The sequence below is a fragment of the Malus domestica genome, chromosome 10, assembly GCF_042453785.1.
Source record: "Malus domestica chromosome 10, GDT2T_hap1".
In the NCBI taxonomy this organism is placed as follows: domain Eukaryota; kingdom Viridiplantae; phylum Streptophyta; class Magnoliopsida; order Rosales; family Rosaceae; genus Malus; species Malus domestica.
The window spans coordinates 31,380,759-31,502,654 of record NC_091670.1 but is presented as its reverse complement, the minus strand read 5'-3'; the positions used below and the strand labels follow the sequence as shown (position 1 = coordinate 31,502,654).

At 37.7% G+C, this 121,896-nt stretch overlaps 12 protein-coding genes across 27 annotated transcripts; 4 read left to right on the top strand and 8 right to left on the bottom strand.

Annotated features, from left to right (window-relative positions):
- Positions 1-13,298: 13,298 nt before the first annotated feature.
- LOC103445829 (lysine-specific demethylase JMJ32-like) lies at positions 13,299-15,156 on the bottom strand. Its single transcript, XM_070807170.1, has 3 exons — positions 14,206-15,156; positions 13,881-13,945; positions 13,299-13,789 (listed from the first exon to the last, which is right to left on the bottom strand). The coding sequence occupies exons 1-3, from the start codon at positions 14,544-14,546 to the stop codon at positions 13,653-13,655; spliced, it is 543 nt and encodes a 180-aa protein (XP_070663271.1). The 5' UTR covers positions 14,547-15,156; the 3' UTR covers positions 13,299-13,652.
- Positions 15,157-15,290: 134 nt separating this feature from the next.
- On the bottom strand, positions 15,291-17,607 carry LOC103445754 (sm-like protein LSM2). Its single transcript, XM_008384786.3, has 3 exons — positions 17,448-17,607; positions 17,187-17,345; positions 15,291-15,786 (listed from the first exon to the last, which is right to left on the bottom strand). The coding sequence occupies exons 1-3, from the start codon at positions 17,448-17,450 to the stop codon at positions 15,667-15,669; spliced, it is 282 nt and encodes a 93-aa protein (XP_008383008.1). The 5' UTR covers positions 17,451-17,607; the 3' UTR covers positions 15,291-15,666.
- A 2,670-nt stretch (positions 17,608-20,277) lies between these two features.
- LOC103445752 (ubiquitin carboxyl-terminal hydrolase 25) lies at positions 20,278-27,261 on the bottom strand. 3 transcript variants are annotated; one of them, XM_008384785.4, is made up of 9 exons: positions 26,629-27,261; positions 26,031-26,538; positions 25,877-25,952; positions 25,662-25,754; positions 23,717-23,803; positions 22,479-23,599; positions 21,633-21,761; positions 20,748-20,896; positions 20,278-20,657 (listed from the first exon to the last, which is right to left on the bottom strand). In XM_008384785.4, the coding sequence occupies exons 1-8, from the start codon at positions 26,816-26,818 to the stop codon at positions 20,794-20,796; spliced, it is 2,307 nt and encodes a 768-aa protein (XP_008383007.1). In that variant the 5' UTR covers positions 26,819-27,261; the 3' UTR covers positions 20,278-20,657; positions 20,748-20,793. The 3 variants fall into 3 exon arrangements, with proteins under 3 accessions (XP_008383007.1, XP_008383006.1, XP_008383005.1); XM_008384784.4 differs by having other exon boundaries at positions 20,278-20,663; positions 20,758-20,896; XM_008384783.4 differs by having other exon boundaries at positions 20,758-20,896.
- Positions 27,262-28,239: 978 nt separating this feature from the next.
- Positions 28,240-32,882, bottom strand: LOC103445751 (probable sugar phosphate/phosphate translocator At3g14410). Of its 3 annotated transcripts, none has more exons than XM_008384780.4 (8): positions 32,345-32,882; positions 31,059-31,166; positions 30,934-30,968; positions 30,254-30,366; positions 29,772-30,033; positions 29,407-29,675; positions 28,774-28,935; positions 28,240-28,587 (listed from the first exon to the last, which is right to left on the bottom strand). In XM_008384780.4, the coding sequence occupies exons 1-7, from the start codon at positions 32,444-32,446 to the stop codon at positions 28,811-28,813; spliced, it is 1,014 nt and encodes a 337-aa protein (XP_008383002.1). In that variant the 5' UTR covers positions 32,447-32,882; the 3' UTR covers positions 28,240-28,587; positions 28,774-28,810. The 3 variants fall into 3 exon arrangements, with proteins under 3 accessions (XP_008383002.1, XP_008383004.1, XP_008383003.1); XM_008384782.4 differs by having other exon boundaries at positions 28,240-28,684; positions 32,345-32,853; XM_008384781.4 differs by having other exon boundaries at positions 28,240-28,660; positions 32,345-32,853.
- A 4,182-nt stretch (positions 32,883-37,064) lies between these two features.
- LOC103445750 (glycolate oxidase-like) lies at positions 37,065-41,473 on the top strand. The gene is made up of 12 exons (XM_008384779.4): positions 37,065-37,377; positions 38,097-38,259; positions 38,401-38,525; positions 38,993-39,039; positions 39,206-39,283; positions 39,417-39,541; positions 39,762-39,828; positions 39,908-39,970; positions 40,342-40,411; positions 40,495-40,595; positions 40,719-40,823; positions 41,061-41,473. Exons 2-12 carry the CDS (start codon positions 38,123-38,125, stop codon positions 41,250-41,252), a joined length of 1,110 nt encoding a protein of 369 aa, XP_008383001.1. The 5' UTR covers positions 37,065-37,377; positions 38,097-38,122; the 3' UTR covers positions 41,253-41,473.
- A 328-nt stretch (positions 41,474-41,801) lies between these two features.
- On the bottom strand, positions 41,802-44,087 carry LOC103445747 (protein TRIGALACTOSYLDIACYLGLYCEROL 1, chloroplastic-like). 7 transcript variants are annotated; one of them, XM_029110004.2, is made up of 4 exons: positions 43,953-44,078; positions 43,730-43,836; positions 43,288-43,508; positions 41,802-43,191 (listed from the first exon to the last, which is right to left on the bottom strand). In XM_029110004.2, exons 3-4 carry the CDS (start codon positions 43,332-43,334, stop codon positions 42,180-42,182), a joined length of 1,059 nt encoding a protein of 352 aa, XP_028965837.1. In that variant the 5' UTR covers positions 43,335-43,508; positions 43,730-43,836; positions 43,953-44,078; the 3' UTR covers positions 41,802-42,179. The 7 variants fall into 7 exon arrangements, with proteins under 7 accessions (XP_028965837.1, XP_028965838.1, XP_008382994.1 ...); XM_029110005.2 differs by having other exon boundaries at positions 43,760-43,836; XM_008384772.4 differs by lacking the exon at positions 43,730-43,836 and having other exon boundaries at positions 43,953-44,087.
- Positions 44,088-44,152: 65 nt separating this feature from the next.
- LOC103445749 (UDP-glycosyltransferase TURAN-like) lies at positions 44,153-48,409 on the top strand. Of its 5 annotated transcripts, none has more exons than XR_530804.4 (18): positions 44,153-44,284; positions 44,372-44,463; positions 44,625-44,658; positions 44,766-44,821; positions 44,925-45,065; positions 45,293-45,441; positions 45,522-45,611; positions 45,719-45,785; positions 45,866-45,929; positions 46,027-46,138; positions 46,282-46,448; positions 46,564-46,674; positions 46,776-46,837; positions 46,936-46,991; positions 47,123-47,198; positions 47,580-47,708; positions 47,894-47,953; positions 48,124-48,409. XR_530804.4 is itself a non-coding variant. In XM_008384778.4 (18 exons), the coding sequence occupies exons 1-17, from the start codon at positions 44,272-44,274 to the stop codon at positions 47,915-47,917; spliced, it is 1,434 nt and encodes a 477-aa protein (XP_008383000.1). In that variant the 5' UTR covers positions 44,153-44,271; the 3' UTR covers positions 47,918-47,953; positions 48,124-48,409. The 5 variants fall into 5 exon arrangements, 2 of the variants coding, with proteins under 2 accessions (XP_008383000.1, XP_008382999.1); XM_008384778.4 differs by having other exon boundaries at positions 46,033-46,138; positions 46,939-46,991; XM_008384777.4 differs by having other exon boundaries at positions 46,939-46,991.
- A 1,600-nt stretch (positions 48,410-50,009) lies between these two features.
- Positions 50,010-53,592, top strand: LOC103445746 (bystin). Its single transcript, XM_008384769.4, has 11 exons — positions 50,010-50,448; positions 50,643-50,799; positions 50,896-50,947; positions 51,059-51,386; positions 51,694-51,773; positions 52,082-52,129; positions 52,415-52,561; positions 52,673-52,745; positions 52,828-52,903; positions 53,097-53,187; positions 53,289-53,592. Exons 1-10 carry the CDS (start codon positions 50,116-50,118, stop codon positions 53,174-53,176), a joined length of 1,374 nt encoding a protein of 457 aa, XP_008382991.1. The 5' UTR covers positions 50,010-50,115; the 3' UTR covers positions 53,177-53,187; positions 53,289-53,592.
- Positions 53,593-54,125: 533 nt separating this feature from the next.
- LOC103445745 (uncharacterized) lies at positions 54,126-58,232 on the top strand. The gene is made up of 8 exons (XM_008384768.3): positions 54,126-55,039; positions 55,260-55,409; positions 55,531-55,665; positions 55,907-55,972; positions 56,525-56,578; positions 56,716-56,823; positions 57,395-57,479; positions 57,893-58,232. Exons 1-8 carry the CDS (start codon positions 54,842-54,844, stop codon positions 58,126-58,128), a joined length of 1,032 nt encoding a protein of 343 aa, XP_008382990.3. The 5' UTR covers positions 54,126-54,841; the 3' UTR covers positions 58,129-58,232.
- Positions 58,233-58,502: 270 nt separating this feature from the next.
- On the bottom strand, positions 58,503-60,007 carry LOC103445744 (deoxypodophyllotoxin synthase-like). Its single transcript, XM_008384767.4, has 3 exons — positions 59,550-60,007; positions 59,119-59,440; positions 58,503-58,934 (listed from the first exon to the last, which is right to left on the bottom strand). Exons 1-3 carry the CDS (start codon positions 59,921-59,923, stop codon positions 58,680-58,682), a joined length of 951 nt encoding a protein of 316 aa, XP_008382989.1. The 5' UTR covers positions 59,924-60,007; the 3' UTR covers positions 58,503-58,679.
- Positions 60,008-92,542: 32,535 nt separating this feature from the next.
- On the bottom strand, positions 92,543-96,004 carry LOC103445743 (interactor of constitutive active ROPs 1-like). Of its 2 annotated transcripts, XM_029110002.2 has the most exons (4): positions 95,599-95,941; positions 94,549-94,673; positions 94,328-94,405; positions 92,543-93,937 (listed from the first exon to the last, which is right to left on the bottom strand). In XM_029110002.2, the coding sequence occupies exons 3-4, from the start codon at positions 94,339-94,341 to the stop codon at positions 92,842-92,844; spliced, it is 1,110 nt and encodes a 369-aa protein (XP_028965835.1). In that variant the 5' UTR covers positions 94,342-94,405; positions 94,549-94,673; positions 95,599-95,941; the 3' UTR covers positions 92,543-92,841. The 2 variants fall into 2 exon arrangements, with proteins under 2 accessions (XP_028965835.1, XP_008382988.2); XM_008384766.4 differs by lacking the exon at positions 94,549-94,673 and having other exon boundaries at positions 95,599-96,004.
- A 13,975-nt stretch (positions 96,005-109,979) lies between these two features.
- Positions 109,980-115,678, bottom strand: LOC103445742 (E3 ubiquitin-protein ligase DA2L-like). Its single transcript, XM_008384765.4, has 9 exons — positions 115,222-115,678; positions 113,904-114,361; positions 113,503-113,554; positions 113,380-113,425; positions 113,218-113,299; positions 112,961-113,102; positions 112,782-112,881; positions 112,187-112,253; positions 109,980-110,986 (listed from the first exon to the last, which is right to left on the bottom strand). Exons 2-9 carry the CDS (start codon positions 114,093-114,095, stop codon positions 110,420-110,422), a joined length of 1,248 nt encoding a protein of 415 aa, XP_008382987.1. The 5' UTR covers positions 114,096-114,361; positions 115,222-115,678; the 3' UTR covers positions 109,980-110,419.
- Between the last annotated feature and the right edge of the window lie 6,218 nt (positions 115,679-121,896).

The following is a 121,896-nucleotide window of genomic DNA, read 5'->3' as shown; positions in this document are numbered from 1 at the left end:
ACTTCAGTAATAGGATACTCCGCCGCCGGCTGATAACGCGAACACGGGATATTGATATTGTCGTCGCGTGTCCACGACGACGTTGTTTTCACCAGATGGGGATCGACGGTTTGATTGCCTCAATCTTCTCCCTGTTAGCTAGCCACGGTCTCTCCGTCGACATCGGAAAATAACAGTGTCTCATCCCTGCAACCAAAACTGGGCAGCAGCTCAACCACAAGAAGAAAGGGGCCCACACAATGAACCCGAAACTTGCTTGAGAAGAAGTGGCGACTGGGCAAAGCAGCAGCTGCGCTGCGGGAGGAGGAAGAAGGAAAAAACAAAACCCTGGGCCAACTGTGTCGCTTGCTCCGACGCTCTCCAACCTTTTTTTTATTATTAAATTCAAACATAACAATTTTTTATTAATTTCTTGCCACGTGGCTCAAACATGATATCCATATCAGCAAAATGTGGGGTTTGAATGTGCCACGTCAGCTAACAGAAAAATTAACAGAAAAGTTGACGGAGGTATTACATTGAATTCTTAAGTTGATACATGACATTGTAATGTTTAAAATATAAAGTATGAGATTGATATGCGACACAAAATTGAGGTAGTAAAATGTAATTTACCTAATAATAAAACAAAAAAAAACAACTTACTAGTGGATACTCACAGGGCCCTTCAATCGACTTCGATACATGCAATGAGTTGGACCCATAGATTCCAGGAGGCCTATATATTGGGTCGGGCTAGGTTGACACCTGCATGGAAGTATTGGCCCAAGTCCTATTAGACCGTAAACCTTTGGGCCGTAAGAGTTAAATGGGTAGGGTAGATTGTCCAGTTTAGCCCATTTTTGGTCCCCAATTCCTCTTTTTTATTGAACTAAAAAAATTAAAGAAAATAACTAGAAAGCGGGATCCTAAAAATGCCTTTCAACAAACTTTTATACGTGTGATAAGTTTGATCCATAGTTTACTTTTAAGGAAAATTAATGGAAGAGTTTGAAAACTTTGACTTTTAATTAAAATGACAATAAAGTATTATAAGTGAATGGTACTAGGAGTAACTTTTTAAAATAAAATTGTTTTTTTTCGTTAAAATAAACAGTACCGAGAGTTTCATTAAAACTCTCTTACTTTTAAGCGCAATGAGATTGATTCAAGACAAATATAATACTTTATAAATTTCAAACTCCTATACACCGCTACTTGTCTTACATAATATGCGTTTTGCTTATAACAATCTGAACTGTTGTTTTCAATAAATTATAAAACTCGTTATGCTAATTTTAAAGTTATTTGCAATATTGTACCCTTTCTTGCTTTATGTGTGTCATCTTTGCAATGGACGGAGTCTATCTCCTAAAAATCTATCTTGATACGAGCACATAAATTTTATAATTTGTAAACCCTAGGTAATATAAAAAGATGAGAAGCCTAGGCATGAATGCTTTATCTAAATTCTCAACATCTGAAGCTCTTTGTGAGAAGAAAGGGAGCATTTTTTTTCTCACTGCCATAACTATGGTGTGTGCTTATCATACTTAACAATCTGTCACGTATTATTTTACTTCATTCTAATTAACTTTCATATTAAATACTATTTTTTAAATTTAAAAAAAAATTAATCAAATTAAGAAAAATAATACATAACAGATGATTAGATAGTATAATAAGCATACAACATAATTGTAACGAGCAAAAATGCTCCCGAGAAAAAACCAAGTCGACCAAAACATGTGATGCAGCTGGAATTCCCTACAACACTCCAATATATGGTCCAACCTAAAAAACTCCTTTTTGTAATTTAACTCCATTTCCTACCCATCCACGTTTTGTAATTAATTGGATTTTGGTTTTTTATATTTCTAATTTTTTGAACTCGAATAATGCAAAAGGAAACAAGCTGCGAAGCAGAAAAACGAAATAAATAAATAAAAACCACACATCAAGCGGAAATGAACTTGTAGATGGGATGTCCAAAATATATGAATGGTTAGAGCATCTCAAAAGAAAATATTAAATTCAAAATATCAAAATAATATTTGATGACTTATGTGGCATTTTGACATTTTTTACAATTTTTTGTTTCACTTGATATGTTAAATAATGGGGTCATTTTATAAATTTTTTCATCTCTTTGTGGGGTCCCATTATTGAGATACAACTAATCAAATACTTGGAACACACAACAACATTTATTATGGGAAGTGTTATTGGCACTCCAAAAATCTCATTTACACTCCTCACAAGTGTATTTTTCTTTCCAAATATATAAAGTTTGGAGTGTAGAATGAGATTTTTGGAGTGCCAATAACAATTCCCTTTATTATATATTGCATCATATTTACTAAAAATATTATTAAATAAATTTGACAACAGAAGCCTTTGCCTTCAATTGACTCAATGCCACATAAGAAACTGAAGACCATTCAGGAGAATTTGTTGTTATTTTTTACTGTTATATATCTATGTGGTAATTTTAATATTTCTTTTAGAGATGCTATTATTGAGCTAGATGTGTGGAAATGAAAAACAGGTTAACAAGAATTTGCCAACAAAATCAAATCAATCGCAAAGAAACATGACAGGAGGCACAACACAGGTCCAGCGCCTTTGCTTGTAGCTAGATGTGAGGAAAATCCGTACAGGTTGAGACTTGAAAGACAGCTTGTGGACCTAAAGAAATCGAATGTATAACTGAATCACTTTCTTCTAGCTAAGGATGACAATGTTTGACACAATACATTACACGACTCGAAATTCATAAGAATTTCAGACCTAATGTGTACGTTATTAAAACACGATTAACATTTGCTCCTTTATATATTTATAAAATGATAACTATTATCACTCTATCTGACACATAGTATGAGTTATATATTATAATCATCATATTATTATTTTTATCATTTTACACGTTGATCATGGATTGATATGAACATGTCACGAATATAAATAGCCAAACTCGAACACAACCATTCGCATCCCTACTTGTAGGTAGTCTTGTGCATGTATATTTTTCCTCCAACATACTACGCTATTCCAAGCTTTAAACCGTCATAGAGCTTTACCCTAAAAACCCCGTCATAGAGCTGGTCAGGAAGTCACTTGGAACACTTTGCATGCACCTCTTTATCTTAAGAGGACTTTGACACTCTTTAACCCTAATTATAAGTAGGCTAAATGATGGGCATAAAAAATACCTTATTATAAAGTTTGCATTCAACCTACTTTATGCATGCATGATCTACCGTTGCCAAAAGAAATGAAGTCTAGTCACACATGAGATGGTGCAACTCTATTTTCCTTGGAGAGCAATTTACATAGAGCAAATTATCGTCATTGTAATAGTTTGGTTTGAAAAACTTATATTTAGTAATATATTATTAGATCGAAGCACTGTGTGACGATGAATTCATTTCATGTAAGCTTGTCGTGTTGTTTGAAGAGAAAATTACAATAAACGTTTTTTGGTGGAAAACTACCTCTCATAAGTTTTGCACTTGTCTGCAGCTAGAAGCCTAGATGCCGTGCTGATGCTGCTACACTTTCCAACCACTCACAGCCAACTGGTCCCTCCTAAAAACAAACGAACCTTACACTTCGTACTCAATTCATTTTTTGTAATGAATTAGTTTCCACTTTTCTGTTTTCTAACTATTCGGTTGGAAACTTGGAATACAAAGGCTATGTGCTTCTCCAGTTTGGTGTTTGAGCAGAATCCAATCCTCATTTGTTTCTACATGTCTGTTTGCTAACTATAATTAAAGTGGACTTATCGTGTTATGATTATTCATTAGCAAAAGGTATATTTGGTAACCATAATTAAGTTGACATATCATGTAATGATTTATAAATTAACTTAACGGTTTGTTTAGTAACCATTTTGTGTTTAGCTTATTGGTTTTGAGGAAAAATAGAAGAAAAGAGAATGATGTGAAAGAATCAAGAATGTATATGGAGAAATACATTAAATGATTCAAGTTTTTGTTCCATGCATATTGTCCTTCATTTTCCTTTCTTCGTCTCACCACCGTCCCTCCTCTACCATAAATGTTTGTCCAAAAAAACTCTTATTATGCTGTTGTGAGTAAAACTAGTTTGTCAGCTCTCTTGCATCAAAGTTTGAATCCCCTTCTTTATATACTAAACGAGTTTAATTACAACATGATTGCATTAGTTAAATATCAATGGTGGATAGAGAAAAGATATTGAATTGTCCCTTAGACGTAGCCATCAAGACAAAAGTGACAGCCTAAAGTTTTGACAATAGCTTAAAGTAGGCAAACCCACATACTTGCTGCCCATATGAAAGCTACAGCCAAACTTCAATCTCTAAAACCCTATAATCCCCAGAAAATTGATCAATGTATCATATACTTTCTCAAGCTCTCCATCTTCCTCTACCTAATTCCCAATTTTCCCTCTTTAGAACTGCATTTCATAATTCCATATCTTCATTGCAATGGAAGGAATTGTAAAGTTCCAAACTGATAGACTACTCGTTACAGAAGTGGCTGTATCACAGTTCATTTCGGAGACCAAAAGCGAGTCGACAAAAATGCTGGATACAATTTTTGAGGAAGAATGTGATTTTGGGGTTGATCCAACTTCGCGTCCATCGATTTACAAATCATCTTCATGTCATCTCTCCCAGGATTACAGAAGTCAGTCTTGTTAAGCAGCTCGTAAAGAGTACTCGGTACCATATGGCGGTCTAAATTTCCATTGAGATTAGAAGAATAAATAGCCTTGAAAGTGAAGTCATTGCTCATTTTAGGGAGCTACTGCGTTATGTTGTTTTTGCATTTTGCATTTGGCGTTCTTTTCCTGGAACTGTTTTTAGCTTCCAAGGAGATTGAGACTGCTGTAATTTATTTGTTTCATTGAAGAAAGCAAATAAAGAGCCATCATCGTGGCTCTGTAGCCAAAACGGATAAGCATTACGAAGTTAAAACGCAACCATTTACCATAAAACTAACGTTGGCTAGCAAAAATGCGCCACACAATCACAAGCTGCAGCATGTATAAACTTGTGAGTATTTGAGTACTCAAACAGGCCTTTCTTTAGCTGGTGTCTAAACCGAATGAACTTCAGCCACCCCAAGCTTCCCTGGTGGTGGCAGCATTATGGAGCAGTTCCATCGACTCCCTCTAAAAATATCTCACAATTGATCCCGTAATAACACAGTTCCTCAACGGAACACAACAACAACAACAACAAAGCCTTTTCCCACTAAGTGGGGTCGGCTATATGAATCCTAGAACGCCATTGCGCTCGGTTTTGTGTCATGTCCTCCGTTAGATCCAAGTACTCTAAGCCTTTTCTTAGAGTCTCTTCCAAAGTTTTCCTAGGTCTTCCTCTACCCCTTCGGCCCTGAACCTCTGTCCCGTAGTCACATCTTCGAACTGGAGCGTCAGTCGGCCTTCTTTGCACATGTCCAAATCACCGGAACCGATTTTCTCTCATCTTTCCTTCAATTTCGGCTACTCCTACTTTACCTCGGATATCCTCATTCTCAATCTTATCCTTTCTCGTGTGCCCACACATCCCACAAAGCATCCTCATCTCTGCTACACCCATTTTGTGTATGTGTTGATGTTTCACCGCCCAACATTCTGTGCCATACAACATCGCTGGCCTTATTGCCGTCTTATAAAATTTTCCCTTGAGCTTCAGTGGCCTACGACGGTCACACAACATGCTGGATGCACTCTTACACTTCATCCATCCAGCTCGTATTCTATGGTTGAGATCTCCATCTAATTCTCCGTTCTCTTGTAAGATAGATCCTAGGTAGCGAAAACGGTCGCTTTTTGTGATCTTCGCTAAATTGCTCCGGTCATTAGTGTGGATAAGTATATAAATGGATAGAGATAGGAAAGCAAACACAAGATGTACGTGGTTCACCCAGATTGGCTACGTCCACGGAATAGAAGAGTTCTCATTAATTGTGAAGGGTTTACACAAGTACATAGGTTCAAGCTCTCCTTTAGTGAGTACAAGTGAATGATTTAGTACAAATGACATTAGAGTACAAATGACATTAGGAAATATTGTGGGAGAATGATCTCGTAATCACGAAACTTCTAAGTATCGGAGTGTGGTATCATCTTGACTTGCCTTATCTGTCTCATAGGTAGATGTGGCAGCTTCTCTGGAAGTACTCTTCCTCCATCCAGGGGTGGTATCTTTAACTGGTGGAGATGCACAAGGTAATGTATCAATTTCACTTGAAGCTTACTTGTAGTTTCAGGCTTGGTCAAGCGCGATACAAACCATGTAGTAGGAGTCCCCCAAGTCGCCGAGCTAGGGGATTTGCTGAAAGAGGTGACAGACAAGGTAAGCAATCAGAGCTCCGGCTGATTGTTCACCTTCTCCCCATCTTGCAGCAGCATGAAGGATAAAGAGAAGAAAAATGAGAAGAGATGATATGGGATACTTTTGCTTTTGAAGAAGTAACTTTCCACAGGCTTATTCTTGAACTGAGCTGGAGGGTTTTCTGGTTTCCTCCAGAGTATAAGACCGACTGAAGAATTTGAGGGTCAAAACAAGTCCATCAAATCTAGAGTACGTTCGACCCTGCTGATATGGGATACTTTTGCTTTTGACAGAGTAATGGATGGATCGGCACGTGTGCTGTTACGCTTGTCTCCACATGCTTCCTTGTATCCTTCGCACTTGCCCTATCTGTTCCTCAAGCAGATGCGGTATCTTCCCTGGCAACATAAGATGTTGAAGATGAGTACTCGAGAGCAATGCCAGGTAAGTAATCAGGTAAGGGGTTCCAGGCTGTCAGTTCCTGGCTGGGAGCTTGATTTCAAGTGCTGACTGATTGCTCTCTTTCTCCTTGTCTTGCAGGTAAAAACAAGGCCAAAGGAAAAGACAGGGAAAAAGCATGATATGGGATACTCTTGCTTTTAACCCTGATGATATGAGATATTCTTGCTCTAGTATAGCTTGTTTGCAAAAGTATTATCGGGGGGAAAGAAAGCTGAATATTTCGAAAGGCTTCGTTGGGAGTGCCCTCTCAGATATGAGGAAGGATTGAGCATTTTTGCAGGTCTGCCTGTCCGTTGGGGATGGAGGTCGACATATATAGGAGTCTCCCTAACAACAAGTAGTAATGCTATTCCTTTACCCTGCTTGGTCATAGCACGGTAGTGGGAGCTGCCAGCTTCACATGTTTTAACTCTGTCAGAGCACTTTGAAAAAGTGGTATGTGGTATCTGGCTCTCGAGATTCGGAGAACGATGCTTCTTCGATTTTTGAGAAAGCAATCATGGTGGGGGTCTGGCTCTCGAGATTCGGGGAGCAGTGTCTCTTCGATTTTTGAGAAAGTAATCATGTTGGGAGTCTGGCTCTCGAGATTCGGAAGGCGGTGCCTCTTCGATTTTGGAGTAAGCAATCTTGTTGGGAGTGTTTTCTCGGATGTGAGTAAAGGTTGGGCATGTTTGCTAGTCTACCTTGCCACGAAGCACGGAGGTTGACACACAGGGACTTTCCAATTATCCAGCAGTGGTACTGTTCCTTTACCCTTGTGGGTAATAATATGGTAGCTAGACCTTCAAAATTTATGTGTCTAAACTTTGTTAGTGCTGTTTCTTTGCTATTTTTTTACCTTTCTTGGTCAGAGCGATGTAGTGGGAGCTGCAAGCTTCACGTGCTCAACTTTGGCAGAGACTTTGACAAAGTTATCTGTGGTACCCATGAGCTATTGTTGCGTGTGGGAAGTGGGTGATTGAACAGTAAGATTCATGTGCTTTCTACTTCACCAGAAGTCTTCGACAGAATGCCCATAATTTCCGCAAAGCTAAGTGTGCGTGTGACAGGTGCTGACAAGGCTAGAAAAGAAGGTGCCTCTTCGATTTCTGAGATCGGCCCTCGTGGTCTCTGAGCAGCCCAGCTTTTGAGAAAGCGAGCGCCTCTTCGATTGATTCGGAAAACGATGCCTCTTCGATTTTTTAGAAAGCAATCATGCTGGGGGTCTGGCTCTCGAGATTCGGGGAGCAGTGTCTCTTCGATTTTTGAGAAAGTAATCATGTTGGGAGTCTGGCTCTCGAGATTCGGAGGGCGGTGCCTCTTCGATTTTGGAGCAAGCAATCTTGTTGGGAGTGTTTTCTCGAATGTGAGTAAAGGTTGGGCATGTTTGCTAGTCTACCTTGCCACGAAGCACAGAGGTTGACACACAGGGACTTTCCAATTATCCAGCAATGGTACTGTTCCTTTACCCTCTCTTCGATTTTTGAGAAAGTAGTCATGTTGGGAGTCTGGCTCTCGAGATTCGGAGGACGGTGCCTCTTCGATTTTGGAGCAAGCAATCTTATTGGGAGTGTTTTCTCGAATGTGAGTAAAGGTTGGGCATGTTTGCTAGTCTACCTTGCCACGAGGCACAGAGGTTGACACACAGGGACTTTCCAATTATCCAACAGTGGTACTGTTCCTTTACCCTTGTGGGTAATAATATGGTAGCTAGACCTTCAAAATTTATGGGTCTAAACTTTGTTAGTGCTGTTTCTTTGCTATTCTTTTACCCTTCTTGGTCAGAGCGATGTAGTGGGAGCTGCAAGCTTCACGTGCTCAACTTTGGCAGAGAACTTTGGCAAAATTATCTGTGGTACCCATGAGCTATTGCTGCGTGTGGGAAGTGGGTGATTGGACAGTAAGATTCATGTGTTTTCTACTTCCCCAGAAGTCTTCGACAGAATACCCATAATTTCCGCAAAGCTGAGTGTGCGTGTGACAGGTGCTGACAAGGCTGGAAAAGTAGGTGCCTCTTCGATTTCTGAGATCGGCCCTCGTGGTCTCTGAGGAGCCCAGCTTTTGAGGAAGCGAGCGCCTCTTCGATTTCTGAGATCGGCTTTCGTGGTCTTTGAGCAGCCCAACTTTTGAGAAAGCAAACACCTCTTCGATTTATGAGATCAACCCTCGTGGTCTCTAAGCAGCCCAGCTTTTGAGAAAGCAAACGCCTATTCGATTTCTGAGCAGGCGCCTCTTCGATGTCTGAAGCTCCGTCGAGTGCAGCTTTTTATAAGGCTGGCATTAAGTTCCAAAGCACACTTGAATCTCCACCAGTAGAAGCTCCATTCTTGCACTTCTAAGATCTTGATTTGTCCGACCTCTTCTCTCTTCAATACCTTTGAAAATGTCTGGCCCCTCCGACCGTCGTTTTGACTTGAACCTTGTTGAAGGGGCAGCCCCGCCTTCTCCAGACAACATATGGCGCCCATCCTTCGTCTCCCCTACTGGTCCTCTTACCGTTGGGGATTCCGTGATGAAGAATGATATGACCGCTGCGGTGGTGGCCAGGAACCTTCTCACTCCCAAAGATAACAGACTACTTTCCAAACGGTCTGATGAGTTAGCTGTTAAGGATTCACTGGCTCTCAGTGTTCAGTGTGCAGGTTCTGTGTCTAATATGGCCCAACGCCTATTTGCTCGAACCCGCCAAGTTGAATCATTGGCGGCCGAAGTGATGAGTCTCAAACAGGAGATTAGAGGGCTCAAGCATGAGAATAAATAGTTGCACCGGCTCGCACATGACTATGCTACAAACATGAAGAGGAAGCTTGACCAGATGAAGGAAACTGATGGTCAGGTTTTACTTGATCATCAGAGATTTGTGGGTTTGTTCCAAAGGCATTTATTGCCTTCGTCTTCTGGGGCTGTACCGCGTAATGAAGCTCCAAATGATCAACCTCTGATGCCTCCTCATTCTAGGGTTCTGTCCAGTACTGAGGCTCCGAATGATCCCCCTCCGATCCCTTCTCTTTCTGGGGCTCTACCGACTGCTGAGACTTCTCCTAAGCAACCTTTGTGAAGGCTCCATCTTGTTTGTTTATTTTGACTCATGTATATGTACATATTTGTAGCTTATCGGGGATATCAATAAATAAGTTTTCCTTCATTTCAACGTATTGTGTTAAATACACCAAAGCCTTCTTCGCTAAGTTCTTTGAATTTTCTTTTGTTGAAGCTTGTATGTTGAAGCTTTCTGAGTGGAGCATGTAGGTTGGGGTAGTGTTCCCTTAATTTTTCGAGTGAGGAAAACTTCTCGGTTAGAGACTTGGAAAATCCAAGTCACTGAGTGGGATCGGCTATATGAATCTTAGAACGCCATTGTGCTCGGTCCTGTGTCATGTCCTTCGTTAGATCCAAGTACTCTAAGTCTTTTCTTAGAGTCTCTTCCAAAGTTTTTCTAGGTCTTCCTCTACCCCTTCGGCCCTGAACCTCTGTCCCATAGTCGCATCTTCTAATCGGAGCGTCAGTAGGCCTTCTTTGCACATGTCCAAACCACCGTAACCGATTTTCTCTCATCTTTCCTTCAATTTCGGCTACTCCTACTTTACCCCGGATATCCTCATTCCTAATCTTATCCTTTCTCGTGTGCCCACACATCCAACGAAGCATCCTCATCTCCGCTACACCCATTTTGTGTACGTGTTGATGCTTCACCGCCCAACATTCTGTGCCATACAGCATCGCTGGCCTTATTGCCGTCCTATAAAATTTTCCCTTGAGCTTCAGTGGCATACGGCGATCACACAACACGCCAGATGCACTCTTCCACTTCATCCATCCAGCTTGTATTCTATGGTTGAGATCTCCATCTAATTCTCCGTTCTTTTGCAAGATAGATCCTAGGTAACGAAAACGGTCGCTCTTTGGTATTTCTTGATCTCCGATCCTCACCCCTAACTGGTTTTGGCCTCCATCTGCACTGAACTTGCACTCCATATATTCTGTCTTTGATCGGCTTAGGCGAAGACCTTTAGATTCCAACACTTCTCTCCAAAGGTTAAGCTTTGCATTTACCCCTTCCTGAGTTTCATCTATCAACACTATATCGTCTGCGAAAAGCATACACCAAGGAATATCATCTTGAATATGTCCTGTTAACTCATCCATTACCAACGCAAAAAGGTAAGGACTTAAGGATGAGCCTTGATGTAATCCTACAGTTATGGGAAAGCTTTCGGTTTGTCCTTCATGAGTTCTTACGGCAGTCTTTGCTCCTTCATACATATCCTTTATAGCTTGGATATATGCTACTCGTACTCCTTTCTTCTCTAAGATCCTCCAAAGAATGTCTCTTGGGACCCTATCATACGCTTTTTCCAAATCTATAAAGATCATGTGTAAATCCTTTTTCCCATCTCTATATCTTTCCATCAATCTTCGTAAGAGATAGATTGCCTCCATGGTTGAGCGCCCTGGCATGAACCCGAATTGGTTGTCCGAAACCCGTGTCTCTTGCCTCAATCTATGCTCAATGACTCTCTCCCAGAGCTTCATTGTATGACTCATTAACTTAATACCCCTATAGTTCATGCAATTTTGTACGTCGCCCTTATTCTTGTAGATAGGCACCAAAGTGCTCGTTCGCCACTCATTTGGCATCTTCTTCGTTTTCAAAATCCTATTGAAAAGGTCAGTGAGCCATGTTATACCTGTCTCTCCCAAAACTTTCCACACTTCGATTGGTATATCGTCTGGGCCTATTGCTTTTCTATGCTTCATCTTCTTCAAAGCTACAACCACTTCTTCCTTCCGGATTCGACGATAAAAAGAGTAGTTTCTACACTCTTCTGAGTTACTCAACTCCCCTAAAGAAGCACTCCTTTCATGTCCTTCATTGAAAAGATTATGAAAATAACCTCTCCATCTGTCTTTAACCGCGTTCTCTGTAGCAAGAACCTTTCCATCCTCATCCTTGATGCACCTCACTTGGTTTAGGTCCCTTGTCTTCTTTTCCCTTGCTCTAGCTAGTTTATAGATATCCAACTCTCCTTCTTTGGTATCTAATCGTTTATACATATCGTCGTAAGCCGCTAACTTAGCTTCTCTGACCGCTTTCTTCGCCTCTTGCTTCGCTTTTCTATACCTTTCACCATTTTCATCGGTCCTCTCCTTGTATAAGGCTTTACAACATTCCTTCTTAGCCTTCACCTTTGTTTGTACCTCCTCATTCCACCACCAAGATTCCTTTTGGTGTGGGGCAAAGCCCTTGGACTCTCCTAATACCTCTTTTGCTACTTTTCGGATGCAACTAGCCATGGAATCCCACATTTGGCTAGCTTCCCCCTCTCTATCCCACACATATTGGGTGATTACCTTCTCTTTGAAAATGGCTTGTTTTTCTTCTTTTAGATTCCACCATCTAGTCCTTGGGCACTTCCAAGTCTTGTTCTTTTGTCTCCCTCTTTTGATATGTACATCCATCACCAACAAGCGATGTTGATTAGCCACGCTCTCTCCTGGTATAACTTTGCAATCCTTACAAGTTATACGATCCCCTTTCCTCATTAGAAGAAAATCTATTTGTGTTTTTGACGACCCACTCTTGTAGGTGATCACATGTTCTTCTCTCTTCTTAAAGAAGGTGTTGGCTAAGAAGAGATCATATGCCATTGCAAAATCCAAGATAGCTTCCCCATCCTCGTTTCTCTCTCCAAAACCATGGCCACCATGAAAACCTCCATAGTTGCCTGTCTCCCTGCCCACGTGTCCATTTAGATCTCCTCCTATAAATAACTTCTCCGTCTGAGCAATTCCTTGCACCAAGTCTCCAAGGTCTTCCCAAAATTTCTCCTTCGAACTCGTATCCAACCCTACTTGAGGTGCGTACGCACTAATCACATTGATAAGTTCTTGTCCTATTACAATCTTGATTGCCATGATTCTATCTCCTACCCTCTTGACATCTACAACATCTTGTGTCAAGGTCTTGTCCACGATGATGCCAACACCGTTTCTCGTTCTATTTGTGCCCGAATACCAAAGTTTAAACCCTGAGTTTTCTAGATCCTTTGCCTTACTACCAACCCACTTAGTTTCTTGTAGGCACATAATATTTATCCTTCTCCTCACCATAACTTCCACTACTTCCATAGATTTTCCCGTTAAGGTTCCTATATTCCACGTTCCTAAACGCATTTTGCTCTCTTGAACTCTACCCTTCTGTCCTAGCTTCTTCACCCTCCCCCGTCTAATAGGATCAAAGTACTTCTTTTGTGTGTCCCGGGTAAAGTTGATAGGAGCATATGCTCCCAAACAACTTTGAGTGGAGTCGTTCGAAAAGAAGTTTCTACGGCCCCCTTGCTCATTTAACACTGCATCCGGGTGCCGATGGAGATACAGCGACCCTTGCTCACTTATCACTGTGCTCGGGCCACACAGCGCGCCACTTACGGGTGACGCCCTAGCTTTAGCGCGATTTTGTTCTGGATTCATTTTCATAAGGATTCGACGTGATCATGTCAGTCGTAAACCTAATAACTCGCATTTTCAGATGATACATGCATTTGAATGAAACATGCATCCTTTTGTAATGGTTGTAAACTTCTCAAGGATGATACATGCATTTGAATCTAACAAAAACAATACTTCTCAAGGTTGAATCTAGCATCTTTTTTGCAATGGTTGTATACCTCTCCCCAGTAGCAACAGGTTATATTGACTAATATTAATGTAATTTCTCTGCCTCAGGGATGCTGTATACTTCTCTTTCAGAGGTTTCTTTGGCTTACCAGTCTGAGAAGTACACAAATGATTAATCAGATACCCAGACTAATGATCGGTGATCATTCCATCGCTTATCATAAGTCTTCACTGGTCCCTGCTAAATGCGCTTTAGTCCAATCGGCACCCAATTCATCCCTTAGACAACATGCCGATGAATCAGAATCTGAATCCTTGCACACTCTCTCAGCAGTGTTGGAGTTTTAATGGATAGGCAATGAATTGACTGCAAGAAGTTGAAGTAAGCATACTTAATATCATACTGCATATCATACCCTGCCAAATATAATGGAACATCAAATACTTAACCATACAAAAAGTGGAACCTGAAAGGTGAGAGAAGCGTTTTAAGTTCTTGATCCCTTACAGTAGTTCACAGCAATAGTGCATTTATCCGGAGTTTGTCTAACGTGATGAAACCACATACTTGGCCTGCATTAACTCTACCACATCAGGCCTTGGAAAATATTATGAGTCATATAGGAGTATGAAAACAACACACAATCATGCACATTTTTTTCATATGTTGCTTACCAAATAAAGACAATATACAAAGAGGAGGGACTAGGCATCAAAGTAAGCAATGAGAATGCCCGGAATTGTACAAAATTTGAAGTGACTGAAGTCCGATCATATGAACATAGCCAAAAGAAGGAAAAAACAAATGAGCAAAAATGAAGGCAGAAACTTACAAGTAAAGAATCTCTCCAGGGTTGAGAGTACAGTGAAAGGGCTTAGGACCGTCAAAATACAAAGGAAAGTTAGAGAGCTGCTTATCTCTGTCCTCGGGAGAAGGGTAAGGATTGACACTGCACCAAGGCACATATCTGTCTGGCTTCTCCAGTTCCAACGTGAACTCTCCGGTGTCATGAGAATATGAATATTGAGCAGATGGGTAGTCGCGGATGTCCATGAGATGCACATCAGTGGGAGGAAGGAGGAGAAAATGCCTCCGCCCGGTCACGACAGCACAGAGATTCTCAGAGTGCTCCTTTTGAAATGATGTTGCAGACAGATGGTTGCCAATCCACATGTTGACTGCACCAGGGAGGCAGCCAAGGGCCTCACTGGCCTATGGGATTTGGGGGTCGCAATCCCCAGCTAAAGCCGAGTACTCTGACGGAAAGCAGTTGTTCTGCTGCTGCGCATAGGCCACCAATTTTGATGGGGACTCATCGTTGGCGACCAGGCTGAGAGCTACCGGGAAGGACACGCGCTCCACGTGAGCAGAAGCGAAGCAAAGAGAACCATCCAACGGGACAAGGGCATCGGCTTGTCCGCGTGGGGTAAGGTGAAGGGAGATGTCAATAGAGGAGAGGGCTCCAGCGAGGTAAGAATCGTCGGTCCAGGAGTGAGAGGGCCGGCCAGTGGAGGTGGCGTTGGATATGATGCAGGGCTTGTTTTGGTTAACGTAATCTCTAAGGAATTGGAGAGGGGTAGGTGGGAGCTCCAACCGCTCCACTCTTCCCAACTCGCCTACACTTAGCTCTCTCCTTGTTTCCGCAATGCCTCTAGTTCCTCCCAGTACTCAACTCTACAAATGTACTTGTAGCTCACGTGGTTAAAAATCCCGCCATTTCCAAGGTATCGCTAATTCCCTCACCAAATCGCAAGTAAAAAGCTTAAACACAAAGCTCTCTTACTGATTTTTTTTCACTTTCTACCATTGATCTTAGTATCGTTGAAGACTATTTGATTCTGAGGTTTGAACTCATCAATTTGTTAATCTTTCATGATTAGGTTAAGCCACCTGCTAGGCACCAATGAGTTGAAGAAGTAGAAAACATACAAACCAAATTACTCATAAACGCGCACAAGTTACAAACTCGGAGAAACTAAATGTTGAAATACAATAGGATAAAGAGGCGCGCATTGCATAGATGATCCTCTCTTGGTGATGCCAAGGTTCTGGATGTCCCCAATGTCAACTAAAATGCACTGTATATGATAAAAAAAGAGAGAAAGAAAACACTACTTGGCACTTGTTCAAAATGTTTCATATAGCGGAACTACGGTCTAATAGGAGACGCCTTCTTGAACCTGTCATAAAGAAGGCACTGGTAAAAGATTAGACATGTAGAGAAAAAAAATGACGCAACATGTCAATGCTCCACCAGGCCCTTCTTTAATCAGTTGTCTGAACTGAATCAACTTCAGCCGCCACGAGCTTCCCTTCTGGTGGCATCATGCAGCAGTTCAACATCGACTCCCTCTGGGGGTAGTTGAACGTATCTCACAACTGATCCCCTAATAAAACAGTTCCTCACTGACATCTGCAAAAGTACATTATCATACACTTGTCAAACCGGGAGGGTAACATATTGTTAAATAGTAATTTTCAATTTCAGTGTACATAACATGTTCTTTAAGCATGGGGCAGAAAACAAAATCAGCATAAAAGATAGACAACAACTAGAACAAACAAAACAAACACAAGAGTACGGGAAGATCCAAAAGGTCCAACAAAACCAAGCAAATCAGAGTCAGAGTCAAGAGACCAATGACCTATGCTCTGAAAAATTTTACCCACAGCCCCAAAAAGAAAATTTGATCCCTGAAATTAAAATCATAAAATGCCTTTGCAATGATCAACTCCCCACAAGCTAACAGTGAAAAGCCAAGCTCCGTCATAAACGATTGGCACAAACACTTGGCATGGGAGATCTTACCATCAGTAAAATCTCAGAGTGCTCACCGATCTAATCACAGGGACAGTTTTATAGCAATAAGGTACCCAGCACACCATGGAAGATCGAAGATAATCCCCAAACTCCACGTTTACAAGTTTCATTGTGAGCATTCATGTCACAAGAACCATAAGCATAATAAACTCACTTCCATATCAAACCCAAATCGATAATAAGTACATGGACTGCATAAATTCAATACAAACACTGGAGGAGTAATAGACACAAAATCACTCATAAACCATGAAACTAGAGTACAACACCTCAACTATAAATCGTTTTGTCACAATTAAGTTACCTAAAACGATGAAGTGAATATTCAATTGAGACAACGAAACCATCTCAGATTACTCTCTCACTTTATCTTTCGCAGGTGCTATCCCCAAATTTTATGCTTGGTAACATTTCCACATGCCCATCATCTTAAAGTCTGCATCCAGCTACATTTATTTCTTATATAGCTTATAGGACAGTGTTCTATACATTACAGTGGTCTTACATAACTTTCCCTTCAAATAGTCTTAAGAACGACTGTACTCCACACTCAATTCAAATATTCTAAGAATGGATGATTTGAATCGTCCGTTCGACTAATCATCATAATTCAGTCTTTTTTATCACATGATAAACTTTCCAGTATACAATTACACCAATGAGCAAAAATCCTCCATCAATACTTAATCTGCAAAAAATCACTCAGGAGTCTGGACATACTAAAGCATCGATGGCCTATCACTAGCATTGTTCTTCTGCTAAAACCCGCATAAATTATTACTAGTTCCAAAAACTTAAAAAGGGGAAAATTTTCAATATCAAAACAACCCATTTGAAACCCTAAACCCTAACTTCTCATCACAAACTCGAGCAGTAGGATTACCCCTTCCAACACCAAACCCTAGAAATCAAGTAAACAACCAACAGGCACAGACAAGTACATAGAATAGTCAAACGTTAATAAGAAAAAAGACAAAGACAGCAATGGTTACCATGTGAGGGTACTTGTCCTGGTCGACAACCCTAGTATTCTCGAGCTTAATGTTGAGATATTGATCCACCGAGTGCAGTGTTCCTCTGATTGCAAGGTCATTCTTCAGCTCCACCGTCACTTCTCTCCCCACCAACTCCTTGAAATACGAGAAGAACAACTGCACACACACGAAACCCAGTTCAAATTAAGGGTTGAGGGAAAAATTAGGAGAAAAAAATTGAAAAAGTTGGTGTAAATTAGCATAGAAATTGAAAGTTACCATTTTTTATTTGCAGGTTGAGAGAGACAGCAGGAGATGGTGAAGCCCTTTGGGGTTCTGTAGGATCGAAGTCTGGAGCTGGTTTTGCAGAGACCCGAAGGAGGAGGATGTGGAGAGGCAAAAACAGCGAGAGAGGTATTTGGCCGCCGGCTGTGGGTTTTCCCAAGTTTTGGGCTTTATTGGAGCTCACATGACGTGACTGGGCCTTCAATTAGGTTGTTGTTTTCGTTTCTGGGCCTAATTTTCTCTAGACTTTGTAAATTTTTTTTTATTTTTATTTTTTGTCAAACTATAAAATTTATTAGATTAAATGTTAAATTAGTAAGATTAGAATCCTACCTAAGAGGAAAACATATCACCCAGAAAAGGAAAATAAAAATCCTAATTCATCGAGAAAACTTAAGAAGATAAATGAGAAGTTAAATTTCCAAAAGGAAAAAAGTGACTTTCCGTTTTCTTTCTGGTGCCTGTTTGCGTTTTCTTTCAAAGCCTTTATGTTTTCCCAATCCATTCGGGTTTTCTGTAATTGGTTGCAAACATCTCCTTATTTGTGTGTATAGGGTTTCCTAGACGAGATGTGGGATTGTCTTCACAAACCAGGTTTTATACGTGCAGCTGCATGCATATACATACATAACCTAAAATATCCTTCGCTGTGTCTCAGACTCTCCGACTCTCAGTAAGCAATCTGTGGATATGACTATTCCGGAATTGGGTATGTTGCTAGAAGAATACTTCGGTACTAACATGCGCTCCTCCACTCTCTATTTTACGACCCGTACAGGCTGCTTCCGGCGATGTCCAAGGCTGCCATCGACGCCATTCTGACGCTGAAAGTGACGGAGGAAGTGAAGGAGTGTTGTATCTGCTTGGAAAACTTGAAGGTGGGCGTTGAAGCCAAGGAGATGCCATGTAAGCATATGTTTCATGGCTGCTCCAGCGTCCTTCCTGCCCGCTTTGCAGGTTCGATGTGGACGTGCCCATCTTTCCCCTACAGGACGATACATTTGACATGTTTAGCGATTTGTTATCATCACCTTGTTCCGATCCAAACTGGTGGTCATCGGATAAGTTTGTGTACATTCTGGTTACATGCAAGTGTTCGATTGATTTAAATTGTTATAGAAGACTTTTCTTTCTTTTTCTTCTACTTAAAATATATATATCCAACTATATATAGTTTTATTCATATCATAGTTGAAACAAAATCATTATATGGATGCAAACCAATAAAAGAACGAAAGCACACTGCCTCGGACAACCCACTAGCTTCCCTCTGCATGCATCTCTTTGCCCAACCCACCACCCTTGGGCACTCCTTCACCATGCACAGGTTTCCACAGACCTCCAGTGCATAGAACCAACTATAGAAAGGGATAAGTGCCACTTCGACTATGCCAAAACTCTCACCCCCAAAGTAGGTCTTGTCTCCTAGCTCGTGTTCCAGCTGCAGCTTGAATTACTCAGTTCCTTCTTTGCTGCATCTTGGACTTCACATTTGGTTCCCCACACCATCCTCCCTGTTGAATAAATCTACAGCAACCAAGAAAAAAAAAACCAGTTAGAAATTAAGTATTGTCACAATTTCTATGTTTTATGAAAAAGACTGACTTCTTACATTACGTACAAGTCACTGTTTGACATAAATTGTATATAACTAGTTGAAATTACAAAAGAGAGAAGTTTGATGAACCCATTCAAACTGTGAATTGCAAATAAAGATGAATGACTTTATATCTCATAAAGATATCATCCAAGTGTTTTTTTTTATTTTTTTGTGAAAAAGGTAAATAATTAATTAAAAATCGTAGTTTTACACATTACAAAATAAGTGACCTTCTTGTCAACATAGTCAGCCAAAACCCTTGCAAGGGCTCTATGGTAAGGATGGAGCTTGATGACTCCAAACCTCATCAATGTATTGAACAATGATGAGTGGTCTTCCCTTGTGGATCAAGACTGGGATTTGCTAGTGAACATGGTTCGTCTTGAGCAGCAGAGGCCTCTTGTTGCTCAAGTCTTCTTCCCGGGGACTCGTACACGACACCCTTCTCCGCCAGGGCAATCCTCACCCTCATTCCAAAAGGGCTTGGCCAGAAATCCAACAGAACCACTTGATCTGCCATTACTAGCTTGTGTGCCTGCTGCTTGCTTTTTGGTTAGTTTTCTTTGACTGCTTATTTGTATGCTACAAAGGCAAAGGGAAATGAGAGTTTCTATGTAATGGTAGAAAAAGTTGGCTAATGTATGTAAATTTTCTAATAAGGTTGGTTTGTGTAGGCGCTTCTCGAGTCTCCTGTCACCGGCTTGAGTAAGAACCCACATTGCTAGTATTTCCGAGAGGCAAGTGACGCATTTGACTGTTTTACCCCTTTTTAAAGCTTGACATGTTTACTTACATAGATATCGAAATTATTCTAATTCTTGTTGTTTGTGTTTGTATGACAAATGGAATTAAAAAAAAAAAAAAAGGTATTTGTGTTTCATAGTACAATCTGTAATCCAAACCTGAAAAACTTAGGATTTAAATCAAGTGAATAGTTGTTTCGTTACTCGTATAGGTACTTCCCTGGACTTTCCCCGTTTCAAGTTAGGCCCTCGCGAAGTAACTCCTCTCTCTTAGTGAAGCAGAAGGAATACAACATGCTTAGTACTACACAGTTGTGGTATTGCTCTTTTAATAAAACGTAATGCCTAAGGTTCGAATTTCTTGAATGGAAAATTCAGAGTTGAATTTGTTCCCCACCTTGTAACGTAAATATGTTTGTCTATAAAAAAAAATGACACCATGAATTCCACTCTTTTTCCTTAGGGAAGTGGAGATAACTACGAAAAAAAAAAGGATTACCATTTAGAAGGTCGAACTCAATTGTCCACATTTGTCTAACAAGAAAATTTGTGATGATCCATGAAATTACACTGCCAAAAGGATATCGAACATAATGAATAGAATTATCGACTTGTTCTCAGCCCAGAACCAATTACACAACCTCAAAAGAAGAAAATTTTCAGTAAGATTTGAATCGGCATTTTCATCTCAACTTGACATCTTCAACGGTACAAAACTATATCGCCATTGGCAAACCGTAACTGCTAACACTGGCACTCGCTGAATTGGACTTCGGTTTACATCGCCAATCCTCTACTTGCTCGGGAGAAATCTTCATCACTACACTGACAATAGTATACATACGATCACGCACCCGAGTCCTGCCACTTAAAGAGTTAACAATAAGACGCTGTCATGCCACCAGCCTATTTCTCATTCACACATCTTCAATCAGTATAAGAAAAGGTTACTTTAACATACCATCTTGTGAGTTAATGAAGGACCAAATTAGTGTCGCTATTTTTTGCTAAATGATTGAATGCGCTTGACTAAGTCCCCTCTTAAAGACGAGGGTATCTGTGAAAGAAAACTTGATTTGGCATCCATGATCAACATCTTCCTGCATTGCATAAGTAGACACAGATGGATCAATGTTTCATATTAATGCAAAGTAAAAACCCAAATAGCCGCTTGGCCAATTAATACAAGCAAAGTAGTGGAAAATATATGTAAAAATCAACTACAGAACTATTATAACGGTACTAATTTCAGTTAGTAACAAGGTAGACTAAATACAACTCATCACCAGAAGTTTAAACAGCAATGTTACCCAAAATATGTTGGACAAAATTCATGCAGTGAATCCTTGTTAAACTTAACCTAGATATGTCGAGTTGTATAAAGATATGCCAAAGGCCTCTTAGACACGTGAATATAACAATAATGTTTCCTCAGTTTGATGTTTGATTGGTTCATGCATGCTTATTTAATGTATTGTCTCTAGAGTTCCAATAATCTATATGTGATGGGTATACAGAGGTGACCAGCTGTAGGAGAGGGAGACTGTTCAAATTGGAGAAAAGAAACGTTCTCTACAAGCATTCTTCCTTCAACCAATAATTTGGCCTGATAAAACTGAGAGTGAGTCCATGATTCGCAACGTTTTTCTATTATAATGAGGCAAAACTTATAAAGATGCATATAGACTAAATGAGCAATAAATGAATGCACTTAAAGAGTTGGAAGTAAATTTTCAACAAAATTTGAAAATCAGCACCATGACAGCTTAAACTGCAGAAATTTAGGAAAAATCTCTCATTAGGAATCATTTCCTACATACAAACATTAATACTTACTTCACTTCATCGTAGTTTGGAGTGGTTTCAACTTGCTCTGAACATAATCTTTTCCTTGAACGCATAAAACTGTAAACTTCATCCAACCAGCCACATGATCGCAAAACAGAAGAAGCCTCTTTCTCGAGACTAACAAACATTTAAAGAAAAGGTATTAAGCCAAAGGAAAAATAACTAAAATAATAATTGGAGCAACATACAGAATGAAATTAAGCCAGTTATGAAACTATTTTTTATGCAACAAACTCGTGCTACAGGCATTCACTAAAAAGGGAACTCAAGCTACAGGCAACCAAAACATGCAAACATGAAAACACAGAAATAGTACTAAACTGCATGCATCATTGAAGAGAACCTATGACCCTGAACACCAGATTATGAAATCTGCAACACAATACAAAGGCAAGCCCTGATGTTACAGAGGAAGAGGGAAAATGATATGAGACGAACAAATTAAAGGTACATGTAAAAGGAATCTTGATAACAAGTACAAGCAAAATCAAAGCAGCAGAGAGACACAATCATTCAAAGTATGTCATAGTCATCAGAAGAATCCAACTATATGGTATAGGTTAACTTAAAGAACAGACAGTAATGCACTATGAATCCGTGGAACAACAAACATAAAATTTATCACTTGAGGAATATACTTTCTTTTGGCAAGGCCGTGGGAGAACTGATGGGGATATGGTAGACAGATGTATGACATGGAAGATAATGTAAAGATAAATTCAAAAGATTATGCAATTCATAACATCTAAAGCTACATTTCAAAAACAGCTCCTAATCAAGATAAGTTTTTACATACTGACATTATTTCAAAGAAAATGGTAGAGTGTCACTTACATTTCCTTTAGTCCTTCAACCTCTGCCCGGGATTGAGCATCAGGTGCAAACAGAATGCACGAATCCAGAGATTTTCTTTTCGACCTAGAGACCTTAGAGCGGCCATGAAGACCACTTTTTTCCAATTCACTCGGATCAGGCACTATACTAGCTGTCAACCTGTCTCTTGTACCTATACCTTCACAGGGTTCAGTTTTTACTGAACCAGTTCCACCATTTTCTCGGGATAACAAAGATGCTTGGCTACTGTTAGGCACTTTCCCAGCTGCCAACCTGTCTCTTGTATCAATACCTTCACAGGGTTCAGTTTTTATGGAACCAGCACCACCATTTTCCCGTGATAACAAAGATGCTTTGCTACTTTTACCGTCAACTATAACAGGATCCTTTGAATCCACATTTAATCCTATGGATTGATTCTTGTAAATAATTTTTCCATTATCAGTTCCAGGTGCCCTTTCACCATTTGATCGTAGGGATTGATTCTTGTCAGCAATTTTTCCATTATCATTTGCAGGAGCTCCTTCCCCATTTGATCCAAAGGATTCATTTCTGTAAGCAATTTTTCCATTATCAGTTGCCGGAACTCTTTCCTCATTTGAACCTAAGAATTGACTCTTGTTAACACTTTTGCCATTAGCAGTCGAAGTAGAACTTTCCCCGTTTGATCCTAATGATTGATTCTTGCAAACAGTTTTGCCATTAGCAGTTGAAGTAGATCTTTCCCCGTTTGATCCTAAGGATTGATTCTTGTAAACAGTTTTTCCATTATCAGTTGTGGGAGCTCTTTTGGAGCTAGAGTTTCCACTGAGATCAAACTTCATCCGTGGGCAATAAGGCACTTTATCAACTTTAGATACGGCTGAGACATCCTTCCAAGAAGACTGCTCATAAGGTTTCGTTTGCATTCCTTTTGGTGGAAGAGCGGACTTCGGGATTTTAGACGTTTCACGACCATTACAAACATGAGAGCTCACCCCATTGGAAGCAATGCTAGCCAATGCTGGTCTTTGGTTGGTACGAGAGAAGAAAAGGATGTAAGCCTTTTCAGATAAGACCTTTTGCAAGGTTGAAATTGAGACAAATGAATCGTTGCAGCAATACCACCGACCTATGGCATCCTGTACATAGATCATGAAAAAGTTAAATAAAACAAAATGAATATTTTGTTGATAACTTGATAATAAGGTGTGCTTTAAATTTACTGATTACAACGAAGGTGATAAGTGAACAGAGACCTTAATATATGCATAATAATGACCAGATTCTGGTGAGAAGCCTGAATGCACAATAGTACCAAAAAGCTTATACTCTGGCCGCGGATCCTGCATAGCAATTAAAAAGTCAGCATCATTACTAATAGGGAAGCAACTGTCTGCAATATCTAGAAACAAACAACAGTCTCGTGATACAGAAGTCAAATAAAATGCCTGCATCAGGATCAAGTAATATTTCTAAGTTAAAGGATAGCATCTTGAAATCAAAAGCATTTTTCAGATAACCAAAGACATGAACTGCCTCATTTTAAAATACAAGGAGATATGCAACAAAGAATCAGAGACCACAATGCATGTACATTATAACTTCCCAAACAAAAAATAAATCAGAACGACCAATTCAAACAAAAATGCAACAAACAATACTTAGTATCCAATGACGCAACTGTTACAGCCTTGTTAACTACAATAAAGCACACAAAACTGAATAAGGCGAACTTAACACAACTTATCAAGGATGTCTTTATTGTCATTATAAATAAACTCTGCCTTATACTTTTCTTCTCATATTTAAGTTGCAGTCAAATGGCTTTTTGTTTTCCTTTCTACTTCCCCCTGAAGGCAGAAAGGTATTTAATTAGCTGGAAAAGATGATAAACCCCAAGTCATAGATCAATCACGAATAATGGGACCACCAACAAAAGGTTTCCCGAGAAATCACACTTGTGTGCATTGTTAATTATGGCTATCTCCTCTTCAGACTGCAATAGGTTACGGTGTTCATAGTGTTAAATGAAATTATACAACATACCAATAGAACAGTTGACAAGTTGAATGTACAACTCAAATCAGTAAAGCCTTAGTCCTACTATCTGGAGAATAGATGGACATCTCTGGTCTAAATTTTTAAACCCTTCTACAGTCCTATCTAGTTCCCATTTCCCATTTCCAGCTCTACATTTTTCTTTGTTAAAACGTAGTCCTACACTTAATCAACCAAGATATCAATTGGAGTTTCCTTCTCCAACCATGTTAACTCCCACACTGACGCTCGATGCACAGATTGAAAAAGAAAAAGAAATACTTAAAACTGCAGTACCATCCATACTGTGTTGCGATCACTTAAAACAATACAATGTACATGCTATTGTAGCAAATATTTTAAACAACTATTGTGTACCTTTTTTACTTTATATCCCTCATTTATATTGGTTGATTTAGAAATTCAAGAAAATCAAAGTTCATGATTAACTGCCAGTTGGCTTAACTCTTCTTAAGAATATTAAAATTTTATCAAAGTCTTGAGTAATTTCTTAATAAGAGACTCTGGAAATATTGATTGCAATGGCATTAGCTTTTGGATCTTAGGTTCTTTGAGAACTTTAGGGCATGCTTAACTAACCTCTTTTTTTTCCTCTAAGAAAGAAAAGTGCTGATATGACACCGTACCATTCCAAACTGAATCACGTAGATTTTAACAAGCTTCTAGTGCCCACTGTATTCAAACAAAACTTATAAAGCACAAGCAGCTATTCAACCCGGAAAAAAAAAGCTTAAGAAAGCACAAGCATCAACTTGTTGGAACAAATTACTGTACCAGTCCTGAAAAACCTTTGCTAATTCAATTAGGTGGGGACAATCTGAAAAGAACTAGATAGGTGTTTTTCATAGGTTGACTACTGTCAGTACTGCATATCACACATCCATATTATTTTTAGGTATATACCATATGCTTTGCAAAGATCTAGAAAGCTTGATAGTTATTTGGTCAAGGGTTCAGCGTAACATGGAGGCTAGAGAGTTTTGGACTCTATGTCCTAAAAAAACAAGGTAATTGTTGCTATGCTCGATAAGTTCATTGTTAACGCAATATCTAATCTATCTAAGCTCAGTTTCCAATTAAGCAACTATACACTATCCAATGCAATGACTTCATTAAACTGACACGTTAAAGTCTTAACCGTACCTTGCTTGTTTTGCACATGAAGCCCGAAAGCACCAAAACCTCCTCAAACGAAATGGATTTATCAATCTTCCCGCCAAGTATACCCTCAAATCTCTATCAACAGACAACAATAATAACATTGTCAAGACAAATTAATGAACAAAAATACAAATGGCAGGATGGAGCAACTTAAGCACCTAATAGCGAAAAGATATTAGGAAGTAATATAAACTCACCTTAAGTTGGATAACGAGAACATTGGGTGCTTGAAGAAAAGACATTTGCTTCCGTGCTGCGACCAATTTGTTACAACTAAGAAAGGATAAATAGCACAATCAAAATCCGAAGCAAAAAAAAAAAAAAACAGCGAGAGAGAGAGAAAGATAATACCTTTCGCATTTGTACTTGTTCTGGCCATCCAAAATCTCAGGCTGAAAGAACCTTTGCAATGCGTCTTTAAGCGAATTACTATGCAAAACATCAAGACTAATATCCATTATCTCATCAACCTTATTGGATTCTGTGCCACAGGATAGACATTTCACCTGGCTCTGCAATGCTCCACCAAATATCTCCTTCACCACCGTCGATGTTGCCGCCTCTCCATTGCCTATGCGGTTGGCGACATTGCCGTTGGCAGCCTTTCCGCTGGCAGTGGCATTGCGCCGCAGCTTCATGAGCCGAAGGCAGGTGTTGTGGCAAGCATCAATGACGTAGCGCAGGAACTCATGAGCGTCCTCCTGTCGACCGCCCCGAAAGTGTTCGGCAAAAATCCCAAGACAGCTCTGTATCTTCTGCGGCGCATCCAGACTGAGATCCAGACTCAGCGAGCGCACTATCCGCTTCTCCAGAATGCAAAAGGGACAGTCGCGCTTCCGCTCCGCATCCGAAGAGTCACCTGCACATTGAATTGGACGTAGTTTCGATTGAATTCGAATTCAAATTCAAACAAAATCATAGGGAGAGGAGAGAGAGAAATTGAACTTACAGAGAGAGGTGTGGAGTTTGCGGAGGCAGAAATTGGCGAGAGGAGGGGTGTAGGTGAGGCACTGGAGGACGCTGTTGAGGTAGCAAGAGTTGCCGAGGTTGCGTAACCCTAGAGGCGGCAGGCCATTCTTGCGCTTCTGACTCAGTAGACTCGGCTGCCAACTCATCTGCAATTGGAATTGCAGGCCCATCAACGACGAAGACGACCATCGCAAGACGACACCGTTCCGATGATGATGCACCACCACCACCCCAACGGCATATCTCTTCCCCACTCCAATCTCCTCTCTGGTCCTCTACCAGCTGTTTCTTCCGGCGGAAAAAAATCGAATTAAAGAAAAACGAAAATACCAACAGAAAAACAGAATTAAATATTAAATTGTTTTTCTTTTAGGATTGAATAAGGTAAGAGAGAGAGAGAGAGAGAGAGAGGTGTGAAGAAGAAGGAGAAGGAGACGAAGCAGGAAAAGCCCTCCAACCTCTTTACCTACCAAACCCCAAAAATCCCCCCAACTTGTCTGATTTTCGAGGGTTCATCTCTGTCTTTCCCTCTTCCTTTTTTTTTTGTTTTTTTTTTTGGGGGGTCTTCCCAATTTATGATCTGTACAGTTGGATGTCGTAAAAGGCAGGCTATGGGCCTTCTTCGGTTGGTTAATTAGGCTTTTCTTTGTATTAAGGCCCATCAAATATCATCCAACTTTTTTTCTTTGTTTTTTTACCAAGTAAAATTCTTAACTGCTTGAATTTACAGACGAAAGATTCAAGATTGGTAAGGCTTCCTTTCTAAGAAGAGTATTAGACTTTGCCTATAAAAGTATTGAACACGTTGTCACAGTCACCTGGCCTTAACCCGTATATGTTAGTTGTTTTTTGAGTCTGACTTACATTAAGACTAATCCTTCAACAACATCATTTCATGAAAATCTAATTTAGAGACAATACTTGCCAAATGCAAACGATAAATTATTGTGTATTATTGGTAAACAGCCATATTATAATAACCAATTTATCATATAATACGTTTATTAGTAATATCACATACCAGCATCCTATTACCGTGTTTTTTATGCCAGTTTGATACGATCTCAGATGTTTTCTATCGCATTCTAATTGGTTTGATTCGGCCGGTTTGAACATTAGGCAGTTTTAGACCCATCCATGTTCACAAAAGCCCAACAGTACAGAAATGATCATGCAGCCATTCCACAATTTGTGCACGACTTGTGTTATGATGAGAAAACAAGCACAACCCACAGAGTCTGTTGTTAAAAAAATCAATATTCCTGAATGAGTTTAATCTGCATAGCGATCAAATTTGTTGTTTGATGTTGGAAGTTCGGTTCCCACATAGGGTCATGTGGTCAACAATTCGGCTGCTGCCTTCACAGGAGAGATTTTTCCGTCCCCATCCCCATCGGAAGAATTTCTCCATTTACGAGGGAGGAGGAATGGTTGCTACACATCCGACAGTCACTTCCGACGCCATAGAACCTACTTCTTTGTTAATTTCCGAGCAAAGTAGAACCTAAGCATCACCAACCACAGCTTCCGGTTCGGTGTCTAAATAAAAATTCTAGACATAACATGGCCTAGGAAATCTGGCTACCTCACCTTCTAAATACAAAGTTCTGAGAATGTAATTAATCATGTAAAACGGTAGAGGTTCAAACTATTAATCTTGGACAGAGTCAGTATCGTATGTGCCCATGCAGCGATACGAATGTGAGCTATAAAGGTCATCAAGAAAGTTATAAACCGAGTATGTTCCTATGACAGTGACTCTGGCACTTGCTTTACAGATAAGTCATCTATGATTAGCACAAGTACATCAACTTTTAAAATGCCATCAGTAAATGTCTACCTCTGTGATGCTGATACAATTGTGTGAATTTCCCATCTTTAGACCTTGAATTGCAGTTCTGCTTCAAACCGTCACAATATTTACCCGCCACAGGAGCGGCTGCAACAATGATATAAAGATGGAAGAGCTTAACCACCAAGGCTTCAACAAACCGTAATCTCAAGGGCCAATACTGTATTACACAATCCATCAATTTCTGGGCAGTTGCAATGTAGCAACCCAAAAAGATTTTAGGAAATGATGGATTTCGGGAGCAAACATTTTGCTAAATGTACAAGTACATACCTCAAAAATAACTACAGTGAATGCTCCTGTGACATCTTTACTTGTCAGAATTTGATGATGCAGCCGTTAGTATAGGTTGAGAACTTTCAGGTTCGTCAGAGTTGCCTTTAGAGACTTCCTTTTTTAACTTATGATTATTATATGCGGCCACACCTGCTATGGCTGCAAAACAAAATTAATGTACCATTATTGTGTGTATTGGTTTGTAGGTAATGTTCGCTTACTAGAAAGTTTGATATGTTATGTTGTTTGTCAATCAAAACTATGCATTCAAACATGTCGACATTACTCTTCATTTGTAACATGGTATTTCCGAGTTGCACTTCAAAAGAGGAAAAGATATGATACTGTGTTGTCTAAAACATCCCCCATCAGATATCAATGAACACCTAAAAACTAAGCCACTTCAAACTCAAAATTGTATACCACTAATCAGAACCTAGTATCAATCAACTCAAAGACCCCTGGGTTATTATAACATCACAAACTACGTATAACCTGGCGGTATACATTAATATCAGAAATATGTAGAACTCAAAATACATCACCGACAAACAATGATTCTAGAAAACAAACAAGAGGTCTTTAAAAGAGACAATGTGCTAAGACATGTACACAAGGTCAGATACTTACCAATGGCATAACCGGCCAGATTTATAGGAGTGAGCTTTGTATCAGCAAAAATAATGGCAGACAATAAGACAACCACCCAATCCTTGACAACTCCCGCAACACGAATGGTCAAGGCACTTGTATGAGTGATCACTAGGAAAACTGATAAGTTGAGGGCAAAAGTACACAGAGAGTTAAGTGTTAGCACAAGCAGTGGAAAGTTCCATGAGCTATTTTCTTCCATCTTTGATTTCTCCAAAAAGATCCATGGAACGAAGAGGCAAAGAGCACTGCATACAAATTCAATACTCAAATCACACTGGTGTAAAATATTTTATAAAGTAGAAAGGCAAAGCTTGAGGAATTTTACAAGTAGAAATGCATACCTGCAAGGGCTAACATAGTACATGAGAGATATTGGATTTAATTTGAGACCCTTCCTTTTAACAAAAATCTCCATAAAAATAAGTCTTAAAGCTTCTCCAACAACTCCTCCCATCTGATAAACTACTCCAATCCAGCTGATATTTATTTCACCGTAAGAAGCCACAAGAACACCAAAACTTATCACTGACATGATCAATAGCATTCTGCCGCTCATCACCTCAAGTCCTGCTGCTACTCCAAGAATGAAAACAGCTACTGGCACTGCATGCATATGTTGTTTAAGAAATCAGACTCGGATAGAGAATTCCTAATCATGATAAATGTATAAATAAATCGCCAGAGTTGTTGAATAAATCTACTTTCCGACTGCTGAATAAACAGACAGCCATAGGGCCAACCATCATATAAAACAAAAGACATTGCTCCGGATGCCCCGAGGCTTTACAGAAGATTAAAAAACAAAAAAGTAGTGAAAACTTACTGATTGCTTTCAACATTTGTGCAAATGAAACAGAAATATACATGTAGGCAGTATTTCCCAGCCAAAGAGTCATTGCAAACATTGCACCAATTGGCATTACCGATGTCACATATCTGTATAACTAAAACTTCATTAGATTCTGAATGGAAGATCAGTAAAAAAGTAGACGAACATGAGATGATATAAATGATTGACTAGTCAGAGGATAAATGATCTTAGTATTAAGGACCGGCTAGAAAAAAATGCTCAAGTATTTTTCTTTCCCATTTTAGGAAAAAAATTCAAGTAATTCAAGTCAGCAATAGGATCACTTCAATTCCACATGCTTCAACCCTGGAGGGAATTGTATATGGGTAGCAACTAGCAAGCCAAAAATTACAATCCAACTTGTTGATTCTAAGAACACCAACAGCTTAGTGTGTTATACTTTCATAAAGATAGCTGGAATCAGTTTAATTAAGAGCCAAAAGTCATTATCATTATCCTTATACTTCTGAAACAATGAAAATAGCTCATCGGCACCATCAAGCTTTGATACGAACATAAATCCCTAATTATTTGGTCGCCACAAAAGAGACTACTAAATTTATCTTTAATTCCACAAAGATGAGTAATATTCGACAGAAACCATCTTTGAGGGGAAAAAATGTAAAAGTAAGTGTATTCCCTGCTTTACTTACATTTCTACAGTCATTCCTTCCTCAACCTTCAAAATCTGTAAAATACCAGAATAAAAAAGATAAATTTGAGTAACACTGGAAAATTCGAATTTAACGATTATCACAAAATTTAGTTACCAGCATACCTTAAAAACTTTCGTGAGTAAAAAGCATAAGACAGAGGAGAAGACCATGTGAAGCAGAGTTAAACCAAGAGGATAAGGGAAGTTTATTTCCTTAGATGACAAAACCCACTGCATTCCACAATTTAAACATTATGTAAGTCATGTAAAACCTCTCACAAGAATGTATCTCAACAAATTATAATAATTCAATTAATTCTTTCAAAATAAATTACAAATAAATGAGAGTAATATTTCGAAAGTAGAAACCTAAAAATCAACATAAAGTAACAAGGAGCTATCAAACTAAAAAAATGCTGATATGGTGAGCATTAACGCAATCATGTACAGACAGACATGCAGAGGGTGCTTTATGTTTCTTTACTGTGGACCTTTATCAAGTTTTTCTGTCACTCTTTTTGTTTCAATAAAAAGTGTTTGCTAACAAATGCCCCTAAAGTCAGGTATTGTAGAAAGCCGGGACTATCTTATCGACATTACCAGAACGAGACCTTCAAAGCTGTACTTGACTTCCATTTTTTTAATAACAATCATCTACAGTCCTCAATCATAATCAAAGAAGATGTTGGGAAGCAAGTGAAACCATTGATTTTCTTGAGAAACTAATACCATATCAAATACCCGAACATAGGGTATTTGTAAGCTATGTATGTATTTCTCTCTAGATCTCAATAAATTTCATGCTAAGGCTAAGGCCCTACGATGGCCGTCATGAGAACAAGATGTGAACTTTTTGTAAATTCTTGCCATGGCAAATTCTTAAGCACCTCCTCAACTTTTTGTGCTTCTATGTTTCCATTTGTTAATGCATTGCAATGCATTAGAGAAAAAAGCCCACAACAACTGCTTCTGGAAAAGCAATTAGGGAAAAAGAGCTAGTTTATTAGAATGCTTCTTCGAAAAGCTGCTTCTTTCCGTTTTCTTTTCCATTCATTTCCTTCAATTAACAGGCACAGGCAACAAAATCATCCATCAGTACGTAATCCATACACTTTCAACAAAAAACTAAAACCTAATTTAATTTCCAAATCAATGAAATCACAAAACATGCAATTTATCTTTCATCCACACTCACAATGCTGCCACTAATTACACTAAATGGGTTTCCATAACACCAAAAATCAATCCCAAACTACACCATACGCATGTAAGTAGTCAAACTCTGATGGGGTTTTCTCCAATTTTGACATCCCAGAAAATTCACACCAACATTTTCCCACCTACCAAACGAAGGATAAGACCAGATGTTGAGCGAATGCTAACAGATGGAAAGCAATGTGAGTACCAACCTTGTTGAAGAAGATCTGGCCGCTGGAGAGAGCGATGTAGAGAAGAAGGTAGGCGTAAGTGAGGACCTCGCCCTTAAAGAAACTACGCATCCGATCCGCCATTGACGACCCAACAGATTGGAAACGGAGGTATGCAGATAAACTCTGTGCAGCTTTGGATTGTAACAGACCTATTTCGCTGTGCAAAGTAAGAGCGTTTGCGAATAGCAAAAAAGCGTTTTTCAACTGAGTGTTGGAAAAGTGCTTTTGAGAAATGTTTGCAATCCGAATGAACGTTTGCCGATTACGTAGCTTTTCATGTAAGGAATGAGTAGGAAACTGGAGCAGGATCTTCTTCCTTGGTTTTTCTGGTAAGCAACAACATAAGAAGCAACCGCAAAATTGGCAATGGATCGTGGATTTTTTGGAAAATAGTTGGTCGAATCAAATTGGAAGGTCTGGTTGGCTAATTGAATTTTCCTTTGTATTTAATTCAACAGGGGCGTAGGGTGGCACAAGACTATTGACATTATTTCGATTATTGACTTATGATGCGTTTGTACACTTTGGTGCATGTGTTCGGTTTTTTTTCATCTTCTTTTCTTTTGTCAAAAGGGACCATTGATGTCTTTGTTATCGCAGTTCATCTTTTTAGAGATAAAAAATACTCATAAAGCATTTCAACTTTCTTTAGGAATTTGTCCCTAACCAATGCGCTACCATGTGATGGTTATGCGTAGGGGTCGTTCGGTATGGGATACTAAACCAAAACCTTAGTCCCGATTCTCAAATTGAAATTTTTGGTATTTCCAATTTCAATACCGATCCCAAACCAAAATTTCGGGAATCCCAATTTTTGGAAATCCCGAAATAGTTTCGGTATTTCGGGACAATCGGGAATCCCGAAATATTTTTGGGCTTTTGGTGATTTTGTATTCCCAATTCTCATAGCTGTTATATTTTCACTGAAATAATCAGGTACATACTTCAAACATTATTGTGTTTCTTGTTTTCCTTCGTTTCGTGATTATTCTTCCATTACTAGTTTCAACTTCATACTCCCGATGAGTTACCTGGCATGAAGTTGAAGGGGTAGAAGGAATAATGCATGAATTGATCAAACGATATCGGTAGGCAACATTAAACTCTTAAACAACCACCAGTGCAACCGCGGATAAGTTTTGTATGATATTTTCTTTTTCAGTACTGAGATGCAATTATAAGTTTATAGCCTATAGAACAGAGTTGTTTTACCATTTAAGAATACACACACTAGAAGGCAAACCTATTACTGAAGTTGTACCTTTTTGTGATTATGTGGAATACTCATTACACTTCTGGTGTTTATGTTCTCTACTTTCTTCAACAACTTTGACACTGGTGTTTGTGTTACTTTCAGTAAAGGTGACTCCTATCAATGAAATAGAATGACACATAACACATATCATAATTCTTCATATCTTTATGTTGCAGGGATGAAAAATAAAGTAACATGATTTTTTCATTATTGTGCCAACATGATTTATATATATTATTATCTGTGTGTGTATATATATATAAAATAATTAAAAATATATATTTCGGTTCAGTATGGGAATACCGAAATATTGGAAAGACAATCCCGATTCCCATACCGAAATTTCGGTATTTTTTCGGGATAGCATACCGAAAATTTTGGGAAAATCGGTTTGGGACATTTTCGGTTTGGAATCGGTATTTTTTCGGTTTGGTTTGGAATTTTTGGGAAATTTTTCCACCCCTAGTTATTCGTTAGCTTTTTACTTTTTAGGGGTTTACACTTGTTTACAGTCCTGCACTCCTAAGGTCCTAATTTTGAAGACCTAGCCATATGGTTGTATTAGTTTAGATTAAATACTTAAAATATTCGACAACTTAATAAATAAAATGAGTTTTTCTAAAGGAAAACTAATGAAAAAGGCTTGAAAACTTTGAGTTTTAATGATAATGACAAAATAAAGGGTAAAGTGAATAGTACCATGATTGACTTTTTAGTGTAAAAATGTGATTTTTCGTTAAAGTGAACAGTACCGGGTGATTTTCGTTAAAGTTCCATTTTTCTAAAGGTTCATGGGTAATGGTAAGTCTCACAATGGGTTAGCAATAATGTGATTGAAATTTGTCTAAGGCGAGAATCGAACATATGACCTCTAACTTACAAGTGAAGAGATACCACTGGACCGTAATAGTAAGTAGCAGTTTTTCTAACTTAAATCTAAACTAATAGAATCTTGTGGCTAATATATATTCGATCCTCACAATTCCTCATAATTAGACCTTAGGAAAGTAGAACTCTAATGTTTATTTATGCGAATTTAATTTCTTGGTTATTAAAATAATGTAGCCAATTAGCACCTCTGTATTTGCTTGTGATGATCAATGAAATATCACTATATCGTTTTTTGTCCAAAAAACACATGATTATTTAAATTATTTCGACTATTGACTTTATATATAATTACAAATTAAAGGTATCTGACACTTGCATTTAGGGATGGGCAAAATACCCATGGGTTTGAGTAACCGCGGTTACCCGCTCATTTAAAGTTCACGGTTACGATTATGGATAACCGTTTAGACGAATACACGGTTATGGGTATAACTATTTATCCATGAAATTTAAATGGACGGTTATGGGTATTACCCGCGGTTATAATGGGTATCCATCAGTTATGGGTATTACCCATGGTTATTGTATCCATTTACCTATTTAATTTAATATATGTAAAATAAAATAAAATTAAAAACCGTAAATGAAAAGTCAAATTAGAATTAACGTCAATTTTTTGCTGCCATAAAATTGGAATTGAAAGAACCTAAGATGAATTTTTGTTGGTTTTGATTATTTGGAGGAGAAAATGTCGATGGACAAAAAGTGCTTGTGGAATATTTAAAAAATGTGGAAGATTGTGAATCAATTGATATTCTGTATTTTGGAATTTGGTTATGTTCAAGTTAAGAAAGAAGCTTTTAGTTTCTTTAACTTTACCATAAAGTTACAACTGACAAGGTTAATTGATGTTATTTTGTAGCTTTGAATAATCTAGTATTCAAGATAATGACTACTTTTTGTTTTTAGAAGCTTTACTTTGTAATCATATGGATTATAATTAAAGATTTGCTAGGGTGTAGCAGAAAAATATTGTTCGTAAATTTTATTTCAATTATTGGGATTGTATAAGGACTTAAATTATTACAATAGAGAAACGCATGCTAAAATGTACCTATAACGGTGTTTAATTGTCAGAAAACGAAAATTATGACAAATTTTTCTTTGGTAATTTTCAAGTTGCTAAAAAAAACAAGTAGATGGGTGAAAAAAGGGTAAATGGGTAAAAAAAGAATAAATGGTTAAACGGGTAAATGGTTATGGTTAAATGGGTAAATGGGTAAATGGGTACACGGTTATGAGTATGAATAACCGTTTATAAACAGTTATGGGTATGAGGATTTTTTTTTGGTCAAATTATGGGTATGAGGATAACCCTTTATGCAATTACCTAACGAGTAAACGGTTATGCGGATATGAATATAAATAATTATGGGTAAATAACCGCGGTTACCCCCCGCCATAACCATTGCCCATCCTTACTTGCATTACAATTTATAATCTATTATATAAAACACAAATTAAAGACTTATTTGGTATTCGTGAGATTGGACAGTTGACTATATTTAACGTATGTTGAAGGAGTCGCAAACTTTGAAAGTGTACTACTCGTTAAGGAAAATTATCCCTCCAACCCCTAAAATGATAGGATTAAAAGGGAATAAAATTCTTTCATATGATCCCTTCAATACCTTGAATTTTATCAATTATCCAATTCAATCTAATTCTAGAAACAATCATGTCTTTCTTCAACATACCTCGAATGTCATCAGATATCCAATCTAATCTAATTCAAGAAACAATATAATCTAATTCTAGAAACAATTCTGCCTTCAACATACCTCGAACGTCATTAGATATCCACTCCGATCCGGTTATAGAAGCAATCCCGACTTTTCTTATACTAGTATACAATACATGACTTTATCTTCTTGGTATGTGCATACGTTATCCGATAATGGCATGTTGTAAAACATGGGGCTACAAACCCTTCTCCTCCACCCCTCCAAAACACCGAAATTGCAGGAAAATTTCGGTTTGTTTGCCCTTGAGCTAAAGAACAACTTTCATCCTTAGTTCCAATCACCATACCGCACGCCATGGTAACTGTGTTCCCTCGATTTTACTTTTCATGAAAACATTGAACATGCACTTTCCTTGTTCCCTCGGGTCAACAGCTCTACACATACGTTCTACAACCCCGAAGATCGAATCAGAGAATCAAAACTTTGTAGCAGAGTTTGTGACCCTAAACTCTCATTAATACAAATTATTACTTTGTACACGTATTCTTGTTTCATTTGTAGCAGAAAATTTCGTGTTTACAATAGTATGCAAAATATTTTTCGATTTTTACTTTTCAATGATAAAAATTATATAAGACATTGATAGATAAACATGTGTAATCAAATTAAAATTTTGAAGGATCGGATAGTCAATCAGGATTTTGAAAGACTCACGAATCATATTTGGCTGGAAGTAGACATCTAACATCAAGCATGACAACACTGAAGAAGGATAAAAGGAGGGAAATTTGACCCGTGTCCTTAATATTTCTATTTTTTAATTAAAATGACAAATCTTTATTATCCCAAATCTCATTTTTTGGGGTTCAGAAAATAATAATGCAGGAGGAAAACTGTGAAACACACAAGGGATTTGTGGATGAGACCCTCTCTCTTCCCCTCATCCGATTTGGTTTCCAATTCCCACCTCCAAATGCTCATCCATTCCCTCTCTCTCTCTCTCTCTCTCTCTCTCTCTCTCTCTCTCTCTCATGAAATTATGGAAAGAATACATGAGCCCCACCCAGTTTGTCTGCATGTCACCCCATACTTATAATCTCTCTGTGTTATCTCTTCTATATCTATTTTGCACTGCTTCCTCTTCATGCACTTTGTTGCATAGTCTTGGACTCAAACTTCAGGTCGGCTTCCTCTCGGTCCTCTGCTCTTTCATTTCCCTTCAATTCTGTGTTCTTTCTTTTACTAGTACTGTCAAACTGCTTGGAAAGACTGTAACTTGTTGCCAAAAAAAAAAAAAAAAAAGATTGTAACTTGGGGCATTTTTTCAAGTGGGTTTTTGCATCTCACTTTGTAAGGGCTTTTTTTTATTTATTTTTGCTTTTGGAACCAATTAAAGTGACCAACTAACCGTGGCCGGTTGTATTTTCCTTACCAGTGAAATGGGTTAATTATTATTTTTTTGTTACAAGCAATAATACTACTCTAAGCTACACTAAGGAGATTCGAGACGTCGTATGTTGTAGTGAATTCAGTCTTTTTTTTACAAGCGATACTACTACTAGTAATCATTTTGATCATTAATGCATGATCATATTGAATATCAAAAGGATTTACTTCTCCACATTTGTAGTTGACATGGGGTCATAATCTATCTTTTATTGCCACCCTGAGTACTTATGATCAGTGGTTTTGATTCAGTTAAGTGTCGTCTGTGTGTGCGCGCGCGCAAGCACTGTTTCTTGACGCAAATCTGTGTTCTTTACTTCTTCTGATATTTGAACACTTTCTTGTTTCTAACTTCCTGGAAAAAGAGAAAAATGGAAGAGAAAGTTGTGTGCGTACGCAGAATATGATCTCATTGGCTTGATGTTGATGTTGATGTTAAATACATGTTTTTCAGGGAAGCGTTTACAGGCAACTTCTAAAATGGAGATAACCAACGTCAGCGAGTATGAGGCCATCGCGAAGGAGAAGTTGCCAAAGATGGCCTATGACTACTACGCATCAGGAGCAGAGGACCAGTGGACTCTTGCTGAAAACAGAAATGCTTTCTCCAGAATTCTGTAAGAATTCAATCTTTATCCGGAGATACCCAGTAAAAACTAAAATGCTGTAGTACTCGATAATATGTGTCTTTTTTTCTGTATAAAGAAAATATCAGTTTTGGGATTCTCATGAAACAAACATATTGTCATCAAACATAGGTTTCGACCCCGTATTCTCATAGATGTGAGCCACATAGACATGACCACCACTGTTTTGGGCTTCAAGATCTCAATGCCAATCATGATTGCCCCAACAGCCTTTCAGAAAATGGCTCATCCTGAAGGTATGCTATTGTTTCACCTTATTAAGCTTCAGTAGTTTTTTTTTCATTTGGGGAAAACATAGCGCAACTGGTGCTCTCGCGCTGATATTTGGATATTGCGTTTGAATTGTACTGTATCATGTGTACTAATATCATCTTTACCCCATGTAAGCTGTTGACAACATAAGAGTTACCTTGATATCTTTATTTACTGTGTTGCAAGCAATTTACTACCTATTGATTAGTAAGTCACCCCGAGGTCGCATGGTTAAAATACTTTCAACAAGGTTAGTCACCATCCAGTGTGCTGCTGAGCTTGAGAACAATTTTAATCTGTGTAAATTTGTTTGAGAACAATGAGAATATTGTACAAGGGGCACACAGACGTCTGCTTGATCCATTGTAAAATGGCATCCAGTGTCATACCTGATACTCTTTAAAGAAGCCATGGTGTGGTCCATCTGATGATGATATGCGAATTCTTGCAGGTGAATATGCTACTGCGAGGGCAGCATCAGCAGCTGGAACAATCATGGTACGTTGTTGACCTTCATCGTCTTTCAATAGCTATCGTTACACTAATAAAGATCTTAAGCCCATGGGTTCTCGCATTTTATTTATGGATTTTTACATGGTGGTTTGCTGTTATATTGCAAGTTCTGTCTGTGTTCTTTACATCTACCCCGTGTCGATTGTTTCAGACTTTGTCTTCATGGGCTACTTCAAGTGTTGAAGAGGTTGCTTCAACTGGACCTGGAATCCGTTTCTTCCAGCTCTATGTAAGCTTAAAATACTAATTCCATTTCTGTTCATTAGTTACGGTACCTAATTGTCCCTGGTCTTGAGATATGACTTTTGTGTAATTGTTTCCTTGCCTTACGCGTTCCATGTTTTTCTGGTCATTATTATCAGGTCTACAAGGACAGGCATGTGGTTGCTCAGCTGGTCAGAAGAGCCGAAAGGGCTGGGTTCAAGGCTATTGCTCTTACAGTTGATACCCCAAGGCTTGGTCGCAGAGAAGCTGACATCAAGAACAGGTCCGCTTCATGACAATATCTGTTGTAGCAATATCACTTGCTGAAAACATTCATATCAACCTAGTAAGATAAATAAATTTGGTGTAGATTTGTATATGTGCGTGTGTTTGTATTTTTATTTTTAACGGTTCAATAAGATTAATTCAGTTCGGCATTTGATGTAAGCTTAGCATGTGGAAAAATTCACTATTGTTAATACCTCTTATTTGGTATCCTGCAGATTTACTTTGCCTCCGTTTTTGACACTGAAGAACTTTGAGGGTTTGGACCTCGGAAAGATGGACAAAGTGAGTAGAAACTGTGCTGTCCTAATTTTAAGAATAATGTATTTTATGTTTAATAATTTGCTGTGTTGGGGTCTTGCAGGCTGCTGACTCTGGACTTGCTTCATATGTTGCTGGTCAAATTGATCGTTCTCTTAGCTGGAAGGTATGTCAGAGAAGACGGAAGTTAGAGATACATGAACTTCTAAGCAAGGCTTATAATATGTGCAAATTTTACAACTTGGTGTTCATAAGTTATTCAGCCATCTACACCGAGTTTAAAATGTGTACAACAAAAGAAAAGGACGGAATGTCAAGAAATGTGTTATATATCTATAGACTATTCAATGGAAGGAATCGAAAAGTACAAATCTAGGTTCTTCCATCTTTTGATGAAAAGTATAAAAGAATGAAGGTGTTTTGGCTGGGAATATTCAGCTGGACGTTTGTGAGGAAGCGATGTTTTCTCGACATGTATGCCTTTGTTTGAATAAGAAGTTGATGCACATCTAATGATCGGTTTTTCTATTTGGACAGGATGTGCAGTGGCTTCAGACAATCACTTCACTGCCTATCCTGGTGAAAGGTGTTCTCACTGCTGAAGATGGTATATATTTCAACCCCTTTTCTCTCCACAATTCTGATAGGTTTGTAATGCTTGTATAACTCTTCTACGCTCATATCATGCAGCAAGGATTGCAGTACAAGCCGGAGCAGCTGGTATTATTGTGTCCAACCATGGAGCTCGCCAACTTGATTACGTCCCCTCGACTATCATGGCCCTAGAAGAGGTACAAAAGCTTGATTTTAGCTGTTTGGGCTGCATCTCCTCAGATGTGTTTAAGTAAACACGCAATTACATGATCGTAGTTTTTCATTATGTTTTGATATGGCGCCGCTGTCTTGATAACTAGGTTGTTAAAGCTGCACAAGGACGCATTCCTGTTTTCTTGGATGGTGGTGTTCGTCGTGGAACAGATGTCTTCAAAGCATTAGCATTGGGTGCCTCTGGCATATTTGTAAGTAGAGTTTTGATAGCGATTTTTTCATATCAAAGCACTTATTCTATCCATATTTTACTCACCCATGCCCTCCACGAAAAGATTAACTCCGTTTCTCTGATGCAACCTTCCGAAATATGCTGGCTTTATCGCCATTACTCTAGTAAAACAAAATCCGTTCATTCAGCCAGGGTTTTATTTATGTTCTTCGTTATACTGTCTATCAAAACATACTGAGACTCGCTTCTCCCGCAGATTGGGCGCCCTGTGGTGTTCTCTTTGGCTGCTGAAGGAGAGGCAGGCATTAAAAAGGTACTGCAAATGCTGCGCGAAGAGTTTGAGCTAACCATGGCATTAAGTGGATGCCGTTCGCTCAAAGAGATCACCCGCAATCACATTGTGACTGACTGGGACGTTCCTCGCCCTCGCCATCACCCCAGGTTATAGAAAACATGCAATGAATAGCGGTGGAGAAATCTATACACGTTGAGAGTTGATGTGATCCGTTCCACAGCCTGCCTTTGTTCTTGGATTCCCTAATATTTCTGCATTTTCTGTAACGAAACTGATTACTGGATGTTGAGATAATATTTCCATGGCTACTGCTGCTGCCTTTCCCTGTATATTCTTTCTATCAAACCGAAATACATATTGATCGTTATATGCCACCTAATGTCCAGATTATTGAAATTTTCGTTAAAAATAATCACGCAACCAATAATTGTGTGACATTACCACCTGAACTTGTTTTTGTGTCGATTTATCCCTAGACGCCATTCAAGTTTAGGGGAATAGTTTTCAAAACCCTCATTGTTGATTCTTCTAATTTTTATCAAAACAATGTTGGAGATTTAATATAGCATTTTATGGCCTTTCAAAATCTAACCCCCATTGTTTGAATGCAAATATTTTTGCTCACCAACCTTGAGTGACGATGATGTTCACCGCCTGATTTATCAATTAGTTCTTTTATGGAAAAACAAATTTAAGTAGCAATTTGGCACGAAAAAGAAGTGGTAAAGTGACACGGAATAATAGTTGTCGCACTACATGCATTAACAGTGAAAGGAGATGTACAAAACCCTACATCAAGACCATCAACGCCGAGCCCGCTTGTTTTGCAATGAGATGCTTCGAGGTCATCTGTATGATTCTTAATGCAAAATTACTCCAAAAACTGCTCTCCTCAATGAATTCGGCAATAACGAATGATGGAGGGAGAAAAACAATGTATATTACTCTGTAAATAATGCCCTCAATAACCATTGAGTACTACAGGCTGACCGGCCATTGTATGAAAACGTCACGCAGCCAAGTATAGATACTTTGATTCGTTTCACGCTTCAGACTCTCCGTTAGCTTATCAACAACCGCTCATAGCCTCTTCAATGAATCGCCAACTCCTTGGAAGAAACAACAAGAGAGTACAAAATCTGCGATAAAGATCCCAACAAGAGATATAACCACAGCCGAAGTTGTTGACTCCCCAACTCCCTTGGCTCCTCCCATAGTGGTAACTCCCCAGGCACAACTCACAATCGATATGATCGGACCAAAAACCTGTGACTTGATCATTGCACTAATTATATCCCATGGCTTGAGAGCTCTGCAAGCTGAATCCAGAATAATGTTGATGCTAACACCATAAATGCCATCGGAAAGGAGGGCGCTGGATGCCATCCCTACTGTGAAACACATTAGAGTCAGAAACGGTAGAGCAATACAAGTAGCAATCACTCTTGGAGTCACAAGATAATCAACTGGGTCTGCCCCGAGAACTCTCAGTGTGTCGGTTTGCTCAGAAACCTGCATTGTTCCCAACTCTGCTGCAAATGAACTTCCAATACGCCCAGCAACCACGATTGATGTAATTACAGGACTCAACTCCCTTGAGAAAGCCAGGGCTAAAACCCCACCAACAGCTCTGCTTAACCCTAATCTAGAAAATTCCCTAACGAATTGGATAGTAAAAGCCATGCCAACAAATGCTGAAGTCAAGAGACAGACCCCGACGGAACCAGGTCCAACTCTCTTTAATTGCTGAAGTGTATTTCCCCAGTGCACTTTGCCCTTCAAGGTTCTCAAAATAACCTGTCCTGTCAGGATAAGAGCTGAAAACCCCCTCCACAAATACGTGGGAGGTGACCATTTGTGCAACACCGTCTCCACTTCCGGACTGGGTGCATGATTTGTGTTTGAATCTTCTAACACAGAGGCAGAAGGATGGCCATCATCTGTGTTGGGAACTGCAAACAATCTGGTTTGTTGCTTCAGCAAGAGAAACTTACACGACTGAGGTCTTACAGTAATCGGAACTCTCCTATCAAGATGATTTGAATATGGGGTTTGTGATTTAATCCACCCTACTGGTTTTAAAAGGCTTCTTCTGATATATGTTTCAAAACAGTAATCAAAATTCAAAAAACATGAACACAGAAAGAAAAAAAAACCATGAGAAGTGAACATTTATAAAACTAGATACCTGTCAGAAATATAAGAGAACAGATGAAGATATGAAGCGGTTTGCATCGTTGGTTCTGTTAAATCTTCTCAACCTCTTGTGGATAACAATAAAGTCTGCTTTCCGATGTTTGCGCAGAGGAGAAAGCACCACAGATCAGTGTAAAGTCCGGAAATGTACGTGAAAAGCTTTCAAAAAACCCAATGCAATCACTGGGGACGGGCCCTCCCCAGATTACCATGCTGTTCAACACCATTCATCAACAAACACACAAGAAATAAACAAATCAAATTGGCCCATAAAAAAAGTCAATGACAGTAATGAACTTGTTTAGAGTTAAATTGAACAAGCCAAAAGAGACTAGTGTTCATCTACACCAAGTGTTTTGAATTTTTCTTTTCTTTTTCGATTACAATCGATGTTACTACTCTAATCTACATTAAAGCGAGGGGAGAGTTTCAACCCGAGACGCAGTGAAATTTAACACCAATACCGCATCCATTTCTTGATCAACATAGTTCAGCAAACTTTTAAACATTATATAGCAGCTGAGAGAACTCCAATTCCCAACTGTACAATTTTGCACCCCAATTAACAGCATACATCATATCAATTCAACAAAAAAATGCAAAAGATATCAAGATTATATAAAATCATACGGAAAATATAAGATGTGAAGAAAATACCTTGGAAGATCAACGGCCCTGATCAAAGCACGCAAATTCAGAACCCTAACAATGGCGAAGGCTCGCGGCTTGCGGATGGTTGGTGACGCAAGTCAGAGGCAACTCGGATGAGTGTGAATCTTTTTGGTCCACAACAAACGACTGAAAGACGAGTGTAGGCCCATTTTATTGTATTGGGTCTTCCAAGCCTACTCCGGCGGCCCACTTTGACATCCCAACACACTCTCTCTCTCTCTCCCCTTCCTTCATCTTCTCCGAGACTTCAACTGCAAGTCTGCACTCTCAGTTGGAGATCAGAGTCCAAAACGTACAGAGAATCATGGCTGGCAAAGGCAAGCTTTTTCTTTCTTTTTTCTGAAAGCTCGTATCTTTGCAGTTATGCTCAGATTTTACGAGGAGTTTTGAGTTTCTGATTGCAGGAAGGAAGAGGGGGAGGGCTTGCGTGGTGGTGCTGGGCGACATTGGGCGGAGCCCCCGTATGCAGTATCATGCTCTTTCGCTTGCCCGGCAGGTAACCGTCGCCTGTCTGAACTACTACAGCTGATTTAGCAACAACCCAATTCTTAAATTTGTTTTTTTGCTTTTGAAATGTAATTTGAAATCGGAATTGCTCATTTTTCCATGAGAAATTTGGACCCTTTCGTGATGTTTTCTATTGAACGTGCGTTTCAGGCGTCTCTGGAGGTAGATATTGTTGCATATGGAGGTACATCTTTTGCTTTGATGGTAGAATTAGGTGCAGTGTTGAGCAAATTTTAATCTAAATGTGACTTTATAGTGCTGATTCGGTATTGAGTTGGAATGTTTCGACAGGTTCCGAACCCCATTCTGCTGTGCTGGAGCATCAGTCCATTCACATACACGAAATGGTTTTCATTGTTTACATGTATTTTTTATTTTTGCCATGGGATCTTAGAATCGAATTCCTTTGGTCGTCCACAAGGTTAAAGCTTTTGTGATTCTGGTTTGCAGCAGCAGTGGCCGACATTTTCGCGTGGCCTTCCCAGTATACTTAAACCCTTCGTGCTATTGATCAAGGCAGTGACTCAATTTTTAATGCTCCTGTGGTTTCTTTGCGTTAAGATACCCGCTCCCGATGTATTTCTGGTTCAGGTCAGCTTGCACTGCTCCAGTTGGGAAGTTGCAGAAGCTTTATAAACAAGACAGTGTTTAATTGTTTTTCCTTGACAAGTTTTCGAATTTGATTAATTAGTTGCCTACAAGTTTCAAAATTTTGAGGCTAAAAGTTTTTGTTATTTCCTTAATTCTGTAATTAGAGTAAATGAACTGAGTGTAAACTTCCCTTTCTCTAAATCCTATGATTCATTTTGCTTGTGCAGAATCCACCTTCTGTTCCGACCTTAGTGGCTGTAAAATGGGCAAGCTGGTTTAGGAAATCTGCCTTTATTGTTGACTGGCATAATTTTGGATATACTTTACTGGCATTGTCTCTTGGAAGAAGTAGTCAATTTGTGGCAATATACCGTTGGTATCTATTGAATTTTTAAACTTTTCTTTGAGGGCATATTCTTGGTGGTGCAGTAGATTGAGTTTTTCTTGCCTGATTAGGTTTGAGAGGCATTTTGGGAAGATGGCAGATGGTTCCCTATGTGTAACGAGGGCAATGCAACATGAATTGGCTCAAAATTGGGGGATTAAGTAAGAGGGTTAGCTCAGTATTCAAAATTTATTTCATTATACTTCAAAAAAATTCATTACCAAGTATTATATATTTACTTGCCTCCTCTTATTTTGCAATATAATAGAGCCACAGTTCTATATGATCAGCCTCCTGAGTTTTTCCAACCAGCTTCACTCGAAGAAAAACATAAGGTGTTTGAATGCTAACACTGAGCTTGTTTGGACAGTTCTTTTGTTTTGGATAATTTCGTATAACGTGTGAGTTATCACAGTTGTTCTGCAGATTGGATAAAATTCTAAGGCAGCCTCTTGGTGTTCAAGATTGCACCAGCACTGGTAATATATAATCTGTTTCTGTAAATCTATAATTTACATCTCAACTGCCCTTCATCACTTAGTAATTTCTTTCAATATCTAAACATATGTTTAACAGAAACAGGGGAAGAGAATACAGACATGAATGAGACTTTGTTTACCACTTTCGTTGGTACTGACGTTACTTCAAAGCCAAACAGGCCGGCACTCATAGTTAGCAGTACAAGCTGGTGAGCTAATATTCAGTGGAATACTTTTAGTGTAACATGAAAGACAAACCCCATGTTTACAAACATTTGATTTTCAATTTTTATTTGTCTTCTTTATTATTGTCTTACGATAGAATTCTTTGGATTTGAATGGTGCTTTACAGGACTCCTGATGAAGATTTTGAAATTCTCTTGGAAGCAGCTGTCATGTATGATAGGCGTGTTGCTGCAATTTTAAATGAAGATGATTCTACTAAAGAAGAGGTTATTTGGAAGGAAATCCATAGTGGGAAGCAATACTTGTACCCTAGGCTGTTATTTGTCATTACTGGTGAGTATAACTGCTTTTTTGTTCGAGGGTGTCAAGTTCCTTTTAGCTTTGTGTATCTGTTGGAAACAGAGTGGGTTCTCTTATATGCACTTGCACATTGATTTAATACATGTAGGTAAAGGGCCTGAAAAACAAAAATATGAAGACAAAATTAGCCGATTACACCTCAAACGCGTGGCATTTCGTACTATGTGGTTGTCTGCTGAGGACTATCCATTGCTTCTTGGTAGGTCATTTATTTTCAATTGTTTGTGCTTTGTCCCCATTGTTTGTTGTACATTATATTCTCTTTGGAAAGTATTCAGTGTTATATATTTACATTTGCAGGATCAGCAGATCTTGGTGTATGCTTGCACACGTCCTCATCAGGGTTGGATCTTCCCATGAAGGTAAGGGATAAACTGAATGCTGCACTAGATAAGATTTGCAGCAGTATAAATTTTCTAGAACTGCTTTCCACTTTACCTTATTGTACATTTTTTGGCAGTAGGTCGTGGACATGTTTGGTTGTGGACTGCCAGTTTGTGCTGTTTCCTACTCATGGTAAACTCTTGTTTTTATTATTTACTTTCTTTATGTGATAGGAACCTTACTTGTATCACACGCTATATGACATTTGGGGATGCTGTACATTAAAATCTGATGTCCTTGGTTATGATAATTTTGGTTCAAAGCATCAAGGAACTAGTGCAAGTTGAGAAAAATGGCCTTCTCTTTTCATCGTCTTCAGAGCTAGCTGATGAACTTTTGGTAAGCTGGCCAGCTTCTTGTTTCTCTTTCTGGATGTTTTGAGTCTTTTGACTGCTGCTTAAAAATGATTGTAACAGTTAATACTTACATAGATTTCCACTCTTAGGTATATGAATGTTCTTATTTTTTGGATCAATTAGTCATGCCTGAAAAAACCTCATCTGCAATTCATGTAACTTGTAGTTCAGAAAATGTTCTATTCTTTGGCCTCCAGTACAGTTTTCTGTATCAGTGGTGGTAAAAAAGAATACCAAATCTCATAAGTTTGGTGTCTCCTTGTGCAATATTAACGTAATTGCTTCAATTAATAGCTCAAAATTTTGCATTACTGTTTAGTGCAATTTCTTTATGATAATGTTTGTCTCTGATAAACCTGCACAGATGCTGTTCAAGGGTTTTCCAGATGCATGTGATTCGTTGCAGGTTCTCAGGAATGGTGCATTGGAAATGGCTTCATCTGGGAGGTGGGCTACCGAGTGGGAAGAGCATGCCAAAGCATTAATACTAGAGGTAAGTTTACGATATGCATGCACATCAGTCTTAGTTTTCAACTGTTTTACTTTAGATTTCATTACGTTCTAGCCAATAACCTTTTAAGAAAAAAATGGATTTTGTATTCTATATTCTTAGCATCCTTTTACTTTACTGAACTGTTTAATGGCCATGAATCTGATTAAGGGGTTCTGAAATTGCAGGTTATCTCTAAAAACTCAGATTGAATTCTGGTTCCGGGTGAAAGTTGTTTAGTCGATGAGGTAATATCATGATACCAGTTATGGTTTCTTTTGTGCAACCCAAGTTTCACAGACTAATTTCCTAGGACATACTGCACCAACGCAATTGTTTCCCCCACTTTTGTTTTGTGATATGAATTCAAAAAGGAACTTAAAAATCGCCCGGTTCTTTATGAAATTTACGTTACCAGGTTTGGCAGACCGGTTGGTTTAGGTGCCAGTAAATTAATTTGCAGAGTGGAGAATTCAGAACAGCTTCTGGGGATGTGATCAAAATCGTATGTACAGTTCATCACGCGTTGAAATATTGTGGATACTTGCAGATTTTAGACTTGAGAATTGGCTTGTTTTGATACCCTATTGATACGGAACAAAGGTACACTTTTATGTATCTTTTGGGTCAAGTTACATGTTGCTTCTTTCTGAATATGAATTGACGCTATTATTTTCTTTTTGGGTTAAAGAACGTTTTGGTCACTGTGTTTTCCATTAAGCTCATTCTCTCTTTTTAAAACTTCTTAATATTGTTAAATGATTTTGTAACATTTTAATAGATACATCCGTATTTTCAATTCAATATTCTAATGTATTTTTAACAATAGTTGATGGAAGTGACCAAGATTGCAAACCTTGTAAAATACAGTACCAAATTGGCTAAAGTGAAACATACTGACTAAAATAGATTTTGATCATAAACACCGTGACAAAAAAAGTTTTTATCTATAATAAAACAAAACAAGTCATTTTTACTTTTCTCTCATTCCGTGGGAGAGCTTCTGTCCTTCCGTGAGAGTTCTTCTCCCTGTTGGTGATGGTTTCAATCTTAATCCAAATCTTTGTCGCCGACTCTAGCTCCGGCCAGGGTTGGTTGCCACTTTCCCATTTCTTTTGTTTTCTCCTCTTTTCTCCTTCTCTGCTGCTTTTTCCCCTCCTCATGTCGATTTAAATCTAGGGATGTCAACGGTTCGGTTTGGGGACGGAAATGCTATATCCATCATCATAATCATGAAAATTAACCGTATCCATAACAGTAAATTAATCATCGGGTATTATCCATAACCATACCCACCGGGTAACGGATTCCCTATCGGTTAACGGGTATATTCATCTTCTTCAATACAAAAAATATATTCGTTCATTTAAGACATTATAAGTTAATAGATATTAATATCATCATTAAACATTTGATGTGTAAAATGATCTAATGAATGGATCTTGTTGAGTATAAAAATTAAAACACTGATGATGTTGGCTTGTCTTTGATATCTCACATAAGAACCATTGAGTTCATATTGATTTTGAATCAAAACTTTACTTTCCTACAAAATGCAATTTTTGTATTCTCAAGGTAATAGTTCGGTGAATAATGATATACAAACACACACACAAACACACACACACACACACACACATATATATATATATATATATAAATTATATTATTTACTAATCGGGTCGGATTCGGTTATGGATACGGTTTGGGGACCTCTATAATCATATCCAAAACCATAACCGAATAATATAAACGGTTTTTCCCCATATCCAGAATATACCCAAACTTCCAGACCCAAATCCATTCCATTCAGGCAGTTATCCATGGTTATCGGGTTTAACGGTTAGAATTGTCATCCCTATTTAAATCCATAAAAATAAAAATTTAAATCTTCAATTCTATAAATTAAGATAGTTTAGAATACTCTAAAAAAAGAAAATTGCATAGTTATGAACAAAATGAATGTCAGCAAGTGACCCTTTACCATAGTGGTGAAAATGAGTTGAGCCCTTGCATGAAAATGTAAGTTTGAACCCCGTTGATGGCTAATCTAACAAAATCTATCGTTTGACAAAAAACAAAATGAAATGTCAAAATAACTATAGCAAATTAATCTTTTTGCCATGTTGGTTCAGTTTGGGCAAATTAATCTTTTTGCCATGTTGGTTCAGTTTGGGTTCTAGTTGGGCCCTTGTCACCTTGTTACTTTTAGGTGGGCCATTCGTATTTCTCTTACCTTCCAGTTAGGCCCTATATCGGTCGGCCCACCAATTATTTTCTTTTAATTTTTGGTCCGCAATTTGTCGAAGAGATAGTTAGGGTTTTAGACTGCAGAAATCAAGGTGGCGGGGGTTTAAACGTTCCAGTTTCAATAGCAGAAAAAGCTTCGCCTGCAGCTGCAGCAGCATCAATGGGGAAGAAGAGGCAGAGGGAGAGGCACCAGAATCCGGAGCCGTTCCTCGCTGAAGAAAATGGCTCCGTCGCCTCCAAGAAGCGGACCAAGTCGAAGCAGCACCAGCAGGAGGAGAAGCTCATATCTTCCGGAATGAGCTCCAAGATCCTCAAGCAGGCTCTGGCTCAGCAGCGGGAGATTGAGGACGAGGAGAACCGCGCCCAAAACCCGAACAATTCGTTGCTGGATGTATCGGAAGAGCCGCGGAAGGAGGAGGCCGACGGCGAAGAGGAAGACATCGATGATTTCGGTGGATTCTCCGAAACGCAGAGCCGTTTTGACGGTTATGAAGTGAGTTTTGATTGCTAATTGTTTGTTTATTGGATTTTTTGAGTTTGTTTGGATGGTGATAATCTATGAGGAAAACATACGAAATGTAAAATGAATGCTGAATTCTGTTGTTTTGTTACTTTTATTATTGTTAGGTTTTGATTGGATGGAAATAATTTGATTTGAGAACGAAAGATGTTTAATTTGAGTTTCAGGAGGGTGATGAACATGGTGAGAAGCTATTAAATGAGATTGATGAACATGATGAGAAGATATTGGAGCAATTCTTGTCAAAGGATGCCGGTCCGCAGCGTACATTGGCTGACCTCATTGTTGCAAGAATCAAAGAGAAAGATTCAAATGTCGGCTCAGGTAGCTACGGAATATGACTTTGTTGCTCATTAGCTTAAACTGAAGGTCTTTTCTTTAGTATATTTTCATTTGTTGATTCGATTTGTTCGGTTGCAGATGCGAGGCCTTTGCCCAAATTGGATACCTCTGTCATCGATTTGTATAAGGGGTAAGTAAGCTATTTTTTCTCTTATTAGGACATAAGATTTGAAAGTACAGATGTGATTCGAGTAATGTGAGGCCATGGAGACGACTTCTTAATTTTTCGATGTTTGTGCAGGGTTGGTAAGTTTCTTAATAAGTACACTGCGGGGAAGATTCCCAAGGCATTCAAACATATCCCTTCAGTGCCACGATGGGAGGATGTCCTATATTTGACTGAGCCTGAGAATTGGTCACCAAATGCAATGTATCAGGCTACGAGAATTTTTGCTTCCAATTTGGGTAAGGAGAAGGTAGAACGTTTCTACAAGCTTGTGTTGCTCCCAAGGGTGAGAGAAGACATCCGCAAGCATAAGCGCTTGCATTTTGCACTATATCAATCTTTGAAGAAGTCTTTGTACAAGCCTGCTGCCTTTTTTATAGGAATACTGTTTCCCTTGTGTGAGGTAAACATGTCATCCTTCTCCACCTAGTTGCAGTATTTTGAAGTTTAAGCGTTGTTTGTTTACTTTGGAAGCTCATTCATTGATTTCATTCTCCTGGTATACTGAAGTTATGGGTTTATGTTGTAAACCTTTTTTGCTAGTCCATTCGTATTTATCCAAACTAAGTTTTTGAGATCTGATATTCACCTCAATTTCATTATATTAATGGGATGCATGGATCTAAAAGGTTTTTAGGGCTTTGGAATGACTGTTTTTCTAATCCTAATGCACTCTCCCTGTGGCCCCATTTCTGTTTCTTCTTGAGCAGTCAGGGACATGTAATCTAAGAGAAGCTGTTATTTTTGGGAGTATTATTCAGAAGGTCTCCATTCCTCCACTTCATTCTAGGTGTGTTAGCTGCCTTATCAAGATTTGGTATCTATCCCATGAATTGTGAATCTTTTTTGGGCTTTTTGTTTAAAAATAATTTGAGAAACCAATTAAAGTTATCATGCACAGGTCTCATGATTATATCTTATTTCTTGAGCTAGGAATCTATGGTTCCATAACTTTTCCGTTTTGCTTTTGTCTTGTCTTGTATTTAGCAACTTATTCTGTCATTTTCTGTTTCCATTGGTGGAAGTTATACTGTTCATTAATATTCTTAATAATCCATCTGGGGAGATCTCTGATACATGCTTTTGATGTGTTTTCAGTGTTGCATTAATGAAGCTTGCAGAAATGAAGTACTGTGGCACAACGAGGTAAACCATTTAGAAGTTAGTATTTCCAAAATGGTTTGAAAGAAATAGACATAGCTTCTCTTAGAGTATGCGGTTACAAGATAGGTGGATTTGTGCCGATAAAAGTTTGAAAGAAAGAAGATATTTGTTAAAGCACAATCAGTTTCCTTATGTGATATTTATTCAATATAATGAATTTAAATAGTTGATGGTTGGTCAGTTTGGAAGTACTCTCGTTATTATAAAGGGAGAAGGTCCTTGTATGCGACAATGTTTTGACAATGCTGTTTTTATGAATTGTTGCAGTTATTTTATAAAGCTTCTTTTGGATAAAAAGTATGCCTTGCCATATCGCGTACTGGACGCTCTTGTTGCACATTTTATGAGATTTATGGAGGAAACAAGAGTAATGCCTGTGATATGGCACCAGTCACTTCTTACATTTGTGCAAAGGTGGGGAAAGTTTTTAATAGTTTCTTCCTTGCCTTAATGATGGAGACAGATTGCATATTTGTAGTATTGTGATATAGTTTTAATAGTTTTGGTGTGCATAATTCCTTGCAGGTATAAAAATGAATTGCAAAAGGAGGACAAAGATAATCTCAGAAATCTTCTTGAAACGCAAAAACACTATTTGGTAGGAGCAATTTCTCTTGAAGCATTTGATTTCTGCAACTATGTGGCAATAATGTCATCTGTATTCGGTGATTCAATTGTAGGTAACCCCTGAAATAAGAAGGGAACTAGATAACAGTCGCAATCGTGGTGAGAAAGAGGACGATCTCATGTCAATTGATATCCTTCGTTCATTTTTGCTTTGAATTTTCATTTGTTTCACAGTAGTCAAATTTTTTCGGTATTGCATCTGAAAACGCGACCTTTTATGGACAATAAGCTGCTAGTGTCGTGTGATTTGCTTATCAGCATTGAATTCCGAGAATAAATTATAACAAAGAAAGTATCCAGTGTGCCCCTTGACTTCACATACCTTCTCCAGTTGGTGTGATCAATAAACCTTTCGAAGAGGATTGGTTTGACATTCCAGATGTGCCTATGGAGGACGACTAGTTTATTGCTCGGTAGGATGCTTGTGTATGCTGCACTTTTCTGTTTCTCCTCTTAATTTTGTTATCGTTATGTTTTCTCTTTATTATGTCTTCGTGACGTGTGTGTTTTTCAGGCGAACCTTGGTTCTGCTGCAGGCTGTTGTCGGAGTTGGGCGAAAGGAGGAGTTTACCCGCTGTTGTCGGACTTGGGCGTAACATGTGCCCTGAGAGTTGAAGCAATTTTGAAGCGGAGGAGTTTACCCACTGGATAGTTGTTATACAAGCAATATTAGTTTTTTTAATTTAAATTTTAAATTTTAAATTATTACACAGCTTCCAGTAATTATGTATCATCTTTTTATTCATGAGTTTCCATGTACTAGTTGAAATATTTGAGTTGAAAATTGAAGTTGAGTCCCCCAATTTGATGGAAACAAAGGCATATGGGCTTCCCTGTTGGTAACATCTTTAAAAAGTAAAAATGCTTCCCTTTAAAATACATTAAATATATTTTATTAAAGGGCAAGTCTTTCTGAACTCAAAAGCACTTCTAATTGTTTGGAGAAACTGTTTTTGGTGATTTGAATTGCTTTTAGTTATTTTAAAAACATTTTTCAATACACACATGCTATTTTGAGTCATTTGGAGCCATCACTATTTTTACAGTCCAGCTTTATATTCTGAGATAACATCAAACGGTGGGCGGTACTTAATTCAGCTGAGGCCGAGATTCCCTAAGGCCGAAATCCAGCCCGAAATGCTTCAAAATCCGACTTCAATGAGGGCTAGGCCGAAAAGAAAAAAGAACCCACCAAGCCAAGTTTCAACCTTTTGGTCATTGGGCTGGCCGTTCTTAGCCAGTTGGGTAGCCCCCTTGAGGGGCCTTTTTTTTTAGGCATAATTAAAAAAAAAAAAACTTAAATTCTAATTTTTTTCCCCTTATAAATATCTAAGTATCTACATAATTTCTCACAAACATCCCTCCCTTACCTCTTCCAATAATCTAAATTTAAAATTTTCAAAATTTTTTTTTCAAATGGCCACATCTTCAACCAAAGAATAAGTAATCCAGTAGCTTATTCATTTAGCGACAAGTGACACTTAAAATATGTCCGAAAACCTTATTTTAAAATGATAGTTTAATTCAATTAACCAATAAAATTAAAAAACAAACTTAAAAGAATAAATTATTGAGGGGTTAAAAAATAGCCGCATTCAGTTGGAGATGATATATAAATATAATCAAATACTATTCATTAAAAAGTAATTTATTGTAAAACTATAATCTGAACTGGAGTTAAACATGATCCCTTTAATTTAGGTATTTGGTGCCAACAAAAGTGATTTCACGTGTTGGGCTCGTGATACTTAACCGGAGAAATAGATGAAACGGAGGGAAATCTGACGGTGGCGCGTCTCTCTTCTCCTTCTTCCCTCTCCAAAATCCCTAACAAGCTCAGTTGACTCGCGCACTCATCAGATATCATCTTCGACTCCCTCCTCTCTCCCCTCCTCTCCTCCTATTTTCACGTCAATTCTTCTTTGCTTCGGATTTCGCCGATATACAAATACATACACATATTTATAGGGTTTATATACGACTACTGAATTTTTGTGAAATTTTGATCAGAAGAGAACCAATTCGAGTTTAATCAAGGAGCTTTAGGGTTTTCGAAGAGCATCAAAGATGGGAGAACGTAAGGTTCTGAACAAGTACTATCCGCCGGACTTCGACCCTTCGAAGCTGCCCCGGATCAGGAGGCCGAAGAATCAACAGATAAAGGTGCGGATGATGCTTCCGATGAGCATTCGGTGCAACACCTGCGGCAATTACATCTACAAAGGCACCAAGTTCAATTCTCGCAAAGAAGATGTCGTTGGAGAGGTACGTCGTTCCTTCTTTAATCGCTGGGGTTTCTAATTGCGTAGCCTAACTCGTTTTCATTTGATTTCTAGGGTTTATTGTATCGTTTTAAATTGTTGTGGGTATTCTTGTTCTTTGAGAATGTGGGAATTAGGTGTTTGATTAATTTCTTAGGTTTGGGTTTGACAGGGTTTTTGTTATGTCCTGTGAGCTGGGTTATTGATGGTTTTACCATTTGCAGACGTATTTGGGAATTCAAATATTCAGATTTTACTTCAAATGTACCAAGTGCTCTGCGGAACTCGCGATGAAGACAGACCCTCAGAATTCTGACTATGTTGTTGAGGCCGGTGCGACGCGTAATTTTGAACCCTGGCGCAATGAAGATGAGGTAAAACAGAAACAAAATGATGACTTTCCACTTACCCTGTTCTTTCATGTTTTCAGGTTCTCTTATTTTGTGATGAACATTGCTTAACCGCTTGATTTGTATATATGTTTTTTCTTTTCAGGAAGTAGATAAGGAGAAACAGAAAAGGGAATCCGAAGAAATGGGAGATGCCATGAGAGCCTTGGAGAACAGAACACAGGATTCAAAGAGAGAGATGGACGTCATGGCTGCTTTGGATGAGATGAAGTCCATGAAGGTAGATGTCTAGTAGTTGTTTATCTTGTGATAAGTCGCAAATTTTTTTTCCTTCGTACCTTGATAGATGGATGGACAATCCAGTGGATGTGATGTAAACATACAGTGCTGCCACTAAATTTGTAAAGCATGACATTTCTGTTTCTGTCGATATGCATATGAATATTATGTTATGCATTTATTCTCTGTGTCGGCTACAATTCGGTATCCTGGGATACTAATACAAGGTTTACGGTTTTCAGTCCAGGCATGCGACTGTGAGTGTGGATGCTATGTTGGAGGCTTTGAAACAAACTTCTGCCCAAAAGGTACACATTTATATGCTTTTTATCTCTAGACTGGTTTAAACTTTATACCGAATAAATACACATGCATGTATATATGATATTGCTCCCTGTCCAGTGTCATGTATTGTCTGCTATACGCTTGTGGATTTGTTTAGATATTGTAATGCAAAAACATGTAGAAGCATGGTTCCTTGAGTGTGCAAAAACTTGCTGCTCTGATTTAGTTTCTATGAATTTGTTTACAACATCAAGTAATTCAGGGTACAATAATTATATAACCAAAGAAATTTGATAGGCTTCTTGAGCCAACATATTATAATGTGTTGCAAATAGTTGAGTTATCTTCGTGTCTTGAACCTTGGGTAAACCAAAAACCTGATGTGTTTAGTATATTGAAATGACATACATTACCTCGGTGTGTGAATTTAAAGGATTGAAGAGTTTTATTATATACATGTACTTTCAAACAAAATGATACTTGTTTTGTGCGTTCATTTCTATCTTGAATTTGCTCTGCAACTTGTTTACTCTCAGTTATTATTTAGTGAGTGTACTGAAGTTGATGTTTTACAGGAAAAAAGGATTGAAGACGAGGATGAAGCAGTCATAAAATCAATAGTATTCCATGTTAGTATTTATGCGCTACCTTGTTTTATGTCCAACTTAATCATCCTTGATCAATTTTGTGCTTTCATTTTTCTTCTTCTTTCTTGTGGGCTGTTTGTTTCTAATCCAATTAATTTTTTCTGAACAAATTTATGCAGAACTCAAAAGATTATATTAAAAGGATTCATGATGAAGATTTAGATGATGAAGAAGATATGATTGAGCCTTTAAGTGGCAACAGCGAAACATCAACCCATAAATTGAAGGTACGACATGTTAGTTGTTTGATATATACATGTTGTCTTATTAGAGATTACATACAGAGTATGCTGGACTTTTGGTTTTAGATCCAGCTCTACTTTATGTGGTTCTTTAATTATATCCTTGAATGGAGTATCACATGTGTGCGGTTTTTGTTATTGGTTCTTAAATGGAGTATAACATGCATGTGGTTTTTGTTATTGGTGTATGTCGTGGTGTTCTTATATACTCATCTAGAAATTGCACGATGATTCTTGCAAATACCATAATCAAGATAACTTAGCAATATGCTCCATCCATCCACTCCTCTCTTTCCTACCCCGTGCTATTTTGCAATTGTATGAAGGGGAAATATTTCTTACAGTTGGAATCTCAATTGAAAATCGATTCTGGTTTCTAAACTTACACTGGTGGTCAGGCATCCTGCTGAGGGAAAGTAATTAATTCTTTATTGTGTGGGCTATTAGCCCTCAACTCGCCTAAACAACATCAGCATGTTTTATGTTGCAACAGTTATCTGCTTTTTTTGTACAACAGTAAGCTTATAACGTTTGTTTGCACATATTTTCCATGCAGCGGCAAAAGCTTACTCAAGGGCTTCCTAGCAATCCGACAGATTGGTTGACAAAAAGCAGTATTTCTGATACCTCAAGCAACGGAGGTATGTCAGACACGCACGGATTGTTCTCATCCCTGATTCAATTGTTTGTTTCCTTAGGTTGCGTTTGGTACGCAGACGGGATGGAACGGGACGGGACGGGACGGGACGGAACGGGACGGGACAGGACGGAACGAAGGTGTAATTTTTGAAAAAGACATGGGGTATATTTGTCTTAAAACGGTAAAACATTGTGTTCCACAGACGTGGAACAAACCCGTTCCAGGGGGAGGAGGTGGGACGCAAAAACACCCAAAATCTGTCCCGTGGAACAACCCGTTCCACCCATTTTTGGCGCACCAAACGCGGGACGGAACGCCTCGTCCCGTTCCGTCCCGTCCCGTCCCACGTACCAAACGCATAGATTCTCTCCGTTAGGCATTATTTGACCATTTATATTATTTGGCTGTTGACAGGGAATCGAAATACTTTCAAGTCTTCGAATGTTAGGGTTGCTGTAGTTAAGAAACCAGTTGTGGCTGAAGGTAAAAAGCCAGCGGAACCAGAAGACAAGAAACAATTGGGAGAGGAGGTTCAAAATTCGAAAAAACCAAATGAGAAGAAACAAGAGGGAGAGAATAAAAGCAGTGCTACAGCCAATGTATTGCAATCATTGTGCCAAAACTATGATAGCGACGACAGTGATGAATGATTAGTTGTGTATTATGTTTATGAACTACTATTTTGATTCCCGTAATCAAATTCCTACTTGTATTTTCTCCTATTGATAAGTGGATAAAAGATGAATTTTTGAAATGTTTTTTTATAAAACTAAAATTGTGGGGGTATTTTTTCGATTTTACTATTAATTACGAGAGAATCTGTATAAAATCAGTGAAATCTTTAACAATTAGGCATATGTTGCATTTTTTAATTTTTAATTTTTTTGATGAAGTATAGCGTTAGTGGGTTAAATTATTAAATGTTGGGAAAGGGGTTGGTAACAAATCCGCACCAAAGTGCATAGACATTATTGCTTTCCTCTACTGTGATGAAGCGGCATCTACGAAATCCTTGAGTCGTTGATTGATATCAAAAGAAAATATATATCTTTATTTTCAGTCCCTCTTCATTCATATCAAAATCAACAAACATATATCCGTACTGTTACTGTCAAAATAAAGTTACAAAAACGTTTAGAATGCGCACACCGCATAGGACAATCATAAATTTGAGTTCTTGCATGCCGCCCTCAAGTCTTGGCTAGTTTTCAACTTTGATACCGCAATAAGCTTTGATACGAGACGCTGCCTTCTTGGACTCTGCCGAAGCATGAAATCGTGTATAGCCACGACCATCACATGGATTATAGAGCAGTGGGTGCTCATCGTCCACTAGTTCTTTTGGTACTTGTAAGACTCCATTGTTGAATGTAAACAGACCGAGAGAATATCTCGTCTTGTTTCCGCAATGCTTCACTCGGTGTTGGCAAGCTTTTATTCTGTCATTGCTCCACATCTAAACCAAATCGAACAAATTATGTTTAGTAATTTACTACTTGCATCATCATTAAATATCTCTGTCTTTGTTATACTTATTATATTGTACTATGATCATTGAGCATATTTTGTTTATAAAATTTATACGTGAAGATATGTTATTCGTGAAGTGTGGAACCACCATGTTTTAAGTTTGGACTCACCTGCAATCCATCGGCTGCCATGAATAAGAACTGTGAAGGCACAGACTCAATATTAATCCAATCACCTTCCTTTGTTTTAACCTCCAACCCACTAACATCGTGCTGAACAACTATGGTTGTGAAGCTATTGTCTGTATGCATTGGAAACCTTAACGTAGTGTCAGTGTCCTCCGGCACCTTATATTTGATGAATCTAAGGAGGTGACTGTTGCAATTAGCGACACACTCGTACTCGTTTCCTACACCAAAGCTGTCGAATAACATTTGTCCCACTGTTCGTTCCAAATCTCCTAATAACTGCCCAAATGAATCCGTAGTTTCACTGCACCAAAACAACAACAAAAAAAGTTTGTATAAACAACAAATAAATAATGCATGCATCCAATACTCATGTATAAATGCTACATAAGAAATAGAAGTTACCAACTTACCAGAAGTTTTTCTTTCCAGCAGGCCACATCAGATTTTTGAACTTGTGAGTTGCCTGGGGAGATGTCACATTATCGATGCACAAGCTTTCATAGAGTGGCATGAAGGGGTTTGGACCAATATACCCACGATACGGTTGCTCACCAACATTCTTTACTTTGTTTTCTACGGGAACCTCAAACAGATCTGCGGCCTGGCCAAAGATGTTGTTTTGAAGTTCTGGAGAAATTTGATCATACTGTGCCACGAAAGAGCCGTATTCTTCGAGTGCGTACCGGACTTGTTTGGCGGTGGACAACCAAGAACTTGATCCGGGCTTCAAGCCTTGGGCTGAGAAGTTGATAGTAGGAAGCTTGGGAGGTGCTAAGGAACCCATTTCACTAAATAATTAAACCCTAAACTTTGGTAATCTGTTACAAGAACTAGCTTGTGGAAAGAAAAGTGATGGATATGAAAACATGCAATGCTGCATGCTGCTTTTATAGTGGCTGTTCATGCAGGTTATGTGTCTTCCAGGAAAAATAGGTCAACAATAACAACAACCAGTACGTCAGCCTTCGATCGAGCACTCGAGTACGTATTGACTACAGGCTTCAGACATTTCAACGACGAAAGGCTCAGCTCCTACTCCTCGTACAGGTTGCCAGAAAAGTTGCTACTAGCAACTTGCTAGTATCGGTTGCCAAAAAAGAGCCACGTGCTAATAAGGCAAGTCTCGATTGAAATTATAGTCAATTATTGTTTGTTTAATACTATTATCTGGTAAACTTGGACTTTTCAACTCTTGTTTGGAGAAAATTAGAACCATAATTCACTTGATGAATACGATGTTTAGTGAACTTATTATATGTTGTTGGTAGGCTGGTGAATAGTTGGTAGATAGCCTATATAGAAATCTTCCCTCTAGTGTATATTGCATGATTTTATTCAGTTGAGGGCCACTTTAATTCGATCGACAAATATATATATATATATATATATCCGTCCTTATTTTTTGTCTAATTTTTTACAAAAAAAAATTTATGAATGCTATTTTGAAAGGTAAAAAGTATAAAATACATTATATAATAGGCTCCATAAAAATATGTTCAAAAGTTGTGTAAAAAAATTGGTGTCGTAGATCTGCTATAGATAATATGTGTGTGTGTGTGTGTGTGTATACATGTATGTATATATTCGTTTTGACTTATAAGTACATTTCCACGGAAGAGGATCCTCTCCTGAGCTTAGGATGGGGATCCTCCTGACCAGGTCATCCGGGCCGTTCAAATTTAATCTAATGGCTTTAAATAGAAGGACCCACTAAAAGTTATAATAATTGCAACCGTTGGATTAAATTTGAATGGTCTGGATGACCTGGTCAGAAGGATCCCCATCCTAAGCTCAGGAGAGGATCCTCTTCCCATTTCCACAATACCTTTCTAGAATCTGATGGTCAAGCGTTCAAAGCATTTGAACGGAGAAAATTCTAAGAGCCTTTCCTCTTTTGATTTGTTCCATCTTTCACATTAGTTGGGGTAGAATGTAAGTGTTTCTGTTTTTTTTTAGTGGTAAAGGTGTCTGGTTATGGTAGTTCATATTCTTTATTTTCATGGCGTCTCATGGTAGCAAGGACTGTCTTAGTACTAAGTTTGTTAATTTATTGTTGTAATAAGTTCATAAGTTCACGTTGAGTTTTCTGTTTTATCTAGTCTCACTTAGGCGAGTTTTGTGTACTTGCTATAGGTTATTTTTGTTTTCTCACCATATGCAAAGTTTGAGTTGTTAACCTTGCTCTTGTAATAGATATGTCGTGTTATACAAATTTATGGCTAACTGTATCATGACCGTTGTCATATTTATAACTCAATTGAAGACTTTTCCTAGATAAAATGACCTAAGCCCATCTCGAAATCAATTGAGTCACATTTCTCCTCACTTGTAAGTTAGGTTTTAAGTTTAAATCTTGTGAATGACGAGTCCGATACCAATTTATTTCCTCACTCTTCATGTAAATGTATATCATTGTATTAAAATAATTATATATATATATATAACCCAAACAAACTAAATCACTTAGAGGGATGTATTCAACTGAGATTTTTTGAGAGATTTTGGGTTTTGATGAAGCTTAATTGATTTCTAGAGATTTCATGTGAAATTTTGATTCAACGCCAGGAAGATGTGAGATTTGTGAATGCTAAAAATACATTACTGAATCTCTCCAATTCCCTCAAATTCCTAAACTTTCTAAAGTTCACCTGGAATGTTATAAACTTGTTTAAATCATAATTGAATACATTTGAATTTCTAAAGATTTTAATAAACTATTTTAAAACCCTAGTTGAACACATATTGAATTTCAAAGATTTATTTAAAATGCTGATAGAATACTTCTAAATTTATTAAAAAAATTAAAATCTTCCAGAATCCCAATTGAATACACCATCACTTAAATTTTTTAATATTTGCTTCCAAAACAACAAACGCAATGGTATTCTACCATAGCATATCAAAGTTATCAACTATAGTTTGGGTATACGGACCTTTACTATCGGCCGTCGACGTCTACCACCTTTGAAAGAAGTAGGATTCTCTCACTTCCTATTTCTATCATCTTCTCTCCCGTCCTCTCACATATTTTTTTTCTTTTAATATATTAACACAAAGAATGGTAATTAAACATATTTTTAAAGAACACAGTAATATATGTTTCTTTTTAGACAAAGACAGTAAGAATAGAATCTGGATCCTCGTCAGATTCTCTTTGTGAGAATTTTAGGGATCCGTGAATCATATACGTTTATCATACATCGTGTGATTAAAAATTATTTTAAATATTTTTATTTAAAATTAAATACAAACAATACCTGATAAAAAATAACCGCACAACGTATGATAAACAAACACGATTTACAGGTTCCTAAAATTCTTATAAAAAAAATCTGGAGAGGATACTGTTGGAGAAGAATATATTGAGTCTTCATTATTCTAATATTTTCTTTTTGGTCAAAAAGTAAACTGCTAGTTTGCGTCATCATACACGAATTTTAGCCGCCATACAGAATTTTCTAATTGATATAAAAATGGATGTCCAACTCGGAGAAAAACGGCACCGGCCTCCAACAACAAATGTTCAAAATATGCTATTTACTTTTACATTTCTTAACAGAGAAAACATTGTTTTTTTATACGTTCATCATACATCGTATGGGTAAAAATTATTTTAAATATTTTTTTATTTAAAATTAAATAAAAAATTACCTGATAAAAACTAACCGTATAATATATGATAAACAAATACGATTTACAAATTCATATAATTCTCACCAAAAAAATCCAAAGCGGATACTGTTGGATAAGAATATATTGAGTCTTCATTATTCTAATATTCGCCTTTTTTTCAAAAAGTAAACTGCAAGTTTGCATCATCATACACGAATTTTAGCCGCTATACAGAATTTTCTAATTGATATAAAAATGGATGTCCAACTCGGAGAAAACGGCAACGACCTCCAACAAATGTTGAAAATATGCTATTTACTTTTACATTTCTTAGCAGAGAAGACATCGTTTTCTTATATAAAAATCTATCAGCTGACAAATATTATAAAGAAGAGTGGATACAATTTCATTAGTTTGTATAAAGTGCCCAGATATCTTCAATTTCACAACACTAAACTCATCTGATAAAAAATAAGCATATGAATGTTTAGCTGGGGGATTCATATTTGTTAGCCGTAAGCTCAATAAAACAATAAAGGAGGAGTTCAAGCCAATAAGGTTCCTTATTTTGTGAGTGACGACGATAAAAGAGGGAGATCATCTATCATATGCAGTCTTATCTTTACTCTACAAAAATAATTTTTTAACAACCCGAACCTGTGATTTTTCAGTCACAAAAAAACAAATTTTCTGTTGTGTCGAGACTAGATCCGGTTAACTCAATAAAACCATGTGCCCAGAAACGAAAAAAAAAATCCATAAAATCATGCTTCTGACGCGTGCAATTGTCTTAGAAATGCTTATTCAACATTCAATGGTCTTGACCCACTAGAAACGTAAGACAATAGTTAAAAAAAATTTGACAATGAGCACACATTTTGTGTGTGGACAATTTCATTTTCTTTTTTGTTTTTGGTTAAGAAGTGTGATTAGTTTTTTAAATTTTAAAAAAGAGTATGAGACAATGATGATGAGATCTCTTAATAAGGGCATATTTTTCTTAATATTACATAATTACCATTTTGTCTTCTTTATGTAAATTTTTTGTATCAAAAGTAAGGGTTAGGAAAATTGGGGATATGATTGTCATTTTCTCAAAAGATACAAAATTACTATTTTGCCCTCCTTATGTAAGTATTGTGTATCAAAAGTAAAGGTAAAATTGGAAAAAAAAAAGGCAAAAATTTGATAAGGAGGGTTCTCTTTATAGAATAGAATAGAATAGATGAGAATAACATTGTGCGTTCCTAATTTGTTCTACTGTTGCTCAACATTTTCTTCAAATTTTGAATTCTTTACAAGGAAGATGAAGTGACAGTTGTAGTCGTTTGCATAACTGCACTTCGTATATAAATATATAATACGTGTATAAACTCAATTGCAAGTCTTTTTTTAACAAGAGAAAAACTCATAGAATAATATTTTAGAGATATGAAAGAAAGACCAGCATCATTTTAATTTGGGTAAATTACGGTTTGACCCTTTGAACTATCACTACAGATGAAATTGACCTCTAAACTATTTTTTTGGTAAATTAGCCTCCTGAACTATTTAAAATCAGTCAATTAACCCCTTACCGTTAGATTGTGGAATCAATTTCGTCAAATTCAAGGGCAAATTAGTCGTTTCATCATTAATTGTTACTTGTCGGCTCTAACCATTAATAAAATTTTGACATATGGACACATAATAATTCAAAAACATATAGCATAATGAGAAAACATAAAAATAATCCAAATGTTTACATAACGGACCATCTCACATTGTTAATAAACATTATTTTGTTTTCAAATGTCATAAGTTCATTAGTGGTTATAGTTGGCAAGTAAGAATTGATGAAGGAAAGACTAATTTTCCTTTGAATTTGACCAAATAGTGGATGAAACCTATCGATAATGGGTCAATTGACTGATTTCAAATAGTTTAGGGGGTTAATTTACTAAAAAAAAAAGGTTCAAAGGGGTCAATTTCAACTAGAGTAATAATTCAAGGGGTCAAATGATAATTTACCCTTTTAATTCACACTGATTTTGCTCGTAATTTGTTTCTTTTGTATATTCTAACGTGTAAAAATTGGAAAATTTCTTATAACTTGTTTTATGTTCTGCCCTGCATAAAATGTTAGCTCTGCCAATAAAAAGAGCTATTGGCTAAAATATTTTGTCGACTCCGTTTCAACTCCTTTTTCAGTGGTAGCGTTTCTCTTTTGGTGTTGGCGACTTGGCGTTGGACCTTGGTCCAATATTCTCATCTCTAATCCTTGTTTTGTCCACCAATACTACTTACGTATCCAAAAGGATGAACACAACCCTATTACAAGTAGAATGTTGTTCGACGGAGTTAGTGTTATTTTAAATGTAAAAGAGTTAAAAGAAGGAAACACTATTTAATTAAGAAAATTGATTGAAAAACTGGTAATTCAGGGTTAAAAGGTTATTCGTTGTTGCAATTTCTCGAAAGTGGATGTTTGGGCTTTTTAGACTATTCGGATGAATGCTGCTTTCATATGGCGTGTCAAAACTGGCTTGAGTCATCCTCCGTAGAAAATCCTCTCATTTCTCCCACAAAAGTGACCTAAGCCATCTTTCGTAGAAATTTGTTAAAGCAATTAACCCACAAAGTGGCTTGAGCCATCTTTCGTAGAAATTCGTCAAAACTGTAGCCTACTAATAAATGGGGTTCTTTATTGTTTGTCTTTTGGATTTTCAAGAGTTTTATGTTCTTTATTGTTTGTCTTTTGGGGTTTCAAGGTTTTTATTGCTTGTCTTTTAGTTTTCATGAGCAAAGCCTTTAGAATTGTTTTTAGGCCTTGTATTGAACATCTTTTCATTCAATATAAATTCATACAATTAGAGTTTCTCTCACAACATTTGGTATTCTAAATGTGAAATCTCGTTCTTGGATTGGCGTAATTTTTTTTAATTTATAAGTAAAATGATGAAAATGCCCCTATTGGGCTATGCGGTATTCTATGTGGTCATATTTAATCCTTTCGTGACTTTTCAAATTTCTTGGTATATTTGGATGGTACATTTCGACCCGAATGCATGGGCTACTATCCAAATATGCCAAGAAATTTGAAAAGTCACGAAAGAATCAAATACGACTACGCTGAATACATTGTAACCCAATAGGGATATTTTGAAAAGTTATGAAAGGATCAAATACAACCACATAAGTTAAAGTTATAATGAAAATTCTACGAACTTTGGAACACCGAGAGTATTTTAGCAATTTTACAACTAAATGGACATGTGGTCTTCTTCAGGCCTTAATTGGTGAGCCACATGAAGCCCAGCCCCACTTCCCTGGAATTCTCTCGGTCTTTGTCTTTCCCGTTGCTTCTCAAATTTCTCTCTCTCTCTCTCTCTCTCTCATTTCCGGTGAAACACATCCCCACCAACTCCAAAACTTTGGCGATTTGAGCACCAAAGTTCTGAGTTCTTGCATGCCGCCCTCAAGTCTTGAAGAAATTTTTCATTGTGACGGGAATATGGGTGATACACTACGTGTTTTTACGTAAGTGGTGAGAAATTTTATTTTTTAAGTTATTAACTTTTTAACACACAAATCCCAATATTTGTATAGTGGCACTTGGTGTACCATCTCGTGTGCCGGTCACACTGAAAAATCTCTCCAAGTCTTGACCAGTTTTCTTTTTTTATTATTATTTATTATTATTATTATTATTATAAGGGGGAGGGGGAGATTTGCCTTCAGTTGTAAAATGGGCTACTGTAAGTTACATAACATGAAGTTAATTAGGCTTATATGACACAATTGATTACATCTTTCACGCTCAATGAAGTTAGGCTTATTAGCCAGGGAAGGCTATTAAAGTGTTCCCTCTTTCACGCCCAATGGAAATGGACTAGGCTTTTTGGAGTGAAGCCGAGAGTAATGAACAGTACCATTGTTCATCATCTTCTCCGAAAAGCTCTTGTGGTATTTGTAAGACTCCAATATTGAATGCAAATAGCCCAAGTGAGTATCTCGTTTTGTCTCCACAATGCTATCCTCTATGATAATTTCTGTTAAACCCTAACCAACTAACTTTTGTTAAATATTTAACTACCTGATTATCAATCATGTGTATGCATTATATGATAAGCACTCTTCTGAAAATCCCCGTCTAGCACCGCCTAAGTCCTGCTTAGGCGCCAAGCGGCTGGCCACCGTTCCGATTAAATATTAGGCGTTTGAAAATTAAGAAATGACGCATAGACCTGTTTAGGCACCCGCCTAATTCGTCTAGGCCCTCGCCTAGGTCGCGACTCTTAATTAGAAAAAAAATAGAAAACTTTCATTTGCTTTATTTTTATTTTTTTATTATACAAATGGTAAGACTTGCTGACTACTTAGATGAACACTCATTATATTCTAGTTGCCCATGTTTTCAATATATTCTAATACTTTCTAATCTATATGCCATTCTACTTTTCAATTTATGTATCTCCAATACAAATATGTATTTTAAGTATAAACATGCATTTATTTATACATAATAATTATAAACATGCATTTATTTATACCTACTCCTGCCTACGCACCGTCTGGGCCTTAGGCTCCAGTTCGCTGCCCGACTAACGCCTACTGTCTTTTAGAACCTTGATGATAAGTACAATTTTCTTCACAATGAATCATCATTAAATATCCAAGTTTTGTTAATATGTACCATGGTATGAGTAGGTACGCATTGACAAATTTAAACCAATATAATGTATAATATATTATTTCTCCTCTTGTGGTGAATGCAAATTTAAAACTATAAAGTATGAGAGAGGTTTACTGTTATTCCTCTTTATTTATAAGTGAAAGATCTTATATTTGATTTGGCCAAAAGCGAATTTGAATTAAATTATTATGGCTAACCTTTTGCAAGTCTTGGTCACTTCCTTACTTTAATGTAAATAATATCATATGTATTAAAAAAAAGAGAAATTAGGTTCACATCTTTCTTTTTATTACTCCATTGATTAAAATCCTATTTATTTTTAATTTTTTTATCAAGGTCCTTGGGTATTAATAACATCATTAATTATTTGAATAATAAAATATTTTTATTTTTAAATATATTCCTTTAGTGTTAAAAATGCTACAATTAGTATATTTACATTTATGGCTAAATTTTTTATCATATATTTTTATTTTTAGTTTGTACCTATTTTTAATTTGCAAATATTTTTTAATTTGTACCAATTTTCTTTTCCATTTTAATTTGTACCCATATATTAGTTTCTTTTTGTGCCCATATTTTTTAAAGTTTTATTTGTGTTTGGACCCATGTGTATACAGTCACGTGACATTGTATATTTAATCAATGATAAAAAAATTACATATGGTATATGTGGATGCAAATTTCTTCCTCCTTGATCTTGGACAAAATTGCACCTACAAAATAAATAACACCTTTGGTTATGGCCGCAAGCCTCACGCGCCCACGATGAATTGGGGGGGGGACTTTGGCCGAAGAACCTTCGATGCCAAAGTTAGAATTTAGAGAGAAATAGTGTTTAAAGAATTTTGAGATTTTTGCAAGAGTATTCGAATCCGTTTTTTGGTGAGAATGGGATCCCATTTATAGGGATCAAAGGTGGCCGGCCATAGCTAGGGTTTTTTGCTTGAATTTGGTTTAATTAGCCCATTTATTGGATGTTAATTGACTAATTAAACCAAAGGGGACTGTTTTTTGTGGTTATGAAAAGGTTATAATGAATAATTAAATAATTGGCTTAAAAAGGGAAAAAAGGAGTAAGGAAAAGGTGGAAAAATAAAGGAAATGGCCGGTCCCCTTTATGGAGGAGGATAACCGGCCATTAGGGTAGGTTTTTTGGTTTAATTGCTAATTTAATTGACAAATTAATGAGTTTATTAGGTAATAATCCCATTAATTTGTTAATTATCTCAATTTATGTGGAATAATTGGTAGGTTATGAAGTAACTACCTAAAATGTGGATGGATGAGATAACTATGAATTTGTTACCTTCCTCTGGGCACTTTTGACTTGGTTTAGGGATGATTGCCTGCTGCTCGCACGTAGGAATCCCAGTATGCCTCAAGGGTATTTTTGTCCTCTTTTACCCAAGAATCCACGTGTCGCCTTGTGATTATTTTTGGCCCCACAGTATATTTATGTTTTATACCTAATGTGACAACCCATCCCTAGTTCTACGATTTTATAAATTTTAAATGAATGAATTTACGAAAATGCCCTAGAGGTGAAGGTTTTGACTTTCATTGACCAACGTGTAGAGAAATGTATGACTTATTCACTTAGCGCATTTTTGTAGTACTCGTTGGTACGAACGGATAGGCGAAAGCCGTTTACGAGTCCGGATTATATCGGTATAGTTACAGACATTTGAAATTGGTTATTTAAAGTTTAGTTATAAATTAATTCAAAATCCTACCATGTGGGAGTGCTAACCAATCAATTTTAAGAGAGGAAAAGGAGAACCAATCAGGAAGGGAGAAGGAAAAAAAAAAAAAAACCTTCCTGTCGGGCAGTGCATCCACACACACAAACCGGTCAAAATCCGGCCAATTTCTGCCATTTTGTTTCGTGGAACACCATATCCACCACCTGCAACATCTTCCTCAATCTTTCTTCTTCCATCTTCGCTCAAGATTGAAGAGTTTTAGGCCCAAAAACACAAAGAACATCACCGGAGCACCGGAGGTGTTCACCGGTGATTCCTCCAATTCGGCGAGTTTCACCACCCACCACCACCCTTAATCAACTCCTCTTGGACCCAGGAACAAGACCCAAGCAGTTGTAGGGGTGTTGGAATATCGAGGAAGTCGAATCGAAGAACACCCATCTTAGGGTTTTCGGCGGGTTGGAGTGAAATTGGAGCCTTTCCCGGCTAAATTGGACTTAGCCATAGGTATAAAACTTGTTTTACTCATTGATATCTTCATTTCTGTAAAATTTGGTAATTTTTAGAAATAGTTAGATTTTTTGGCGAGTTGGGGTGGTCGACCGCCACCTACAGTGGTGTGTGGCCAGGGGGCCGTCGATGTCATTCTTAGGCTAAATTAGATGCCTTGAGTTCAGTCTTGGTAATTGTATGACTTAGGTTGATGGTCGGAACCTAAATTCTCCACGTCATGTTATTTGGTAAAAGTATGAATCGATGATCCGACCGTTAGATCTTCACCAAACTTTAATATATTATAGTACGTAATATTTGAGGACCATAGAAACTTATGGATCGGGAATCCAACGTACGGATCTTCCTGAATTGGAATTGTAAGTTCATAAAATAAAATGTTGACCGCCACTTGGTTTTGGCAATTGGCAGAGATCTGACCGTTGGATCATAATGAAATATTAGGACGTGGTTCTAGGAACATAATGTGAATCTTTGGAAGTAACAGATCGGAAATCCGTGATGCAGATCTTCCGGAGTGAATTACGTAGGGATCTGTTTTTTCTATAAATTATGTATTATATCGGTACGAACTCTGAGACATGATTTGATAATTGTTCTAGGCGACATTGGTTCGTGATGTCTCGATATGTGTGGTAGGGAGTTGTAGTGTGGACCTTAGGTGAGTGGGACTTTTCCTTCCTATCGTGTGTGTATATATATATATATATGATTGATAATTCCACAAACGTTTTTAAATTGATTTATGCATATTACCTACATATAACTACTGTGAATGCTTTGAAGTACTAGTGTGAACTACGAATGACTTGATCCCTATTTATGGTACATAGGTAGTCTAACGAGATGTTAGATGCAGCCATACAATACATGAGACTAAATAATTGAGACAATAGCCTTGTTTGGGGAATTGAGTAATGTGAAGGAGATTGGTGGAAAATGTGAGATTTAACCTTATGATTTGGTGGTTAAATGTCGTTCATAAATCAATGTGTAAAGAATCAAGAAATTGACGTAAGGAAACGTAAGTAATGATAGTTAATTAAACTAGTGTCTAATTGGGCTTATCACCGATAATTATTCCTGAAAATAAATAGTTCGGGAGTAGGGCGTTACAGCTTTTGCATTTTATGCCATATTATATATATGTATATAATTGAAAATGCTATGACATGGTTGAGTATTAGATTGCATTATGGTATATCCATATGTATATTACTTGCACATAATTATTGTGAATGCTTTGAAGTGCAAAGGTGAAGGCAAGAGACCCAGGTAAGTTCAGGTGAGTTTATAGTATTAGTTGAAATGATGAAGTTATGGCATGACTACATGTATGTTTTAGGCAACTCCGACCTTGTCGTACAGGTTGCAATGATAGGCAACTCCGACACTGTCGTACAGGTTGTCCATGAGTTGTACATGTTATAATAGATGCAGTTAGAGCTCATAAACCTGCACCCCGGTGTTAGTGCTCCCACCCGTGGCCAGGGCATAGTTCTTCACGTGATGTTCACCTTCCGCACCTTACGCTCACCTTGGATCCAAGGTAGGCGCACAGTCCTATCGTACAGACCACTATAGATGGTTCCGACTCGTAGGTGACCCGCGATTATTCGCATAGTCTTCACGTGATCATAGCACTTGAGCGTACTTATTTACACCCAGTCCTGTCTTACAGACCACAAAAAGTGGATCTGGCTGACATATTATTTGGATATATGGTGAGCTATGAGTTCAGTCGTACAGGCCACAAGAGGTGGATCCGGTTGACATATTCCTTGGATATTGGTTGAGCTATAGGTTTAGTCGTACATGCCACAATAGGTGGATCCGGCTGATATATTACTTTTCATGGATTTATTTCACCTGGTTTACTTATTTCATTATGTTGAGATTTTGGGCATGGCATACGTGTGGATTTTTCTATTCCAAGTATGGTTTCGATATAGATATATATTCTATTTTCTGGGAAATTATTCAGGTTTTACGGAGAGGGATTATTACTTTTGATAAGTGAAATAGTTTTGTAAAGCTTTGTTTTGCCTACTCACACTTTCTGTTTTGCGCCCCTCCAGGTTTTAATTGCTGAATGTTCGTATCGACGAGGATTCTTGGCAAATCTTAGGATAGGTGGCTACTTCTAAGGGTATAATCCTGATCCACTCTACTATACTTACTGAGTTCATTCTCGCTCACTAGCGCACTCTGGTATTAAGACACTCTTAGGTTCAAATTTATTCATATTTTTCCACGTCATCACACTTTATGGCTTCGTCACCTTCCAGGTGTCGGCTAACACAGCTCGATTCGGAGTCCTTGTGGACATTCCGGGTCGGGGTGTGTCAGTTTGGTATCAGAGCATAAGTTGGGCAGTATTGTGTTCATCACACGCGTGATGTAAGCATTTTTTATTCTTGAACCTAATTTCCGAATCTTGCCACCTCGTCAAATATGAAAAATGTGTTAGTTTTTCCTAAGTTTTGGGCAGTTTTGTCGACTTGTCGACGTTTTAGAAGATCATTTTGGCGAACGCCTCTAAACTATAAGGGAAGAATTTCCCTGCCAAGGAAGGACGTAGATTTGGGGATAAGTTGATGGCCTTGAAATAGGACTACTATATTGATAGTTGTGTATCCCATGGGGAGAATTTCCTATCAATTCCACTACTATCTAGTCATTTCTTCCAATCTTTTAGAGTTAGGAAACCATTGATAGTCTTGATTCCTTGGCAGTACCCGTTAATGTTTCACTTACCAGAATCTTTACGAAGTTTTAGTTTTTGTCGAAATTTTCAGAAATGTCTCGAGTGACAATGTAGTGCTATAGGGGTAGCACTCGACGAAAGAACATCTTGGGATAATCACTTTCGTCTCTGATAGCACAAATTTTTCCAAACACGAAGGTGATCATTCTGGATCTTCAGGAGGAAGATCGACTTTTGTTTAAGTTTGATCTAAAGTAGATTACTAGAAAATTTTATTTTTCTAACTTTAGAACACTCCAACCAATATTAAATTCCACAATACTTTTGGTGCTATACTCGTCATTTTGATGAGCATTGGCACATGAGTAAGAATCGTTATATCTAAGGTCAATAGAAATTCCCGAAGTGGTAAGTTTTTTTTTTTTCCTAGAATTATGGAATCAGTTCCTAGTACATTTGGAGGAGGTTTACCTTTGGCATCAATTCTCAAATATTTATACGGAATTCTACCAAATGCGAGAAGTAGAATACACCATTGATCCACTTTGTTAACATCACATTTATTCTCCCTATTTCTTATCAACCAACCTTTGTAACTCGAGATTCCTTGTGTAGTTTGATAGATTCATAATAGTCTTGTAGATGACTATCTTACATATTCTATTAATGAGATTAAATTCTCCAATTATCAACAATTAGCTTCACATAAAATTCCTCAAATATTACCTTTGTGTAAATTGGTACTTCTCTTAGGAGATGTGATTTTCAATGATATTCTTTTCTTTTCTCCAAAGGTAGTAGCGGAAGAAAGTTGGAATTCTCACAAGGTGTTGTGAATTTCAAGATATCTTTGGTCTTGTCGATTTTATCGACAAATTGTTAGCAATTTCTCAGCTGTGGTGTTTTTCTTCACATACCAACCGAGGAAGGTCAATTTAGTTGAGATGTTGAATATGAATAAAGTTTCCAACAAAGAATTGTTGTCTCACCTTACCTTTTCTTTACATCTTTCGATGACATTGATCATTTAGAAATCCATGATGATGTGTTCTTTAGATATTTTAATTGTGGGGGAGGTAACATGACGATGAATCGCTTAGACTTTCCAACGGTTAAAATCGTTCGAAATGAACCATCTTATTCATGACTAGTGTAAAATGTTATTATCTTTATTTGAAAAACCGAATGATACTTCCTGGTGGAGAAACGTGTTAGAGACCTTTATCAATCTTGGACTTTTCAAATATATTCTCATTTGAAATAGGTTAAATTCTGACAGCGGTAGTGGAAGAACTAAATCAACTTTTATGATTATCACAATTGTGCAAATGTATTACTATTTAATGCAGCAGAAGATTTATGTATACTTGAACACTTTTGGCCTGTCCTATTTCGCCTCAGTTGGAATTCACAGGTATTGTTTTGACGTTACTTGCGAAATATCAAGAAAGGGTTTGAATGGTCATAATCACTTCTTGTATATGAAGGGAGTTGAGAAATATCATCATACACCTTTGGAACGAGGTATCTTGTGCATGTAGTGATGATGATGATGATGTTTCGATGTTTATAGATCGACTTGACAAGTCAACCCATTTTTTTTCATTGGTCCAGAGGGACTACATTTTTGACCACTTGGTATTATTTTTTAATTAAGCAAATTGTCTAGAGGATTGCTAGGACATTGACATTTAGCCGTGAACATTAAATTCTCAATCACCCAACAAACACTCTACTAAACGAATCTTAACCGTTGGTGATTGAATGTTCCAGAAGCTACCATTGTAGCGAGATGTTATACGTTAATTTCAATTACCTTGTATTTAAAATTTGATGGACTTGTTTGACCCTCAAATTCTTGAGTATTATGTTAGCCTTCTTGACATAATTTTCGCTAAATTCGAGAGAAATTCAATAGGAATCTGCTCATTATGGTGTTATGAATTGCATTGTTGAGTTATGTGGTGTGTATGTTGTAATAAATAGTTTTTTTTTTGTTGGTTGTAACTACGATTACAATTTTTGGTTTCGAGTATGGCATTGTTAAGGCGTACTGTGAAAATTTTATCCATAGCACATGACCGAAAATTTTATCCATAGTTGAATGATCGAGATTATGATATAGAAAATTATGATATTTGTTTATGTTACCCCTAAGGGTAGTGCGTGAACACGATCAAGACTTGGATCAAATGATTTATGCGTATTTTCCCATTAAGGGACATGATGGTAATATTGCACCCTCACGAATCTGTTACTTACTTATCGGGATAATAGTGAGTTGTGGGTATTATGGGATGCTGACCGTAATATTGAAAATTTAAGTGTTGAATTTGTTGAACAAGTAGACATCTAGGTCCGTCTACGTTTAGTTATTTAATTATTGTTTGGGCTTGACCCAAAGATAGCACATACTCATCTTCAAGGCACATGATGCATATGGGTGTGTAGGTGTAGTTTTCTATTTTTGGTGTTGTTTTCAATACAACTATTTTAACTTCACTTTATTATATACATGCTTCGACATTACGTTGTTATACATCTATTTTTCTACCTTATGTTTTATAAAGGACTGTATATTTTAGTACTGTACTAAAGGAGAAGGAAAATTTGAGTTTGGAGGCATGAAAGAGGAATTATTGCACTCTGATCACGACGGAATGAGATTCTCTGTTATGCAACCGCTCTAGCTTGATTTCCTCCCCCCATATATGTATATATATACTTTTTCCTATCTTCTGAAGTACCTTATGTTTAGCTAATGATTTCAAATTTCAGGGACGAATTTTTTTTAAGGTAGGTAGATTGTGACAACCCGTCCCTAGTTCTACGATTTTATAAATTTTAAAAGAATGAATTTACGAAAATGCCCTAGAGGTGAAGGTTTTGACTTTCATTGACCAACGTGTAGAGAAATGTATGACTTATTCACTTACGCATTTGTGTAGTACTCGTTGGTACGAACACATAGACGAAAGCCGTTTTTAAGTTCGTATTATATCAGTATAGTTACAGACATTTGAAATTGGTTATTTAAAGTTTAGTTATAAATTAATTCAAACTCCCACCATGTGGAGTGCTAACCAATCAATTTTAAGAGAGGAAAAGGAGAACCAATCAGGAAGGGAGAAGGAAAAAAAAAAAAAACCTTCCTATCGGGCAATGCATCCGCACACCCAAACCGGTCAAAATTTGGCCAATTTCTGCCATTTTGTTTCGTGAAACACCATATCCACCACCTGCAACGTCTTCCCCAATCTTTCTTCTTCCATCTTCGCTCAAGATTGAAGAGTTTTAGGCCCAAAAACCCGAAGAACATCACCGGAGCACCAGAAGTGTTCAACGGTGATTCCTCCGATCCGGCGAGTTTCACCACCCACCACCACCCTTAATCAACTCCTCTTTGACCCAAGAACAAGACCCAAGCAGTTGTAGGGGTGTTGGAACATAAAGGAAGTCGAATCGAAGAACACTTATCTTAGGGTTTTCGGCGGGTTTGAGTGAATTGGAGACTTTCCCGGCTAAATTGGACTTAGCCACATGTATAAAACTTGTTCTACTCATTGAGATCTTCATTTCTGTTAAATTTGGTAATTTTTAAAAATAGTTGAATTTTCCGGAAAGTCAGGGTGGTCAACCGCCACCCACGACGGCGCGTGGCCAGGGGGTCGTCGATGTCATTCTTAGGCTAAATTAGATGCATTGAGTTTAGTTTTGGTAACTGTATGACTTAGGCTAATGGTTGGAACCTAAATTCTCCACGTCACGTTATTTGGTAAAAGTGTGAATCGACAATCCAACCGTTGGATCGTCACCAAACTTTAATACATTATAGTACGTAATATTTGAGGACCATAGAAATTTACGGATCGGGAATCCAACTTACGGATCTTCCTGAATTGGATTTGTAAGTTCATAAAATAAAATGTTAACCGCCACTTGGTTTTGGCAATTGATGGAGATATGACCGTTGGATCATAATGAAATATTAGGACGTGAATCTTTGGATGTAACGGATTGGAAATCCGTGATGAAGATCTTCTGGAGTGAATTACGTAGGGATTTGTTTTTTTGTAAATTATGTATTATATCGGTAAGAACTCTGAGACGTGATTTGATAATTGTTCTAGGCGACATTGGTTCGTGATGTCTCGATATGCGTGCTAGGAAGTCGTAGTGCGGACCTCAGATGAGTGGGTCTTTTCTTTTCTATCGTGTATATTATATATATATAATTGATAATTCCCCAAACGTTTTTAAATTGATTTATGCATATTACCTACATATAATTACTGTGAATGCTTTGAAGTACTAGTGTGAACTACGAATGGCTTGATCCCTGTTTAGGGTACGTAGGCAGTCTAACGAGATGTTAGATGCAACCATACAATAAATGAGACTAAATAATTGAGACAATAGCCTTATTTGGGGAATTGAGCAATGTGAAGGAGATTGGTGGAAAATGTGAGATTGAACCTTATGATTTGGTGGTTAAATGTTGTTCATAAATCAATGTGTGAAGAATTAAGAAATTGAAGTAAGGAAACATAAGTAATGATAGTTAATTAAACAAATGTCTAATTGGGCTTATCACCGATAATTATTCCCGAAAATAAATAGTTCGGGAGTAGGGAGTTACAACTTAAGCATTTTATGCCATATTATATATATATATATATGTATGTATATAATTTAAAATTCTATGACATGGTTGAGTATTGGATTGCATCATGGTATATCCATATGTATATGTATATTACTTGCACATAATTATTGTGAACGCTTTGAAATGCAAAGATGAACGCATGAGACCCAGGTAAGTTCAGGTGAGTTTATGGTATTAGTTGAAATGATGAAGTTATGGCATGACTACATGTATGTTTTAGGCAACTCCTACCTTGTTGTACAAGTTGCAATGATAGGCAACTCCGACACTGTCGTACATGCTGTCCATGAGTTGTACATGTTATAATAGATGCAGTTAGAGATCATAAACCTGCACCCCAGTTTTAGTGCTCCCGCTCGTGGCCAGGGCATAGTTCTTCACGTGATGTTCACCTCTTGCACCTTACACTCACCTTGGATCCAAGGTAGGTGCACAGTCCTGTCGTGCAGACTACTATAGGTGGTTCTGACTCATAAGTGACCTGCGATTATTCACACAGTCTTCACGTGATCGTAGCACTTGAGCGTACTTATTTACACCCAGTCCTGTCGTACAGACCACAAGAGGTGGATCCGGCTGACATATTACTTCGATATATGATGAACTATGGGTTCAGCCGTACAGTCCACAAGAGGTGGATCCGGTGACATATTACTTGGATATGTGATGAGCTATAGGTTCAGCCATACATGCCACAAGAGATGGATCCGGCTGACATATTACTTGGATATGTGATGAGCTATAGGTTCAGTCGTACAGGTCATAAGAGGTGGATCCGGCTGACATATTACTTGGATATGTGATGAGCTATAGGTTCAGCCGTACAGGCCACAAGAGGTGGATCCGGCTGACATATTACTTGGATATTGGTTGAGTTATAGGTTCAGTCGTACATGCCACAATAGGTGGATCCGGCTGACATATTACTTTTCATGGATTTATTTCACCTTATTTACTTATTTCATTATGTTGAGATTTTGGGCATGGCATACGTGTGGATTTTGCTATTCCGAGTATGGTTTCGATATAGATATGTATTATATTTTCTGGGAAATTATTCAGGCTTTACGGCAAGGGATTATTACTTTTGATAAGTGAAATGGTTTTGTAAAGCTTTGTTTTTGTCCACTCACACTTTCTGCTTTGCGCCCCTTCAGGTTTTAATTGCTAAATGTTCGTATCAACGAGGATTCTTGGCAAATCTCAGGATAGGTGGCTACTTCTGAGGGTATAATCCTTATCCACTCTACTATACTTACTTATACTCTAACGTCACGTGTGAAGTGGGTTCATTCCCGCTCACCAGCGCACTCTGGTATTTAGGCACTCTTAGGTTCAAATTTATTCATATTTTCCACATCATCACACTTTATGGCTTCGTCACCTTATAGGTGTCAGCCAACACAACTCGATTCGGAGTCCTTGTGGACATTCCGAGTTGGGGTGTGTCACCTAAACTTTGTATCATATATTTATATTTTTAGTTTGTACCCACTTTTAATTTGCAACATTTTTTTTTTAATTTGTAGTATTTTCTTTTTAGTTTTATTTTGTACCCATGTATTAATTTCTTTTAGGGCCTATATTTTTTAAAAATTCATTTGTACTCATAATTTTTTAATCTTTTATATGTACCCTAATTTATTTATAATGTGCCCATTCTTCTTTATTAATGTACATATGTGAAATGTACCAATTTTTTTGTAAAATGACCCATTTTTTTTAACACTATGGATACATTCTTTTGCCATTTATTATTTCTTATTTTTACATAGTTTTTACCCATTTATTCAATCAAAATGTTTGAATTCTTTTATTGTAACATTTTCTAATATTATTATAATGAGGGATTTTAAATATATAGGATTATAAATCTCATAAAATATCAAGCAATTAATGTCAAAACTATAAAAATATAAATATTAATAATAATATAATGAGGTGTACAAAGTCAATAGACTTTGATCAAACTTTGAATACTATTAAGATTTTAATCAAATAATGTTAAGAATTAAAGACCGCATCCAAAATATGCTTAAAAAATATATAACGTTATTATTAATCATTACCGGATCTACAATTTTGGCGGGTGGACCTACAACAAAAAAAACCTTACAAACGAATGATTGTAAAGAAATATTTTTTTCAAGAGCTTTTCTGTTCTTTAAGGTACCGTTTGATACGTGGGACGGGATGTGACGGAATGGGACGAGCCGTTTCGTCCCACGTTTGGTGCGCCTAAAAACTGTGGAACAGGTTGTCCCATGAGACGAAATTTGGCTGATTTTTCGTTCCACCTCTTCCCCCTGGAACGACCTGTTCCACATCCGTGGAACACAAATTTATAACATTTTATGACAAAATTTCTCCTTATCTTTTTCAATATTTACATTATCCGCTCTATCCTGTTCCGTCCCGTCCTGTTTCGTCCCGTCCCGTCCCGTTCCGTCCCGTCTGCGTACCAAATGGTACCTAATGGCAAGTAGTGCTAGCATCGGTTGCCAAAAGAGAGCCACGTGCTAATAGAGCAAGTCTCGATTGAAATTATTGTTTGTTTAATATTTTTTTGATAAATTGTTTGTTTAATATTATCATCTGGTAAACTTGGACTTTCCAATTCTTGTTTAGAGAAAATTAGAACCATAATTCACTTGATGAATACGATGTTTAGTAAACTTATTATATGGTGTTGGAAGGTTGGTGAATACTTGGCAGTTGGCATATATAGGAATCTTCTCTCTCTCTTTGGCTGTATATTCCATGATTTTATTCAGTTGAACGCAACTCTAATTCGATATATATATATATATATATATATATATATATATATATATATGGCTATTTCTGTATTTAATTTTTTGTAAAAATTTATGAATGATGTTCTGAAAGATAAACAGTCTGGATTGCTAATACATTATATGGTTGGTCCCACAAATTTTTTTATCAAAAGTTGTGTAAAAAAAAAAATTAGTACGTCAAGGATCCGCTCTATATAATATGTGTGTGTGTGTATATATTCGTTTTGAATTATAAAGTACTATTTCGCCATACCCTTCTAGAATTTGATGGTTAAGCGTTCATTGCACCGACACGTATCGGCTTGGTGACAAGTTAGTTAATCGAAGTCATGGAAAAATATTATCAGGATGAGCGTGTAAGAGTATACTATATTGGCCATATGAGCACATATTCTTGTTTCCTTTAGACCACCTATTAATATCATGAATTAGTATTAGAGAAGCTTTAATGAAGACTGTCAATCAAAGACTTGTGGTCATCAAAGGGGAATGTCATAAAAGTGGATGACCTACTTGGAGAAAAAGGCCGCAACAGCCAACAACTGTTGAAGTGTACCGCCTACTTTCACATTTCTTGGCTTTAACAGAGAAGATATAGTTTTCCTATATAAAGACCTATCGGCTCACAAATATTATAAAGAAGAATAGATACACTGCATTGTTTTCATCACTTTGTAATTTCAGTATGATAACAGTGACTACTATTAAGCATACTTGTAGAACCTCGTAAATATTGTGTCTTATATTTACTTTATATTCCACTGGACACATATCCTCAATTTCACAACACTAATCCTTTTTTTTTCATTATTGTTTTTTATCTGATAAAAATTGAGCTTATGAACCATAAAGGAGGAGCTCAAGTCAACAAGACTCTGCTTTGCGAGCGACGACAACGAAAAAGGAGGAACGTCTATCGTATGCAATCTTATTTTTGCTTTGCAAATAGGCTTTTTCAACGACTCGAACCTGTAATCTTTCGGCTATAAAAAAACAAATTTTCAATTGCGCAATAGCTGTAAACTCAAGAAAATCATGTTTTCTGACGCATGCAATTGTCTTACAAATGCTTATTCAACAGCCAATAGTCTTGACCCACTAGAAACTTAAGACAATAAAAATGAGAATTTATTGTGCGGGTTGGTAATTCAGTCGAATATTCTTCCAAAAGGTTGTAAAAGTGGAATACCATAGAAGAAAGGAAAATACATGTTCAAGATCCTATTTCCTAATTTGTTCTACTGCTGCTCAATATTTTTTTCAAATTTTGAATTCTTTACAAGGAAGATGAAGTTACAGTTGTAATCTTTTGCATAACTGCACTTAGTATATAAATCACGTGCATAAATATATGTAGTATATAAATGTAATCTGTTTTTGAGGTATATGCCTATTGGCGTATGAACCAATACGTTAGTTGTGTCCAGTTTGAAAGAAAACATTAACAAATGAAGTCAGTCACTTAATAATACGATTTAGTTGTATTCTTTTTTACTTATAAGTAAGAGATCTTCGATTCAAATCTAACCAAAGACGAAGTTGAACCACATTATTATAATTATCTCATTATGAGGCTTAGCCTACTCTTCATCCTCTTAATGTAAATATTATCGTTTGTTAAAAAAAAAAACATTAAGAAATGAAGTCACGTGGATTGGTTTTTTTTATAGGCTTTATTTTAGCTACTCACTCTCATTCAGCCACATTTTAACACTAAAAAGTCAATCTTGGTACTATTCATTTTACCCTTTATTTTGTCCTTATCGTTAAAACTCAAAGTTTTCAAGCCCTTTTCATTAGTTTTCCTCTTTTTATATGTATATATTAATTTGAGTATGAATGTTCACTTTCGTTTAATAATATAAATCAGATGGAGAGGTGTTGAGGTTAGGTCATATTATGTAGATTAAGCCGCAAGTCACGCTTTTATGCGGGTTCAAATTGTTTGGTGTCAATTAGTGTTGTTGGACTATTCGTTTTGCTGCTCTTGAGCAATTTTTCAATGTACGATATTTGTAAAAATTCTAAAAGTTATTCTTGAATTTCAAACTAATTGATTGTTTAAATTGATGCTTGTACAGGAAAATGATGTCACATCATCATGAAAGAGGAATAATTTAGGGGTGTGCTGTCCACATACCAATTTTTACTTCTCACACATCCCTTGTTAATTTTTCTTCTTTAATCTTCTTCAATTCATCTGATCCGACGGCCAAAAATTAGAAAGGTGTGTGAGAAATAAAAAGTGTCATTTGATCTTCTCACACATGTCTTATACATCGTAAGAATTCTAAAATGTAGTACTTGTGTTTCACTCGTGAATAAACCTACTTGTCCCTTCAATTATGATTAACTTATCTGTGGAGCCAAAAATAATCACAAGGTGACACGTGGATTTTTAGGTAAAAAGGACAAAAATACCCTTGAGGCGTACCGAGTTTCTACGCGCAAACAGTAGACAATCATCCTCAACCAAGTTAAAAATGCTCCAAAAAAGGTAACCAATTCCAAATTATCTCATCCATCCTCATTTTAGGTAATTACTTCATAACCTATAAATTGTTCCATATAAATAGAGATTAATTGGCTAATTAATGAATTAATTCCTAAATTCATTAATCAACCAATTAAATCACCAATCACACCCAAAAAATACCTCTTTTGGCCGGTTACCCACTCTCCCAAAGGAACCGGCCATCTCCTTTTATTTCCTACATTTTCTACCATATCTTTCCCTTTTATGATAATAATTAGCTAAGATAAATAGGGAATTATTAGCTAATTATTTCATAAAATCCCAATTACCACCAAATATCCCAAATATGCACTAAATGGCCGGCCATCTATTGCTAGAAAAGGAATTGGCCATACTTTGCTTATTCATCCCATTAGTTAGCTAATTCATTTGGTAATAATCCTATTTTGCCAAATTAATTAGTAAATTAATCACATAACTCCCAAAATCATATTAAATCAAGAACCCTAGCCCTATAAATAGGCTCTCATTTTCACCAAACACTCATTCCAATTCTCTTACAAAAAATCTCAAATACTCAAAACACTATTTCTCTCTAAAATTCTAACTTTGGCATCGGAGGTTCTTCGGCCAAAGCCCCCCCATTCATCGTGGGCACGTGAGGCTTTTGGCCTTAACCTAAGGTGCTAGTTGTTTTGTAGGTGCAAAATCGTCCAATATCGAGGAGGAGAAAATTTGCATCCACAGTATCTTCATCGTATGAACATCATAATCAGAACTGTTCATTCACTTAATTTGGAGATTGTTTAGTCATCCATAGTGTCAAATCAATTGACAACTTTGGTAACAAGTAGCATCCTTAAGATGAACTGTCCATTTGTTTGATGTGCATGAATGTCTAAAAGATTTATATATTGAATGATTTTCACATATGTGAATTAGTTGATGACAAAGAAAATGAACAATTTCGATTATAATGTTTGTTTGTACCATACTTGACCAATCCCGAAACTACTGAGCACCGGTCAACGTTATACCGTCAAGGACCCAGAAGAGTTTCCCTCCAACCAGGAGGCCAATCACAGCGCGACACGTGCCGACATCAGAAGACAATCATAGCACGACACGTGTTAACATCAGAAGTCAATCACAACACGACACGTGTTAACATCAGAAGTCAATCACAACACGACACGTGTCAATGTCAGAATGAAACTAGAAACTCTTTTCTATAACTAGAGATCATTCTCTCACAATATTTCCAAATGTCATTTGTACTAAATCATTCACTAGTACTCACTAAAGGAGAGCTTGAACCTATGTACTTGTGTAAACCCTTCACAATTAATGAGAACTCCTCTATCCCGTGGACGTAGCCAATCTGGGTGAACCACGTACATCTTGTGTTTGCTTCCCTATCCCTATCCATTTACTTACTTATCCACACTAGTGACCGGAGCAATCTAGCGAAGGTCACAAACTTAACAATTTTTGTTGTACCAAAGTCCTCGCTGATTTTGTGCATCAACATTTGGCACCGTCTGTAGGAACGACACTTATTCCCACTCTTTTCAGCTTTGCCAAGCTGGTTTCCACCATTCGTACACTCTCTCTTAACCAGGCATCCCTCTCCAACATGGGAAGCAAAGAAAGCCATAGCACACAGAATGACACCCCTCTTACACCTAGTGCAAAACAACGAAAGAATGAAGGAATGAGGGTTGCTCTTCAAGCTAAAATCGATGAGCTAGAAGCTCAGAACAACAAGATAGTAATGAAGAATGAGGTCCTCCAAGAGCAGTATAAGAAGCTCTTTGAGACGCTCCACGAAACTAGGTGTACTCAAACACGCGAGCTCTTGCCTCTGTGGACATCAACCACCATCTGGGTGCCCCCAACATGGAGGGTCACCTCCCTTCGACATGGGTATCCCTGATGAGGAGCAAGCTAATCATCAAAACATTGATCAACATGAGACTTCTCTCAACCCAGATGCTTCGACCTGAAGTAGAATAAGTGGAGGAAGGCACATCCTTGCATAAGGGTTGGAAGGATCGAAAGTCATTTTTCGTGACTGCCGAGACTTCCTAAAGCAATGTCGAGAGAATCCCCTCCATATATGCTCGAAGATCAATGACCCAAAGGTTTCTAAAAGACACGGTCTCCTTCCACGACCCAGACCAACTGCCAATCTAGGGAAGGAACGACAGGTCCCAGAGGAACATGAAGGTACAGGGGACTCTGAGGTATTCTGACAGACTCGCCCTAGAAGTCAGTACGGCGAGTCCAAGAAAAAACTACACGCCCTTGCTCAAACTTTCCTACTTCCAAGAGGCGATGAAGACTTACGAAAGAAAATTCCAGTGGTACATGACTCCACTCAGGACCCCCTTGTCCTACAGCTCATTCAGGAAGTAAACAAGTTGAAGGCCGAACGTCAGGCCGAGATACCTGACTGGAACCAACCCAGGCTTGGCCCTCTCACAAGAAGGATCATCGACACCCGTCTTCAAGCGAAGACAAAATAAAAGCTTGGTTTACAACTCTATACTGGAAGGAATGACCCAATTGAACACCTTAACCTCTTTGAGTCCACCATGGCATATCAGATGCACACCGATGAAGAGCGATGTCTTCTTTTCCCCTCCACACTCTCTGGCAGAGCTCTAAACTGGTATTGTCGTCTTCCACCTAAGACAGTAGACTCATTTGATGAATTGAGGAAACTGTTTATCTCTCAACACATCTTCTAAACCGATCGCCTGCATTCTGCATATGACTTTTACACTATTCGCCAGAAGCCGGACGAGTCAGTATACTGATCGCTTTAGCCATGAGTATTCTCGTTGCGCTGAAGCAGATGACAAGACCGCCCTCAAGGCCTTCACGGCAGGCCTACGTGATTGTTTCTTCAAGTACATGATCAATGCCAACACTTGGAAGACTTACCCTGAGGTGATGACACAAGCTTACAACCACGCATCCGCCAAAGCAAGGACATACCAAGGGAACCCCCATATGGTTAACCCCTATCAACAAATGGGAAGTGGAAGTCAAGTTCTACCAAGTGAGGAGATATATGCCATTCAGACACCCATTGTATCATCTCCTGCCTTATTTAGCTACTCACTAAGTCACCAAACGTATCTATCTCTTGGTAAGATGAAAGATTTGTACTCTCAGTAAGCTTATTACAACAAGAGGGATAAAAGTTCGTATCAAGACAACCAGTAGAGGACTAAGTACTGAAGGAAATGCTATTATAAGAAGGCATACACATTACAAATGTTTTAACTCTCAACCGCTTGAGATCTTTTGTCACACAAGTCATTCGACAAATATTTAAAGAAGAGGAATTCAGATAACTTCTTCTGAGACTTTTGCGTTCCTAGCACTGGAACACTTGGCCTACGCTGGCCTACCCTTATACTCCAACTCAGAGCTTCAACATGCGTACTTTGACACAAAGTATGTGATACTAAGTGTTACAACCAACATGGTTCACATATCAAAAGCATGGATCCCTTCATGCATAGCAAAACATTCATAAGCATCACTCATATCAATCAACATAAACATTATACATTCTAACACATTCATACATAAACATCATACATTCCAACACATCCATACATAAACCAATTGTGCTTCGAAAGGGTTCAACATACTTTGTGTTTTCGACACTTGCTACAATGTGCCTCAACACCTTGCCCTTATTCTCACCAACTAGGTGATGAAATGTGAAGAAGGAACTCATCTTCATGTTACCAACCAGGTGATGAAATGTGCAACTCGTACTCTCCTTCATGCCACCAACCAGGTGATGAAATGCACAACAAGTACTTTAATATCATTTGGCAACTTGCCACTCATGCTACCAACCAGGTGAAGAAGGAACTCATCTTCATGCTGCAAACCAAGTGATGAAATGTACAACCTGTACTCTCTTTCATGCCACCAACCAGGTGATGCAATGTACAACTAGTACTCTAATATCATTTGACAACTTGCTACTCATGCCACCAACTAGGTGAAGAAGGAACTCATCTTCATGCCACCAACCAAGTGATGAAATGTACGACCCGTACTCTCCTTCATGTCACCAACTAGGTGATGAAATGTACAACCCGTACTCTAATATCATTGGGCAACTTGCCATTCATGCCACCAACCAGGTGAAGAATGAACTCATCATCGTGCCACCAACCAGGTGATGAAATTTGATGAAAGGTGATAAATGAACTCACCTTCGTACCACTAACCAAGTGATGAAAGCAACTCACCATTCATTCCACCTACTAGAAGACGAGTGGTACAACTTGTACATGTGAACTCCTAGCATTCACAAATAATCAAAAACCCTCAAGCTTGACAACTCAACTAGGGGAGCACTTATGTCCAACAAGAGTTATAGTCACCAATAAAGTCTTATTGCAAGCCAACAACAACTTCAGTGCATGGCATACGAAGATCAAGCTATTCAGACATTTTGCATCTGCTTCAGACATTTCCCCTCTGTAACAATGCAAACACTACAACTCTTAGAAAGCTTCACACTCTTGATCAAGACAGTGTGAAGCAAAACCAATTTATGATGCCAACAACAGCTTCATCAAAGGACTTCAACCACAATTCTCAAAAGCTTCACACACTCTTGATCAAGACAGTGCGAAGCAAAACTAATTTATAATGCCAACAAGAGCTTCATCAATAGAGGGCAACCACAATTCTCAAAAGCTTCACACACTCTTGATCAAGACAGTGTGAAGCAAAACCAATTTATGGTGCCAACAAGAGCTTCATCAATAGAGGGCAACCACAATTCTCAAAAGCTTCACACATTCTTGATCAAGACAGTGTGAAGCAAAACCAATTTATGGTTCCAACAAAAGCTTCATCAAAGGAGTTCAACCACAATTCTCAAAAGCTTCACACACTCTTGATCAAGACAGTGTGAAGCAAAACCAATTTATGGTGCCAACAAGAGCTTCATCAATGGAGGGCAACCACAATTTTCAAAAGCTTCACACACTCTTGATCAAGACGGTGTGAAGCAAAACCAATTTATGGTGCCAATAAAAGCTTCATCAATGGAGGGCAACTACAATTCTCAAACCTTCGAGGCAAATTCAAGACTGTTCAAAGCAAATTCAATTTATATGGTTCATCCAAACCTTCGACTACTAAAAGGTGTGGCTTGCATCACAATCTCTTACTCAACAGTGTGGAAGCAAAATTTGTATATGTTGTCTCTCCCATATTTTCAAATTTCTAGTTTCCCAAAAAAAAAAAAAAAGGAAATTCAACAAAGCTTCATCAATGGAGGACAACTACAAATTCTCAAAAGCTTCACACTATCTTGATCAAGATAGTGTGAAGTAAAATCAATTCACACTATCTTGATCAAGATAGTGTGAAGCAAAATCAATTCGTGGTACCCAACAAAGCTTCACCAACAAAAGCTTCATCAATGGAGGACAACTACAAATTCTCAAAAGCTTCACACTATCTTGATCAAGATAGTATGAAGTAAAATCAATTCATGGTACCCAACAAAAACTTCAACTCCAAAGCTTCACCTACAAAGCTTCAACTCCAAAACTTCACCTACAAAAGCTTCACCCACAAAAGCTTCACCCATAAAAGCTTCACCCACCACAAAAGCTTCACCTACAAAAGCTTCACTCACCACAAAAGCTTCACCCACAAAAGCTTCACTCACCACAAAAGCTTCACCCACAAAAGCTTCACCTACAAAAGCTTCATCCACAAAAGCTTCACCTATAAAAGCTTCACCAACAAAAGCTTCACCAACAAAAGCTTCACCCACCACAAAAGCTTCACCCACAAAAGCTTCACCTACAAAGCTTCAACACAAAAACTTCACCTACAAAAGCTTCACACTATCTTGATCAACATAGTGTGAAGCAAAATCAATTCACGGTACCCAACAAAGCTTCACCTACAAAGCTTCAACACCAAAGATTCACCTACAAAGCTTCAAAATATATGTATATATATATTTTTTTTCGAAAATTCAAAAATTCAAAAATTCGAAAAAAAAATGTTCGAAAAAAAAAATTCGAAAAAAAAATTGCCTAGGCCTCCTCTTCTTTGGGCCTAACAACTTTCATAACAAATATATATGAAGAAGGAGTTTTGGGCTACCACAGAGAAAGGAAATGCCTCATTCATCAACCCCCTCGACCGGAGATTTGGGGGACTCCTACCATATGCTACTGCACCTTGATACTCGGAAGTCTCACGACCACTCAGTGACTTGGATTTTTCAAGTCTCCAAACGAGAAGTTTTCCTCACTCGGGAAATTAAAGGAGCACTACCTCAACCTACATGCTTCACTCACAAAGCTTCAACATACAAGCTTCAACAAAAGGAAAAATTCAAAGAACTTAGTGAAGAAGGCCTTGGTGTATTTAACACAATACGTTGAAATGAAGCAAAGCTTGTTTATTGATATCTCCGATAAGTTACAAATATGTACATATACATGAATCAAAATAAACAAACAAGAGGGAGCCTTCACAAAGGTTGCTCAGGAGAAGTCTCAGCAGTCGGCAAAGCCCTAGAAAGAGGAGGCACCAGAGGGTGATTATTCGGAGCCTCAGTACTAGGCAGAACCCTAAAAGGAGAAGGCACCGAAGGTTGATCATTTGGAGCTTCATTACGCGGTACAACCCCAGAAGACGAAGGCAATAAATGCCTTTGGAACAAACCCACAAATCTCTGATGATCAAGTAAAATTTGACCATCAGATTCCTGCAGCTGGTTGAGCTTCTTCTTCATGTTTGTAGCATAGTCATGTGCGAGCCTGTGCAACTGTTTATTCTCATGCTTGAGCCCTCTGATCTCCTGTTTGAGACTTATCACTTCAGCCGCCAATGATTCAACTTGGCGGGTTCGAGCAAATACACGTTGGGCCATATTAGACACAGAACCTGCACACTGAACACTGAGAGCCAGAGAATCCTTAACAACCAACTCATCAGACCGCTTGGAAAGTAGTCTGTTATCTTTGGGAGTGAGAAGGTTCCTGGCCACCACCGCAACGGTCATATCATTCTTCATCACATAGTCCCCAACAGTAAGAGGACCAGTAGGGGATAAGAAGGATGGGCGCCATATGTTGTCTTGAGAAGGCATGGCTGCCTCTTCACCAAAGTTCAAGTCAAAACGACGGTCGGATGGGCTAGACATTCTTAGAAATGATGAAGGAGAAATAAGGTGCAATAAATCACTGAAGTAAGGGAAAAATTCCTACAAGCAATAACTCTCTGAATGTACTTCTTGCACACAATTGGTGCCCTTATAAAAGAAAGGGCAACATGGCCATTAGTTCAAAAATCGAAGAGGCACCACTCCCCGGATTCCGAAGAGGCACCACTTTCCACACGCAACATCAGCTCATCGGGTACCACAGATAACTTTGCCAAATATCTCTAACAAAGTTTAGACACATAAATTTTAAAGGTCTAGCTACCCTACTATTACCCACAAGGGTAAAGGAACAACACCACTGCTTGATAACTAGAAAGTCCCAATGAGTGTCAACCTCCGTGCTCCGTGGCAAGGCAGACTGGCAAAAATGCCCAACCTTTACTCATATTTGAGAAAACACTCCCAACAAGATTGCTTGCTCAAAAATCAAAGTGGCACCGCTCTCCGAATCTCGAGAGCCAGACTCCCAACAGGATTACGTGCTTAAAAATCGAAGAGGCACTGCCCTCCGAATCTCGAGAGCCAGACTCCCAATATGATTACGTATTAAAAACTCGAAGAGGCATCGCCCTCCGAATATCGAGAGCCAGACTCCCAACAGGATTACTTTCTCAAAAATCAAAGAGACACTGCTATCTGAATCTTAAGAGTCAGACTCCCAACAGGATTGCTTTCTCAAAAATTGAAGAGGCACCATTCTCTGAATCTAGAGAGCCATATCCCCGACATGATTGTTTGTTCGAAAACCAAAGAGGCACTGCTCTCTGAATTTCGAGAGCCAGATTTTCTTGGATAAAACTTGTCTGCAATCTTCACATGCAACGTCAGCTTTCCAGATACCACAGACCACTTTTTCAAAGTGCTCTGACAAAGTTAAAACACGTGAAGCTTGCAGCCCCCACTACATTGCTATGACCAAGAAGGGTAAAGGAATAGCACTACTACTTGTTGTTAGGGAGACTCCTATATATGTCGACCTCCATCCTCCACAGCCAGGCAGACCTACAAATAAAAAAAAATGCTTAACTTTTCTTCACATCCGAGAGGGCACTCTCAGCAGAGTCTCTCGAAATACTCAGTTTCTTTTCCTCCCGATAATACCTCTGCAAACAAGCCACACCAAAGCAAGAGTATCTCATATCATCAGGGTTAAAAGTAAGAGTATCCCATATCATGCTTTTTCCCTGTCTTTTCCTTTGGCCTTATTCTTACCTGCAAGACAAGAAGGAAGAGAACAATCAGTCAACACTTGGAATCAAGCTTCCAGTCAGGAACTGACTGCTTGGAACTCCTTGCTTGATTACTTACCTGGCATTGCTCTCGAGTACTCACCTTCAACATCTTATGCTTCCAGAGAAGATACCACATCTGCCTGAAGAACAGATAAGGCAAGTGATAAGGATACAAGGAAGCATGTGGAGACAAGCGTAACAGAACACGTGCTTATACATCCACTACTTTGTCAACAGCAAAAGTATCACATATCTTCTGGGTCGAACGTACTCTAGATTTGATGGACTTGTTTTGACCCTCAAATTCTTGAGTCGACCTTTTACTCTGGAGAAAACCAGAAAACCCTCCAGCCCAGTTCAAGAATAAGCCTGTGAAAAGTTACTTCTTCAAAAGTAAAAGTATCTCATATCATCTCTTCTCCATTTGCTTCTTCTTATCCTTGTTCCTGTTTACGACATAAGGAGAAGGAGAACAATCAACCGGAAGCCGAAGTCGAACCTCCGATCCAGGTTGCTTACTTGGAAGTCTGATTGCTTACCTTGTCTGTTACCTCATTCGATAAATCTCCTAACTCGGCGACTTGGGGGACTCCTACTATAGGGTTTGTATCGCACTTGACCAAGCCCGAAACTACAAGTAAGCTTTGAGTGAAATTGATACATTACCTTGTGCATCTTCATCGGTTAAAGATACCCCCCTGGATGGAGGAAAATGACTTCTAGAGAAGATGTCACATCTACATATGAGACAGATAAGGCAAGTAAAAATGATACCACACTTCGGTACTTAGAAGTTTCGTGATTACTCAATGGCTTGGATCTTGCAAGTCCCCAACCGAGGAGCTTCCCTCACTTGGGAACTTAGGAAAGCACTGTTTGTACCATACTTGACCAATCCCGAAACTACTGAGCACCGGTCAACGTTATACAGTTAAGGACCCAGAAGAGTTTCCTTCCAATTAGGATGCCAATCACAGCGCGACACGTGCTGACATCAGAAGCCAATCATAGCGCAATACTTGTCAACATCAGAAGCCAATCACAACACGACTCGTGTCAATGTCAGAATGAAACTAGAAACTCTCTTCTATAAATAGAGATCATTCTCTCACAATATTTATCATTCACTAGTACCCACTAGAGGAGAGCTTGAACCTATGTACTTGTGTAAACCCTTCACAATTAATGAGAACTCCTCTACCCCGTAGACGTAGCCAATTTGGGTGAACCACGTACATCTTGTGTTTGCTTCCCTATCCCTATCCATTTACTTACTTATCCACACTAGTGACATAAGCAATCTAGCGAAGGTCACAAACTTAACAATTTCTGTTGTACCAAAGTCTTCGCTGATTTTGTGCATCAACAATGTTCATACAATGAAATTATGTTTTAATAAGTGAAGAGATAAGTAAACTCATCTAAAAGGGAAAACACAAGCTTTCAATATTTAAAATGAGGTCTTATGTTCGGTTGTAAGTAAGAGGTCTTATGTTCGATTCTCGCCAAAGACGAATTTGAACCACATTATTGCTAGCTTATTGTGAAACTAAGTCCACCTCCTCCTCTTAGTGTATATAATATCGTAAATAAAAAAAATTTAGTAATGTTCAACGAAAGAGTATTTTCTCTGTCTAGCATCACATGAAATAACCTGACAACACAACATAGAAGATGGGCTTTTTTGACCCAATTGAATTGTTTACATCGAGGAATTATAGGAAATTAAAAGATAAAAGTATCACAATATAATGTGGGAGAACCCAAAAACTGCATTCAGGTAAGGCAAGTTGCAACACAAAAATATTATTAGAGAAGGTCACTAAAGCCCTACTCATAAACTGAAATAAAACATGTCGAGATCGTTTAAACAATTCTACAAGACTCTGAAATTACTAGGAAAACAATGCCTACTACGACGGCGTATCCAAAACGCACTGCCTACCGAATCTGAAACAGTAAGAAACTGTTTTGCCACTATCACACATCAACGGAAAAACAAATTTTCAACATCAACGGAAAAACAGATTTTCAAAGTTAAACACAAGTGTGGGCGAGAGATACAAAAAAAAAAAGAACCCTATCTCTGGCCTTTCTTTTTCCACAAGTCACCGAACATTTTTTTGCCGGAGCCCTTTCTTTTACCACTACCGAATCCATCGTCCAAGTCATCAGCTGGTGACCCCACAAAGCCCGTGTAGCCACCAGTTGATGGCTCAATTACTCTACCATTCATCTCCACACCCCCGGCAAGTACAGCAGCAGCAGCATCTGCTGCCTTTCTCCACTGCTCTGTCTGCACTCTCATCTTCTTCATCTCCGCTTCCAGTGCTTCCTTTGCTCTTTCCGTTGCTTGCAGCTTCTCGTTCAACTGACCTGCATTTCCCTTACTTACTTCCAGCTCTTCTTCAAGCTGACTTAACTTCAAGGACATTTCCTTTTCCTTTTCTTGGGCAGCTAAAATATTTAATGCCGCTTCGTTTAGCTGATTCTTTACACCCTGACTTTCTTCACCAGACACTTCTAACTGCTTTGCCTTCTCTTCCAACTCAGCTCTTAGCATGTTTATCTCATCATTCTTCAAAGCTAGGTCACGTAAGGCTGAAAGTTTTTCTGCTTCCAAAATCGATGTTGGTTCATCTGATTTATCAACTTGTTTGGTTTCATCTTCAACCTGATCAGTCTCACTAGATTCAACCTTCGGCTCAACTGTAACTTTTTCTACTGGGACTTCAAAAACATCAGTTTCCTTTTGGATGTCAACTGGAACTTCATCAGAGGAACAACAGTCCGTTTTGTTAGAATCTTGAAATTCCAATGTAGGATGCGTTTTATGGATCTTCGCTGGCTCAGAAGTCACAACTCGTTTCTTAATTTTCTTTTCCAGTTTCTCTTGTGCTTCTTTCTTTGCAGCCTCGGCTGAAGCCAACTGCTCTTTCAGTATCTTTAGCTCTTCTTGTGCTTGCCCAAGCTGAGATTCCAAATCAGCAAGGCGGGTTCCAATTTTCTTTTGGTTTAGTGGATCAGATTGTGTACCTCTTGGGGAACGGCGATCCACTCCTACCTTTGGACTTCGGTCAGTTATTGGTCGATGATGGAGTGGATCTGAATCAGAGCTTGATGTCCTGAGTTGATGTGAGCCTCGAGGAGACGGCCTTTGAACCATTTCAGAGCCCCTATTCCTCAAAATCAAGACAAGAATTTTCTGTCAGATATTTATTCCATTTTTATATGTAATCGCATCTCTCAGGGTAAAGCTTAGGGCATGTATAAACCACTAGAGCTCAAATAATGGCCTGATAAGCAAAAGAACCTTCTAGACACAGAATACAGATCACATTTATAATTTTGATTGGTTCTGTTGTCAAGTTATGCTGCATAACTACGAACCATAATGTACTCAAAAATGAAAACCATCAGACCATCAAGGTTAAGAAGGACAAAAAATCTACTGCATAACATAACCTTTATCTTTAGATTTACACTGAATCCACAAGATTAAGGAATATACATAAACACATACACAAAAGTCAAACCCAGATCACAGATAAATAGCATCCTCTAACCTTGATCGCAGCATCTGTTGCGCTTAGAAGATTGGCTGGAGAAAAGAGATAAGGACTAGTAAGTCGAAGGCTTGTGTTCTGCTAAGTTGTGATCATAAGAAAAAAACGTAGTTAGAATAAAACACATAACTAAGATAGTAACATAAGAATGGTATTTGAAATATAATGTTGTACTACAGATTAAAAACTCCATGCTCTTGCATATCAATGCCTAAACATACTGGGGCAATGACATTCAAATATCCCTTGCTAAGCATAAGAGGCAGCATAGTCTACAAGCACAGATGAACACATCTGCAAAAATGATGTGCTAAACATGCGACATGTTTCCATCTTCGGGTACTATCTGCTCATCAGAAGATAAATGTGATTGCAGATTTACACACCAAATGGTCCTAGAGAGAAAAAAAAACTGCAATGCATTTGAGTGGTTACATAACTCAAGGCTTAATCTCACTTTTACAAAACCCCATGTTCCTCAAGGACTGCATATCTCTGCTAGTATGCTTCTGGGACAGTGCAAAAGCATTCTTAAAAGTCTCTCTTTCCCCACATTATCAAATGCAGGCATATTTTTCAACCTAAAAGCTCAAACTATTTCTTGGGGTTGAAACGTTGCAGTGGCAATATTGTCACTTGGCATTTTTGGCTCAAAAATTGCATCCACTTTTCTTTTGTTCCCCTGACAAAGATCATAAAATGTGCTCGAAAGTTGAAAACTCATGTGTACTATGATGTTCATTATCATATTACAAGATTGTATCAAGCAATAACCAACCATGACTAGCTAATGTCGTATTGCTTAGAGTTAATAGTAGTTGAAGAATGTAAATTTCCTACCTATCAGCATAAGATTGAAGCATACAAACCATCAAGGATTTTCAGAATCTTAAACATGCAGACACTGCATGTTTTAACCAAACTACACTCCTTTTTTCAATAATAATTTTACATTTTCTGGAGGGTCCGAAATTCCGAAGGGAAGTAAAAAACTCAAGAAAGTGTACCTCACACTTCCAAAATAAGACAAAAAAAATGCCAAGACACAGATCCTTGAACAATAAGGGAAGAAAGTTGTGAGTCGTAAGATCTCAAAATTGTAAGGAAATTTTAGATAGTCACTAAGAAATCAGCTAACAATTAAACACCCCACTGACACAAAATGTGACAGTAAAGGTAAAAGAACAACATCAAATAAAAATGCAAAAAAAAAAATCATATATATCGAGAAAATACTAGTTATTAATGGGCAAAAGAAACATAATTTTCACCTTGCAGATTCCAGCAAAACAATGGCAGTTGCTGAGCTAACACTAACACTCTCTTTTGTGATCTGAGTAGCATCTGAAATGGAAGAAGAACTCCACGAAAGACCTCTCCTTTTGAATATTGGGGACTACAGAAAATAACCTATTTGCTAGAAAATGGTAAAGGATGGTTTTTTGAGCTCCACAAGTTGGGTTTTGGTGTTAAAAGTGACAACTTTTTTTGAAACATGAAAGACTAGGAGGTAAAAACTGTGCCCAGAAGAGCCATCAACCTAGAGAGAGAGAGAGAGAGAGAGAGAAAGAGAGAGAGAGGTGTTGAAGTTCGAAGTTTGAATTAAAGACGAGTGAGAGAGTGATAGTGGCGCATTCAGCTTTTTCAAGAAATGGGTGGAAGAAGAAGAGGACAAAGGAGTAATTTTAAAGAAAGGACTGCTAAATAATTCAATGTGAAAGTAAAGGATCTTGGGAAAATCCAACCCTTTCGCTCTTGTCTTTTTGTCTTCTTTCGAACTTCTTCAAAGTTCAAACCTTTTTTTTTAGAGAGTTTTAACGAAAAGCACACGGTACTGTTCATTTTAACGAAAAATCATATTTTAATATTAAAAAATCAAACATGGTACTATTCACTTTACCCTTTATTTTGTCCTTATCGTTAAAACTCAAAATTTTCAAGCCCTTTTCATTAGTTTTTTTTTTTAAAAGAAAAACTAATGAAAAAAGTTTGAAAACTTTGAATTTTAACAATAAGAATCAAATAAAAGGTAAAATAAATAGTACCAGATTTGAATTTTTAATGTAAAAATATAATTTTTTATTAAAATAAACAGTACCGCGAATTTTTCGTTAAAATTCTTTTTTTTTTTAAATCTCTGTACGTTTTCTTCTTGTTTCTTTAATGACAATGCGTGCATTTTGACCATGCATGTAAAATATATGTGCATTTTGACAATGTGCATGCATATAAATAGACAAGTTGGAATCATCTTCTTTGCCTTCCTTCATTCCAAACAATATAACCGAGGAAATAATTACTCAAAATAGTTATTTACACACTTATTTTTATCTTTTACATACTTTTTGTAATCTTTTGTCATTCATTTTTTTTAGGGAGACTTTGAATGCGATTTCTAGCTACGAATACTCTTTGATTAAAACCTTGTTGGAACCTATTTTCTAAACTAGATTTTAATCCTTAAATAAGATGAAGTTTAGAAAAATGTCTTATGCAATATTAAAAATTGATTTTAGTCCCTAGACTTTATTTAATGCCAGCATATTAAATGTCTCTCTTTTTTATTTATAATTTTATGGTGTTCATAAATTAAATTTTATGAAAATATTATAAATTTTAATTCTCATTATAGTAAGTATCTTATATAAGAAAATATTTTCATAAAGATTTTTCGGTACACATGTTTTTGCATATTTTCTTATGTGCCACTAATTCATTACAATATATTTAGGTATTAACATTTCAGTACCCTACGTTAGTATAATATGTTTAGGTACGAACATTTCGGTACACTAGTTTATTATAATATATTTTGGTACCGACATTTCGGTACACTAGTTTAGTATCATATATTTAGATACGGAATTTTTTGGTACACTTATGTTTTTGCATATTTTCTTATGTGCCACTAATTCACTACAATATATTTAGGTACAGACATTTCGGTACACTAACTTAGTAAAATATATTATAATACAGAGGTACACTAATTAGAGGAAGTAAAATAAATATAATGAATTAAAATGTGTATAATAATAAATAATTTTAATTTTAATGTACTGACATTAAATAAGATATCTATTATGTCACAGCCCATTCCGGGACTTTATATTATTGGGGACGTGAAATGACGGATTTACCCTTAGCGGGTATTAAGGTATGTGTGTGTGACGTTATTTGGATTAACTTTATATAAGTTTTGGATTAAAATTATTGGTTTGTAAAATATTGTGTGGTTAGGGATTAAATGGATGGAAATGGACCACACACACTTCCTTTTCTCCCTCTCTTCCCCGTGCCTCTCTCTCTCTCTTCCCTCACGACTTTCTCACTCTCTCTCACCCATAAACGTACGGACAACACCAAAACCCTCCAAAACTTTGTGGATCGAAGCAAATAAGGTATGATTCTTCACCCTTTTGATGTTCTGAGTTGATTGGTACCAGTTTTAGGAAGTGAAACCCTCGGAATCGTCGTGAAACCTTAACCCCGAAAATGTGCACTGTTCATGCACACGTGAAATCTTGCATTTCAGGGGATTTCAAGCTCACAGTGAGCTTAAGGACATCCTCACGAGCTTCGGGGTACTTCGTTGGTGATATTTGGACGTCGGAGGACCGAGAACGGAGGTTCTCAAAATTTCCGAACTATCGTGCTTCCCCAGGTAAAATCTAGTGAATTTTAGACCTTGAAACTAGTTCATCGTGATTCTACATGTTGAGGGCCTCAAATTGATATAAAATTCAAAGAAATCGGTTGAGAAACGAAGGAGAACAAGCATTTTTAAAACTCGCCGGAATCCGGCCACCGGAAAAACCAGTCCGACGACTGGCTGAGGAAGATGGTGTGCGTGGGGGCGCGTAGGCCCGTGCCACCCACGGCGCGTGAGGGCGCGTGGCAAGCCTAAAAATTTTTCTAAAAATTTCTCGACGTCCGTGACGTCGAGTAGGTCGATGTGGTATATTCATATACCCAAATTGAGCACCGTATGAGAAGTTATTTCGAATTGTTGGTTATGTGTTTAAATTAACGTTTTTATAGTTGTTTCGCATATAGGTGACACCTATCCCGAGGACGAGCGCATCCAGGGACGTCACGGGAGTTACGACCCATCGACTTACCAGTGAGTGGGCAGTATTTTTCTGTATTTACCTATATGTTATCTATTTTTCCCAGAAATCAAAATTAAATGAAATTATATTTCTAAAATGCCATGCATGCATATTATGAGTTATGAATTGATAATTGATGCATATATATGTGTGAATTGGTGCCGTGGACGCATAGGTGAGTATCAAGTGAGTTTATATGGTTTATAGGAATGAATGATGATGTGATTGCGTTGTGAGCTCATAAACTGCACCTTTGGTATTAGTGCTTATAGTATTCACCACACCGCACGCTCGCCTTGGATCCAAGTAGGTGGATGTCGTACAAACCACTAGAGGTGGTTCCGACATACCAGTCGTACAGACCATTAGAGGGGTTCCGACTGGTGGGTGACTTTAGATTATGTGCACAGATGATTGATGAGAGAAGCACTAGAGCGTATTATTTCACCATCTTAGTCGTACAGACTACTATAGGTAGTTCCGACTTATGTGCAGTGTAGTGCCGTACAGGTCATAGTTGGTGACTCCGGCACGGCCATACATGTCACAATTGGTGACTTCGGCTGGATGGGATATTGAGCTATAGAATCAGCCGTACAGGACCACTATAGGGTCTCCGGTTGATTTATTATTTCACCTGATTTATATTGATGCATTCATATTATATTTTGGCATGGCATGGCATATTCTTTTTGAGATGTTATGTTGATAGATGGTGAGCGAAGTTTTGATGATATATGTATATGTACGTTTATATACTATTTTTCTGGGAAAGTATACAGGTTTTACGGTGAGGGGTTAGAAACGTTTTAAATGAAATGTTTTTGGAAAATCTTTGGTTTTACTGACCCACTCATCTTTGTTTTGCGCCCCTCCAGGTTCTAGTTAGCAGTTGGTGGCTCTCGAGGTCTTTTTCGGCATTCTGACAGACGTACTGCATGTAGGACTCACCTGCGGGTGTTGCACTTTTAATTATGGTCCTACTTGACTGCACTTGATACCTACGCTCTGAATTCGTGTGTTTTACTCTATAACTCTCTCTTGTATGCTAGTAGGTTATTCTGCTAGTGGTTGTTTTAAATTCCTTCATATTTCTGTTATATCTTGCTTCCGTGTCGCACTTTTGGCTACGTCACGCTCACGTGACGGCCAGCACGCCTTGATTCTAGGATCGGGGTGTGTCAGTTTGGTATCAGAGCCTAGGTTGCAGTCCTGTATAATTGTTAATGCTCTAATGATCTTTTGATGTTTTCTGTCAGAATTATGCCGTCTCGTAGGGAACGTAGGGAATCCCGCCGTACTTCTGAACCTAATTTCCCTGATATTACTCAGTTAGGGGAAGCAATGGCCCAGGCTTTACAGAATGCAATTCGTCCTCCTCCCCCTCCTCAGAGGACACCCCTGGAGACTATGTACAATTTGAAATTGGATCGTTTTATGGGTTATGAAGGTCACGAGGGGGCAGAGAAATGGCTAGACCATATTGAGAAGACGTTTCAGGTGATGCAAAGTCAGGGGAATTTTCCTGCTGATAGGTGGGTTGAGACCACTACCTGGTTTTTGGGTCGAGAGCCAGCAGCTTGGTGGGAAAATCAGACTAGGTACACGTCACCTGAGACGGCTGCTGACTGGAAAGTATTCAAAGAGAACTTTATGAAGAGATTTGTCCCTCAAGAATACATCGATCGTAAAAAGCAAGAGTTTACTCGATTGAAACAAAGGAATATGTCAGCACATGAGTACTACAGAAAGTTTACTAATTTTTCTCGTTATGACCCTGATACAGCTGGTAATCAGGTAGAGATGCTTCGACGTTTCAAGTTGGGAACTAAGAGAAAATGGCGGACTTTTGCCAGTGCACTTCCCTGCGCCGATTATCATGAGTTTTTCGAGATTTTGGTTAGGATTGAGGACTTCGATAATCTTCCCAGTGACAGTGAGGATGACGAGGACAAGAATGATGGTCAGAAGAAGGATGATAAAGGTAAGGGTATCTCCATTCCGGGACCTCGCAAGACACAGAATTTTAAGAAGAGTGGAGCGAGTTCGAGTTCTTCTAGTGGAGGATATAGTATTACTGGCCCGAGGAGAGGTGGTAGAAGATTTTCTGGCGGACCCAGATTTCAGAAGCAGAGGGATTCCGGTGGTGCTGGTGGTTTTGGTGCTCCGTGGTGCCGCCGTTGTAATTTTCGTCATCATTGTGAGTGCAGGAGAGGTGGTGGTGCTTGTTATACTTGTGGGCAAAAGGGACATCGGGCTTCTCACTGTCCCCAAGGTCAACAGAGACCTCAGCAGACCACTATGCCACCTTCAGCGCTGATTCAGCAGAGCTTTGGACCGGGCAGTTATGGCCAGTCAGGTCGTGGTGGTGCTTACCACTACCAGGGGATGCTGCTCTTTATGCTTCATGACCTTATCAGTATCCCCAGGAGCCTTATTCTCAGACGGGGTATTCCCAGGACCTTGGGGGTTATTCTTCTTATTCTTCCATGCCAGCTGGTGGATTTCAGTGGCATCAGGGAGGCCAGCCCCGTCAGGGAGAAGTTGCTGCTGGTGGTGCAGGATCATCTAGACAGTCCAATCAGTCAGGCCAGGGACGTACTTCTCAAGGGCGAGGTAATCAAGGCATCAGAGGTCGTGGTGGACGACAGCAAGCTCAGGGGCGTGTTAATCACATTTCACTGCAAGATGCTCAGAACCATCCAGATTTGATCATGGGTACGTTAAATGTTCTTGGTCATTTTGCTAGAGTTTTGATTGATTGTGGTGCTACGCATTCTGTGATTTCTCATACGTTTGCTCAAATGACTCAACCCCACCCTTCACCTCTAGGATTTGATTTAGAGTTTTCCATGCCTAGAGGAGATAAGTGTTATGTTGATAGTGTGTATCTTGGGTGTCCAGTGATGGTAGAGGGCGTAGTTATGCCAGCTGATCTTATTCTGTTAGATATTGTGGATTTTGATGTGATTCTCGGAGCAGATTGGTTGCATTATAATCGTGCCCATATTGATTGTTATGGGAAATCAGTTACTTTTTATCGCCCTGGACTACCCGAGGTTACTTTTGTGGGCGAAAGAAGTGGGGTGAGACATGGTGTTATTTCTGCCATAAGAGCAAGGAAGTTATTATTGAAGGGTTGCCAAGGATATTTAGCACATGTGGTGTTAAATGATGTTGTTCCTAGCAGTGTAGAAGAAGTTGGTGTGGTCAGGCATTATCCTGATGTATTTCCTAATGATTTGCCAGGGTTGCCTCCAGACAGATTCCAGGTACTGACCCTATATCTCTAACTCCTTATAGAATGGCTCCAGCTGAGTTGAGAGAATTGAAAATTCAATTGTAAGAATTACTTGATAAAGGTTTCATTCAACTTAGTTCGTCACCTTGGGGAGCTCCAGTATTATTTGTGAGAAAGAAAGATGGAACTCTGAGATTATGCATTGATTATAGGCAATTGAACCGGGTAACGATTAAAAACCGTTATCCATTGCCTCGCATCGATGATTTGTTTGATCAGCTGAAAGGTGCGTGTGTATTTTCTAAGATTGATTTAAGATCTGGTTATTATCAGTTGAAGATTAAAGATGAAGATGTACCTAAGACGGCTTTCCGAACCTGTTACGGACATTATGAATTTCTGGTTATGCCATTTGGGTTGACTAATGCACCTGCAGCTTTCATGAGGTTAATGAACGAGGTATTCCAGCAATATCTTGATAAATTTGTCATTGTTTTTATTGATGATATTCTGGTATACTCTAAGTCTAAGGCGGATCATATCCGACATCTTAACTTGGTATTAAAGAAATTGAGGGAACATCAGTTGTATGCTAAGTTCAGTAAATGTCAGTTTTGGTTGACTGAAGTGGCATTTTTGGGGCATGTTGTATCAGCACAAGGAATTCAAGTAGATCTTCAAAAGATAGCAGCAGTGGAGAATTGGGAACAACCTCGAACTGTCACTGAGGTACGAAGTTTTCTTGGTTTGGCAAGTTATTATCGACGGTTTGTTCAGGATTTTTCTATGATTGCTTTTCCGTTAACGAAGTTGACCAGAAAAGATGTTAAATTCGAGTGGGATGAGAATTGTGAGTGGAGTTTCCAGCAATTGAAATATTGCCTCACTCATGCTCCAGTATTGGTACTCCTTGATGATAGCTGTAATTTTGAGAATTACAGTGATGCTTCCTTGAATGGTTTGGGATGTGTTTTGATGCAGCATAATAGAGTGATTGCCTATGCTTCTCGACAGTTGAAGAATCATGAAAGGAATTATCCTACTCACGATTTTGAATTGGCAGCCATTGTCTTTGCTTTGAAGATTTGGAGACATTATTTATATGGTGAGAAGTGTAAGATCTTCACAGATCACAAGAGTCTCTAGTATCTATTTACTCAACATGATCTTAATCTTCGTCAGCGAAGATGGATGGAATTATTAAGTGATTATGACTGCGCTATTGAGTATCATCCGGGTCGTGCTAATGTGGTAGCTGATGCATTGAGTAGGAAACCTCAAGGTAGACTCAATGTTTTATATGCTTGCCGTGTTCATCTTCTTGCTGAACTGAGGGCAACGGGAATAAAGTTGGAGTTGGAAGATCGAAGCGAAGCTTTTCTTGCTAGTTTTCAAGTCAGGCCAATTTTGGTGGATCGTATACTCGAAGCTCAGATGGTGGATGAGGAAATTCAAGAAATGGTTCAATTAAGAAATGAAGGGAAAAAGAAAGACCTCAGGATTCGAGAATCAGATGGCATGCTTATGCAGGAGAACAGAATGTATGTTCCGAATAATGAGGAATTAAAGAAGGAAATTTTGGATGAAGCGCATTGTTCAGCTTATACAATGCACCCAGGAGGAACTAAGATGTATCATACCATTCGACCATTTTATTATTGGCCGGGTATGAAAAGGGAAATTGCAGATTATGTAAGTAGATGTATTATTTGCCAGCAAGTCAAAGCAGAAAGGAAGAAGCCTTTTGGGCGAATGCAGCCACTTCCCGTTCCCCAGTGGAAATAGGAAAATATAACTATGGATTTCGTGTATAAGCTTCCTCGTACACGAAATGGATTCGATGGTGTTCGGGTGATTGTGGATCGACTTACCACAGCGCACTTCATTCCAGTGAGGGAAAAGTATCCTCTAAATAAATTGGCTAAGTTGTTTATCACGAAGATTCTGAAGTATCATGGAGTTCCAGTGAATATTATTTCTGATCGAGACCCAAGATTTACTTTTAAATTTTGGGTAGCTTTTCAGGAAGCTCTTGGTACGAATTTGCTTTACAGCACTGCTTATCATCCTCAAACTGATGGGCAATCAGATAAGACTATTCAGACGTTGGAGGATATGTTGAGATATTCAGTGTTACAGTTTGGTGATTCCTGGCATGATCGCCTAGACTTGATGGAATTTGCCTACAATAATAGTTTCCATTCGAGCATTGGGATGTCACCATTTGAGGCACTTTATGGTAGGGCGTGTTGTACGCCATTGTGTTAGTCTGAGGTTGGTGAAAGAGTGTTAGAAGGCCCAGAGATTGTGGATGAGACCACTCAAAATATTCAGGTGATTAAGTCCAACCTGAAAGCAGCCCATGATCGACAGAAGAGTTTAGCGGATTGACATACTACTGATCGAGTGTATGATGTGGGTGATTGGGTATTTTTGAAATTGTCACCTTGGAGAGGTGTGGTACGATTTGGGAAAAGAGGAAAGTTAAGTCCTAGGTACATAGGACCCTATGAGATCACTGAAATAATTGGTGAAGTTGCCTACCGGTTGGAGTTGCCTCCGGAGTTATCTAAGGTTCATAATGTGTTCCACGTCTCTATGCTTCGACATTATATTTCTGATCCTTTTCATGTGATCCCTCATCAACCGCTAGAGATTAATCCGGATTTGACGTATGATGAGGAACCAGTCACTATCTTGGATTGGAAAGATAAGGTTCTAAGGAACAAGACGGTGAGCTTGGTGAAGGTGTTGTGGAGGAACCATTCCGTAGAAGAAGCTACCTGGGAGCCAGAAGATCGAATGAGAGAGATGTACCCAAGGTTATTCTATGGGTATTAAGTGGTTTATTTGGTTGTGGGAATTTCGGGGACGAAATTCTATAAGGAGAGGAGATTGTCACAGCCCGTTCCGGGACTTTATATTATTGGGGACGTGAAATGACGGATTTACCCTTAGCGGGTATTAAGGTATGTGTGTGTGACGTTATTTGGATTAACTTTATATAAGTTTTGGATTAAAATTATTGGTTTGTAAAATATTGTGTGGTTAGGGATTAAATGGATGGAAATGGACCACACACACTTCCTTTTATCCCTCTCTTCCCTGTGCCTCTCTCTCTCTCTCCTCCCTCACAACTTTCTCACTCTCTCTCACCCATAAACGTACGGACAACACCAAAACCCTCCAAAACTTTGTGGATCGAAGCAAATAAGGTATGATTCTTCACCCTCTTGATGTTCTGAGTTGATTGGTACCAGTTTTAGGAAGTGAAACCCTCGGAATTGTCGTGAAACCCTAACCCCGAAAATGTGCACTGTTCATGCACACGTGAAATCTTGCATTTCAGGGAATTTCAAGCTCACAGTGAGCTTAAGGACATCCTCACGAGCTTCGGGGTACTTCGTTGGTGATATTTGGACGTCGGAAGACCGAGAACGGAGGTTATCAAAATTTCCGAATTATCGTGCTTCCCCAGGTAAAATCTAGTGAATTTTAGACCTTGAAACTAGTCCATCGTGATTCTACATGTTGAGGGCTTCAAATTGATATAAAATTCAAAGAAATCGGTTGAGAAACGAAGGAGAACAAGCATTTTTAAAACTCGCCGGAATCCGACCACCGGAAAAACCAGTCCGGCGACTGGCTGAGGAAGATGGTGCGCGTGGGGGCGCGTAGGCCCGTGCCACCCACGGCGCGTGAGGGCGCGTGGCAAGCCTAAAAATTTTTCTAAAAATTTCTCGACGTCCATGACGTCGAGTAGGTCGATATGGTATATTCATATACCCAAATTGAGCACCGTATGAGAAGTTATTTCGAATTGTTGGTTATGTGTTTAAATTAACGTTTTTATAGTTGTTTCGCATATAGGTGACACCTATCCCGAGGACGAGCGCATCCAAGGACGTCACGGGGGTTACGACCCATCGACTTACCAGTGAGTGGGCAGTATTTTTCTGTATTTACCTATATGCTATCTATTTTTCCCAGAAATCAAAATTAAATGAAATTATATTTCTAAAATGCCATGCATGCATATTATGAGTTATGAATTGATAATTGATGCATATATATGTGTGAATTGGTGTCGTGGACGCACAGGTGAGTATCAAGTGAGTTTATATGGTTTATAGGAATGAATGATGATGTGATTGCGTTGTGAGCTCATAAACTGCACCTTTGGTATTAGTGCTTATAGTATTCACCACACCGCACGCTCGCCTTGGATCCAAGTAGGTGGATGTCGTACAGACCACTAGAGGTGGTTCCGACTGGTGGGTGACTTTAGATTATGTGCACAGATGATTGATGAGAGAAGCACTAGAGCGTATTATTTCACCATCTTAGTCGTACAGACTACTATAGGTAGTTCCGACTTATGTGCAGTGTAGTGCCGTACAGGTCATAGTTGGTGACTCCGGCACGGCCGTACAGGTCACAGTTGGTGACTCCGGCTGGATGGGATATTGAGCTATAGAATCAGCTGTACAGGACCACTATAGGGTCTCCGGTTGATTTATTATTTCACCTGATTTATATTGATGCATTCATATTATATTTTGGCATGGCATGGCATATTCTTTTTGAGATGTTATGTTGATAGATGGTGAGCGAAGTTTTGATGATATATGTATATGTATGTTTATATACTATTTTTCTGGGAAAGTATACAGGTTTTACGGTGAGGGGTTAGAAACGTTTTAAATGAAATGTTTTTGGAAAATCTTTGGTTTTACTGACCCACTCATCTTTGTTTTGCGCCCCTCCAGGTTCTAGTTAGCAGTTGGTGGCTCTCGAGGTCTTTTTCGGCATTCTGACAGACGTACTGCATGTAGGACTCACCTGCGGGTGTTGCACTTTTAATTATGGTCCTACTTGACTGCACTTGATACCTACGCTCTGAATTCGTGTGTTTTACTCTATAACTCTCTCTTGTATGCTAGTAGGTTATTCTGCTAGTGGTTGTTTTAAATTCCTTCATATTTCTGTTATATCTTGCTTCCGTGTCGCACTTTTGGCTACGTCACGCTCACGTGACGGCCAGCACGTCTTGATTCTAGGATCGGGGTGTGTCATATTAAATATTAAAACAAAAATATAATATAAGTTCGAATTAAGTACACATTATAGGATTAAAATTAATATGTAATCTAACACCAAGTTTTATTGAATTTTAATCTTCTTCAAGGATTAAAGTTCAAAAACCCCAATTATTTAAAATACATTAGATGTGAGAGTGTGGAGATAAGAATTGTATAACACTTAGCAGAGGAATGTTAAGGAAATTCTCTCAAAAGTAAGATTTTTTGTGGACTCTCTACCACCACACAGTTTGACGTTAATTTATGTGCCAAAATTATAAAATATTATGCCAAAAGCATGAGTTGACAAAAAGGAAGTAGGATTCACTCCCCTCTTTTTTTCCTCTAATCTTATTTGAATAATCACAGTTAAGCTACGTCAACATCTGATATTAATTTTTTATAGAAATAGAAAGACAAAATAGAAAATGTGAGAATAGAGGATGGAAGAGGATGGAAAGAGAATGAAAGAGAATCCTAGTCTGACAAAGAGTCTGTAGAGAGTTACGTGCCCTTAACACTTCTCTTACTAAATCCAAAACACAATAAAATTGCTCACCATCATTAATTTGCGGTGAGCATTATCACCAAATTTATGCCGTTAAATTAAGTAGCATGTCAATATATTTAAGTCGTTGAATTTAGTTTCTGAATTTTGTGCGGTGATTAAATTCAATCAGACTCATGAAAAACATGTTGCTGTAGTAATGTATATTCACTGCTCACTAAATATGGTGAGCAAATTCGTTCTCAACTCTAAATTGCAGGGGAGTCTAGACTCTAGACTTAACACAATGCCGCTTAGAACTAATAATTTGTTTATAATCTTTACAGTACTCATAATTTCATAATTATTAGTGTATTGACCCCACTCAAATTTCATATTAATAATTTCCTAGGTATAATCATGGTTTTAAATAAAAGATAGTGTCACGTTAACATGACTGGTACTAATTAACAATAATTCAATGGGGTCACATTATCATTACTCAAGTGTGCCTTATCGAACCAATGATTTTTTCTTAAAAAAAAAATGATAACTCATGAGTCATGACAAACCACTATTATCCATTCTTTTCAGGTCTAGAGGATGCTAGTTGAGAATTGCATCATACCCGAAGCCACGATTAAGCAAATTCATGGAAATATTGAACAAAGACCTCTCATTTTTTCTTTAAAAAGCTGTTGTTCGCACTTTTCCACTGAACCAACTTATTAATGTGCTTCATATGGAAGCAAGTAATGGAGTTTATTAATGTGCCATCTGAAGGAAACGTGCTCCATATGGAAGCAAGTAAGGTGTTCATAACAAAATACAATTTGGTACGATTACACAAGAATCAAAACCTGTTGGCTTAACTTGGCTCCTACGCCTCAACCTCTTGGGTTCCATTGGTACTCACATTCTAAAGTTTTTATACTATATTTAGGATTCAATTTGCTATGAAATTTAAATGGCATTGGATTGAAAAAATGACTAGATGAAGTACATTTGAAATCGCAACAGAAGACTTAACGTTTGAGATCATTATATGCAACGAAACATTTGATATCCATTTGTTTTCTCTTTCTTTTTTATTCGAATTTTGGCATTGAGCATTAGCATTTGCTTCTCTAGATAACACCGCATTTTAATTGAAAGTAGATGGGATTGGTTCTCAATCACTCATTTGTCATAAGTCAAACCTAAGAACTATTGAAATTAGATGGGATTTGGCTGCCTTCCTAGTTGATATATAAATTTGCAGCCCCTAAACTTTGTTTAGAGAAGACAAATTAAAGTTGGATTCAAATGTTATACTTTTTTAAACAAGCATATTTTGAAAAGAAGAGATAGTATACTGTCAAATTAAAAAATTACAACGCACAAGCAATTAAAAAAACAACAGATTCATCAGCCCAAATTTCAAGAGACATTGCAGTGAAGAGGAAACACGGCACTAAATCGTGATTAAACTTCTTTAGAGACTAATCCCAACATAACCTTTGAGATGAATCCTAACGCAAAACTGACATAATATAGAGAAATTTGACATTTAGAAAGAAGAATAAAAAATCGAATACAAGACCTTAAACGGAGGAAAGAGCTACGAGGCCTTTGCAGAGTCAAATGTTTTAGTTAGTTACTAGTGGTGAAACCCTAACTTTGGTTCAAAGTCAAATTTGACAAGTTCAAATTGTTAGCAAACCAAGGTACTGGTCCCTTTGGTCTCTCTATGTGATATGGGGGCATTTGTGCAGTGCAAAAAATGTAGGAAAACAAAGAAAGAGCGAGGAATGTAGGTCATCGTGTGGTCCTCACTCAAATTGCAAAGCTTGAAAAGTTTTGAGTCTTATGTATATGCAATGGAACCAAAAGATGAGTAGCTGAGTTTTGTTGAACTGTAGAAAGAGACACTGCATGTGAAACTTAATGTTTTATGATATATCTTCACCTACTCTGAGGCCCGGTCTCATAAAATCCACCTCTCCACCACACATTATTAGTTAAGACTTGACACTTCAAGATTGGCCATAGTTTATTGCCCCCCACCGCCAAAACACCAATTTTTAGCTGTTGGCACTCACCCTCGCTCTCGGAAACCTTTTGGAGTTACTAGGATGAAATGGAAGCAAATTGTGTCCGAGTTGAAAGTAGAAGATAGAGTATGTTTAGGGTTGTTCGATAACTATTAAGTTTTTAGTTTTTGTTTGAACTCTTTTTAAAAACTGAAAGCTCAAAAAATAGCTTTCAGTTTTGTAATTTTTATTTTCAATTTTTAAAATAATAAAAACTCAAAACTTAAAAAAAAAGAAATGAAATGATTATCAAATAAACCCTAAGACTACAAGTGGCCTTTACCACAGTGGTGGAAATGAATTGAGCCTTTGCAAGTATTTTTTCGAAATAAGTTCGGATCACTTTGAAAAGATTCGGAATTATCGCATTTGTTGAATGGATTCTGATTTCCATTCCAGTTTTTCGGAAACTGTCCAAAATCAGAAACCCAATCCAACTTGTAACCCTAATTTCTTCCTATCAACTCCAATTTTTATTGGGTAAAAGATAACGTTTCCTTCCCCATTAATTCATTGCTTACGTTCACCTCGAACAAAATTTGGTAGTTGTCATTGATTGATTCCAAGCAAACAATCGAAAACCTATGTACAACTTGTTTTGTGAACAATTTTGGGCTTTACCGTTTTCCCTTCGTTACCGAAGTTTGAATGGACTAGGATTACAACAATCGAATACTCCATTTCATATTTCCAGATTCAACTGTATTTCTTTTCCAACGTACGGGGTGCAACCAGGAAAGAATTCCATTTCACCGTCGACGTGGTAACAATGAGTCGCACATTTTAAACACGTAAAAAGAATGATAACTATCCTCGTTACTCGCTAATCAAGCTGTAAGGGTAGAAATCAGAACGAATAGCAAAACCAGAAGCCTTCCGTTTCACTAGAATAATCTGTTTTCCTTTCACATCTATATAGAAACATAAGAGGGACTGAGAAAGTGAAGGAGATTCATCACTGCCTTGACCTTTCGACTAGTCACGCGAATTTTTTCCCTTCCATTTTTGTGCAGTTTCCGTGCTCGAGACTCAGCTAGCAACTGCAATGGCCACAACATATCTGTTTCAGGATTAACTATCACTTGTATCCTGACTTCAACTACTGCCAGGAAACTCCAGGTCCACTAGCCACGGCTCCAGCCTCAGCCAAAGAAACGGCCATGGCCAGCATCATCTGCTCCTCAAAACTCTCGGGAACGATAGTGCTGGGGGCATTTTGAAGATCACCCTCAATCTCACTCCCCGCTGGTGGTGCAGATGTACTTCCGACATCTTCTGTTGTGTCGGAACTTGCATAACTCGTCCGTGTTGTGTCAGCGTCCCATTCTCCGTCATCCTGCGTCAAAGGCATCCTGTGATTGATTGACATTTCAGAAGAGGTCACTGCAACTTGATAATTCTCAGGTTCTCTGTCCACCCTGTTGTAAAATCTGCTAGTGCCAGGAACCATACTATACCCCGACACGTTGCCACCAGGATTTGCAGAGGATTCTCCACTCGTTTGTTGTCGTTCTGCAAGGGCAGCTATTGCACAGGCAAGACCCCCGGATGGTGAAGATGAACCGGAAACTGAAGCCATGGCTTGTGAGCCAATGTTTTGTCTTGCGACAAATTGTTCAGGTGGAGCAGCATCAACATAAGATGAAGACTTTTGTCTCCCATTCTCCTGAAATTAAAATTTTTGTGCAAAAAAGAAGAGTTGGAAGGCCGGAAAATTAACAGATATATTTATTTGAAAACGAAAATGCGAAATAGAAAAAGGTGTGATCCTGGTACACAGGAAGCATACAAGAGAAAATGCCCCAAAGAAACTAATATCGAACAAAGCCAACACTTCAATAATCTCCCAGTGCACTCCAGTTAGCAATTGTTGACTAAATGATAACCTTTATAACACCCATACATCAAATATTTAACGTGACACAACCTCTCCACACGCATGTACGTGTCTTCTAGCATCTAAAGTGAAGGTATAAACTTCAAATACTACTAAACTTACTTGTAACTATCACAAATGAAAACAGCTATTGGTTGCATCATCAATGAAAGCAACACCAAAACATTTGAAATGCTCTTGTGGTGGTGTGCGCACGTCATGATATACTCATGTTCGAAGTATATACATATTTTTGAGATAACTGCTGTAAACAAGATTCCCATTGCTGGATAGAAATTGTTGTTCATTTTGTTATTTCACTTTTAAGAGTTTTACATCTAGGAACATAAATGTTTTCAGATTTTTTGAAACCAATAGCCAGGATGCAATCAACAAATTTTGGGAATAGCAACAATATTTGTCCGTTGAACACTTTTCATCCGTATTAGAAATACTGTCATCTTATCTTTCCTAGTAACCGCTCGTCTAAAGTTCTAAACTCAAGATTAAAGTAGGATTATTAAATATAAAGATTAGATCAACTATTATCTACGTAGAGATATCTTTAACTCAAATATTTTGATTAGAGGGAGCTTTAACGCAAAATAGTTTAATTATGTCTGATACATATGTCAAAAGTACAAGTTCCAACGCTATACATATTGCAAACTGAGCATTTCAGCCTCAAGGATACGCAGTTCACAACTCTCTGTTCACCTAAGCATCCTTGCCTTCATGTCACTATCGAGTGTTAGTCGAATTTATCACTACTTACACTCCAGTTATGAGTACTCAATGAAAATCACATTACCTTCATAGAAGCACTTAAGCAACCACATACTAGATTTCAAAGTAAAATAAATAAGAAAAGAGAATCATAAAAAAGTATTTGGCTTCACTTTGAACAGTGTAACACATGGTTTTCATGCAGTTTGAAATGAAGTTTATTTCAAGCAGAAATAGTTACTTCAACAAATTTACAACTTTTACCTGAATAGAAAGCCAAATTGCTTCCATGACCATTAAATCCTCAAGATCCACGTCGAATTCGTCCTCCCTAGCAATTTCAGAATTTAAAATAGATATTAGGATCATGGCTGGCAATCAAGTTGTGCCATATCATGTATCTCGTACAACAACTACTCTTAAGAGCCTTTTAATCTCAAAATTTTGGCATTTCTGATGTGAAAAGCCAGATAACTCCCTGGCAGAAACTTTTTAATTTTTCACACACAATTGCACTACATAGGTACAGACATGGACAAAGATGCATACATGAAGGGTTTTGATTTGGAAAACTAGAGAACCTGTTCACTCGTACACAAACTGGGATCTAACTAGCTAAAGTTTCATGATGATATGGAAAGCTATTCCGATTCAGATAATTATGCTGCAGTAATTTCCTACTCTTTGTTTTCTTTCTTTTCTAAATGCAATCATATATTTTTCTAATCTACAAACTAGGACAAGATAACACAAGGAAACAGATATCTCAAATATTTTGAACCCAATTTGTTCCATGGTTAAATACACAGGCCAGAAATAAAAAGATAAACTAAAGTAAATCAAAAATAAAAGTGTAAACCTGTACACTCTCGGAGATGGAGGCTGTCTAAACATTGAGACAGCACATGAATCTTGAGAAGAAACTATTTCCTCTCCTTCCGGAGAAGTGGAAGATGGAACTGCCAGAAAATTTTGTCATTACGTTAACAAATGAATGCCAGTACACTAGTACAATCCACAATCTTAAAGATAGCATACCAGTTACAGAGCTGTATTCATCTCCCATTGGTGCCATGCTTCTTCTTGGAGAGCTCGGTTGTCTTTTCTGCATTCTTTCTTCTTCATCCTGAAGTTCTTGCTGTCGCATCCTGATTTTTGCTTCTATGACTCTTTGTTCTTCCTACAGAGTTTTCAGAAATGTAAGTAATTTCCAAGTTCCATCTGCTAGATAAAATCGGTAGAACAAGAATCCACAATTCAAGTAAAATCAGCTTTTATAACAGATCTATGCTTACAATCTGCTCCAGGCCCTTCTCTTCCTTTGTTTTCACACCACGGAACTCCACAGCATAATTGGTTGTTTTACAAAAAGGGCACCTAATTATGTTAAGTAAAACAAGCACAAAGAGCAGGAGGTAACAAATGAATAATGGTATAACATCAACAACAAAGGATACTGCGTAGGACGAGTTGAATTGGGAACTTTCATCTGCAGGAAACACTCTGCGGGAAAATGAAAACTAATCAATTCACATGCAAACAGCTGACATATCAAATGTAACAGTTTGCACGATTGTAACCTGTACAAATGCCTTTCATGCAACATCTTGATCTATTAAGACTTGGATAATACTGAAACAAGAAAGAAAAGGATGAAATAGGATAGTCAGAAGTCTTGCACAACACCAATAATTACGAATTAAAATTCAATTGACTACTTCATAAATTCAAATTATGTGGGTTCTTCCCATAATGGTGTCTAAGAAGAAATTAAGATAAAGCTTCCCATTTACCATGTATGAGAAATCTATCCAAAATATTCAACTTAATTCTGTATGGTTCAGGTCAGGAAACAGAAAAGTAGAAGGGAAATTGGATTTTCAAGTAAACTTCAATTCAAAGAAAGCAAAAGACAGGGTACATAGAATACCAAGAAGAAAACGTATAAGAACAATAAAAAGGATTACAGTAGAAGTCATACCAGAAAGCAAATTGGACATTCTTCAAGATCGCAAGTGCCGTCTTCATCTCCAGGATAGCAAGGAGCAAGTTTGGACTCAAGTATGAGCTTCTTCAGTTTCTTATGATCCACATCTTTGTGGTGGTAAAGCCCCTGAGGCCTTGTGTATTTCTCATCAATCACCTGTCTACTTCTTCCGAGCTTATTACCCATTGAATATGGTTCTCTTCTTCTCACTTATTCTTCAATTTGTGAAAACAAATCAACGAGAGTAACAAGAATAACATACCAATTTCTCGAAGTTCCCAATTTCTATGAACTATGAAAACATATTGTTACATAGTCAACTTTACTTTGCAAATATTCAACGAGAAGTGAGAATTTGGTATTAACTATTGTATTCCAACACATTTAGCAAACCAGAAAAATGCTTTCAATTGAACAGCCAACATTTGCAGCCAAAATAGACCCTCAGAATCCTGCAGTTGATTAAGACAAAAGCAACAGCCTCATCATAAAGTCCTCCGCAAGAAAAAGAAAAGAAAAAGTTCATCCATAAACAAAAAAAATCCTGATGCATATTACTAACTTTACAGCAAAGAATTCAATTGACCTCACTTTGGTGCCAAAAAATATCGTCGTGATCATATTAAAATGAATACACAAAAGCACAAACTAAACATTGAACCTGAAGTCATCCCAATGCTTTTCTTTAACAACAATTAAGCAAAGAGTAGTGTAAACAATAACGTGCAAAACTCCGAATAATATTTTCCAATTTCACACTACAATAAAGCACATACACTTCACCAAGAACCCTAAGAAACCTAACAGTATACCCGAACCATGTCATCTTTACTAAAATCTCTACCTGCACTTCAACTGGCGGCAATTTCCTCTATTTTACACTGCCAGAGTTATAAAATCGAAAAGCGCAAGCAAAAAAACTCCGAAACAAAGCCCTGAACTCCATTAGAAGAACAATGAAAGCTCAACAAACAAAGAAAATGAAGCACAAATCAACTGAAAACGCTGCACTCGGCGGAGCAACGTGAAGAACCCTAATTTAAACGGCGGCGACACTTCCCGAGTCGCAATTGGCAACAATCTGCTTCCGCAACACAACTCCGCAGCAGCAAATACACAACCAAAAGCAAAATCCAAACACAAAACCCCCAAAATTCACTCCAAAATTCAAAATTTCCACTTCCAAATTTCAAAAGAACATTAAGAACACAATAATTACGAATTAACAACCGTTTGGCCGGACGCAAAGTTGGCAATTAAGCTCAAAATCCGGAAGCAGTAACAATAAGCAATCGGAAATGGAACAACGAACCTTGGAATTGTTGAGAGGGGAGAAGAACACTTCCAGATTCTAGAGAGAGCGGAGGAAGGGGATGAAGTCGGAAGAGTGATTTGTTGACGAGAAGAGGAACAGCGAACACGACTACAACTTTCTCTCGGACACAAAATTTCCTCTTTCGCTTTTCTTCTTTTTATTTATTTAAAAAATAATAATAATTTCAATGCTTTTTTTATTAATTTTTAACCTGGTTACTTTCGGTTTCGCCTAAGTGGTTGTTTTCTTCCGGACGGAAAGTTTTATACAAAAATATGAGAGAGAGAGAGGAGATAAGTCAAACAGGAGAATAAATTTTTTATATAAATAATGAAAAATTGTATTTTGTAAGTTATTAATTTTTTAATATATATATTCAATCATTTATATAATAATACGTTATGTATCATTCCATGTTACGATTATATTAAAAAATCTCACCAGAAGGAGGCGAGGGACGGTGGAGTAGTCGGCGAGGAAAGAATAAGTAGAAGGAAGGGTAAAGCAAGAGAAGCCCCAACGCTTCTGTTTCCCTCCACGCGCCTCGTTTCCCGCGTCCACCACACTCCCGCTTTTTTTTTTCTAATTTATTTTCTGTTTTCGTTTTTTTTTTGTCTGATAATTTATTTTCTGCTTTGATTTTTGTGTCAAATGATTTTTTGTTTTTGGGGGTTGGTTTCCATCTGTCTAAAAAGGAAAATGATTGGATAAATTACAAAAAATTACCATAACTATTGGTATCATGGTACTTTCATATTTCATGTGGATGCAAATTTCTACCTTCTTCTTCTTCTTGGACAAAATTGCACCTACAAAACAATTAACACCTTAGGTCAAGGCCAAGAGCCTCACGCGCCCACGATGAATGAAGGGCTTTAGCCGAAAAACCTCCGATGCCAAAGTTAGAATTTAGAGAAAAAAGTATTTGGAAAGTTTTTTGAGATTTTTGCCAAAGTGTTCGAATGAGTATTTGGTGAAAATATGAGCCTATTTATAGGGCTAGGAGTGGCCGGTTTTTCAAGGGATTTTGTGGTTATGGTTTTGGCTTAATTAGCCAATTTATTGGCTAATTAAGTATGAAAGAAGTAAATGGGAAGTTACAAAATTATTTATTTGTATAAATGGGATTGTTGGTACCACACATAATGGGCCTCAGACTTTGATACATTGAGCCTCATTACCCAGCCCATATGATTATGTAAAAGGAGGAGCCCCTTATTCTATAAAAGGGGACTCCTCCCCCCTCACAAAGGGGACCAAATGAATCCAACAGAGGGCAATACCCTCACAAATACCACCACACTCTCTTTCTCTGGGACTCCCCCTCACCTTTGTAATCCATACATAAAATCAGAGAAATACAATCAGTGTGGACGTAGCCCAAACCTTGGGATGAACCACGATACATCTTGTGTCATTTACATTTCTTGCAGATTCACGGTCGGATTTATGTTGTTCCAGTTTTATGCATCAACATTTTAATACAATCAGTGTGGACGTAGCCCAAACCTTGGGGTGAACCACGATACATCTTGTGTCATTTACATTTCTTGCAGATTCACGGTCGGATTTATGTTGTTCCAGTTTTATGCATCAACAGGGGTAATAAAATGGAGAAAAGTGAGAAAGGTGAGGATGAAAAGGAAGTGGCCGGCCCTTTAACAATTTTTAGGTTAAATTGTATAATTTAATAGGTAATTAATGGATTAATTGGGTAATTAATCTATTAATTTACCAATTAATATTATTTTGGAGGTTACTTTGCAAAAAAAGGAATTCGATGAGATGAATATTGAATTGTTACCTCTTTGGAGCATTTTTGAGCTGCTCGCGTGTAGGAATCTCAGTGTGCCTCAAGGGTAGTTTGGTCCTCTTTTACTAAAAAATCCACGTGTCACCTTGTGATTATTTTTGGCTCCACACCTCATATTTTAAAATTGACAATGTCATACCTTATCTTACGAATTTGTGCCAATGTCAGACCTCTGTCAGTTTTTTTGTTAATCTCTCCGTTAAGTGCTGACGTGGCTAAAGACGGGACCCATTTTAATTAAATATTAAAAAATTAAAAAAAACAAAAAACAAAAAACAAAAAAAACCCATCAACTCGTGTCCCCCTCCCCATATCCATTTCTCTCCCACCCAACCATCTCTCTTTCCTCTCTCTCTTTCACATCTCTCTCTTCTCTCTCCTTGCAACTTGCATCCCTAAAATCCTAAAGCCCAGAAACCTTTCCCACTCGTCCCTTCCCCAACCTTCCTCTCCGATCCCACCGACGACAACCCTACATATGTCGTTGACTCCATCGATGACAACCACGACCCCCAATCGCCCCCAAACCCTAACTTTAGCCACAACCTCCACAACAACGTTCCCTTCTCCTCCGCACCCCTGGAGTCTACCCCTTTGGGTGCCCCGCTCGCCTTCGTCGCTCTTCCACGTCTGCTTTAACCAAGACCAGGCCTGCTTCGCCGTGAGGACGGACCACGGGTTCCGGATCTACAATTGCTACCCGTTCCACCAGCTTTTCCGACGCGACTTTGACAACGGGGGCGGAATCGACGTTGTCAAGATGCTATTTTGTTGAGGCGATCGCAAACCCCAAGGGGCTGTGCATGGTGTCCCAGGTGGCGGGGTCGCTGGTGCTGGTGTGCCCTGGCCTGTAGAAGAGACTAGTTAGGATGGAGCATTACGGGTCGGTGGGAAGGGTTTCTGGGTTTTGGAATTTTATGGATGCAGGTTGCAGTGAGAGAGAAGAGAGAAGGGCGAGAGAGAGAAAGGGTTGGGTGGTAGAGAAAGGGATTTAGGGAAGGGGGACACGGGTTGATGGGATTTTTTTTTGTGGTTTTTTGTTTTTGTTTTTTTTTTAATTTTTTTCATATTTAGTTAATTTTTAATTAAAAATGGGTCCCGTCTCTAGCCACGTCAGCACTTAACGAATAAATTAACAGAAAAACTGACGGAGGTCTGACATTGGCACAAATTCGTAAGATAGGGTATGACATTGTCAATTTTAAAAGATGAGGTATAAAAGTGTCGTGACATCAATAGTTGAGGTAGTTTTTTGTCATTTACCCGAAAATGATGATGCTAGTCTTCATTTGATCTCTCTCGCCTAAAATAGATTTTTTAGTGTGCTCGAAACACACATATACGTTATATATCATTATACAAATAGAGAGACACTTAAAAAAACATTTCCTATACTTGTATAATACTATGTGACATACGGTCCCGTGATCCTGGTACATTGAAAAATCTCTCCTCACCTTAGGCTGCAAGTTGGAATGGTGTTTTCAATTCAGATAGTAATATTTCCAAAAAATTAGAATGAAAAGTAGAATACATTTAGAAATTAAGAGGCTTTTGAATTACCTATCCGATTTTTTTTTTTTGAAATGTTTCGAACTTATTTTGATAAGAAAACTTCTAAAATACTAATTTTTATAGTTACTTAAATTATATATTTTATATTTTGTAATCAACTTTAGTATTTTTATTGTTGTTTTTGAATATATTTTGTTCATTGTTTTTATATTAAACATAGATTTTTACATTAAAAAGGATAAGCATACTAGTTTACCACATAATTAATTGAATTTATACATAACCATATATTAAATATTAAAAAGAATAATAAATTACATTTACAAAAACATTAGAGAATATTCAAAAACTTATATAATATATGAAAATTTTGATTTATGTTCTAAAATTTCTGAGATTACTCCAATTTTAAAATGTTTGAATATGCTAAAAATTCCAAATTTGAAATTTATGATCTGATCTGAATTCAAAATTTTGGAACGGAAATTGTAAACGTTATATCTAATATGATCCTTTCGAAACACACCCCTACTCCCCCCACTTACAATTTGTTTGGTCAATAATGATCTTCTTCTTTTTTCACGAGTTTGATCAATTATGATCATTAGGTTTTTGTTTAAAATATGGATGAATAATAGTGTTTGATGATTCTTCGAATTTAATAACTACAATATGATAAAAATAAAAATAAAGTTGTCTGTTTAGTATTCTCATAATGTATAACAGTTGAGGAAAATCAATATCATAAATTTGTCATATGAACTGTAATTGAACTATGGTTAAAATAACGCTCTAATTAAAAGAAAAAATGTCTTAATCAATGTAGACGAGTATAACATGACAATCCTTTTCTACTCAAAATAAAATCAAGTCATTGTGAGTTTTTTTAATAAAGCTTTTTGCATGTAAAATTTTGTACACATCGGTTACAGTTTATATGATACTTTATTGTAGTGACAAAAATCAATCACGTCTATACACTCTTGGTGCAAGTTAGAATCTTACCGACTCTCTTTCTTCCTACAATTAATTATCTAAACACCTAACATTATCGCTCTAAAAGAACAATTACAATAATTTACAACATAAAAAGTACGTTGATTAGAAAATTTTCTCCAATATAGCTCTTTGAAGTGTTTCTTCGACAAAACATATAGTTATCATGGTGACCATTTTTAAACCTAATAGTTTTTTTTTCTTTTCTCTATCCGATCTTGCATTATAGCAAATTCAATTCAATATATAATATCATTATTTAATTGGACAGATATTTAGAATCTAAGAGTTATATCCATCCTCATCCATTCCCTTACGACTAGCTCCCTGAAGAGGCAAACATATATTACGTAAAGAATAAAAATTGATATTTTTTAACACACTTTCAAATTCATACGAGTCTAATATACAATATAACGACGAACCTTTCGAACCTTTATTTAAAATTGTCAACAAATTACATATGTTCGTGTGCCAAAATAGTATTATTCTAAAGTTATATACATACTGACAAAAAAAATAGTTATATACATAAAATACAGCCCTGTCCTTATCAGCTTGCAGCCCTGCACCAGAGAAAGAAGGACAAGGATTTCTTGCCCCCTTATGTTTTTCTGTTTGCGTGATCACGGTTAAGCTACGTCAACATTTAAATTACTATTTATTTTTGTCTTATTATCTCTATAAAAAAATAATATAAAATGTTAACATGATTTAACCGTGACCATACAAAATAGGAGGGTACGGGAGAGCACGAGAACAAAAAGGGCAGACAATCCTTGTCCGAGAAACAAAACGAAAAGGGAGGGGTGAAGATTCAGTGGTTCACTCAAAAACCCTAATGAACCCAAAGTTCAAACTGATATAATAAAATGCATCACCCATATATATATATATATATATATGTATTAAGTGACTGTATAAAATCACCAGTCCTTCAAATTAATCACTATTAATTGTACATGGGAAACACTAACTTGTCATATGACACCACTCAAAACATTCCTAAAAGCTTCAGTTGAAATCAATTGGTTGGTTCACACAAGTTGTAAATTCTACTCTGTTAAGAAGTTAAAATCTTTTGTACTCAAAACCCTTTGTGGTATTTCTGTGACTTATCTTATTTGTTGGCACTTAATCATTTATTTGAACTCCGCTTAACAGAGTTAACTCTTCAACTTATTTTTTCAATAAAAAAATACAAAAAATAAAAGATAAATTCAGTCAAAAGAACACGTGTCACTCAAATAGATAAAACAAAGACAGGTTAAAAAACAAATTAATGCAAGAGATTTGAACTAAGTTGTTTAGTCATTTTGGTAAATATCCTTTAATTGGTAAGCAGTAAAAATGATATTCTCACATGGGGAGTGGTAAGGCCATCTCCAACCAAAGGAGGGCTAAGGGGCTCTTTTTGGCCCTAAAGCCCTCCAAGAAATTAATATTTAAATGAACAGTGTCATTCAATTTTCCTACCATCTCCAACTGAGGGGCTAGAAAGCCATAGGTCAAACATAGTCTTATGACAAAAAACCATCTCCAACCGAGGGGACCAAAGGGTTATAGGGTCAAACATAATTTATTATTTTAATTGAATTAATATGGTTATCTAAATTAAACTACCTCAATAATTTTACGTTATGGATTGTCAATAATTTTTCGAGATGGAATCTCAATAATTTTACATCTCGGATTTCGAGTGCCACGTGTCGATGTTTAAGTTTTATGTTGTTAAATGTTTTAAAAAATATTGTTTAAATTTCATGTTGTTAAATGTTTTTTTATGTTGTATAATTTTTATGTTGTTTAATGTTACTTAATGTTATTTAAGGTTGTTTAATATTGTTTACTATTGTTTCATGTTACTCAATGTTATTTAGTGTTGTTTAATGGCTTACGAAGTTATAGGAAAAAAAATAGAATTTTTTTTTTAATTTGAAAAAAAAACTGTAAAAAAAAAAAAATCAAATATAACGGTTAGTTGACGTCAGCAACTAGCCATTGGTTTCAAACACTTTGGCGTCAGCCATTGGTTTCAAACATTTTGGCGTCAGCCATTGGTTTCAAACATTTGGCCCGCCCCGGGGCTAGCTGGTTGGTTGGGTTGGGCTAGCCGATTGGCCCTATGACCGGAGTGGTTGGAGATAGCCTAAATCCACTTTAGTGGCATTGTTCTTTAGACAATCCTCTCGACACAAATATATATATTGTGATTGTTTTTTTTATTTTTCTATAATACGATACGAGTACTGCAGGATGTGATCAATTTTGGTGCATAATAACGAATGAGGAACCTTTCTAGATCATTTTTACAAGAATTCTGTGAATTCTCAAATCGTGTTCGTTCA

Bases quoted from the DNA above. Each gene is read 5' to 3' on its own strand.
- LOC103445829 (XM_070807170.1), bottom strand. From the start codon at position 14,546: ATGTGGATTGGCAACCATCTGTCTGCAACATCATTTCAAAAGGAGCAC. The intron at 13,946-14,205 runs GTAAGTTTCTGC...GAGTTAATGCAG, and splicing joins CCTGGAGAGATTCTTTACTT to GCCAAGTATGTGGTTTCATC. The intron at 13,790-13,880 runs GTAAGGGATCAA...TATATTTGGCAG, and splicing joins CACTATTGCTGTGAACTACT to GGTATGATATGCAGTATGAT.
- LOC103445754 (XM_008384786.3), bottom strand. The intron at 15,787-17,186 runs GTAACCATTGCT...GTACTTTTGCAG, and splicing joins AGGACAAGTACCCTCACATG to ATGTCAGTGAGGAACTGTTT.
- LOC103445752 (XM_008384785.4), bottom strand. From the start codon at position 26,818: ATGGGCCTGCAATTCCAATTGCAGATGAGTTGGCAGCCGAGTCTACTG. The intron at 26,539-26,628 runs GTAAGTTCAATT...TTCAATGTGCAG, and splicing joins CAAACTCCACACCTCTCTCT to GTGACTCTTCGGATGCGGAG. The intron at 21,762-22,478 runs GTAAGTGACACT...AATGTTTGTTAG, and splicing joins GTTGAAGGACTAAAGGAAAT to TCTCGAGAAAGAGGCTTCTT.
- LOC103445751 (XM_008384780.4), bottom strand. From the start codon at position 32,446: ATGGCGGATCGGATGCGTAGTTTCTTTAAGGGCGAGGTCCTCACTTAC. The intron at 31,167-32,344 runs GTTGGTACTCAC...TGTGGAATGCAG, and splicing joins GCCAGATCTTCTTCAACAAG to TGGGTTTTGTCATCTAAGGA. The intron at 30,969-31,058 runs GTATGCTGGTAA...GGTATTTTACAG, and splicing joins TACTCACGAAAGTTTTTAAG to ATTTTGAAGGTTGAGGAAGG.
- LOC103445750 (XM_008384779.4), top strand. From the start codon at position 38,123: ATGGAGATAACCAACGTCAGCGAGTATGAGGCCATCGCGAAGGAGAAG. The intron at 39,284-39,416 runs GTAAGCTTAAAA...CATTATTATCAG, and splicing joins TCCGTTTCTTCCAGCTCTAT to GTCTACAAGGACAGGCATGT. The intron at 39,542-39,761 runs GTCCGCTTCATG...GGTATCCTGCAG, and splicing joins GAAGCTGACATCAAGAACAG to ATTTACTTTGCCTCCGTTTT.
- LOC103445747 (XM_008384772.4), bottom strand. From the start codon at position 43,334: ATGCAAACCGCTTCATATCTTCATCTGTTCTCTTATATTTCTGACAG. The intron at 43,192-43,287 runs GTATCTAGTTTT...AACATATATCAG, and splicing joins TTCTCTTATATTTCTGACAG to AAGAAGCCTTTTAAAACCAG.
- LOC103445749 (XM_008384777.4), top strand. The intron at 45,930-46,026 runs GTAATATATAAT...TATGTTTAACAG, and splicing joins TCAAGATTGCACCAGCACTG to AAACAGGGGAAGAGAATACA. The intron at 46,675-46,775 runs GTAGGTCATTTA...TTACATTTGCAG, and splicing joins GGACTATCCATTGCTTCTTG to GATCAGCAGATCTTGGTGTA.
- LOC103445746 (XM_008384769.4), top strand. From the start codon at position 50,116: ATGGGGAAGAAGAGGCAGAGGGAGAGGCACCAGAATCCGGAGCCGTTC. The intron at 52,130-52,414 runs GTAAACCATTTA...GAATTGTTGCAG, and splicing joins AAGTACTGTGGCACAACGAG to TTATTTTATAAAGCTTCTTT. The intron at 52,746-52,827 runs GTAGGAGCAATT...ATTCAATTGTAG, and splicing joins AAACGCAAAAACACTATTTG to GTAACCCCTGAAATAAGAAG.
- LOC103445745 (XM_008384768.3), top strand. From the start codon at position 54,842: ATGGGAGAACGTAAGGTTCTGAACAAGTACTATCCGCCGGACTTCGAC. The intron at 55,040-55,259 runs GTACGTCGTTCC...TACCATTTGCAG, and splicing joins AAGAAGATGTCGTTGGAGAG to ACGTATTTGGGAATTCAAAT. The intron at 56,579-56,715 runs GTTAGTATTTAT...AAATTTATGCAG, and splicing joins TAAAATCAATAGTATTCCAT to AACTCAAAAGATTATATTAA.
- LOC103445744 (XM_008384767.4), bottom strand. From the start codon at position 59,923: ATGGGTTCCTTAGCACCTCCCAAGCTTCCTACTATCAACTTCTCAGCC. The intron at 59,441-59,549 runs GTAAGTTGGTAA...GTTTTGGTGCAG, and splicing joins GCTGGAAAGAAAAACTTCTG to TGAAACTACGGATTCATTTG. The intron at 58,935-59,118 runs GTGAGTCCAAAC...GATTTGGTTTAG, and splicing joins TGGCAGCCGATGGATTGCAG to ATGTGGAGCAATGACAGAAT.
- LOC103445742 (XM_008384765.4), bottom strand. From the start codon at position 114,095: ATGGGTAATAAGCTCGGAAGAAGTAGACAGGTGATTGATGAGAAATAC. The intron at 113,103-113,217 runs GTAAGCATAGAT...AAAACTCTGTAG, and splicing joins AGAAGGGCCTGGAGCAGATT to GAAGAACAAAGAGTCATAGA. The intron at 112,882-112,960 runs GTATGCTATCTT...ATTTTCTGGCAG, and splicing joins TGAATACAGCTCTGTAACTG to TTCCATCTTCCACTTCTCCG.